The sequence below is a fragment of the Zonotrichia leucophrys genome, chromosome 8 (assembly GCF_028769735.1).
Source record: "Zonotrichia leucophrys gambelii isolate GWCS_2022_RI chromosome 8, RI_Zleu_2.0, whole genome shotgun sequence".
Taxonomy (NCBI): Eukaryota; Metazoa; Chordata; class Aves; order Passeriformes; family Passerellidae; genus Zonotrichia; species Zonotrichia leucophrys.
In genome coordinates, this window is record NC_088178.1 from 29298231 (window position 1) to 29418278 (window position 120048).

Here is a 120048-nt window from a genome sequence, read left to right on the forward strand (position 1 = left end):
CCCTTTTTTTTTTTTTTTTCCCCGGGGGGGGGGGGGGCCCCCCCCCCCCCCCCTTTTTTTTTTTTTTTTTTTCCCCCCCCCCCCCCCCATTTTTTTTTGGGGGGGGGGGGGGGGGAAAAAAAAAAAAAAAAACCCCCCCCCCCCCCTTTTTTTTTCTCCTTTCCTTTCTCTTTCCTTTCTCCTTTCCTTTCTCCTTTTCCCTTTCCTTTCTCCTTTTCCCTTTCCTCTCTCCTCTCCTTTCTCCTTTCCTTTCTCCTTTTCCCTTTCCTTTCCCCTTTTCCCTTTCCTTTCTCCTTTCCTTTCTCCTTTTCCCTTTCCTTTTCCTTTCCTTTCCTTTTCCTTTCCTTTCTTTCTCCTTTCCTTCCCTTTCCTTTCCTTTTCCTTTCCTTTCCTTTCTTTCTTTCCTTCCTTTTCCTTTCCTTTCCTTTTCCTTTCCTTTCTTTTTCTTTCCCCTTCCTTTCTTTTCCTTTCCTTTCCTTTCCTTTCTCCCTTTCTTTCTTTCTCCTTTCCTTTCTTTTCCTTTCCTTTCTCCCTTTCCTTTCTCCTTTTTCTTTTCCTTTCCTTTCTCCTTTCCTTTCTCCTTTCCTTTCCTTTCTCCTTTCCTTTCTCCCTTTTCCTTTCCTTTCCTTTCCTTTCCTTTTCCTTTCCTTTCCTTTCCCTTTCCTTTCTCCTTTCCTTTCTCCTTTCCTTTCCTTTCTTTTCCTTTCTCCTTTTTCCTTTCTCCTTTCTTTTTCCCTTTCCTTTTCCTTTCCTTTCCTTCTCCTTTCCTTTCTCTTTCCTTTCCTTTCTCCTTTCCTTTCCTTTCTCCTTTCCTTTCCTTTCTCCTTTCTTTTCCTTTCTTCCTTTCCTTCCCCTTCCTTTCCTTTCCTTTTCCTTTCCTTTCCTTCTCCTTTCCTTTCTCCTTTCCTTTCCTTTCTCCTTTCCTTTCTTCCCCTTTCTCCTTCCTTTCTCCTTTCCTTTCCTTTTTCCTTTCTCCTTTCCTTTCCTTTTTCCTTTCCTTTCTCCTTTCCTTTCCTTTCTCCTTTCCTTTTTCCTTTCCTTTCCTTTCCTTTCCTTTCTCCTTTCCTTTCTCCTTTCCTTTCTCCTTTCCTTTCCTTTCTCCTTTCCTTTCCTTTCTCCTTTCCTTTCCTTTCTCCTTTCCTTTCCTTTCTCCTTTCCTTTCCTTTCTCCTTTCCTTTCCTTTCTCCTTTCCTTTCCTTTCTCCTTTCCTTTCCTTTCTCCTTTCCTTTCCTTTCTCCTTTCCTTTCCTTTCCTTTCCTTTCTCCTTTCCTTTCCTTTCCTTTCCTTTCTCCTTTCCTTTCCTTTCTCCTTTCCTTTCTCCTTTCCTTTCTCCTTTCCTTTCCCTTTTCCTTTCCTTTCCTTCTCCTTTCCTTTCTCCTTTCCTTTCCTTTCTCCTTTCCTTTCTCCTTTCCTTTCTCCTTTCCTTTCCTTTCTCCTTTCCTTCTCCTTTCCTTTCCTTTTCCTTTCCTTTCTCTTCCTTTCTCCTTTCCTTTCCTTTTCCTTTCCTTTCCTTTCCTTTCCTTTCCCTTTCCTTTCTCCTTTCCTTTCCTTTCCTTTCCTTTTCCTTTCCTTTCCTTTCTCCTTTCCTTTCCTTTCCTTTCTCCTTTCCTTTCCTTTCTCCTTTCTCCTTTCTCCTTTCCTTTCCTTTCTCCTTTCCTTTCCTTTCCTTTCCTTTCCTTTCCTTTCCTTTCTCCTTTCCTTTCTCCTTTCCTTTCTTTCCTTTCCTTTCCTTTCTCCTTTCCTTTCTCCTTTCCTTTCCTTTCTCCTTTCCTTTCCTTTCTCCTTTCCTTTCTCCTTTCCTTTCCTTTCTCCTTTCCTTCCTTTCCTTTTTCCTTTCTCCTTTCCTTTCTTTTCCTTTCCTTTCCTTTCCTTTCCTTTCCTCCTTTCCTTTCCTTCTCTTTCCTTTCCTTTTCCTTTCCTTTCCTTCCTTTCCTTTCCTTTCCTTTCCTTTCCTTTCTCTTCTTTCCTTCTCCTTTCCTTTCTCCTTTCCTTTCTCCTTTCCTCTTCCTTTCTCCTTTCCTTTCCTTTCTTTCCTTTCCTTTCCTTTCTCCTTTCCTTTCTCCTTTCCTTTCCTTTCTCCTTTCCTTTCTTTCCTTCTCCTTTCCTTTCCTTTCCTTTCCTTTCCTTTCCTTCCTTTCTCCTTTCCTTCCTTTCCCTTTCCTTTTCCTTTCCTTTCCTTTTCCTTTCCTTCCTTTTCCTTCCTTTCTTTCCTTTCCTTTCTCTTTCCTTTTCCTTTCCTTTCTCTTTCCTTTCCTTTCTCCTTTTCCCTTTCCTTTCTCCTTTCCTTTCTCCTTTTCCCTTTCCTTTCTCCTTTCCTTTCCTTTCTCCTTTCCTTTCTCCTTTCCTTTCTCCTTTCCTTTCCTTTCTCCTTTCCTTTCTCCTTTCCTTTCCTTTCTCCTTTCCTTTCTCCTTTCCTTTCTCCTTTCCTTTCCTTTCTCCTTTCCTTTCTCCTTTCCTTTCCTTTCCTTTCTCCTTTCCTTTCCTTTCCTTTCTCCTTTCCTTTCTCCTTTCCTTTCCTTTCCTTTCTCCTTTCCTTTCTCCTTTCCTTTCTCCTTTCCTTTCTCCTTTCCTTTCCTTTCCTTTCCTTTCCTTTCCTTTCCTTTCCTTTCCCTTTTCCTTTCCCTTTTTCCTTTCTTTTCCTTTCCCTTTCCTTTCCCTTTTTCCTTTCCTTTCCTTTCCTTTCCTTTCCTTTCCTTTCCTTTCCCTTTCCTTTCCCTTCCTTTCCTTTCCTTTCCCTTCTCCTTTCCTTTCCTTTCCTTTCCTTTCTTTTTCCTTTCCTTTCCTTTCCCCTTTCCTTTCCCTTTCCTTTTCCTTTCCCCTTTCCTTTTCCTTTTCCTTTCCCCTTTCCTTTCCCCTTTCCTTTCCTTTCCTTTCCTCTTTCCTTTTTCCTTTCCTTTCCCCTTTCCTTTTTCCTTTCCTTTTCCCTTTCCTTTTCCCTTTCCTTTCCTTTCCTTTTCCCTTTCCTTTTCCCTTTCCTTTCCTTTCCTTTCCTTTCCTTTCCTTTCCTTTCCTTTCCTTTCCTTTCCTTTCCTTTCCTTTCCTTTCCTTTCCTTTCCTTTCCTTTCCTTCCCTTCCCTTCCCTTCCCTTCCTTCCCTTCCCTTCCCCTTTCCTTTCCTTTCCCCTTTCCTTTCCCTTTCCCTTCCCCTTCCCCTAATAGATTTGAAACTTTGTCCTGCAGCTTGCACACTCCTCCTGTCACTGAGGGTTTGTCCCAGAATGCCCAAATTTGCCTTTGCACCCATCACAGACTCTGCCACACATCTGACCCCAACAGCAATTCCAGCCTGGCACCAACAGCTTTCCTGCCCTAGAAAGCCTCACACCTGTTCCAGGTTAACAATCTAAATAAACTCTTCTATACACTTCTGGAAGGGCTGAATCATCCCAGTTTTATTTGCCATTCACTCGTTTCTCTCTTCTTAGAAAACATTTGCTTGTGCCATTTCTGCAGTGGCTGCCTGGTAACTCCAGGTGGTTTTTAACTCCAGATTCATTGTCCTGTCAGTCTTAAACCATGCAGAAAAACTGAAAAACCCCAACTTTGAACATATAGTCTATATTTCAGAATTCAAAGTCAAAAATTATGAGAGGAATGTGAACTCAATCTGCATTCCCAGCACTGTCTGAGTGTTATGAAAACCGATGGGAGCTCAATTTCTTGCTTTGGCCAAGAGCAGTTTGGTAAGAAAGTCAGGGGCCAGTGAATTTTTCAGTCCAGCTGTGATTTTATCCCAGCTCTGCAGAAGCCCACAGCAGCAGACATTGCTCATCTGTCCCAGGGATGCAGGAGCATTTCCTGCTGCTGGGGGGATCTTTGGGCTTTGCTCTCCCAGGATCTCAGAGGGATAACAGGAGTGATCCCAGCTGTCCCAGTTCATCCCCATCCAACCAGTGCCTGGAGAGGCTGCCTGGAACAGGGGCTGGGCAGTGCTGAAGGATAAAATAGGGATTTATTAAAAGCCCTCACACCTTGGGCAGTGCAAGAGCCTGGCTGGGGTGAAGCCTCAGGTTTGGGTTCTCTATTTTCACACTCTGTGCTGCTTTAGTGTGTGGGGCTGGGCTCACATCAGGGATGCTGAGCTCTGTGCACAGAGCAGGAGACAAAACAATTCCTGCTCCAGCTGGGCACCAAGGACAAATGACCCAAATCTCAGCCCAGAGCACAAACCCCGTGGGCTGCAGAGAGAAAAACAAGCAGGGTGGGACTGCCTGGGTGGGATTTAAGGCTCCAACCCAAACCATTCCAGGATTCTGGGATTCTCCTTCCTGACAGGAGCCACACTGGATTATCTCATCCCACCTGGATCAGCCCCCTGGATCTCCTTCCTCAATTCCACCTGAGAACACCCCAGAACAGCCCTGAATCCAGAACATTTCTTTAGCAGGATTTTCTTATGGGAAGGAGGAAAATTAAAGATTTCCCCTTTGCTGGCCCCCACCACAAACGTGGCAAATCCCACAGGATTCATCTCCTCAGGGACAGCTCTGCCCTGGCTCCTCCTCATCACTCTGCCTCCATAAAAATCCTGGGCTGGGGTGATACCTCAGGTTTGGGTTCTCTATTTTCACACTCTGTGCTGCTTTAGTGTGTGGGGCTGGGCTCACATCAGGGATGCTGAGCTCTGTGCACAGAGCAGGAGACAAAACAATTCCTGCTCCAGCTGGGCACCAAGGACAAATGACCCAAATCTCAGCCCAGAGCACAAACCCCGTGGGCTGGAGAGAGAAAAACAAGCAGGGTGGGACTGCCTGGGCTAAAGCTGGGATGGGACAATGAACTGCAAGGTGCAAATGGAGCAGAGCTGATCCCAGGGACAGAGCCCGTGCCCCTCGTGCATTTTGGGGCCATTTTGGTTCATCTTGGGTGCAGCCCTGGCTGGGCTCTGGTGCTGCCCAAGGTGGATCCATGGAGGAGATGCTGTGAATCAATCCCTGCTTTATTCTGGGACTCTGCCCAGCCTGCACAAGGTTGCACCCTAAGGATGGTGGGCATTGCCAACAGCAAAGTTGGGATTTGCTCATTCTATCGTGGCTAAAACCTTGCAATGTTTCATTCACATATTCAACCATGGCCCTCAGACAAAATTCCACCTGGTGAGGTCAATAAACACCTCCAGGTCCTACCAAGCTGCTCCTGCTGCTTTTCAAGTCCAGTGAATCCCTGTAGGTCCAGAGGTGATTCTGTGAGCACCACACTCAGCACTGCTGGAAACATCACACATGAGAATTATGCCCAGACCTTAAAAACAGGACAGAAAACATCACAGCTAATTAATTAAAGGAGCTGCTGCCATGGAAAGTGGCTTTAAGAGCTTACTACAACCCTTAACTACCTTTCCTGTAAAGAGCTTAGTACAGTAAATGTGAGTAAGCAAATATTAAAAATAGCAAAGCTGGGCCGCTGTTGCTCAATGGCTTTGAGCAGTGACTCAGGCAGGGGTGACTCATCCCAAATCCCATCCCAAATCCCATCCCAAATCCCAGCCTGGCCCCAGCAGCTCCTGCCCCACACCCTGCACACCCTGAGGAGCTCCAGGACACGCAAACACCACGAAAAATCCACCAGGATTTGCTGCTGCTTCTTTCACACTTCCAGCATCACTTTGAGGAATATCATTCATGGGCTGATGCTGCTGAAATTCAGTATTAAAAAGGACTTGAAATTAGGGGTTGTCATGCTAAAATCACTCTACAGAAGTTTAACAGGCAACTCGCAAATATTTGGGTTCAGAAAATGATTTCTGACCTTCTTCCCCCTTAACTGCAGCCACACTGAGCTACTGAGTTACCCTCAAAATATTGAATAACTGAGTTACCCTCAAAAATATTGAATAACTGAGTTACCCTCCAAAATATTGAATAACTGAGTTACCCTCGAAAACACTGAGTTGCCCTCTAATATATTGAATAACTGAGTTACCCTCCAAAACATTGAATAACTGAGTTACCCTCTAAAATATTGAATAACTGAGTTACCCTCTAAATATTGAATAACTGAGTTACCCTCCAAAATATTGAATAACTGAGTTACCCTCTAAAACACTGAGTTACCCTCCAAATATTGAATAACTGAGTTACCCTCTAAAACACTGAGCTGCCCTCTAAAATATTGAATTCCTGAGTTGCCCTCTAAAATATTGAATAACTGAGTTACCCTCTAAAATATTGAATTCCTGAGTTACCCTCCAAAATATTGAATAACTGAGTTACCCTCCAAAATATTGAATTCCTGAGTTACCCTCCAAAATATTGAATAACTGAGTTACCCTCAAAATATTGAATTCCTGAGTTACCCTCTAAAACACTGAGTTGCCCTCTAAAACATTGAATTACTGAGTTACCCTCTAAAATATTGAATAACTGAGTTACCCTCTAAAATATTGAATAACTGAGTTACCCTCAAAATATTGAATAACTGAGTTACCCTCAAAATATTGAATAACTGAGTTACCCTCTAAAACATTGAATAACTGAGTTACCCTCTAAAATATTGAATTCCTGAGTTACCCTCCAAAATACTGAATAACTGAGTTACCCTCTAAAACACTGAGTTACCCTCTAAAATATTGAATTCCTGAGTTACCCTCTAAAATATTGAATAACTGAGTTACCCTCTAAAACATTGAATTGCCCTCTAATATATTGAATTCCTGAGTTGCCCTCCCAGCCCATGCCCAGAAATCCCATCCCAGATCTCTGCCCTTTATTGTTGGAACCCCACAAAAATCAGAAAAACCCCTCTTTGTCTTATTTACAGGAACTGATGGTCACACAGAGGGAATTTCCACACAGTCGAGTTGGTAATTTTTATACTTTGACTGTACATTTACCATGAAAACAGAGAACAGAAAAGCCTTTTAAAAAAATCTTCATGACAGATGGAAAATTTAATAAAGATTAATTTAATTAATCAGATACCAGTGATATGCAGACAGGTGGCAATATGTGATCCTGTATATTTTATGTACACAAATACATAAAATACAAAAATAATTCTCCAGAATTATTTATGTGCTTAAAAATTGCATAAACCAAATTCCTTGCCAGAATTATAGTGATATTGAGCTAATTAAATCCAATTTAATAAATAAAATAAGTCATGCCTTAAAATCATAAATGGCAAAGGGAAGAAGAGAGAGGCCGGGGGCAGCAAAGCAGAGAATTAATGTTGTAATTATGTAATTAATCCTCACATAAATTACCTCAAGTTTTAATTGCATCTTCTCCTCACTGCCAAAATAACAACAGTTTGTTTTGGGGTTGAGTGGTAATTTTTTGGATGTCAAGAGAAAAAAATATAAGAGGAAAAATCCTAAAACCTTTCAGAAAAATACTTAATATCTTCTGGATATTAATATATTAATATTACACCTGCACTCCTCTATTAGGTACCTATGAATGAATTATTAATCTTTTCTCCCCATTAAAAAAATACCATTTTCTGCTCCTTTTTTCCCCAGAAAAAGCAGAACATCACTAATTTGGGTGAAGTTTTCACCTGAGCTCAGAAAAAAGAGAGGACAGATAAATGTTAAGCCCAGACTAATTGAATTATAAATTATTAAAAGCCATTTGCCTTTGTCCAAAATAACAAAAGCAGCACCAAGCTCAAACTGCCAAGTGACAAAAACAGGAACTGGGGTTTTGTGTTTCCCCTTTTGAACCTGATACCAGAACTAACAAAACATTTTGTGCTCAGACACCACGAGACACAAAATTTTCTGAATTTTTTTTTCTTTTTTTGGAGGGGGGAGGGTAAATTTAGAATTCATGATTTGCTGTAAAAATTTGGGTTTAATTTGAACTGAGCTGTGAGTTTAGCGTCACACTCTGGATTTGTTTTTATTCCTACAAATGGGGAAATGGAGGAGTGAACACAGCTGGGAAAGAGTTCCAAGGGAAATTTGGGAGGAAATTTGGAAAAATGAAGGAAAAGAAGAAAAAAAAAAAGAGGAGAGAGACAAACGTGAGGAATTTAAATCACAAATCCCACCTCGCCCCTTTTTTATCCACTGTGATGGAACTGGCTGGTTCACAGTCACAATTCCAAAACCTGGATTCCCAACCCAAAATCTATGGAAAAAAAGGAGTTTTGGGAAGCATCTGGACATTTCCTGCTTGGCCCCAAAGCTGCAAATACAGTGCAGCTGTTCTGGTAATAAATATTGAACTGCAGTGGGCAGCACTTCCTGCAAATCCCACTGCAAAGCACATGGAATCCTGCAGAAAATAATATATATATATATATATATATAAATTATATATATATATAAATTATATGTATATATATATATATATATAAAATAATATATAATTATATATATAAAAATATATATATAATATATATATATATATATAAATATAATATATATAAATATAATATAATATATATATATGTATAGTACGTATATTATATATATCACATAATAAAAATAATATATATTATATATTATATATTATATAATATATATAATATATAAAATATATATAATAATATAAATAAAAATATATAAAATAATATAAAATAATATAAAATAATATAAAATAAATAATATAATATATATACATATATAATATATAATATATATAAATATATATTATATATATTATATAATAGAAATAATATATATTATATATAATATATAAGAGAATATATAATATATAATATAATATATAAAATATATAGAATTATATAAATATAAATATATAAAACAATATAAAATAAATAATATAAAATAATATATATAAAATAAAATAATGAAAATAATAAAAATAATATATATATTATATATAAAATAATATATAATAATATATATAAATATATATTATATATATTATATATATTATATATTATATAATAAAAATAATATATATTATATAGAATATATAATATATAGAATATATATAATATAAATATAAATATATAAATAATATAAAATAAATAATATAAAATAATATATATAAAATGAAATAATAAAAATAATAAAAACTATTTTTATATATATATATATATAAAGTATTTATAATAATAAAGATGCAGGAGAAATAACAGCAGAAGGTGCCCTGTGCATGCACAAAACTACAGCCCAAGTTTTCAGCTCTAAATTCTCTTCTCCATCAAGAACTTCCTTTTTTCTGACCTTAAAAACAACGCAGAAATTTAAAATAAGTTATCACACAGGAATCTGAACCACAAAACCTTCCATTTCTCCTTGGTTTTGGTTCATCCCTTACAAAAACAACAATCCCACATCAGGCATTTCCAGAATGGACAGAAACCTCGGGATTTTTGGGAGGTTCAAAAATCACTGTAAAATCCCATGAAAACTGACTCAAAATGCATCAGCACATTAAAAAAATAAATCAAAATGCTTGAATAGCTTCAGAATTCAAAGACCTGAGAGAATATTTTAGTAGACATTAAATAAATATGAGGGAGATGAAGCAGATCTTTGTGTTGAAAAGTTAATCACAGACTTAACTTATAGAATTCAGTTTTGGGATAAAATATCTGTAATTTCTGCAGTAATCCCCAGCACTTTTCTTAAGCAATCTGAGAATTTCCATATGCAGCTCCCAGAGGGCAAATACCTGAATTTCCAACCCAAATATTGCCCTGGACTCCTGACCACAACCTGAATTTCCAACCCAAATATTGCCCTGGACATCTGACCACAACCTGAATTTCCAACCCAAATATTGCCCTGGATCCTGACCACAACCTGAATTTCCAACCCAAATATTGCCCTGGATCCTGACCACAACCTGAATTTCCAATTCAAATATTGCACTGGAATCCTGACCACAACCTGAATTTCCAATTCAAATATTGCCCTGGATCCTGACCACAACCTGAATTTCCAACCCAAATATTGCCCTGGACATCTGACCACAACCTGAATTTCCAACCCAAATATTGCCCTGGACTCCTGACCACAACCTGAATTTCCAACCCAAATATTGCCCTGGATCCTGACCACAACCTGAATTTCCAACCCAAATATTGCCCTGGATCTGACCACAACCTGAATTTCCAACCCAAATATTGCCCTGGATTCCTGACCACAACCTGAATTTCCAACCCAAATATTGCCCTGGACACCTGACCACAACCTGAATTTCCAACCCAAATATTGCCCTGGATTCCTGACCACAACCTGAATTTCCAACCCAAATATTGCCCTGGATTCCTGACCACAACCTGAATTTCCAATTCAAATATTGCCCTGGACATCTGACCACAACCTGAATTTCCAACCCAAATATTGCCCTGGACATCTGACCACAACCTGAATTTCCAACCCAAATATTGCCTGGATTCTGACCACATATTCCCATCCTGAATTTTCCACAACCATTTCAAATTATTGCCCTGTATTCCTGGATCCTACACAACATTTCTGCCTTGGTATTTATGTCACAAAGCCAAATTGGTTCATTTCTCAAATAGAAATGCACATAAAATAAATTTAACCAGCATTAAAAAAGTCAATGTTTATTTTTATGTGTGTGATTTTTTGTGCATACACAGTGGTTATATTTATATAAAGATTATTTGGAATTAAAAACTGCCTGCTGCATCTCTCCACACAACTCCAGACACAGCTTTCCATGTAAATAGAAAAAAAAGAGTAATTTTTCTCATTCTTACAGGGAAAAACTCAACAAATCCATCAGTGCACAGTCTATTTTTGTGTCCCTTCAATGCTCAGTGTATAATTAATATCTGACATTTTAGTGGAATAACATGCAGAAAATATTGCAAATGGGTAAATTCACCTGAATTTAAAGAAAAAAAACGATAATCTTGTTCTACAAATCCATCAGTGCACAGTCTATTTTTGTGTCCCTTCAGTGCTCAGTGTACAATTAATATCTGACATTTTAGTGGAAAAACATGCAGAAAATATTGCATATGGGCAAATTCACCTGAATTTAAAGGAAAAAAAAAACCATAATCTTGTTCTACAAATCCATCAGTGCACAGTCTATTTTTGTGTCCCTTCAATGCTCAGTGTACAATTAATATCTGACATTTTAGTGGAACAACATGCAGAATTCTCATGGGTAAATTCACCTGAATTTAAAGAAAAAAACCCATAATCTTGTTCTACAAATCCATCAGTGCACAGTCTATTTTTGCCTCCCTTCAGTGCTCAGTGTACAATTAATATCTGACATTTTAGTGGAACAACAAGCAGAATTCTCATGGGTAAATTCACCTGAATTTAAAGGAAAAAAACCGATAATCTTGTTCTACAAATCCATCAGTGCACAGTCTATTTTTGTGTCCCTTCAGTGCTCAGTGTACAATTAATATCTGATATTTTTGATATTTTAGTGGAAAAACATGCAGAATTCTCATGGGTAAATTCACCTGAATTTAAAGAAAAAAAACGATAATCTTGTTCTACAAATCCATCAGTGCACAGTCTATTTTTGTGTCCCTTCAGTGCTCAGTGTACAATTAATATCTGACATTTTAGTGGAACAACATGCAGAATTCTCATGAGCAAATTCACCTGAATTTAAAGAAAATAGCCAATAATCTTGTTCTACAAATCCATCAGTGCACAGTCTATTTTTGTGTCCCTTCAGTGCTCAGTGTACAATTAATATCTGACATTTTAGTGGAAAAACATGCAGAAAATATTGCATATGGGTAAATTCACCTGAATTTAAAGGAAAAAACTCATAATTTTGTTCTACAAATCCATCAGTGCACAGTCTATTTTTGTGTCCCTTCAATGCTCAGTGTACAATTAATATCTGATATTTTAGTGGAACAACATGCAGAATTGTCGTGGGTAAATTCACCTGAATTTAAAGGAAAAAACTCATAATTTTGTTCTACAAATCCATCAGTGCACAGTCTATTTTTGTGTCCCTTCAATGCTCAGTGTACAATTAATATCTGACATTTTAGTGGAACAACATGCAGAATTCTCATGGGTAAATTCACCTGAATTTAAAGAAAAAAACCCATAATCTTGTTCTACAAATCCATCAGTGCACAGTCTATTTTTGTCCCCCTTCAATGCTCACTGTACAATTAATATCTGACATTTTAGTGGAAAAACATGCAGAATTCTCATGGGTAAATTCACCTGAATTTAAAGAAAAAAAACGATAATCTTGTTCTACAAATCCATCAGTGCACAGTCTATTTTTGTGTCCCTTCAATGCTCAGTGTACAATTAATATCTGACATTTTAGTGGAACAACATGCAGAATTCTCATGGGTAAATTCACCTGAATTTAAAGAAAAAAAAAACCATAATCTTGTTCTACAAATCCATCAGTGCACAGTCTATTTTTGTGTCCCTTCAATGCTCAGTGTACAATTAATATCTGACATTTTAGTGGAAAAACATGCAGAAAATATTGCATATGGGCATGCAGAATTCTCATGGGTAAATTCACCTGAATTTAAAGGAAAAAACCCCATAATCTTGTTCTACAAATCCATCAGTGCACAGTCTATTTTTGTGTCCCTTCAATGCTCAGTGCACAATTAATATCTGACATTTTAGTGGAACAACATGCAGAATTCTCATGGGTAAATTCACCTGAATTTCAAGAAAAAAAACATAATTTTGTTCTACAAATCCATCAGTGCACAGTCTATTTTTGTGTCCCTTCAATGCTCAGTGTACAATTAATATCTGACATTTTAGTGGAACAACATGCAGAATTCTCATGGGTAAATTCACCTGAATTTAAAGAAAAAAACCCATAATCTTGTTCTACAAAATCAGCATGAGGAGAATTTCAAAATGCCTTTGAGAAAAGCTCTGGAAAGGCAGGCTGCCATTTCAGCTGGGAACAATGGCACTTTAATTGAGAATTACAGAAGCCAAAGTCATAATTTTAAAATCTTGTCAATTCTTTGCTGTTTACTGGAACAAACAGATGGAGCAAGGGAAGAATTCCAGATATTCCAGGAACAGCCATTCCTTGCTGGTTATCAATAGGACTGAGACACACATTTAATCTGGAAATAAATCCAATTTTAAGTTAAAAACGAATGTCTGAGGTGTTAATTGTATTAAAAATTATTTATTACTACAGTGCTGCATGAAAGATGCTTCAGTCTTTTAATAACAGGACTGGTGTACAAATTATTTCTTTTCTTAAGCAGAAGATGACATTTTGTCTTCTTAAAAGCACATCCTGATTAAATCACCATTTTTCTCTTCCTAAAACCAAGCCTTTGACTGAGAACAAGAGCAAGCTACAAAGTGAAAGAGGAAAGAACACAATTATTGCATAATGAATTGTTCTGACCCCCACATTACTCACGCTCACAGATAAAAACCCATCCTGGTTTATATTTTTAGGTCCCAGCTCCAGGAAACAATCGGGACCAAATGCAAATCAAAGCAGGAAAACAAAACCTGAGCTGGGAGCAGAAAATGATGTGAGGGCTCAGCAGGAAAACTCCAACCTGAGCACGGCTCTGAGGCACCATCCTGCTGAAAAGCACCCAAAAAGGAAATTTTCCCTCCTATCCCCATTTTCCAGCTCAGCCCTGACTCTGGGTGAGGCTGGGACTCACTGGGAAAAAGGGAATTATCCAATTTTGGCCCATTTTATACTGGGATGCTCATGGAGCAGAGTCCTGGCCTAAACCCCATCCTTAAGAGTCTGAACTACATCCTAAAAAATCAGCTTTATTAACACAGAGAGATAACACACAAAGCTGCTCCTTAAACCTTTGTTTGGGTTTAACAAATGAAACATTTGTGTTTCAGGCGAGTACAGACATGCAGAGAGGTTTCAGAGGGTTTATAGGTACACAGAAATGTGTATTTGTTCAGAAGATAGGGATCATGATGTCAGCTCTCCCTGCTAATTAACCACTGCCAACTTTCCCTGTCTCTGGAACTGAGCAACAGCAGGGTTTAATAAATAATATCCTGAATATAATAAAAAATATCCTGAAACAGCCTGGGAAAGCTGCTCAATTCCACTGACTTGGAAAACTTCTACACCAATGTCATGGTTTGACCCAGAAACAGGATTTCTGGGATGCTGTGTGGATGGGGCCAATGAGTGAACTGAAAAGATATTTTTTAAATTAAAGGGTAACTTGGTGATTAGAACATCCCCTAAAACATTTCTAAAATTGCTGTGGCTGTGAGAAGATGGGCAAGATGGGCAAGATGGGCAAGATGGGCAAGGTGGGCAAGGTGGGCAAGATGTGCAGAATGTGCAGAATGTGCAGATGGGCAAGAGGGACAAGATGGACAAGATGTGCCAGATGTGCCAAATGTGCAATGTGCCAAATGTGCAAGACGGGCAAGAGGGCAAGACGGGCACGATGGGCAAGATGGGCAAGATGGACAAGATGGGCAAGATGGGCAAGATGGGCACGGTGGGCAAGGTGGGCAAGGTGGGCAAGGTGGGCAAGATGGGCAAGATGGACAAGATGGGCAAGATGGGCAAGATGGACAAGATGGGCAAGATGGGCAAGATGGGCAAGATGGGCAAGATGGGCAAGATGGGCAAGATGGGCACGATGGGCACGATGGGCACGATGGGCACGATGGGCACGATGGGCACGATGGGCAAGGTGGGCAAGGTGGGCAAGGTGGGCAAGGTGGGCAAGGTGGGCAAGGTGGGCAAGGTGGGCAAGGTGGACACGATGGGCAAGATGGACACGATGGGCACGATGGCCAGATGGGCCAGATGGCCAGATGGGCAGGTGGACAAGGTGGACAAGGTGGACAAGGTGGACAAGGTGGACAAGGTGGACAAGGTGGACAAGATGGACACGATGGGCAAGATGGACACGATGGACAAGATGGCAAGATGGGCAAGATGGACAGAAGGACAAGGTGGCAAATGGGCAAGATGTGCAAGATGGACAAGATGATGGATAAGATGGGCACGATGGGCACGATGGGCACGATGGGCACGATGGGCACGATGGGCAAGATGGGCAAGATGGGCACGATGGCAAGATGGGCAAGATGATGGACAAGATGGGCAGGATGGCAGGATGGGCAGGATGGGCAGGATGGACAGGATGGACAGGATGGACAGGATGGACAGGATGGACAGGATGGGCAAGGTGGGCAAGGTGGGCAAGGTGGGCAAGGTGGGCAAGATGATGGACAAGATGATGGACAAGATGATGGACAAGATGATGGGCAAGATGGGCAAGATGGACAAGATGGGCAAGATGGGCAAGATGATGGACAAGATGGGCAAGATGGACAAGATGGACAAGATGGACAAGATGGACAAGATGGACAAGATGGACAAGATGATGGACAAGATGATGGACAAGATGATGGACAAGATGATGGACAAGATGATGGACAAGATGATGGACAAGATGATGGACAAGATGGACAAGATGGACAAGATGGACAAGATGGACAAGATGGACAAGATGGACAAGAGCCTGGTGAAGGTGTCACTATCAGTGGTGGCTATCAGTGTTTATTGGTGAAAAAAGGAATTATCAGTGTTTATTGATGAAAAAAGGAATTATCAGTGTTTATTGATGAAAAAAGGAATTATCAGTGTTTCTTGGTGAAAAAAGGGATTTTTCCCAATTTTCCCTTCCCTGCTGGAAGGCAGCAGAGCAGGGATGGGACATTCTGAGGGATCCTGTGCACTCCTGGCCTGCCCTAAATGCAGAACTGCTGCACATTCAAGAGCTGCCAAAAGCTCAGCTGAACCAGGCAGGAAATCTTTTCCCTGGAAAAAGTTGTGCCTTGAACAAAAACCTTTGCAATATCAGCAAAAGTACCAGGAAGAGTGGTTTGCATCTTGGAGAAATGCAGTTTTTATGTAATAATTCCAGTGATGGGCACAGTGTGTGCAAAGCTGAGCTCTCACAGAGCCCAGGGGCCAAAAGGGAGCAGCAGAGTGGGCACACAAACAAGCACAGCAATTTCACTGCTAATTAAACTCCATCAAGCTGTTGAGTAACAAGGACTCAGCGGCCTGAACAAGTCCTGAGGAGTTTGTTCAGCAAAGCATGAAACAAAACCAAGGAGGGGTCATGTCAAGAGTGAAGGTGAGGCAGGATACAGATTTATAGGCTGACAGGTCCTGCCTTGAACAAATAAAATTAATATTTACATAAAAGTCATAGCAGATCAAATAGAAAATGAATATAAATTTGTCTAAAATTAATACAAATTCACCTAAAATTAATATAAAATACAGATTTAAAATATAAAATTAAAAATTACATAAAATTAATATACAGAGAGAGAGTTGGTGATGCTCTAGGAAAGGGAAATGAGGCACAGACACAGCAGCAGGCCCAGGCTGTGGTGCAAGTGTGGGGAGAACAATTCAGTGTCTGATGGAGCCAAACTGCTCCACCTCAGCTCAGCTGTTCCTCACACAGGATTTTCCCAGGTTCCACAGAACTGAGGAGAAACCTCCTGAAACTTCAAGTATGCCCCAGAATGTTGGGCTTTTTTTCACTTAATTCAACAGCAAACTCCAAAAAACACGGAGTGATTAAACCTGGAGTGCTGATGCCTTGTGCAGGCTGGACAGAGTTCCAGAATGAAGCAGGGATTGATTCACAGGATCTCCTCCATGGATCCACCTTGGGCAGCAGCAGAGCCCAGCCAGGGCTGCACCCAAGATGAACCAAAATGGCCCCAAAATGCACGAGGGGCACGGGCTCTGTCCCTGGGATCAGCTCTGCTCCATTTGCACCTTGCAGTTCATTGTCCCATCCCAGCTTTAGCCCAGGCAGTCCCACCCTGCTTGTTTTTCTCTCTCCAGCCCACGGGGTTTGTGCTCTGGGCTGAGATTTGGGTCATTTGTCCTTGGTGCCCAGCTGGAGCAGGAATTGTTTTGTCTCCTGCTCTGTGCACAGAGCTCAGCATCCCTGATGTGAGCCCAGCCCCACACACTAAAGCAGCACAGAGTGTGAAAATAGAGAACCCAAACCTGAGGTATCACCCCAGCCCAGGATTTTTATGGAGGCAGAGTGATGAGGAGGAGCCAGGGCAGAGCTGTCCCTGAGGAGATGAATCCTGTGGGATTTGCCACGTTTGTGGTGGGGGCCAGCAAAGGGAAAATCTTTCATTTTTCTCCTTCCCATAAGAAAATCCTGCTAAAGAAATGTTCTGGATTCAGGGCTGTTCTGGGGTGTTCTCAGGTGGAATTGAGGAAGGAGATCCAGGGGGCTGATCCAGGTGGGATGAGATAATCCAGTGTGGCTCCTGTCAGGAAGGAGAATCCCAGAATCCTGGAATGGTTTGGGTTGGAGCCTTAAATCCCACCCAGGCAGTCCCACCCTGCTTGTTTTTCTCTCTCCAGCCCACGGGGTTTGTGCTCTGGGCTGAGATTTGGGTCATTTGTCCTTGGTGCCCAGCTGGAGCAGGAATTGTTTTGTCTCCTGCTCTGTGCACAGAGCTCAGCATCCCTGATGTGAGCCCAGACCCACAGAGTGTGAAAATAGAAAAGCCAAACCTGAGGCATGAGCAGCACACTCTAAGTGCAAGGTAAACAGCAGCCAATCCCCAGCACGGGTGAAGAGCTGATCTCAGCCCAGTTAATCTGATCAGCACCTCAGCCTTGAGGTGTTTAAGGCTGTGCTGAGCAGGATTTACACGGTGCCTTTTGAAGCCAAGGCTGTTTGCTGATGTATCTTGGTGATATATCTGGAGCCTGGCTGAGCTGTCAGTCACATGTGCAGGAAGCTGCAAGCACTGTAAAAGCCACAGGGTTGTTGTTTTTTTTTTAACTTGGCAGAAGATAGCTGTTCTTTGGTTAAAATGCAGCTCTAAGCCAACCATCCCTTCTTGTCCTTTCATTTGACATCCAAATCAAACCCAGGCCCTCCTCTGTTAACCAACCCCACAAGCACAAGAAAGTTGTTCAAGGCCATGAATTCCTCCCATAACAACTGCTGGTGTAGAACAAGGCAAGTTGATTTTTTCCACTTGGTAAAACAAAGCTTTCCAGGGGAGAATTCCAGCTCCAAAGCTCTGCCAGCAATTTGCATCTCCATGGGATGCATCCATCAGGGTTTGTTGTGCATCACCAAGAAACAACCCCAAAGTTCCCCTGAGGACAGGGAGCACAATTGGCAGTGAATTGCTATGATCCCACCAGAAATCAGGGATCCCACGGGTTCCTTGTGTCTGACCAGAGTCTGGATGAGCTCTGGGCTATTCCTTGGCTTTAGGGCCTGGAGTTATTCGGAGACTCCTACAAATCAATACCTAAGGCAAATAAAAGACATTTAAGCCAAGCCCTAATTTTCTAATAGAAATTTTCTAATAGAAATTTCCAAGGTTATAACTCCATTTCAGAAGCACCTGGTGCCCATTACAAAGACATTTAAGCCAAGCCCTAATTTTCTAATAGAAATTTTCTAATAGAAATTTCCAAGGTTGTAACTCCATTCCAGAAGCACCTGGTGCCCATTACAACCTGCAGAGCCCAAACAGACTTTTCCACCAGCAACACTGGAAGGCAGCAAGTGCTAAATCTGGGAATTGCAGCTTCGTTACCAAAGCCAAATGCACCTTTCTCTTCCTTCAGCATCAAAAACAAGAAAGAAAGGTAGAAGAAAAAATATATCATTTAATATAAATGCAACACAGATCAAGAGCAGGAAAGAGCAAAGAGGCAAAGTGAATTTGGAATCCTTTTTTGTTTTTAGAGGTAGCACAGAGTGACAGAGCTGTCAGAGGTGACACAAAGGTGTGACACACACAGCTCAGCCTCCCTGACCTCTGCTGCTCCATGAACTTTTAAACTCTCAGCCCCAGCAATTTCAAAATTATTGGCGCCTGCTTTGCTGTACTTTGAGGAAAAGTGAAATACAGAAGTGTCCAGGAAGTGAAAGGTTATTTCTTGTGCATCCTCAGTAAACACGAAACAGCGAGTGCACAAGGAAACATCACACAAAGTGACCTGCAAATGCCACCTTGAATTCCAAACCTTGGATTTGGAATTCAAAACCCCACACCGAGGGTGGCCACCCCTTTTTTCCATGCAGGAGGCCGCCAGCTTGAGATAAAAGGTGAGAGTTTGAGAACCTGGGGAGGAAAAAACCAATCCATGCAAAACAGATTTAAATACAAAAGACTGAGCCTAATGCAGTACTTAAGGTGGTACCTTTAATTCTTTTTTTCCCCTTAGTTGTGATGCTTTACAACTAATTTATCTCCACGAAAAGATAAAAGTCAAACAGAACAAGGCACAGAAATATAAAAAGCTGCTTTGCATTTGTTATCACGCTTTAGTAAAATGCAGAGGAGAGCAGAGGCAGGTATTTCTGGATGGCAAGCAGCAGGAAGTCATTTAGACTCACCAAGTGCCAAGGTTTTAAGGCTTGTTGTGTTTATTGTATCTCTCCGTGCTGCTGGTGGCTCAAAATGAACATAAAAGTCACCTCTGCCAAATTGATTTCCTGAAAATCTGAGTCCATACACAAACAAATTGTGCTCCCTCTCCTGTCCCAGTCATGGACCGAGCACTGTCTGCTCCATTTTCCTTATCTAAAAAAAGTGGAAGGTTTAGATCTGTCCTTTTCCTGACAAACAAGGTGTCAAGGGCTTTTCCCAGATTTCCTAAGCTGAACAACAATTTTTTCCTGTTCCAAATGATTTCAGTCAATATTAGCTCAGTGCCAGGAAAATGAAGTGGTCTCAAAGACCAATACATTCATTTGGAGAGAATATGCACCACATTAAAGGGTTATTATTAGGAGTATCACTAATACAATTCAATATTTCAATATCCTGCTAAACTCCAGCTGGGCCCCCTGATGAGCAAGACAAATTCCATTCAGTCTTGGAATAGCTGGAAAAGACAGGAAACACTCAAGGAATAATCTAAACAGCACTGGGAATCCAAAACTGCTAAAAGTTTGAACTATATTCATATTCTGGGGCTTCAACAAGCCAAAGCCCCTCTCAGATCCGTTCTGTAAACACGGGAGCAATGTGAAAATTCCCTTTAGGAGTTTTCTCCTGGAAGGAGGAAGAGCAGTTATCAGATTTTGTGTTCAAAGAGAATTATGCCTTTGGGAACTGGAGCCAAACTTGACTCACAGAAAATCCCACATGCTTCAAAATTCAGAGAATACTGCATTAAACACCGGATTAATTCCCTTTATTAGCACAGCCTCCCTTGTGCAGCAGCCCTGCTTCAAAGGAGTAGCAGTAAGATCTATCAGAAAGCAAAGCTACCAGAGAAATGGATTTATGACAGCTGAGTTTCCCAAAGCCAATCCCCTTGTAAAGGCTCCTTCTTGCTATTTCCAGAAAACTTTGTGCAACCAGATCCAAACAGGACCAACAGCAACACCAAACCATTTCAATTTCACAATTTTCCTACTCTCTGCTTATCTCCACCTTACTCTGCATAAAAATTCCTTTTTTTTCTTCCCTCAGGTTTTCACCACTGCCTTTCTCCACAGTTCAGGATAATGCAGAAATCCTCTGCTTTTCCCTCAACTTCCAGCTCTTTTCCTTTATTTCCTAAATTACCTTTTACAACCCAGAGGGAGGAGAAGGAAACCTAAACTAAGTTCAACAGAATAATTTTATGTGCCAGCAGTTTCAAGGCATCACACACGTTAATATCAGCGTTATCAAACCTCCCACACTGTGCAAAAGGCATTATTGATTTGCAGAGCAACTGCTCCAGACTTTACTTTTCCATGTGCAGGCTGCTCTCCCAGTTTCCTGTAGCTCAATTTTTCTGTCAGTTATGCAACTTACGTTACATTTATATAACTAGCTCAAGGAAAAAAAAAAAAAAAAAAAAATGATAATTACTCCAGCCAGCAAAACTATTTGCAGTTTTATAAAGCCCTTCAGCATGAAGAAAATGGTCAGGGCATGTTCCTTAAAAACCCACCTGCCTGCAACAGGCCAGGACATTCAAACCACTAAATTATACTTCCTCCTCTCCACTTTCAGTCATGAGAAACTTGCAGCCATTTTGCCCAAGAAAACCATCAGCAACTTCTTCTTCCAGCAGTTTTCTGCACTGTTTTAGTTTTTTGGAAGGATCCATGTGAAATGAATCCTGGATGGGAGCCCCCAAGTGCTGCTAAAGAAATCAAATGGGAGAAGAGCCTCCCTTCATCTGTCACTTCTGCACAGAAGCTACAGCAAGAGATGGAAGCGGCAACTGAGCTGCCAAAACCCCAAAATGCTGATTTTTTTAAAGCTCTACTTTCCTTCTTGAGGCTGAAGCATTTCTGTCTCACCCTGCCAGCAAAACCGAGCTGCATCAGGCCATGAGAAGTGTTATTGCAGGCAGGCTCTCAGCATTAACTGCCTGAATTACGTGCTTGAACTGTAAAAGCCATTTTCTATCAATTTAGCAAGTGTTTGCCATCACCAATACCTGAAATCTAATTGCATATTAAGTGCTTCAAAGGTCTGGAGCAACTCTGAGTGTGTTTACAGGAATAATGCCTGAATTGCAACCTGTTGGCCAGGCTGAAGAGAACAACGTGGATATTGCCAGTTTTTCACACACAAGAAAACACTTTATCATTTTTAATTGCTGTTGCACACCAGACAAACCAGGAACCGATTCCCAGCTCGATGTTCCCTCCACAATCTGGCTTTTCTCCTTCCTGGGTCAGAAATCCTCCCAAGAACCCTTTTCACACCTGGATAAAAGCAGTCCTAAGGGTTTGCTGTTGTGTGTGAAAGCTTTGGTCCCTCCAAACAATGCAAACACCTTGGTCTGTAAGGAACCAGAGCAGCTCTTTCTGCTGGGATTCACACCCCACACAAGGATTATCCACCTGGCTGCTGGATTCTGGAGCTCCCTTCCTCATTTTGTGCCTCTTCCTCAAGCCAGATCAAGCATCACAAGGTGCCAAGGGAAGTTCAGGTGAACAAAAATGTTTGTTCCACCTCCAAATCCAGGGAAGCTGGCAGGATGCTACCTGTGAAAATAGATTTTTTTTTCCCCTCCACACAAAAAAAGGGAAGCTGATTTCTCTGAGTTCTGTCTTCATTTGCAAGACTAAACCACTACAGAAATGTCCATCTAAACTTCTTGAATTTATACCACTTGTAAGAACCCTGCCTTACTTCCAGCCCCGAAGAGGTCAGGCAAAAGAATAAAACTAACTTGAAATTGCAGACTCTGTTTGACCGAGGGGAAAATGAGTTTAAAAGGAATATTGATTTTACCCCCTGAGTGACTGTTCAGGTGCACTTCAGCTTTTTGCTTTGCTCCTGATACACGTTTATTTTTCAATGTTTTTACATTAAATATTGCTGATTTTTTTTTTAATTGAAATCATTGAACAGACAACTTGAACAGACAGAAACAGCTCAACATTTACAGTATGTAAAAAAACCACTTTGCAATTAATTCTGAATAATTGTGCAGAGCATAACCTTCCAGGAGTTCACAAGCTTTAAAATCGTTCCTGTTTTGTGTTTATATTCTATTGTTTTGTGTTTATATTCTATAATGTATTCCATTATATTCTAAGTTTAAGCCCACTCCCCGTGGCTTTTTACAAGCTTTTCACATCACCTTTCCCAAAGGGCAGAGCCACGCTGTGCCACCAGGCCTCGGGACAGCTTGCAGACACTGTGACACTCAGATCAGTAACATATTTAACAACTGAATCACCAAAACTGAACTGACAAAACCATTTGTAGCATCTGCCTGCGATGACAAACTTGAACATCTCAAGCCTGGCGGGTTTGTGGCTCAGCCTGAGCTGGCCCCGCATTTCAAAGCACCTGTGTTGCTATCACCTAACACAGACCCAGATCAAGGTGCAACTTCCTGTGTGTTTTAAAAACAAGTGCCAGGAGGAAATGCCTCCCAGTCCCCTTATAAGGGCAAAACTGAACTTGATAGCGAGCTGCAGCACCCGAATAAAGCAGCACCCAAAGAAATCCACTCTGCTCAGGAATAAATGTGCAGGAATCTTCCCCGAGCAAAGCTGGGTTCTTTGGAGTTCAGTTTAAACACTGACACGACTTGGAGTTATTTCAATCTGCCTCCCCCAATAAACGAATCACAAAATAAAACAAATCCCGAAGTTTTCTTGCAGTTAGCATTCTAGACATGCCTCAAATTATGACTTCCCATTGCTAATCCCTTGGAACAGACAGTGCATCCTCCTCAGCTCCGGGTCTGTTTGAACAGAGCTGGATCCATCCTCTCCTGACACACTGAGCTGTCTTTCTACCCTCAATCTGCATTATTACCAGCAGCCTCGATGTGCTTCAGATTTATTCTGGTTCTCCTCTCCTCCTTCATGGGTTTTAAAAGTCCCAATTCAACACGGTTATAGAACCATAGATTGGTTTGGGTTAAAGAGACCTTAAAGATCGATTTAGTTCCGACTCGCAGCCATCATCCAACCCAGCAATTACTTTGTCACACACACACAGAGCAGAATTATGGTTTGGGCATCTGCAGAAGGTGCGGAGCCGGCACACCTTGCCGGGCTCCCTGCTCCTCATCCCTGCGTGTCCTTTGGGGTGATGGATCCAGCCACGGCTGGGAAGGAGGGAAGGGACAGAGGGGTGGCAGATGTCCCCAAGTGTCCCTGTGCACACAGAAACAGCTGCCGGACAGACAGCCGGACACCATCAGCTGCCCGGCAGTGGAAGGCAGGGATGTCCCCGGCACAGAGAGCTCACGGTCAGGGCTCACCCGGGGCTCCGGGGGCTTCCAACTCCTCCACACCCACCGGCGGCCACAACCGGAGCTGTTTCACTGCTGTTCCCTCTGCCGCCGGCCCGGGGCCGAAACGCGGCTCTGACAGCCCTGCCTGAGGGGCACCAGAGCACCAGGGGCACCTCCATCGGCACCCTCTGGGACACAGGGGACCCAGCGGCTCCGCTCCCTCTGGGACCGGGGACCGCGGCGGCTCCTCACGGGCACCGGCCCCTCTGGGCTCAGGGCCCGCAGCCGCTCCGCAGCCCGGGCGCGCCCGCCGCGCTCAGCCCACGCCGCCCCCGCTCCGCTCTCCGGGAAAGGCACCCGCCGCCCGCTCCGCCCTCCCCGGTCCCCTTCAGGCCGGCCCGGGGCCCCGGCAGCCCCGGCTGGCCCCACTCACCGCTGCCGTGGCGCTCGGCGGGACGGGGCGGCGCGGCCCCGCGGGGCCGGGAGCGGCTCAGTGCAGGCCGGGCCGAGCCGGGCCGGGCGGTGCGGTGCGGACAGCCCGGGCCGGGAGCGGCTCAGCCCGGGGACGGCCCGCGGCGCTCGGCGGCGGAGAGCGGAGGGCGGCGGTCCCGGCACGGCGGACGCGCACGGAGCATGCGCGGGGCCGGGCCCGCCCCGGGGAGGCGCCTGGGCCCGGCTGAGGCACCGCGGGACGGAGCGGAGCGGGCCGGGGCGGGAACGCTCCGTGTGTGGGAGCGGCCTCTATTGGGGAGCGGTGCCTGTGTGGGAACGGCCCCTGTGTGGGTACGGCCCGTGTGGGAGCGGCCCCTTCCAGCCCGAGCCGTGCCTGCGTTCTGTGGTTACCGCTCGGACAGTGCCGGAGCTGCGGGTTCTTCCCCACCCCAGCGCCGAGGCTGCGGCTGTCACCTCTGCAGATGCCCAGAGTTTGTCACGGGGCTGTCTGAGCTAGAGAATTACGGAATCACAGAATCATTGAGCTGGGAAAAGCCCTCCAAAGTCACCGAGCCCAAGCAGTGAGCCAGCCCAGAGCGCTGAGTGCCGCGTCCAGGGATGGGCACTCCAAAGCTCCTTGCACAGCCCCTTCCGAGGCCTGAGCCCCCTTTCCATGGAGAAATCCCTGCTGATGTCCAATCTAAACCAGCCCTGGCACAGTTTACGACCACGTCTTCTTGTCCTATTGCTGCTTACAGAAAAATCAACCCCTCACCTGGCTACAAGCTCCTGTCAGGTGTGTGTGGAATCATCTTTTACAAACCCACAACCTTGTTTCCATTCTCACGCCGATGCGAGCGAGGCAGTGTAAACAACTCACTGAAATGGGGAGATGCTCACAATCCTCCTGTCTGCACAGAAAAGAAACTGTTTTTTTTCACTGCGGTTTCAAACTCTTGTCAAAGTCACAGGAAACGGCACAAGTGGAAGTAAAACGCGTAAGAAAATGATTCAGTTCAATGAAATCACTCGCCCCTGCTTCCCACACACCACACGTATCTGGCATTTTCTTCTGAGAGAAATCTGCTGCTGCCTTTTGGGGGAATCGTCCTGAAAGATTAATAGGTCATTAGAAAACCCATTCTGATAAATATTTCCCCTGGGTGTAACTCAGACTGAGCACACTGACACCATTTCATCAAGGCTTTCTGGCGTGTGGCAGCACCAGGTGTGAAAGGCCCCTCGCTGTTCTGTGGTGTTTACACACACACCCGGCTCATCCACCTTGTGCCTCAGCAATCCCGAGTTTTGTCCCTTTTCTCCAGGAAATCAACCTGGGAGCAGCCAGGAGTCAGGTGCTGCTGGCCTGGGAGTGCACATGTCCAGGTGGTTGTAATTTACAAACTGGAGAAATAATCACTGCTTCCATTTTTCCCCTCTCCCGAGAGGAATCCAGCCAGCCCTGTTTCCGCAGCCATCAGGGAACCAGCAGGGTGGGATTTGGATGATTTTGCACCATGATAACCTTTTTCCTCAGCTACATGGCCACTGGGTCTGGATTAACCACGCACTCTGGGAAAGCGCTGGAGCCTCAACCTGTTTCCATCACTTTGGTCATCTCAAGAGTAGAAAAGAGCCTGAGGCTGGGAGAAGAGAGGTTAAACAGTGCAAATCATGGAATCATGGAAGGGTCTGGATTGGAAGGGACATAAAAAATCATCTGATTTCACACCTTGCCACTTTCCACAGTGCCAGGGTGCTCCAAGCCCCATCCAGCCTGGCCTTGGGCACTGCCAGGGATCCAGGGCAGCCACAGCTGCTCTGGGCACCACTGCCAGGGCCTCACCTCCCTCCCAGGGAAGGATTTTTCCCTAACTATTGCACTTTTATCTTCTTTTTCTGCTTTGGTCAGGGTCAGGATTAAATGCATAGAGATGGTATTTCATGTTCAGACTCCGATTAATTTTAGTTTATTAATTCTTATCTATATTGTAGTCTAATAAGTTGTGACTTCTACAGCAATTCACTGTCAAGCCACAAAATGGCCTCACATTTATCTTTATAAGGTCTTTTAAGGAAAAACTACCTAATAAAGAAATTACACTTAGATTATTTTTACTTTTAGCCTAATAACTAACCACTCGTGTTCTGCAATGTGGATTTTTCTATCTAATGACAAAATACCACCTACACTCATGAAGAAGGTGAAAAAGAAAGACCAGCCACCACCTTAAAACTTCCCTCTTGCCTTATATCTATTACTGTATTCTAAAACTTTACACTCTGAGTTTCCCACCATGTGATGTTACACACTTCTGTTCTAACTCCACCCCCACAATCCCAGTTCTGTCATTTAATTTTGGAAGCTTTCTCCACAGCCTCAGTGTTCTCTTGGGGGTCAGTGCCTGGCAGCACAGAAAGTCTGAAATTCTCAGCACCCGGGGTTCCAGCACCTAACATCTAACATGTGTGGATGTGCCATGGTTCCAGCACCGACCTCTTCTTGTTCCCTTTTCCCCACATTTTACCTGCAGCAGCTGCTTCCAACAATTCTCTTTCCTTCTCACCAGCCCTTTCTATGGCTTTGCCATGATAAGGATAAAATCATTTTTCTTGGTGGGTTTTCATGCTGAAAACCACCCCAGATCTGCATTATTTGTGCCTTACAGGCAGGACTTGTTTCTCAGCACAGCAACTGATGCTGCAAAGGTTCTTAAATCCTGGAGCTGCCCAGCCCAGCCCAGCCAAGGTTGTGACCAAGGATTGCATAAGGGGCTTAGCCTGGGGCTGCTCGTGGAGCAGAGCAGCTTTACCTCTGCTCCATCTAAATCCATGCCCAGAGCCCAGGATCATGTCCAGGAATGACCCAAAGGCCACGTCCTTCAGCCACAATTAAATCCTCACACACCTCACTTTAAAAAATACTGAGCTGCTCTGGCACTTGGATTTCACTGAAGCTGTGTGCTCAGTCTCCCAGTCCTGTCTGCCACGTGAGCTTTTGCCTTCTTTTCCTTGATTTTGGTTGTTCTGTGACATGAAACTGGGATGAAATCAATGTGCTTCTAAAAATTCCTCCAAGAACTATGTTAATAACAGGGGGCATTTCCAGCCTGTACCCAAAATTGTCTGTGTTTACCACAACATTCCAGCCTATAGGAAGGATGCAATTTTGTATTAAAATTCTTAAAGTAGTTTTCTCTAAGGAATTAATCATCTGTAATTGTGGCTTTGTTTCTTGCTTAGAAAGAGAATAGGCTTGCAAAGAGCTGCAGAAAAGTAAATAAAGAAAAATAAACATTTTTTTCCCCCTCTAAGTACTGGGGTGCAGTGACACATCTGAAGAATTATTTTGTATCTTACATTCTTCTTTATTTTGCAAATTCCAGGATGCACTGATATTCTCCAAAAAAAAAAAAAAAAAAAAAAAAAAAAAGGCAAAATACAGAGGATGAGATCCGACTGTCTTGGTATTTGTGATTTAAAAATCAAACTAAATTCCAACAAATTTCCTCTTGTATCCTTCTTTAAAGAAGGGATAGGAATGGATGCATAGATTATCCCCTACTTGTCCACTCTGCAATTTGATTTCAAGCTTCACTTTTCCCTCTGAAATGGGATATTTCCACTTCACCTTAAGCAGTTTAAATGTTTCAAAAGCTTTTTTAAAAAATGTATTTCAAACTACACTGAGGAGTATACGGTAAAGTGCTTTAAATCACTGATGGCATCAGCTTGGGATTGACAGGACTTTTATATAAAGGTGATTTAACATCTCTAAGTGGTTCCAGTTTGTCATTGATTTGTTCCTGGCAGTAGCTCTGGGGCCTGGTTCTCCTCACTCGTATCAGCAAAATTCAGGAGGATGCAATGAAGTCAGAGATGAGTAAAAGGAGATGTAAAATTCCCTAACCTGTAGTAGGATTTGAAAGCATTCTGAGAACAACTCTGTGTCCTCACACGCTTCTGCAGAGCGCTGTGAAAATTAAAAATCATTTTATGAATGATATTTTTGGTTTTCCCCACGCCAGGATGCAGGGCCAGGAGGAGGGGGTCACCCAACCAAACCCTGGGTGCTCCAAAATCCAAAGCAGCCTTTCAGGTGGGTTTGTGGGTACCCCTGCACCCCATCCCCACATGAGCACGCCTCAGAGCCCGTGGGGTGTGTAAACAGACAGCCAAGGGCACAAGTTCTTTACATCTGATCTGTGGCTGAATTTATCTTCAGCTTCCTGTGCTCACGGAACATGCGTGAAACCCCGCTGCTGACACGGTTTTCAGAGAGCTCTGCTTGGAAAAGCAAGCCAGAGAATTTATTTTGAGACCCGGGGAAGGTGTGAATTGCTTCCGAGTAATTAACTATTTCTAAACATTGCAGAGGGGGGCGTATGTGGCCCGAAGTTTGGAGTCCGGCTAGCTGAGGGCGTGTCATGGTTTGAGCCTGGCACAGAGCCAGTGCCCCCATGAAAATGCCCACCCTGGTGTCTGCTGTGAGATGTGACCAGGAATAAGCAAAACAGGCTCCAACTTAAACATAAATAACACTTTATTACCTAAAACTACAGGAAAAAATAGGAAAGACTATAAGGAAAAGAAAAAAAAATTGAAAACCTTACAAAAACCACTTTTCCTCCTCCCCACTCCCTGACTTTCCCAATCCAATACATTCTCTCAAAACAACTGCTCAGCCTTGGCCCCACACGTTAGTATACTCAAACTGCAGTTCATGAAGAGGAAACGGAGTCCTTCTTGTTCCATAGGCTTCTCGTGGAGACACACTGAGACCCTCGTGTGCTTCCCTGTCACTCCGGCACCGCCCGGAAAGTCCATTTGCCGCTTGTGACACGTTCCTTCCATGCTCAGTGCTCTCACCACCGAGGCATGGCCAGAGCTGCTTTTAGGGTGGTCTTTCAAGGATGCCTTGTCTCACTCCAAAAAGGCACAGTCTCTGCTTTTGGGACAACTGTCCCCCCCATATATTTCCAACCCCTGGGGCCGGGGGTCCTCACAAATGAACCCTCCTGGGTTTGAGGCACTGCCTCCCCTAAATGCAGTCTGTGTCACAGGAACAACTGAGTCCATGGCTACAAGAAAAGTCCAGCTAAAAGGCCACTCCAAATCATCTCTCCCCATCCAATCATCTCCACAATCTCCGGGCCAAAGTCTTATCTCATTTCATCTCTCATCTCCCTTCTTATTCAGCTTCGAGGAGGATTAGCATTTTCGCAAGGCCCCAATCATGCAAGAAAGGGTTAAAAGTTTTCAGTCTCTGTCTGTCCTGGGAGATGATACTCCCACACATGCTGCTGCTGCGGCCGGCCGGGCTCTCTCTCTCTCTCCCCTTTCTCCTCCTGGCGGGCTGCCATCACATTCGGTGCCGCCGGCTCTCTCTCTCTCCGGGGGGGGGGGGGGGGGGGGGGGGAAAGGGGCTGGCTGCCCGATATCTCTTGGGGCTCCCCCACCCTTCCATCCTCGAAGCCCCCTCTGTCCAGGCCCTGGCCCCAGGCCTCACCGCATGGCTGTCCCCTCCCCCGCCCAGCAGCAGCGGGCCGGGCGGGGGAGAGAGATCTGACCTCCTCGCCCGACGAGTCCCAAAGAGGAAATGCCAGGGCAGTGCCCTGCTTTTAACCCCTGTGTATTCTCGGAGGTGTGTCCAAACCCCACTGGCTACACCAGGTGTCAGTATGAAACTCAAAACCTTCATTGGTTTGACCACAGCTTCCCAGAATTCCCAACTCCTTCCGGGTCAAACCATGACACTCACCTTCACCTCCAGAATACACTTTCTAAAATTATCAACAAAATTACAAAACACTTCTATACAACAATACCTTAGATTCACTTAACTATTATACCCTTAACTTAGTCCAAATGCTTTCCTTTTCATCGTTATCCTCACACAGCTTTCACTCATCATTCTCCCGTGATTCGATTTCACTGGTCCAGGAACAAAAATGTCATGGTTTGAGCCTGGCACAGGAGCTCGTCTCCCATGAAAATGCCCCACCGGTGACTATGCTGTGAGATCGGACCAGAATAAGCAAAACAGCTCCAACTTAAAAAATAACACTTTATTACCTAAAACTACAGGAAAAATAGGAAAGACTATAAGGAAAAAATAAAAAATTGAAAATCTTAAAACACTTTCCTCCTCCCCACTCCGACTTTCCAATCAATACATCTCTCAACAACTGCTCAGCCTTGGCCCACACGTTAGATCAAAAACTGCAGTTCATGAAAGAAAGGAAAAGTCCTTCTAGTTCCATAGGCTTCTCGTGGAGACACTATTGAGACCCTCGTGTCTTCCCTGTCACTCCGGCACCACCGGAAAGTCCATTTGCTTGTGACACGTTCCTTCCATGCTCAGTGACTCACCACCGAAGACATGGCCAGAGCTGCTTTTAGGGTGTCTTTCAAGGATTGCTTGTTCACTCCAAAAAGGCACAAGTCTCTGCTTTTGGGACAACTTCCCCCCATAGTATTTCAACCCCTGGGGCCGGGGGCCTCACAATGATACCCTCCTGGGTTTGAGGCATTTGCCTCCCCTAAATGCAGTCTGTGTCACAGGAACAACTGAGTCATTGAAAAGATAAGTCAGCTAAAAGGCCACTCCTAATATCTTACCATCCTAATCCTCCACAACTCCTGGGCAAAGTCTTATCTCATTCATCTCTTCATCTCCCTTCTATTCAGCTTCGAGAGATTATGCATTTTCGCAAGGCCCATCATCAAGAAAGGTTAAAAGTTTTCAGTCTCTGTCTGTCCTGGAGATGATACCACACAATGCTTGCTGCGGCCGGCGGGCTCTGACTCTCTCCCCTTTCACTCCTGGCGGGCTGCCATCACATTCGGTCGCCGGCTTCTCTCTTCTCCGGAGGGGGGGGGGTGGGGGGGGGCGGGGGGAAGGGCTGGCGTGCCGTATCTCTTGGCTCCCCCCCTTCCATCCTACGAGCCCCTCTGTCCAGGCCCTGGCCCCAGCCTCACGCATGGCTGTCCCTCCCCCGCCAGCAGCAGCGGCCGGCGGGGGCAAAGAGCATCTGACCTCCTCGCCGACGAGTCCAAAGAGGAATGCCAGGGCAGTGCCCTGCTTTTAACCCGTGTATTCTCGAGGTGTTGTCCAAACCCCACTGGCTACACATGTTTTGCAGATGAACTCAAAACCTTCATTGGTTTGACCACAGCTTCCCAGAATTGCCAACTACTTCCGGATAACCATGACAGGGCGAAAGGCCGACGCCCCTCTGCAATTCCTGGCCAGGCCCTTCGGCGTCTGAGGGCCTCGGGCTGTGTGCTGGCGGACTGGCTCACACCCTGGTATAGGGGAGGAACGGAGCTGACCATTTCGGGGGTTAAACATCGGTTTATTGAAGGTGTAGCGGATCCAAACGTGGGGAAACCAACCAGGAAAAGTTTTCCAATAGGGAGTGCAACAGGATTATAAAGGAGGGGGGTGGGTACAGGCGGAACCAATCGGGAAAGGTGAGGGGATGAACTTCACAGAACTGACACTCCATGGAGACCAATAATCAAAAGGTAAAGGAGGTGTCCTGGGACCCCAGCCAGCCACCATCTCCAGAGAGGAGAAGGTTCTCGAAACCTGGGAGGAGAAGGGGGTGATTGACTGGACCCAGGGAGGAAACAACTTTCACTGATAAGGGAAACCAGGGGAGAGCAATTACACATCGGCAACTATGAATAGCGGTTACTATGGCAACTTAGCTGACAGGCTAGCAGTGGCGGGAAAAACTGGGGGAACAAAACCATTTTACACATAATAGGGGAGAACAATACATAAATTGGGGGAATAACACAAGACACTTAACAACACACTACAACATCACATGGTGCCCAAGCCTGTTTTTACAGCTAACAATCTCAGTTTGGGGAAGGAGAGCTCTTCATGTCAGTGGTGCAGGGCTCCTTGCAGAGCAGAGATGGATGAGGTGCCCTGGTTCCCAGGGGCTGCAGGGCATTTCCAGCAACGCCAGAGCCGGGGCTGGGAGGTGCAACAGTGTCGTTATCTCGCTTTTGAGGGGCTGGAAGGCCCGGGTGGCTTGGCAGCCGCGTATCGAAGACGAGAAGAGGCTCAGTTCTTCTTTCGGTTTTTATGTTATTATTGTTTATCTAAAAGATGTTCTTCAGCCGAACAGAGCTCTGCTCAGCAGCAGCCTGAGCCACTGTGCGTCCCGGACCGCCACGTATCTTATACCCATTGTTACGTGTACAATATTTATCATTTTTCCCCAATACCATTTATTCTTATAACTCGGTGCACTCTCAGTAATAACCAATCCAAAAATGCCACCGTGGCCAAAGAGATGGAGGAGAAGAGAAAGAGAAGGAGGCAGGACACGCCCATTCCCCCATCTACTCCTCTAACCCTGTACAGAATCCTAACCTGTGTCTCACCTCTAATTATAATCTTTTCGCCATTCACCCGGTGAAGCCCTCTTATCTTCATAAAGGTGTCATCTCCGTGTAGGATCAAGTCAGCCCAGACACTTCTGGCAACTTCAGGGCTCCCGGCCCCAAGGTGGTCTCGGAGGCCCGGCATCCAGACTCAGATCTGAGATCCCACACAACAGGAGCTCAATTCCTGGCTTTCCTGGCCGGGGGGATGAGTTCACTCCCTGTGCTCCCAGATGGGCATGTGAAGGTGCTGCTGCCGTGTCCCAGCCCTGCAGCAGGCGCGTTCGTGTCGCTGCTTGCCTTCACTGACTGCTTTTCCCGTTGCCATCTCTCTGCTTCTTCATTGTTCTTACCCCAAACCAAACCAACAGTTTTATTTTCATTTTCTCCCCAGATTTCTCTGCTGAAAAATATCCCTTCTGCTGCCTTGCTGGGAAGCAGAAACTGGGTTTGTGTAGAGCTCTGGAGCAGCTGCAGAGGAGGAAGATGGTGATGGCGGCCAGCTCCAAACCCCACTTCTGGCTCCCCCTCCCCTGAACTCCGACTCATTCCACCAGCACGTTTTCATTGTGCTTCAAGCAGATGAATAAAATACATCAAGACAAATCAATAGTGCCCAGAAGCTCAAATGCATTTTCTTGAGCTCACCCACTTCCCAGCACAGCCCTTTCCAGAAGGATGAGCTTGCTGCTGGCACAGCTCACAGGTACCCACTTGCTGCCTGGCTGCCTGCCAGCCACACCACTGGGGCTAGACAATGCTGCTCTCATGGACTGGCTCCACATCCACAGGGGTATTTATGGATATATATGGAGATTTTTTTTTTCTAGGATATATATATATATATATATCCCAGAAAAAGTTGGATGTGCAACAGCTGGGTTTTATAAGGGCAAGTTTGGAAATGGAGTGTGCTGGTGGGGAGGCACAAAGCACAGCAGTGACCTCAACCTGAGCAATAATTAAATGTTTTCAGATGGGAAATGTCACGTTTGTCACCAAAATGATCCAATATTGATCGTGTCCCTCTCTGTCCACACAGCCCAGAGTTTGTGTAGCTGACTGAGGCATTTCTCAGGTCATGCCCAGCACGGTCCAGGCTCCCTGTCCCATTCAGGGGCACACATGTGACACAGAGCACGTAGCATTCCTAAAATCTTTAATGCCTGGACAAATTCCAAAGCTCACTCTGCTACTGCTGTTTTCCTCATGTATGCTTTTGGAAATGACAATTCCTCACTCTGGGTTAAAAAGCAGCATTTTGAGGTGGGGTTTACCATATTCCCCCTTCCTCTCTCATAAGGAGATTGGGAATTAAGGTTGTGTTTCCAGGAGGGGTGTTGTTCATAATGGCCCAGAGGGTTCAGAAATCCAGGCAGGATGGCAAACAAGCTCCAGATCTGGAGGAAAGTGGAAATTTTTGCCATGAAGGATGAGCTGAGTGCCCCAGTCCAGCTGTGCTGGTTGAATGGAGTCAGCAGGACCACATGGCTGCTGTGGGAAGGGAAAAAATAAAGTGTCAGAGTTCTCAGAGAAATGTGATGTTCTGGCTGGTCTCTGTCGCCCTGGGTGGCCTTTAAATGGCACAGTCCACACTAAGAGGAGAACTGTCACAGTGCACTTGAATATGGTTTCTAACCTGCTGAGAACATCCAGATTGCAACACAAAATCTGGTGGAAATAGCTGAAGTTCCCACTCCAGTCCACGAAAGCCATGGAGGTCAGGAGCAGTGCAGGAATTTTCTCCCATCTCTGTTTCCCTCATTTCCTCCTATATTTCAGGCAGCTGTTTTAAAAGGCTGTGACATTTCCTTTAACTTAGCTGAGTTCAAGAGGTGAAGAAGGGAGAAGTCCACAGTCTAAGAAGGAACTCAACAAACCCCGTTCCTCTGATAATTTTCAGATAAAACTGCCGTGAGTTTTCCTTTAATGGGGCTGCACACAACTGCAGAAGCTTGGCACATTTACATCCAAAATTAATTAGGCTTCATTAGCAATAATACTGTGGAAATTTTCATTTTCAGAGTCCCCTGGATCCATTTCAAACCAGGATGCAGGAGATGGGGATGTTCTGCACAGGGAGGAGATTTTGCCCAACCACGTGATGTTGTTATCACTCTGGGAATGTCAGCACACAGAACACACCAAACCAGGCACATCCTCGTGGAGCTTCTCAGTTGTCTCTGTGATTTGTGTCCATCTCATCCTGTGGAGAGCCTAGTTCAAGCATGGCTTAAAGAAAGAGGCCATGAAGGTATTCAGCTAAGGGAAAAAGCAGCCTTTCCCAGGCTTAATCATGTAAATAATTAGATTCTCAGCCACCTTTTATATAAACAAGATTCTCAGACCGTTTCCTCAAAAACAGGCAATATTCTGTCCTTGGCTGCTCTGGGAACAGATATGAAGGTTTTGAGAACTTTTCATATCATGGTGAGAACACTGATCTTGGTTTCAGTAAACTAACTTCAGGTATTGTAAACAAAAGGAGGAGCTGATGTTTTCTCTACAGCCTGTCAGGAGCTCAGATTTTGCAATATGCATGAATTTAATTAACACTGTTATAAAAAGTGCCTGGTTGATCAATAAATCGGAGTCAGATGCTGAACCAACAAAGGTGGGTCGCTCCCTTCACTTCAACATCATCCAGCACAGCCTGTGCTTCTGTGGGAGAGGGGTTAACTCATCCACTTCCCTCTGGAAGATGCTGCTCCAACACTGACACCCTTTTGTGTGTTATCATCAAGTCATGCTGTATTTAAAATAAGCTGGAGGTGAGACTCCCATCATGGAAAACAGCTTTCCCTGTTCCAATTAAACCACTGATTCTCACTGACCCCACTTGTTCCTCTACCAGCCCTTTCTCCAGGGCTCTTTGCCACCACCAGACCCAACCTGCCTGTGCTGGTGCTGCCCTTGTGTGTGCATGGCCTTGGACTTCCCAGCACCCTCAGCCCAGGCTGCTCCAGGCAGCAGGGATGAGACCCATGGAGGGGATCCACAGCTCCACTGTCCATCCACCAACACCTCCAGCAGGAATCATTTGCTCTCTGCCAGTCTTATTTTTAGGCAGGAGGAATCTGAGGCTTGTGCAAATGTTTAAACACACGTCTCTGCTGAATTATTCAGTGTGCTCTGCCTGCTCCTGGAGTTCATTCAAAGGGAGGGCAGTCCACAGAGCTCTGGCATTCACCGTGGAGAGCAGGAGGCAGAGGCAGCACCAACAATTCCCTGCCCTCTCCAGCCCTCCTGCCCCAGCTCTGGGCTCCCCTAGCACTGCTCAGCACCTAATCTGAGCAAATCTGCCTTAATTTCAGGTGGCCCTGTGTGGCACAGAGCTGGGGACTGCTGTGCCCTGAGCTGTGGGTGAGGCTGCAGTGCCTGACTTAAGGAAGTCCAAGGAAAAACCTGAGCAGCTTTAAATTTTCCTCCATTTTCTGCTCTGGTTGAAAGAGGTTTTTTCCAGGGGCAGATGCACATCCCTGTGCACCACAAACCCCACAGTGCAGCTCTCAGCCTCTTGAAGTCAAAGGAGAACTTGAGATTTGAATTCTAATTTCACCTATGAACTGAAGCACAGCTGGGAGCCAAACCCTTTGGAGCAGAGGGGTCTTTCCTCTGGTTCCACCCCTCCCAGAAAAATTAGAACATTTGCCCAACATCATTTAAAGAGCTTGTATAAGAGTATATTAATCCACATGTGGGTCTGTGCACCTCTCCTGCTCCTGTGAAATGCTATGAAGAGCAAATTATGTACCAAACTCTGCAATCTTGGCTTGCTCATCTGCCCAAATGCAGCAATTACAGCAGTAACTGACACTGCACCACACTGGAACACTCAGCTCCTGCTGAGTACTTTTGTCCCTGAGCAGCCATCACATAAAGTCACAGTTTTCCTTAGTGAATCAAGCTAATGACAAAATGCAGGGTTTCCATATAATCCAATGACTCAGCAAGCAGCTGTTTCCAAAATGTGAGATACAGGCAGAAATATCTCATGGAGAAAGGAGAAGGGGTCGTGTCACCCTCTGCTCACACACTGCTTTTCCCAGTTCCAGGGGAAAGCAGGACAGTACAGACTCCTGCAGCTCATTCCACATTGTGCAGCAGCTCCAGGCTCACACTGAGGATTTCCTTAATCAGATATAAACTCAAGTTGCTTTCTGGTACATCTAATATTTGCATGGGGACATTGTAAGTAGGCGGCTTGGTTTGCAAAGATGTTTAATCACGGAGGTCTGGGTTAGAGTTCAAGTTCAAGTGTCTGCACTAAGCTGGAGAAGGTCTAAATAAGCAGCAATTGAAACAGTCTGACTCATGCAGGGCACTGCTGGACTTTGAAATGGCTGAGGGCTTAAAGCTCTGTTGGGAAGAATTTTTATTTTAGTCCAATAGCAACAGAAGGTACATTTGGGGGGGGGAAAGGCATTTTGGGGGAAGGCAACATCTTCATCTGGTTTCAAGGGCTGCAGACAGGGGATGCCTTTAATCCTGCTGCTGTCAGAAGGGCCAGGCTGCTCCAAGCAGCAGCTGCCACCCTTAAAAGGCTGAGCTGGGGCTGGGAGCCAGGAGCAGAGCAGCCATTCCAGCCTCACAGCCCTGAGGAGACATCCCAGGAGCAGAAACGCTCCTCTCCCCACGTGGAACGTGGGTGGGAAGGCAGCGGAGTCCAGACAGGAAAAGGGACTTTCCTGATGCAAGAGCCTGAGAACTGCTGGGTGAGAACAGACCCATCTGGAATGGCAGCTGAGACACAGCAGCAGGAACTGCCCTGCCTTGGCATCAGTCCCAGCAATCACAGACAGAGAGGGGATGGGCCTTGTTTCTGTACCCCTGCATTCGGGTTGTTTGTGTCTTGCATCAACACGTTGGTAGGAGGAAGTGCTCCAGCAGCAAAAGAGACTCTGAGAGTTGCATTGTTCGTGTGCAGCAATGCTTGGACAGCAAACCCACCAGCCTGTCCCATTCCCATATTGGTAGGAAGCTACAGGAAAAAGAGATGGATTCTCTGCCCAGTGTGCCAGAGAGGGAGATAAATTCCAGTGAATGTGACTGGAGAGGGGCTGCTCTGAAGCACAGGCTCAGTTCCTGTGCCATGGCAGAGCTGAGGCTGTGCCTGTTGTGACAGGAAATGAGAGGCACCAGTCACTGGGGCAGGCTGTGCAGCCCCACACGAGTGTCCCACACACAGCTCTGCTGCACATCCCTAAAAACAGCACGGGTTGGTCATTAACCTCAAACCTGAGGCATGGCCAGGCAGGTGAGCAAGTGTACTCCTTGGATCTGATCCAAAACAAACCTTGGATCTGCCTCTGAGCACTCACCTTGCTTTCTGTGGGCAGGAAAGAACTTGATGGTTTCTATAGGGAGTCACCAGGCTGTTCCTATCAGGGAGCACCTGGAGCTGTGCCTGGGGCAGCACCACGAGCACCTGGCTGGATGCACTGCCTTTCTGCCAGGAAAGGGATTGCACATTCCCTGAGCACCTGAAATGGGTAAAGAGAGAGCCCTGGGCAGCTTCCAAACGCTCCCATGGCCAGGATCCCCCAGCTCCTCCCTCTCCTGCCCATCCTGGAATGCAGGTGGCACAGGGAGGAGCAGCACAGCAGTGCTGTGGGACAGCCAGCACAGAGATGAGCACTGCTCCTTTCTGGGATAAGCACATTCCTGCCTGGAAGAGGTGCCTGTAACCTTTGCAAAGTGGAAGCTGAGGGTTGACTCTGCTCAGATTTTAATCCAGAATTTAAACTCTTGGTAGCAGGATGTGTTTTTTTATTGTTTGCAGTTTCTGGTGAGACAGAGCCCTCCTCCAGACGCAGCCTCGAGCCTCTGTCCCAGCACCAGTAAGAATTTCCCCCCTTTAAGTGACGCAGGCTGGCAAAACGTTCCATCAGTGGCTGCACAGCCCTGACCCCACCAGGCTGGCCCCAAAAACTTCCAGTGAGCAGCAGGGGAATGAAAAAGCATCTTTTCACCATCTTGGGGCTAATCCCTGTCCTGTGCCCGAGCAGCAGGGAAGCACAGGGCAAAGCCCTGCTGGACAAGAATTATCCAGCCCAGAAAGAAGAATTTCTAAACACCATTGGGTCAATGACCACGCCGAATGTCAGGATGGAGGGCAAACAGTGACCTCTGCAAAGTGCTGCATCAGCCTCGGCAGCCTGAATGCCACCAGCTCCTCGGGGAAGGGCAGGAATCTGGGAAACGGGCACTGCACCGACATTCCTGCAGCTTTCCGGTCACTTTATGCAAAAATCTTGGGATTTCACAGTCCCACCACAAGCCGGCCCGCGGGGCCCCTCTGCTGTCGGGTCCCAGCACTGCAGAGTTAATTCACACGGCACAAAGATCAGCACAGGCCCCCTGAAAATCACCTCATTTCCAGGGATTTTGATGACATCGCTGTAAAAAACGACCCAGGAAATTCAGTCTCCCACTCACAGAGCAGAGAAGCCCCGAGGAAACCCTGCAAGGGGCTGTCCCCGATCCACCAGTAACTCACTGCTGGGAAGAACCCATTTCCCACCTCTAATTCCCACGTAGAGACCTCTGAGTTACAGTAACCAGCCAAGACTGTGGAATCTTAACAAAAAAAATTAAAAAGTATCTTAAAAGGGCTTCATTTTCTCTATTGCTACAGAATAATTTGTTCTGTTACCAAGTAACCCCCCCCGAGGGGCCTCTGTGTTATTTAATATCCACCAGGCTGCACAGGACCCTGCTTTGGGAACCATTCCTGACCACTTCCAAAGCACAGCATTTCTGGAAGCCCTCCCCAGAGGAAACAGCCAATACCGAGGCAGAGTGTGTAATATTTTATTGAACAAACGTGACCTTTATGCCAAGGGCTCCAGGTGACATGAGCACACTCCAGTGGAGCAGGACGAGGTGGCTGTGGTGGCCCCAGGGTGCCGTGAAGCTCAGATGGCTGCCATCCTTCAGTTATCACAGTACTGTACCTTTACAAGAGACAGCATCAGCACTGTGATAACTGAGCCAGGGCAGCCTGGCAGTCATTGGCCCCTCCGTGGCACCGCCGAGTCCTCGGTGTCCTCCTCCCTCAGTGTCCCAAAAACCCCACGTCACCCCTCAGGTGAAAGCCTCAGGAGCCTTAACACAAGTGGCTTTGCAGCTGAGGTTCACTCCAGGAAATCATCCACATAATTAGTGTTAAATCTTAATGACCACGGCGGCTTCCGAGCGGTTTTAAGCAGCAGCTCCTTGTGGGCAAATCCACCCACGCTGGCTTTAATGGAGAGAGAGAGCACCCACCCCTGCTCCAGGGGACAGCCCTTCCTCCCCCTCAAATCCAGGCAGGCAGCAGCTCTTGGCTCGTGCTGCCAGGGCTGGGTGTCAGGAGCAGTGGGGACAGTGGCAGGCAGCCAGGAGAGCGGCAGCACGGCGGGCACGGCCCCGACGGCGGCACCAGCCCCGAGGGTGGCACCGGCACCGTGCCCTGAGCCCGCCACGCTCCTGCTGCTGCCTGCTCTTCCTTCCAGGCATTCCTGGATTGCCCAGCCCAGCCCTCACCCTCCTTGGAGCCTGGCACGTGTGTCTGCACAGGCAGCACGGCCCATCCTGCCGTGCCCTCCCAGGGCCAGCCGTGCCCACAGCGACTGCAGGCAGCAGCCTCCAGGTGCCCCAGCTGGCATTTTTAGCTCATCAAATCCACATAAAAACATTTGAAATGCACAATCCCACTAATTAGTTAAATTACAAGCTTCCATCCACCTATATTTACTCCCCTCCATTGTTTTTTTTTCCCCTTCCTTAAAAACAGGCACTGCTGAAAAGATCATGGAACTATTTCTCCACCCACCACTTTGTTGTGCATGTCTACAACTTTACCCCCTCTTGGCTTTTTTTTTCTTTCCTAAAACCAGGCACTCCTGAAAACATCACAAAATTATTTCTACCACCCCCACGTTGCCTGAGGGAATTGGATACATCAAGTTCTGAAATGACTTTAAGAAAACACAAGGGTTTCACGCTGCCAAAGTTAATGTGTTACTAAGTTTCCAATAAAAGTCCATTTATGATGTTGATGGAGCAGCACAAGGAGCTTCCATGTTTCCACCAGCAGGAAGCAGAAACTCCAAAAATTGTTTGGTTATTTTTTTTTTTAACACTCTAAATAACTCACCTGGCAAAGAGAAGGTGCTGAGATGTCCCCGAGGCTGTTTTTAGGAGACAAACACAAAACGCTGGGCTGGATCCAGCCGTGAAAACGCTGCCTTACAAGTTTGCAACTCCAGAGGGCAACGGAGAGGCAAACGTGGAATATGGGAGCAGCAGCACGCAGGGGAAAAAAAAACATTTGCACATTTTAAAACAAACTCCAAACATACATTACATAAAAGGGGGACAGTCAACAGATTATGCAATGCTGACGTCAGGCAGCACAGATGACTTCAGCATGCATCCCCAAATTTGCAGATTTGCCACAGTTTGGGGATTAATCATTAAGGAATTGGCTGTTGCTAGGAAAGCACAACAAAAACTTGCTAAAAATATTAATGGATTCTGTCCGTGCAAGGGTGGGTTTTGAAAAGGAAAGGAGCTGCATGAGCAACGAGCCCTTGGCTCTCACTCCCAGGTGTTCTCACACCACCATTGGTATTCCAGGTGAGGAATCCTACTGATTTCAGCATGGCTTAAGAGTGGGGTTGGGAATTCTACATCTCACAGGCTGAGGTGATGAGAGAAGAATCACTGCTTTGCAATTCAAGCATGCTTTGATCACTCTATCAGGATTTTACTGCTCCAGCAGTTCCTTATCAGGGTTTTAAAGGGAGAGGGGGAACAATTCCTCCCCAGCACCCTCTGCAACAGCAGCAGCTGGAGTCACACCCGTATTCTAACGGCTGATGCCATTTTATCTGGAGGAGCCAGCTCTTCCCCCAGTTCAAATACAGTTTGTTGTGTTGCATCACACACACACACTGATTTTTGCTTTGCTTCAGCCAGACTAAAGCCACAAAGACCTGATGCAGAAAGCTCAAGCAGCTTCTCCATTTATCTGGAAAAAAACACCTTTTTGTAGCAAATCCCACATTAGTTTTGGAGTCCAGCACACATTTTTTTTCTTGTTATTGCTAAGGCCCTGCAAATTTCCGTACACTCTTTAAAAAAACCCTCCAGTTTCCAGTGTTTGCTGCCATTTCTCACCTTTGAAACCCGTTTAAGCTGGCCTGGCTGGTGTTTAAACTCCAGTTCCACCTCCTGCCCCTTTGGGGCTGGTGATATTTTTGCAGTTGTTTCATAGGAACCAAAATTCCTTCAGCATCGTAGCGATGGGGCTGGGGACATTCCCTGCCCACAGCCCCAGGGCTGGTCCCTCCCCACCCCTACGCACGGGCCGAGGATCTCCGGGCGCTGCGAGCCGCTCTCACCCCGCGCGGGCTCCTGAGGGGAACAAACCTCATCTCCATCTTCCCCGGCGCGGTTTGAGCGCGAATCCCGGCCAGCCTGAGGAGGGAAGAAAACAAACAGCTGGTTACGGGGATGCAGCGGCGTGGGGCGGTGACACGGCCGGCGGCGGGCACGGCGGCGCTGAGGGGCGGCGGAGCCCGGCGGGGCCCGGGCCGCCACCGCCGCTCCTCCCAACTTCGCTGCCGGGGCGCTGCCCGAGCTTACCTGGAGCGGGGAGGGGGAAAGCCGGGCAGCAGCCGCGGGACGGGACGGGACGGGGCAGGACGGGGAGCCCCCGTGCCGCGGAGCGCCCCCCGCCCCGCTCGCCCCTCAGCAGCGCCGGGACCCGCCCGGGGCAGGGGGGGGCGGCGGCCCCGCCCGCGCAGCCCCCGAAAATGCGAGTGCGCCACGGGGCAGCGCCGCGCCCGGCGCCGCCGGCCCCGCGCCCCCCGCCGCCGGCCGCCCACCCCGCGGTGCCCGGGGCCGCGCCGGGCCGGACCCACCTGCGGGCGCGGCGGGGCCGGGGCGCGACATGACGCAGCACGGGCGGGCGGGCGGCGTGAGCGCCGCCATCTTGCCGTGTTTATGGCAGCGCCGCGCGCCCACGTGACCCGCGCCCGCTTCCGGGGGCGGCGCGGGGGCGCGCGCGGGCGGGGGGGGGGCGGGGGGAGAGGGACGGGGAACGGCGCGCGCCCCCGAGCGCGGGCACGGCGGCAGCCGCGGGGGCGCGCACCGGGAACGGCACGGCGTGGATACCGTGTGGGCACGGCACGGACACGGTGTGGGCACGGGGCTGCGCCCGTCGGGACAGCGCGGGCCGTGCCACACACACACCGTGACACACGCACAATGACAGACACACACAGTGACACAGACAGCGAGACACTCACACAGAGACACAGTGACACATGCACACAAAGTGACACAGACCGTGACACACACACACACAGTGACACAGACCGTGACACACGCACAGTGACACAAACACACAGACACAGAGGGGGTGACATTCTATACCGAGGAAGGGACACACACGCACACACAAGAAACGACACCCGCGCAGCCACACGCGCAGAGGGAGTCACGCACCGACACACAGCGAGTGACACGAACACCCACAGTGACACAGACACTCCTCGCGGTGTCACCAGCGCCGAGCATCCCCTGGGCACGGCTGGCTGTGCACCACCTCCAGGCTCTGTGTGTGTGTGTGTGTGTGTCTGTCTGTCTGTCTGTGTGTCATCAACAGGTTGTACCACCTCCCCGGGCCGTGCTTTCCAGCTGTACATCCACAGGTTGTACCCGCTCCCCAGCCAGTGCTTTCCAGCCGTTCATGCCCATCCCGCCTGCCCACGGCCCGTGTTCCGCCCGTCCGCAGCGGGGCACCCTCCGCCCGCCGCCGCCGTGCCCGCCCCTGTGATCGCGGTCCCCCGTGGGTCTCCCCCGGCTCCCCACAGGCTCGGCCGTGCCGGGCGTGCGGGACGTGCCCCAGGAGCCGCTTCCATGGGCGGCGCGGCTCGGGCGAGCCGGGCGCGGCGAGCCGGGATGTGGCGGAGCGGGGCGTGCCGGGCCGGGCCGCGCCGAACCGGGACGCTCCGGGCCGGGGCGTGCGGGACCGCGGGGGCCCCGTCGGGCCGGGGGATGCCCGGGCGGCTCCGGGACTACAAATCCCAGGGTGCCGCGGCCCGAGGGGGCGGGCGAGGGGAGCGGCCGCGGGGTCCCCCCGCCCTGCTGATGTGTCCGGGCGGCGCGGGGGGAGAGCGGCCGGGGCGGCTGACGCGTGTCCTGCCCCGCAGCGCTCCGGCGCCCGCAGCCGGCCATGGCCTCCAAGCTGCTGCGGGCCGTGGTGCTCGGCCCGCCCGGCTCGGGCAAGGGCACGGTGTGCGAGAGGATCGCCCGCAGCTTCGGGCTCCAGCACCTCTCCAGCGGGCAGTTCCTGCGGGAGAGCCTCGGCGGCGGCGGCGGTGAGTGCCCGCGGGGCCGCCCCGTCGGCACCGGCACCGGGAGCGGCACCGGGGGGTCCCTGCCCGCGCATCCCCGGCGGGGCAGCGCTGGGACGGGGTGCGGACGCGGATGGATGTGGGGTGGGATGGACACGGCGATGGATGGGATCCGTGTCCGCGGCGGGTGCACCACAGGTTGTTTTCTTGCCGTGCGTTTGGCACAGCTCATTCATCGCCTGCTCCTCCTGCCGGAGCTCTCGGAGCCGCTCGGGAGCAGCGGGATCGGGAGCCGCGGGTGCCGGGGATGTGCCGTGGCTCTGTTATCGCTGTGCGGGGTGGCCGCGGCTCCGCAGAGCCCGGTGCAGACCCCAGGGCGATGGGCGCTGTGCGGGGCTCGGGGCTGTGCTGTGATTATCAATAACTCCATCCTGCCCCGGGGATGCACGGCAGATGGCCGGGATGCTGCGGCATTCCCACGGCGGCACGGATGGATTGGGAAGGAGCGTCTGTCCGGAGGGAAAACCTGCCGGGGATATCAGCGGCTGCCCTGGCCGGGTCCCAGGAGCGGGGAGCGGCAGGAGATGGGGTCAGCTCCCACCTGGCACAGGCACCCCCGCACACCCGGCAGCGCTGCCCATCCCGTGTCCGACACCCAAACCCCTGGAGCCGGGATGAGCTGTGCTGTGTCCCCCGGGCAGTGAGGGGCTCCTGCTCCGGGCTGGGCTCGGGAGCGGCCGTGCTGAGCCCCGGCCCGGCGGGATTGGGCAATCCCGGCGCGGTTCTTTCCCCAACGCTTCCTTCTGTCCTCCGCTAATGTGTGAAACACCGACCCGGGGGGAAGCTGACTCACCGGGCAGGGAACGGTGAAACGGCCTCGGTGCAAAACAAGAAACAAGCCCAGAGGATTCAGAAGTGATTTCTATTTTAGAAGGATGGCAAAAACAGGGAGGAAAATTAGGCAGGGTAAAGTTTTGGAGAGGTGCATGGTCCGACAAGGGCGTTGCACACAGCTCTGCGCTGGTCACTCATGTAAAAATACCAGATTTCCTTTTGTAAATAAAAAGGACAATAATGTTTTCTTTAGAAAATTTGGAAAATCTCGTTGAGGGGTTTGGCTGAAGGACAGAAAGCTGGGCTGGAAAGCAAGCAGAGGTGCAGCGTGTGCAGAGGGGCTGCACAGTGCCCACCCAGGAACTGCCACAGCCAAACTCTGAACCACCAACTGTCCCAAACTTCACTTTTCAGTCCGTGCTCTTGCCACAGAGCTCCTCTGGGGACACTGAGAACCAAGGAGAGTTAGCTGAAGGTGTCTTGGGTACATTCAGAAGGAAACAACACGGAGAAATGCAGGGAAAATTACTCAGAAGGAAACCAGCCGTGGTTTGGCTCATCTGGCATGACATTTGGGTCCCACCTTTGACTCAGCCTCTGTAACAGCTCTCAGTGAGCTCCAGTTATTTGGGTTTTTTTAGTTTTTGTTTTTGTTTTTTCTGCTGTTTGCTTTGGACAAGCTGTTACATGACTGTGCTCCGGGGGAAACGAGGTGGAAGCAGCTCCTCTTCCCAAGTCTGTCAGCTCAGCTGCGTCACCAGCTTTGTGCTTGTGGGGAGCTGGGGCTCTGCAGAACCAACAGACCCATTACAGCCTCATCCTCCCAAAGGCAACTGTGAATCCTGTGTTTTCACAGGGATCTTGGCCTGCTGTGTCGGTGCTCCAGGGATTTTCCTGCTGGCCACTGCCTGGCATGAAGCGGCCACAGCTGAGGGTTTGGGGCGCTCCTGCTGCTGGAGGAAGGCTGAGTTCCAGCATGGAGAGCATTCCAGGCTGCTGCTGGAGCTGGTGGTGGTCACAGGGAACAAAGACTCATTTTTGGGGCAGGTGAAGCAGCTGAATGCACGGCTGCTGCTGCTGGAGGGCTTTGAGTTGTGCTCCAGGCACATCCGCCCCCAGCCGTGTGTCCCCTAATTAGTGCCTGTCAGCAGTGGCTGCTCTGCTCCAGGGAAAGGCCTTTGAAACACCTTGGAAAACTTTCAGGCTGTGTTTTGGTGCCAGGCAGGGGTGCTGGAGGGTGGTGAGCCATTTTTTTGGCCAGCACTTGCCCCGCAACCCAGGTGGTTGTCTCCGGTGTTGGCAGCATCCCCAGGTCTTAGCAGGACCCTTCAGCTCATTTTCCAAACAACTGAATTCTTGTCCTGGCTTTGGCTGAGGGTCTGTGGGTCTTGTGTCTGTCCCACTGCTCCCTGTCAGGTGCTCTCTTGGAGCCAGGAGTGGCTCCTGTCCTTTCCTCGTGACAGATTTCCTCTGTGAGTGTCCACCAAAGCGTGCACAAAACAAAATTCCCTGGGGGATGTGGGCTGTGCACAGCCCAGCCCCACAGCCCCTTTCCACATCCTTCCCATGGATTGTGGCCTTTGCTGGCCACACTGGCCTGGTTGGTGGCCAAAGATGAGCCCAGGGATGCAGCCTGACAGTCCCTGCTTTTCCATAGGTCCCTGATCCCTGGGATCTCCCCCAGTCCTGGCTGTTGCTCTCCAGACAGAATTGACAGAGTTCCTAGAATCACAGAATTCACACAATCCCAGAACCACCAGGTTGGAAGAGACCTCCAAGACCATCGAGTCCAACCCAGCCCCACACCCCAACTCAACCCTGGCCCCAGTGCCACATCCAGGCTGTGTTAAACACCCCCAGGGATGGGGACTGCACCACCTCCCTGGGCAGCCATTCCAGAACTTTATCACTCTTTCCATAAAAAACTTTTTTTCCTAATTTCCAACCTGTATTTCCCTTGGTGCAGCTCGAGGCTGTGTGCTCTGGCTGTGTCAGTGCCCAGCCCAGCTGAGCACAGGCACCTTTCACACCCCACTGTCCCCCCTGCAAGCCCAAATTTGGGGCCCCATCAGGCTCCTGCTCCCTAAAATCACCTCCTGATGCTGAGGGCAGGGTGGGTGCAGCATCTGTAGGAAAAAGGTCCCAAAAGTGGGGTGACACCTGCTGTGCTTTAACTGTGGTGGTGCATTGGTGCCCCATTCACCCCCAGGGTTCCTCCTCTGTCAGCTCCAGACTGGGCTGCTGTAGCCTAAATAATGGGGAAAAACAAAACAAAATAAAACAAAACAAACTCCCGGGAAAGGTTTTGGATAGGGAGAAAGTCCAGGGTTGTGCTGCAGGCTCTGGAGCCTGCCCAGGGCTGTGTTTGGGAACAGCTTCTCCTCCAGCCTGTCCTGCCTGGCCCTGGGTGGCTGCTGGGTGGCCTTGGGGCTGGGACACGTCCCTTACAAATATTTTACAACTTACAAATATAAAAAAATACCACTCCATACCTACAAAGTAAACCCATAATTACCATAAAAAAACTAATAAAACCCCAGCAATTATGCATGCTCTGTTATAAAAAAATCCCATTACAATTAAAAAAAAAAGCCCTTATTATCTCAATAAAAATAAAACTAAAAATAATTTTTTTGCTAAAACCACAAATACACTCACAGCTCTAAAAGTAACTTAAAAAAGAAACAATCCCATCTAAAGAATCCAATAATCCCTAAAAAAATCTAAATACAAAAAAATTTAATTAAAAAATTTTAAAAAACTACATTAAACCAACAAACAATCCCTAAAATTTTCCAGTATTTATCATGGATAAAAAAAAATTCAAATTCTTAAAAATTACTTCAAAATCTCAAAAATAATTAATAAAATAATTAAAAAAAAAAAAAAAGAAACCACTACAACCTAACTCCTTTCTCCTTCAATAATCCCAAAGAAATAACCTGTTATTACCATCAGTTGTCCCCTGGGGCTGGGACACATCCCTGGGGACAGATCAAGGCCACGTGGGGGGAGCCACGGAGAGCTGGAGTCCCGTGAGTTTCAGGGCAGATTAAACCCTCAGTCATCAGATTAATGGGATTAGAGCAGGAGTTGGAAGGCTGGCTTCGAGCTCAGCACACTGAAAAGCCCTTTGCTCCCTGGAGTAAGTGCAGAGTAAAGCCTGCACCCCTGTGACCAGCCCAGCAATGGGGTTTGGTGCCATGGGGGGAGCCCCAGCTCCTCATGGGGGGCCAGGATCTCCCTCCCTGCTCAGGAAGGGCTCCCAGACCCTGCTCCCCTTTGGAATGGAGCTTTTCCATGGGCTGGGGGCTGGGAAGGGGATGGAAAATGTTAAATTTGGAGTTTAAATGGCCTGGAAGGAACCCCAAGGGCTGGGATTGGGGATGGGGTGATGCTCTCAGCACATCCTGGGGGTCTGGAGAGCCCTTCCTGCAGATCCAGGGCTGCTCCTGCTGGAGAGAGGGGATGTGGCAGTGCTGTGGAGGAGGGAGAAGCTGCAGGAGCTTCACACACAGTGAGGGGACAGGGGAGCAGCAGGGATGTCCGTGGTGGAGCCGTGGAGAGCTGTCCCTGTGTCCTGGGCCGTGGGAAAGCTGCACCCGGGGCTGTGGGGCTCTGCTGTGTTCCCACACTCCCTCCCCAGCCCCGCTGTGCCTCGGGCTGCTCTGGCCTGCAGCTCCAGGCCTGGCTCCAGCAGCCCTGCTGGGCCACAGCTGCTCCCTGGGGCGGCCAGCTGGCCTCAGGTGACAGCCAGACCCTGTGTGGCCTCTCCCGGCTCTTGTGGTGGCCATCCCTGCTCAGGGTGACAGCCAGACCTGGTGTGGCCTCTCCCAGCTCCTGGGATGTCCATCCCTGCTCAGGGTGACAGCCAGACCTGCTGTGGCCTCTCCAGGCCCCTGGGATGTCCATCCCTGCTCAGGGTGACAGCCAGACCTTGTGTGGCCTCTCCAGGCCCCTGGGATGTCCATCCCTCCTTGGGGTGACAGCCAGACCTGCTGTGGCCTCTCCCGGCTCTTGTGGTGGCCATCCCTGCTCAGGGTGACAGCCAGACCTTGTGTGGCCTCTCCAGGCTCCTGGGGTGTCCATCCCTCCTTGGGGTGACAGCCAGACCTTGTGTGGCCTCTCCCAGCTCCTGGGATGTCCATCCCTGCTCAGGGTGACAGCCAGACCCTGTGTGGCCTCTCCAGGCTCCTGGGATGTCCATCCCTGCTCAGGGTGACAGCCAGACCTGCTGTGGCCTCTCCAGGCCCCTGGGATGTCCATCCCTCCTTGGGGTGACAGCCAGACCTGCTGTGGCCTCTCCAGCTCCTGGGATGTCCATCCCTCCTTGGGGTGACAGCCAGACCCTGTGTGGCCTCTCCAGGCCCCTGGGATGTCCATCCCTGCTCAGGGTGACAGCCAGACCTGCTGTGACACCCCCTGGTCCCCTGGGTGTCCATCCCTCCTTGGGTGGCTGTGGTGGTGTTCGCAGGGGTCCCAGGATGAGGGAAGAGATGAGAATGTTGACTCCATGTTTCAGAAGGCTTGATTGATTATTTTATGACATATATTATATTAAAACTATACTAAAAGAATAGAAGAAAGGATTTCATCAGAAGGCTGGCAAAGAATAGAAAAAGAAAGAATGATAACAAAGGTTTGTGGCTCGGCTCTCTGTTCGAGCCAGCTGGACTGTGATTGGCCATCAATTAGAAACAACCACATGAGACCAATCCCAGATGCACCTGTTGCATTCCACAGCAACAGATAACCATTGTTTGCATTTTGTTCCTGAGGCTTCCCAGCTTCTCAGGAGGAGAAATCCTAAGGAAAGGATTTTCCATAAAACATTTTTCATACAACAGGTGACAGGCACACCTTGTGTGACACCCCCTGGTCCCCTGGATGTCCATCCCCCTCGGGTGACAGCCACACTTGCCCAGCAGCTCCTCCTGCCCAGCAGCCCCTCAGCGAGCTCATTCCCTGCAAGCCTCTGGCACTGCACACACCAAGCCAATAAATATAAAAAAAATCCCCAAATCCTGTTTTTGTAGTGCTGCTGCCCTCAGGGCTCCGTGCTGTTTGCACAACCCGCAGGCTGCATTTTCCATCCCCGTGTCCTTGGCTTTCCCAGGAACGTGGTGACGTCGGGGAGGTGACAAAGAAGCTGTCATTGGGAAAAGGTGTTTTGTGCCCGGGGCCAGCTGGAATTCCTGCTGCACGGAGGCAGGGGGATGATCCCGGTGACTCAGCCGTGAGTCAGCGCTGCTGCCCCGCTCCCAGGCAGGTGGGATGCTGGATTCCAGCACCCTGCACTCCTGGCCCTGCTCCAGGGAGAAGGAGGCTGGACCTTCCTTCTGGTGCCGGGAGAAGGACTCGTCACACACAGCAGGGAAAAATCTGTGTGTTTTCCAGGCAGACTCTTTGGATTCTGGGTTAAACCTGGGAGCGTGTCACAGAATCACAGAATCACAGAATCACAGAATCACAGAATCACAGAATCACAGAATGACTGGGTTGGAAGAGACCTTCAAGATATCAAGTTCAACCCAGCCCCACGCCCCAACTAAACCCTGGCCCCCAGTGCCACATCCAGGCTGTGTTAAACACCCCCAGGGATGGGGACTGCACCACCTCCCTGGGCAGCCATTCCAGAACTTTATCACCTTGCTGGAAAAAGCTTTTCCCTGTATCCAGCCTGTATTTCCCTTGGTGCAGCTCGAGGCTGTGTGCTCTGGCTGTGTCAGTGCTGCTGCAGACAGAGCCCAGCCCCAGCTGAGCACAGGCCCCTTTCAGGAGCTGTGAGAGTGATGGGGACACCCCTGAGTCTCCTTTTCTCCCTCAGGGCTTCCTCACAGGGTTTGTGCTCCCAGCCCCTCTCCAGCCTCGTTGCCCCCTCTGGATGAGCTCCAGTGTCCCAATGTCCTTCCCAAACTGAGGGGCCAGAACCAAACCCCTGCCCAGGCTGGTTCTTCCCTTAGAACAGATGAATTCTCTCCAAGAATTGCTTACCTTGCAGAAACTCCTGCAGCTGAGGAGTTCACCCCAGGCAGGTGCTGGTGCTGCCCATGTGGACGAGCTGGAGCTGCCTCCAGTGCAGCATCCTGGGGTTATTTTTAGAGAGGACTCTCACTTGGAGAGGGCTGAAATGTGCTGTCCTCACCAGAAAGGGTGCAAAAAATAGATCAGGGGATTGTTCATTTCTGGTGATAAATGCTATTTCAGCTGCTGTGGAAAGACAGCAGAAGGGATGTCAGTGGGGTTCTGGTCCAAGGGAAAGGGGCTGGAGCTCTTCTGGGGCAGGAGCAGGGCTTGTCACACACAGGGACAAAGAATATTTCCATTTTCCAAATGTTTTCTTTGTGTTTCTGAGGGGCTGAAAGAAAATCATGGCAAACATCCACAGTGGAATTGTTTGAGTTGGAAAGGACCTTAAAGTTCATCCAGTTCAACTCCCTGCCATGGCAGGGACACCTCCCACTGTCCCAGGCTGCTCCAGCCTGGCCTTGGGCACTGCCAGGGATCCAGGGGCAGCCACAGCTGCTCTGGGAATTCTATTCCAAGTCTTCTCCACCCTCCCAGCCAGGAATTCTTCCCCATTATCCAATCCATCCCTGCCCTCTGGCAGTGAGAGCCATTCCCTGTGTCCTGTCCCTCCATCCCGTGTCCCCAGTCCCTCTCCAGCTTCCAGAAGGAGCTGAGGCTGAGGAGAGCCAGGCAGGAGCCCAGCAATGTGCACTTACCTTGCAATTACCACAATTATGTTCTCAAGGATGTCATCTTGGCAATAATTTTCTTACCTGAGCTTATCTTAAGTGGAGGCTGGGAAATCCTTCAGCCCTGGGGATGGGAAGCAGGCTCAGGTGTTTGGGGCAGTCCCTACCTGTGCCCACATGTCCCAAACCACAGGAGCACACCCAGGGCTTCTCTCTCCATCAGTGTGGCTTGGCTGAGGCCCAGCACACTGCTGCTCCCAGGTACCTCAGGAATTCCCATTCCTCCACCCCAAAAGGACCCTGTGGCACTTCCACCACGAGCACAGTGACACTGCCAACAATCTCCCAGGCAGAATTTGAGGGGGAGTGATATTTTTTGAAGTAGAAATGTCATGATTTTTCTTTTCCCCATCTATTTTTCTTTCCTGTCTGGAGCAGAAGCTGGAGCCCTGGCCCAGCAGTACCTGGACAGAGGGCTGCTGGTGCCTGACCACGTCATCACCCGTGTGATGATGGCTGAGCTGGAGAAGCGGCGGGAGCAGCACTGGCTGCTCGATGGTGAGTGCAGAGTGGGATCCCAGCCCCCTGGGGACATTCCTCTGTTCCCCATGGTTTGGCAGCCCCAGGAGGGGGAGGTGGGAGCAGAGGCAGGAGCTGAGCTCTGCAGGGACGTGTCCCGCTGGCCTCAGCACGTGCGTGTCCAGCTGAGCCCTTGGAACGCGGCCGGGAAAGGGAAGGGCAGGGAGAGGAGCTGGGTGTTCCACAGAGCAGGGCAGGGCTGGAGACGCGCCAGGAAAAACTTCTTCCCTCCTTCACGTGCGTGTGTGTGCAGCAGCTCCTCAGTCCCAGCCCAAAGGCCACCTGAGGTGAAGGCATGGGAGGTGCTGAGGGCAAACAGGCACGGCCTGGGCTCCCTGGCCATGGAATGAGAATCAAAGAATCCAGAGTGGTTTGGATTGGGTGAGGCATTAAAGCTCATCCAGGTTCATCCCTGTCATGGCAGGGACACCTTCCATGGGCAGGGACACCTCCCACTGTCCCAGGCTGCTCCAGCCCCAGTGTCCAGCCTGGCCTTGGGCACTGCCAGGGATCCAGGGGCAGCCACAGCAAATCTGGGAATTCTATCCCAGGGCCTGCCCACCCTGCCAGGGAACAATTCCCAATTCCCAATCTCCCATCCATCCCTGCCCTCTGGCAGTGGGAACCATTCCCTGTGTGCTGTCCCTCCATCCCTTTGTAAAAGATCTCTCTCCATCTTTCCCTTCAGGTCTTTAAGGTCCCTTCCTATCCAAACCACCTGGGATTCTGGAATTCTCTGCTCCAGCTGCTCACTGGCTGTCCCAAGGAGGACAGGATCATTTCACTGCAGTCTCCCTGATGTCCCCACATCAGCCAGCAGTTTGTCCCCAGTCTGTGCTCATCACTCTGTGCTGTCCCTTCACATTTCCCCTCCTCATTCCAGCACTGATCCCTGTTCTGCCACCGCCTGTGTCCCCCTGCCTGCCCCCAGCCCCCGTGCAGGGCCAGCAGCACCAGCTGAGCCCCGGGTGTCACATTTCGGGAGCTGTGGCTGCTGCAGGAGCTATTTTTTCTCGGAGCCATATGGCGGTGTCTGCCTTTCCCCGCCTGTGCCGCAGCGGGGCCGGGCCCGCGGCTCCGGAGCTGCCTCGGGGATGGCTCTGGCTCCATCCCGCTGCTTTCCAGCCGCTCATTCCCGTCCCCGTGCCCCTGTGCCCGCCCAGGTTTCCCTCGGACGCTGGGGCAGGCGCAGGCTCTGGATGGGATCTGCCAGCTGGACCTGGTGATCAGCCTCAACATCCCCTTCGAGACGCTGAAGGATCGGCTGAGCGCCCGCTGGGTGCACCCGGGCAGCGGCCGCGTCTACAACATGGACTTCAACCCTCCCCACAGCCAGGTGAGGGCCTGAGACACCTGCAGCCACCCTCAGGGGGGAAACGTGGCACAGGGGCCCTGTCTCTGCAGGAGCTGGGGTGCTGAGGGAGCTCTGGGGGTGACATGCTGGGTGGAAGGGCTGGGAGCCGTGAGGAATTGTGCTGAGTGTACTGAGGGGTTGTGCTAAACTTCCCTGAGGAGTTGTGCTAAACATTCTGAGAAATTGTTCTGAGGAATTTTTCTGAGGAATTCTGCCCCTTTCCTGAGGAAAGCAAGATTTAGGCAGACAGTGCAAGTTGCCCCAGAGCAGAGTCCCAGAATAAAGCAGGGATTGATTCACAGGATCTCCTCCATGGATCCACCTTGGGCAGCACCAGAGCCCAGCCAGGGCTGCACCCAAGATGAACCAAAATGGCCCCAAAATGCACGAGGGGCACGGGCTCTGTCCCTGGGATCAGTTCTGCTCCATTTGCACCTTGCAGTTCATTGTCCCATCCCAGCTTCAGCCCCTGCAGTCCCACCCTGCTTGTTTTTCTCTCTCCAGCCCACGGGGTTTGTGCTCTGGGCTGAGATTTGGGTCATTTGTCCTTGGTGCCCAGCTGGAGCAGGAATTGTTTTGTCTCCCTACTCTGTGCACAGAGCTCAGCATCCCTGATGTGAGCCCAGACCCACACACTAAAGCAGAATGTGAAAATAGAAAAGCCAAACCTGAGGCATGACCAGGATGAGGCCTGTGGCAGCTGCAGGATGGGTGATGGGGTGCTGAGGTCCCTGTGTCCCCTCAGTGATGGGATGGATGATGTCCCTGTGTGCTCTGTGTCCCCTCAGTGATGGGATGGATGATGTCCCTGTGTGCTCTGTGTCCCTCAGGGTGTGGATGACCTGACGGGAGAGCCGCTGGTGCAGCGCGATGAGGACAGGCCCGAGGCCGTGGCCGCTCGCCTCAGGAAGTACAAAGATGCTGCCAAGCCCGTGATAGAGCTCTACAAGTGAGTTGGGCATGAGCAGAACCCCAGCAGGGCCCTCAGAACCCCAGCAGGGCCCTCAGAACCCCAGCAGGGCCCTCAGAACCCCCAGCAGGGCCCTCAGAACCCCAGCAGGGCTCTCAGAACCCCAGCAGGCCTACAACCCAGCGGCGCCTCAGAACCCCAGCAGGGCCCTCAGAACCCCAGCAGGCCTCAGAACCCCAGCAGGGCCCTCAGAACCCCCAGCAGGGCCCTCAGAACCCCCAGCAGGGCCCTCAGAACCCCAGCAGGGCCCTCAGAACCCCAGCAGGGCCCTCAGAACCCCAGCAGGGCCCTCAGAACTGCCACCAGGCTCTCTGTGTCCTGCCCACATCCCAAAGAGCCCTGGCAGATTTTTGGGGCCAAGCCCTGAGCCTGGACTGGGCCTCCCTCAGAGGAAGGAGGGTGATCCAGAGAAATCCCCAGCTCCTGTTGGTCCTGCTGGGCTCAGCACATGGGAGGGGGATTTTGGCCTAGAACCAGGTGGGACATGCCATGAAAAATCCATCCAGGACACTGAGGGGTTTGGGTGAAGCACAGGGAGTTTGGCAGGAGGGCAGGAGAAGGGAGAGACCCCAGCACTGGCTCAGATGGATCTGCTGGGACAACAGGGGGGTTCCAGGGCTTGTTCCCCTTGTGGGGCTGCTGTTCCCTGGCCAGTTTGGGAATGATGGATTGCTGCAGGGTGGTAAATCTGCTGCTCAAAAGGAGTAGAAGCCCAGGAGTGTTTTTAAGCACATGGTGGGGACCAAAATTGCCCTTGCAGGAGAAGGGACAGAACTGCAGAATCCCAAGCAGAATCCCAAAATGGTTTGGGTTGGAAGGGACCTTAAAGCTCATCCCATTCCATCCCCTGCCATGGGCAGGGACACCTCCACTACCCCTGTCCAAGCTGCCTTGGTTGGGATGGCTTCTCCTGACTTCTCCCACCTTTTTTCCAGGAGCAGGGGCATCCTTCACTCGTTCTCTGGCACAGAGACCAACAAGATCTGGCCCTACGTGTACAGCCTGCTGTCCAGCAGGATCCCGCCCATCCTCTCGGAGGAGGAGCACTAGCCAGCCCGTGCCAAGCACCAGGATCTCATTCCATCCTGGATGTGGTTCCCAGTGCAGTGCCAGGGCTGTGCTGGGCTTGGGTGCTCATGGCTGGGTGACATTGGTGGGTACCAGCTACAGCCAGGATCAGATCTTTGTTTGGAAGGTCAAGTCTGCTGGAATAAGGGGGTTTTTTCCCACTTTTGGGGCTATGGATCTTTCCTGCCCGTGGTCCATCCTGGATTGGTGGTGCTGACAGGGCCATTGGTCATTCCAGGTTTGCACAGCTTTGCCATGGTGTCCTTGCCATCCCTTTCCAGCCCCAATCCCTGGCTGAGCCCACACGTGCCATCCTGCTGCTCCCCAGGACCATTTACTGCTGAGGACTCTCTAGGCTGAGGTGGTTTTTTCTATAAATTATTTTCTATTAAATGTATTTCTCAGAGAAATAAAGCTCTAGAAAGCAACACTCAGCCCAGTGGGAATTTTGGGAGCAACGTGGAAAATGTGTGTACTACAAAGCTGAGAGATGTGGGGCTCACATTTCCAGCATGAATACACACAAAAGAGGAAAAGCCTGGAGGTGAAACTCTCCCTTGCACCCCTTCCACGGGGAGAGCTGAATTCCCTGCTGGACAAGCTGCTGTACAGGTTTTTATGGAATGCTGTGACACTCAGCACGACCTGGGCTGGGGATGAGTTGCACTCCTTTGTGCTTTCCTGGTTTGTAGCTTTCAACATTCCAAGACAGCAAAGTCCTAAGAGTTTCTCCCAAAGATTTATCTCCACGTGTGCTTCAGTTCTGGGGAGGAATCAGCTCATTCCATCTTCTGTGCTGCCTTTGTCCCCGAGGTCCCCTGGCCTGGGGTCCCTTCAGCTGCTCCTGCTGTGTCCCCCAGCAAAATGACTCCCCCCCATGAAATCCCAGAGATCTTTCCTTCCTTGGGATGCAGCCAGGGCCATGCCCAGGTGTTCTCCCATGATTTTCAGCATCCTTGGGTTGTGGTGGGGCTGGGCTTTTCTCGACTGGAAGTACTGTCACCCTCTTTCTGTAGGAGGCAGTACCCGAGCAATGGGGACAGTTCTGGTCTCCTCGAGTTGCCTTATTTTATAAACTATATATTTAAGAAAAAAAAGGAAAATAAAAGCAAGATGTGTATTTGTAAAAGTTTAAGACAAACAAACAAACGAACAAAAAGTACTGAATTTTAGCATCACCTTTTGGGAATTGTGCATGGAGCTGCTGGATCTGCAGGGAATTCTGCTTCTGCCAGGGGGGCTCACAGGAGGGCAGGAACCTGGCACTGCTGGCACCTCTGGGGTTAATCAGAGCACCTTTGTGCTCCTGGGATTATTTTTCCTTTATTTTCCCTGTGGCCCACAGCAGGGAAAGGGGATTGACCGGATTTTTTAGGGATTTTTTCCAGGTGTGAAACTCCAGCTCCTGCCTGGGTTTGTTTATCCCAGCTGAGCATCCTGGTGCTGACCAAGGATTCCCTAAAATCTGCTTCATCCTGGTGGAGCCAGAGTGGGATCCCTGCCCACATCCCCCTGCTCACCCCTGCCTGGGGCGAGGCCAAAGTGCTCCCACCCTGCTCCAGGTGGGAATTTTCCAGGTGGGAACAAAGGGATTGTCAGGTCCCACTGCTGGCCCAGGAGGCTTTTCCATGCCCTGGTGCTGGGAGGCTGCAAATCTTCCAGCTGGCAGGGAAAGCCTATTTCAGAGAGATTTGGGATTTTCCCACCACCCTGGGATGAAGGTCTGGGCTGGTTTTAGACACAAATCCCGACACAGCCAAAACCTGTCTGCTGCTTTCTTTGGAACAGCTTTGGGCAGGAGGGGAGGAGGTTTTAGGGGTTTTTTTAGGCTGTAAAAGCAGCTGGGTGCCAGGCAGAGGGGCTGATCCCTGCTTTGCCTTGTCCTGTCCTTGTGTCCTGTCCTTCCCCACTGCAAAATTCCTCCTGAAGAGAGAATTCCATGCAGCCCAGCCCAGGACAGGTCTGCAGATGCCTTTTCCAGGCTTCCAGCCCTATAACCGGTGCAGAAATCCCGTGGCTGTGCATGCCTCCGGCCCTCGGGCTGGAATTTTCTACCAGACCTGTTGCATTTTCCGGGACCAAACTCCAGCAGGGAATTTGTCCCTGGCTGTGCCCCTGCCGTGCTCCCTTTGGGTGTTTTACTGTGAACCCCGAGCCTTTTGTAAAGCCACAGCAATTTTGTACCGACCCGAGATACTGTGTGGAGGGAGGAGCCCCTCTCCCCCCTGGAATGTCGCGCCGAGTTCTCTTCCCGGAGTTTTCTTCCCGGAGTTTTCTTGCCGGTGAATCGCTGCAGCTGTGTTACTGCTCTCTCTCTCGAGATGTAAATAAAGATTTTCTCCTGCTGATCCCTGTGCTGGCACATTCTGTGTGGGCAATGCCTTGCCAAGGCGGCCGGGCAGTGTTGACCTGGAGTTCCTTTGTGGGAGTGAGGAGGAGGAGGAGGAGGAGAGGGGAAGAAGAGGAATCAGAGCATCCCTGCATGAGGGTGGGATTTGATTTGATTTCCCTCAGGATTTGGGTTTGGACACAGCGCTGCTCTTTGGGTCCTTTATCTGATATAATGCAAAATATTGGTTAAAAAGCCAGTTTGGATGCAGCCATTTGCTCCACCCCTCCCATCTTTATCCTGGAATCCCAGAACCCCGGAATCCCAGAATTCCAGAATCCCAGAATCCCAGACTGGTTTGGGTTGGGAGGATCCTCAAATCTCCCCATCTCAATCCCTCCCCCTGCACAAAAAGTGGTTTTAATTTACTTTTTAACTTCTCCCTGATAAAAATCCCAGGGAGCATTAGGACAGGGAGGCTCTGGCCGTGTCCTGTGCGCCAGGAATCCATCACAAGTGCTGGGAATTGGGAATTGGGAACTGGGAACAGGGAACTGGGAATTGGGAACTGGGAATTGGGAACTGGGAATTGGGAATTGGGAACTGGGAACTGGGAATTGGGAACTGGGAACTGGGGATTGGGAACTGGGAATTGGGAACTGGGAATTGAGGATTGGGAATTGGGAACTGGGAACTGGGAACTGGGGATTGGGAATGGGAATTGGGAACTGGGAACTGGGAATTGGGAACTGGGAACTGGGAATTGGGAATTGGGAATTGGGAACTGGGAACTGGGAACTGGGAATTGGGGACTGGGAATTGGGAACTGGGAATTGGGAATTGGGAACTGAGAATTGGGAACTGGGAATTGGGAACTGGGAACTGGGAATTGGGAATTGGGACTGGGAACTGGGAATTGAGGATTGGGAATTGGGAACTGGGAATTGGGAATGGGAACTGGGAACTGGGAACTGGGAATTGGGAATTGAGGATTGGGAATTGGGAACTGGGAACTGGGAACTGGGAATTGGGAACTGGGAATTGGGAATTGGGGACTGGGAACTGGGAATTGGGAACGGGGAACTGGGAACTGGGAACTGGGGACTGGGAATTGGGAATTGAGCTCCCCGAGCTGCAGAGCCTCCTCCCAGGGCCACCAGTTCCCTTGTTGCTGTCATTCCCGAGTATCAGCTCGGGGCACTCCCAGTTGGGAGAGAGCAGAGCCTCGGGAATGATGGGAGAGAGGGAAAACAAGGTGACAAACCCGGAATCTGCTGCCGGGGAGGCGGGGGAGAGCCCCGGCCGGCGGAGGGGATGTCGCGATTCAGGGTCGCGACAACCCGCGGGCGGAGCGGGCATGTGCGGGCAGAGAAACCCGAGGAGGAAAAATATCAGCGTAAGCTGGAATATGAACTCGGCCTGAAAACAAAAGCTGGGAGGTGAAAAAGCAGAGGAATGTGAGCCAGAATCCAGCCGGGATCAAAGGCTTGGCTTCCCCCAGCGCCACCGGGGGAGCTGGGAGGGCACAGGGGACACGTCCCCACCCCACAGCCTGACCCCAGCCCCGCTGGAGCGGAAAGCAAAAGGAAACGGCCTCAAATTGCACCAGGGGAGGCTCAGGTTGGACATTCGGGAACATTTCTTCACGGAAAGGGTTGTCCAGCCACGGGTGGATGAGTCCCAGCCCCCGGAGGGATTTAAAACCCCTGTGGATGTGACACTTGGGGACATGGGGCAGTGGTGGCCTCGGCAGTGCTGGGCATGGCTGGGCTCGATGATCTGAGAGGACTTTTCCAGCCCAAATGATTCCATGACTCCAAATATTTGTTTACAGCATCACTGAAGTGTTTGTCTGCCTGGTGCCCGGGGAAGTGCCCCAGGTGTGCCTGGATCAGCCCCATCCGCGGGGCTGCAAAGCCTGGACAAGTGACATCCCTGCTGGGTCCATCCAGCAGCATTTAGCATCCTCCAGAATAAAAAAAAAAAAAATCAAAGGAAAGAAAGAAAAAGCAAGGAAAAGGAAAAAAAAAACACACAGGAAAATAAATTAAAAAAAAAAACAAACGAGGAAAAGAAAAAAAAAAGAGAAGAGGAAAAGAGAAAAAAAAAAAGAAAATGGGAAAAAATAGAAAAATAAATAAGCACGCAGTCAAGGGAAAGAAAAAAAAAATCAAGGAAAACAAACAGAAACACCCCTGGTGAGGCTTGCGCCGCAGACTCCAGATCCCACTCCAGGCCACATTTTAGACGGTGTGATATGTCTGCCTCCATCCCCATCCCTCGCTGAGTGTCTGTAATCCCCAAAATAACCCGGGAGCGGCACGCAGCTCGCAGCAGCGGCGGCAGCAGCGCCCCGGGCGGGCCGGAGCGGCCCCGCCGCCGGAGCCGGGCCACGAGCGGCGGCGGGACACGCTCGGCACCGCTCCCGCAGCCCCGCAGCCCCGCAGCATGCACGGCCCCGAGCAGCCAGGTAAGGAAACCTCAGCGGGCTCGGGGAACAGCGGCGAGAGGGAACGCGAGGAAATTGGGGGTGTTGTGCAGCGCCCGTTTGTGCTGAGTAATTGGGAAGGCAGCTGGCATCCCGGGATGGGGAGGGTTCCCCGCTTTGCAGCCGGTTATGTAACAGGGAACAGGGAAGGGTCGCACCCGAAAGTGCCCGGCCGGGCAGGGAGGGCGAGGAGCCGGGATTTGGGGATGGGGAGCTGGCAATGGGGTGCAGGGCACCCCCGGGCTGCGGCGGCCCCGCGGTGCCCGCCAGGAGCACGGACACCTCCTCCGGCACCCCAAAATTCGGGGTTGCGCTTTCAGGGCTGCCCGGGAGCTCTGCGGGCGTACGGAATGGACAGAAGGGGATTTTCCAGTTTAAAATCACAAGTGTGGCTTCTCCGCGGCCGGACCTGCTGCAGGAGGGGCATCGGCGGCGATGGCAGCGCACGAACGCTGCCATCCAATGCTGATCCCGGCCTTTCCCTGCCAATCCCGCGGGAAGCTGACCTTCAACCCCCCCTCTGCTGTGCCGAGGCAAACACAGGGCTGCATTGCCTTTAAAAAAAAAAAAAAAACCCTATTTCGGGCCAAAAAATTGCAGAGATCCGTAGGTAAATGCGGACATCGCTGCTGAGGCGGCCCCGGGCGGGCGCTCCGGGAGGGGACGGGGCTCCCCACGGCTCCAGGTAGGTGCTGAGCCCCCCACGGCTGGAAAACAGCCCATCATTCCCGTCTGGCTGCTGTGCCTGTGCCCGTCATGATCGTAGTCTTGTTTTGGATACTGCCGGGGAGAGGAGGAGGAAGGAGGAGAGGGAGAAAGAGGAGGAGGAGGAGGAGGAGGAGGGTGAGGAATGTTTTGGGCCAACCCTCAGGTCTGCAAACTCCCGACTTCATTCTCCCTCCGCAGCTGGACCAGGGCCTCCATCTTCTGCTATCCCTCCAAATGTGCATTTCTCTTAGTCATAGCCTTTCCCTGAGAAGAGAGAGAGATAAAAAAATAAAATAAATCCGCTAAAGGCAGCGTTGGGAGCGATTCCGGCGGCACAGGCGGCGTGACGGCAACACCGGTGCCGCTAAATTTAGCCAGCCGTGGCACAGCCGCCTTGTTTGCATCCCGGGAACGCTCCGGGCCGAGGGATGCAGCATTTTGGAGAGGCTGCAGCCCTTAAGGAGGCTCCGGGTTTGTCCTTGAGCCGGGCTCTGAATTGCTGAGCCAACTAATCCCCGGCGCAGCCTAATCCCGGCCCGGAGCCGCAGGTTTGGGGCAGGATTGGCTCCAATCCCTCCTGCTCCGCTGGGAAAAGCTGCTGGGAGATGATGGATTGTATAGGGAGAGCCCAGGGGGTGCCAGGCAGGTTTTGGGGTGGCAGTTGGGATTTTGGGGCTCAATCCCCCCAGGAACACACCCGGCTCTGCTCAGGGGCTGGAATTGCCCCTCAGGGTGGGAATTGGGGTTGGCACCACTACAGGGATGTGGCAAAGGATGCAAATCATCCATGGCAAACATTCTGATTCAAAGAGGGGGCTGCTCCTCTCCCAGAATCCCCAAATCATCCAGGTGGGAAAAGCCCTCTGAGATCATCGAGTCCAACCATTAATTCAGTCCTGCCCGAGCTCCAGGGATCAGGAAACCTCTAAAAACCACTAGAGCTGCCCACAGCTCCCAGATTTTTGGGAACACAGCCTGGAAATTCCAGAATTCTGTGGATGTAGCAGGCAGAGATGCTGCAATTCCCATAAAAATTGGATTATAGATGCTTCTTCAGGGGTGCATAAAGCAGCCGTGGGAAACTCTCCAATTAAAGTGCCATAAATAGGGAAATAAAATTATACTTATATATTTATATATAAAATATAAATTTATAATTTATATGAAATTATAAATAATTAATGGTTCACACTAATAATTCTATGGTGTTAATGTTTTTACAAGGGGTTTAGTGTTTTATTAAAATTTTAAATGTCATTATACCAAGCTAGAAACAGTATTTTATGGGCTCTCACAGTCCCAAAAGTGGATGAGGCCCTGCTTGATGGGCACAAACAACATATGGATTTCTTTCTCTTGAATAACTCCTTGTCCTCAGCAGCCAGAAATAATAAGGATGGGAATTTAGATCCCTGAATTAAGGCTGGGAAAGGGAGAGATGGAGAAATTGGGGGTGCAGGGCAAAATCAGGCAGGGAGACTGAGACCAGGGGCAGGATTTGCTCCAAATCCTCTGAAATGGGACTTTTGCCATGCAGGAAAATTTGAATTTATTCGCTTCCCCAGATCGAGATTGGAAGTAAAAAGGAAATTATCTTAAAACCATTTGAATTCCTTTTCCAAGTGAGAGTTTTCATGGAAAACTGCAGGAAGAGCAGGTTGCTCTCATCCAGCAGAGGTTTCCCCGATGTCTGTGAGGGGTGGGTGCACCCGGCTCTCCCCCATTCCCTCCTGGCATTCCTTTGGGAAGGGTTTGGGTCCCCACAGAGCTCCCAGTGCATTGTTTCAGAGTTATGTGGCTCAGAGCTGGGTCAGCTCTGTGCCCACAGGGTTTTCCATGGATTTGGGTCTTGGGGACACTCCAGGAGAGCATTCCCAGTGGGGTGACCCTGGGGAACCCACCCAGTGCTGACAGGGGGTTTGTCACCTGTCCTGGTGGAAATGGACACCAAGAGAAGGGAGAGGGACAATCCCAGCCTGATCCCTGGCTGGGGTGTCCCCAAGGATGTCCCCAGGCTGAATTTTCATCCAAAGCCAAGGAATTATGGAATATTTGGGTTGGATGGGCTCAAAGCCCACCCAGTGCCACCCCTGCCATGGCAGGGACACCTTCACTGTGCCAGGCTGCTCCAGCCTGGCCTTGGGCACTGCCAGGGATCCAGGGGCAGCCACAGCTGCTCTGGGCATCAGTGCCAGCTGAACTCCATTCCCACACCAAACTGGGTGTCTGTGCTTTGACCAACACCCCAAAGCTCAGAGCACACATGGATTAAAACCAGGATGTGGCAGAGAGCACGAGCAGCCCTGTGGGTCCCTTTGGAAGTGATGCTCATTCATAAACCTGAACCCAAACTGCCTCAGTCAGGACCTGCAAATCACCACAAGCTGAGACAAGCACAATTTCAGAATATTTTATATCAGCCAGAGCAGCAAAGCTTTAATAATATAACTTTTCCTGTTAGCTTTAGGTAAAAACCTAAATTCTGGCAGAAGGTAGAAACACATCAATGGGGTTGTGTTGTTTCTGGCCAACTTTCCTGTGCTTCCAGAGCCTTCTGTAACTTCCTGTCCTGGGCCTCTCTTAAGTATCCACCCAGGAAATGCATCCCAGTGAGGCCTGGAGTAAGGGAACACCATTCCCCCTCAGGAAACCCTCACCCTGTCCCTCCTGGGGAAGGGATGGCAGCCCCAGCTGGGATCTCCCTCAGTTCTCATGGAAAATCTGATTTCTCTGAGGGCTCAGAGCTACCTGAGACCATGTCCTGGCCATTCCCATGGAGTTCTCTGCTGCTGGGGCCTGACCCTGAGCTCAGCAGCTGCAGCTGATGCAACCCCAGGATGACACTTGGTTGTATAATTTTTCTCCCTGTTTTCCCCACCAGCCATTTTCCAGTGCAGACAGCACCCAGTGCCCAGATTCTCCTCAGGGTTTAACCACTTACCTCACAGTGAATGGGAAATGATGAGCAAACAGCAGTCAGGCCACAAAATATCTGATTTTTCCCAAAATACCTGATGGTGAATGGCTGTGCAGCCTCTGATTTTCCAACATTTTGCAGGCTGGGGACTTCCTGAGCCAGCATTTCCTATTTAATGGCCTCTTATAGATCCACTTCCCATCCCTTTCTCCTCTTCCTTTGTGAGCCATGGATGTTTTTAGCAGCTACAGCAGCCCTTGGCAGGCAGCTCTGCAGCTCAGCGTGCCTGAGGAGCCAGGCAAAGCCTTGAACACCCCAAAACCAAGTCCTGGGCTGGGATGAGTAAATTGTGGATCATCCCTGACAGCTTTTTAACAAGACTGGAAGGCAAGGAATGAAAGATGTGCTGACACAGCAGGGGAGTTAATGGGTGTGCTCTCACAGGGAGGAAAGGAGGGGGAAGAAGATATTGAGGGTTGAAAATTTGTCACATCCTGTGTCATCCTGAGCATCCTCAGAGGGAGCACTCAGCTGCAGCCAGGCCCTGAGAACTGGGCTGGCGTTCGCTGCAGCAAAGGCTCAAGGCTTCCTCTGCTGAAGGTTAAATCGAGTTTAACATTTAAACCCAGCCCAAACCATCTCAGAACCTCCTCTGCTTTTTGTTAGAGATGAACGAGACAGGCAGAGCCACTTTGGAATTGCTGAACGTCAAGGGGGTTGAGAAGGGGTTGGATCATTTGATGCCCTTTTCTCCGCCTGGATCCCCACAAACCATCCCAGATTTTCCCTGGAACATCACATCCCACCCTGGGAATGTGCTCTGCTGTCACAAGGCTGGGACACCATTCCCTGATCCACAGGGAGGAACCACGTGGCCATCCCCAACTCCAGGCCAAACCTCACTGATTTATCCCTGTACAAGTCTGGAAACTGCTTGGAGATGGAATTCCTGGCTCTGGAGCCACATCCTGGGGCTGTTCTGCTGCCACATTCCCAGAGCAGCACAGGGGGAATGTCATGGTTTGAACAGACAGGTGTCTGCTAAGGAGGGCAGGAGCCTCCTGTGAAATGGAGAATGCAAACCCTCTCCCTCCAAATTATTATGATTTTGAAATTAATGGGCTCTTAAGTAAAGATGTGGGAATGGGAATAACAGTTATTTACCAGGAAAATTAAAAATACAAATGCAATAGTACAAAAAAAGAAAAAAAAAACCCACTGTCAGAGTGAGAACAGGAGCTGACCCCTGTGTGTCAGGGGGGTGTCCCAGCCCCATCCATGGGGGCTCAGCCCTCCTGCAGTGCCAGCTGTGGCTCTGCTGCAGCAGGGATCCTGCACAAGGGGGGAGTTTTCCTCTGCAGCTCCAGGGCTGCTGCAGATGGGCCTGGGCTCCTCTGGGAATGCAGGGGGCAAAGGCTGCTGGGGTGTCCCAAACCTCAGATTGTACCCAGGTAGGAATGTTTGAAACCTCAGATTGTACCCAGGTAGGAATGTTTGAAACCTCAGATTGTACCCAGGTAGGAATGCTTGAAACCTCAGATTGTATCCAGGTAGGAATGCTTGAAACCTCAGATTGTACCCAGGTAGGAATGTTTGAAACCTCAGATTGTACCCAGGTAGGAATGTTTGAAATCTCAGATTGTACCCAGGTAGGAATGCTTGGCTCCTCCCCTGGGCGGAGCCTCTCCCCATGGGATGCTGGGATTGGATCAGCCATGCAGGGACACTCACTGGCCATTAACAGAAGATAATTAATAATTAATGGCCCATGAGCAGCAGAGATCTCCTGGAGGGAGGGTTGGCTGTGGAAGAGATAAAGAAAGCAGCCCAATGAACAGAGATAACTGCTCCACCCCTGACAGATAGAACACACACTCCCATTTCCAACCTGAGACAGGGATGGATGCTCCTGGCACTGCCCAAGGCATGGATGAGCCCAGGTGAGAGGGCAGGAAAGCTGATCCCTGCTCTGCAGCTCACTGCTGGGAATGTCCCTGCCCTGGCAGGTGAACTCTGAGGTCCCTCCCAACCCAAACCTTTCCATGACCCTGTGATTTTGTGGCCCCACAACTCCCCGTTGTGCAGGGGGAGTTCAGCATTCCCAGAACAAATGTTTGGTACGGGGGGTTTTAAAGGTATTGCTCCAGGTATTCAATTAATTTTCAAGCTCTATTTGCAATTCTAACAGCACTCCCCAGATGAATTGTGCTCCTGAAGAATTCAGGGTGTAATATTTCACCTGAGCTGCTCAGCTGATGGGAGGAGAGGGGCAGAAAATGGAATTGCACCTCAGGACAGTGGGGGCTTGGTTACAGCTGCAAAGAGAGACTTTACCCAGGAGAGGCTGCAACAAACCCAGACAGAGAAAAACAGCCAGAGGTTGGCAAATCAATTTTTCCCAAGGTCAGGAACAGGGAGGGTTTGTATCTCTTGAGGCTTGAGCAACATGAAATCCTCCTTAGCACGTCCTTAACACTTCCCCAGCCCTCATGGCCCCTGCCAGCCTTGCCCCTCAGATCTGCCCCCAGTCACTGCTCAATAAATGAATATTTCTGTGGGGCTCACTCCCTTCCTTTTCAGCTTTGAAAGTCACGTGCAATTCAAAGTTATTTGATTTTGGTTGGGCTTTTTGGTTGTTACAGCATTTTTATACTGTAGTTCTCCAAAATCCAGAGAAACCACATGGCCCTGCTTTAGCCCAACTTACAGGGAGAAGGGAGGGAGAGGAGAATAGGAGAATATTATTTTAAATGTTCTTTTCAGCTAAATTTCCCGCTGGAAGAGTGCAGCTTCACCTGAACCCACAGGGTTCCCTAATCCTTGAGTTTGTGCAAACAAGGATGGGACTTTGAGGTGTTTTCCTCCTCCCTCTGTGCCCCAAAATCCCCTGGAGTGGCTGCTCTGTCTCTTTGTGCTTTGCAGAACCCCCCTTTTCCAGGCTGTGGTGGTAATTTCTCTGTGATCCCCCAAAACCTCAGAAAAGGAAAAGAATTAACAACAGATTCAACAAGGAGGAGCAATTTTAAATTTTTTTCCCAAAAAAAAGCTGAGGCAGCCAGACCTTGGCTGCTCAGCAGTGAGGGAGTGGCTGCTGGATTATTGAGAATATGGAATTTTCCTTTTTATTGAGAACATGGAATTTTGTCCAAGCTGAGCCTCTGGAGCTGATGGGCACAGGTGGATTGGTTTTAGGCTCTGCAGGGTTTGTGTCGTGCCAGGTTTCTCCTCCACCTGTTTTGATGTGTTTGGGCTTTACCTGAGCAAGCAAAACAAAGGAAAATTCACCTCCACCCCCCAACAGATTTCCCATTTTTATCCCAGAGCACAGGAATTGTTTTGTCCTAGACTGACCAGGAGAGGCTGACAGATGTGATCCCTAGTGAAGATCATGGAATCCTGGAATGGTTTGGGTTGGAAAGAACCTTCAAAACCACCTTGTTCCCACTCTCTGCCATGGGCAGGGACACCTCCCACTAGCCCAGGCTGCTCAGAATACACAAAATGGCTCAGAAAACGTGTTTATTTTTAATTTTATTAACCTGCTGCTTGGGTGCCAAGAGGAGGGGCCCATCCCTGCTGGTCCGTGTTGCAATCCACGAATTGCTCCACACAGACCAAAGGATGGAGGGAGTAGAAACCACAACCCCAGCCTTGAGTTCAGGCTGTTCCTGCTGCTGGCAGGGAGCTGCTCATGTCAGGTCAGCTCAGTTTTGGTTTGCTGCTTGTAAATCTGCCGGGGTTTTTCTGGGGAAGTTCTGGGTCACAGATGTACCTTGTCTGCTCCGTGCCATGAAATCTCAGGGGTTACATAAACAACAGCGCATGGCAAGGTAGGGCTGGAGCAGATGTCTGCTGCCCCAGAGGAAATTTCAGCAGGGAAATTTCAGCCAGGTGCCAGCGATACCTCAAGATTGGGTGTTGCTACACAAATGATTGGAATCAGAGAATCCCAGAATTATTTGGGTTGGGAGGGAACTCAGGGTTCATCCAGGCCCACCCCTTGCCATGCCAGGGACACCTTCCTCCAGCCCTGTGTAGCCTGGCCTTGCTTATTGATGTCTTTGCTATAGAAACAAAGCTGGGCTAATTTCTGAGCAGAGAACTTTCCTTTCTGCCAGAGATCAAAGGCATGCTCGTGCCTGTTTGTTAGGGCTTCCTTTTGCCTTTAGTTTCCCTTAAATTACAAAGAAATCCACTTAGAAGAGTTTAATAGTGCTCATTTCCTTTGGAGCATCCCCGGGTTCCTCTGTTCCGTGTAAAATGAAATTAGGATGTTCAAGGCCTGGCTGAAAACTGCATCTGAGCAAGGCACAGCTCATCACTCGCTCAGGGCCACGCTCTGCTTGCTCCCGAGTCTGTTTTCATGGGAACAGCTAAAAATAGACGGGTGACAACAACAAAACCGGCTTTAGCAGTCGGTGGCACCGCCGGGAGCCGGAGCAGCGGTGGCACAAGGCAGGTTTGGGATGCTGGCCCATCATCCCAGCGGGATCAGCAGCGGGGGTGGCACCCAGGCCCAGCCGGGCGCTCCGGCGGCGCAGGGATGCTCCTCAGGGTTTTGGGGCTCGGCGCAGAGGTGCTGTGCCCCCCGTCCTCCCGCGGGCTGCAGAGCGGGCAGTGCCAGCCCCGGAGGCGGTGACCTTGGCAGGACCGCGCCTTCCCACAGACATCTCGGTGTGGCTCGGCGCTGCCAGAGCCCGCACGCAGCCCTGGGGCGGCGGCAGGAGAGGGATCCGAGCCAGCAGGCAGGGCCGGGAGGAGGAACGGGCGCGGCGGCAGCGCTCGGGGCCGGCAGCAGCCGGCGCTGGGCTCGCAGCCCCGGGACGCTCCCGCTGCCGCGTCCTCCCCGCCCGCTTCCGGCGGCGGCGGGCCCGCCCTTCCCCTCCCCTCGGGGCGGCCGGAGCGCTCGCCGTGCCCTCCCTCCGTGCCTCCATCCCTCCTCCATCCCTCCCTCCCTCCTCCCTCCCGGCCGCGGCGCCGGAGCCGCTCGCCCGCCCGGCTCGCCCATGAGCCTGCTCGGGAGCTACCGGAAAAAGCCCGGCAGTGACGGCTATGAATCCTTGCAGCTCGTGGACAGCGGCGCTGAGCGCGGCGGGGCCGGCGCGGGGCCCGGCCGGAGCCCCGGGCGGCAGCAGCAGCAGCAGCAGCAGCCGCAGCCCCGCGCCGACGGCGGCGGCAGCACCATGGACAGCTCAGGTACGGCGGGGCGGGCGCGGGGCCGCTCCCGGCGGGGCTCCGGGGCCGCGGGGACAATAGCGGCCCTTTGTCCGGGCGCGCCGGGATGGAGGCAAGGCAGCGCCGCAGCCTGCGCGGGGCTGCCTCCTGAGCCCCCCGCTCCCGCGGAGGGAGCGTGCGAGGCATGAGGGAAAATGGATGGAGCGCTCTGGGATCTGTCCCCCTCCCCACCACGGGTTGGATGCCCAGAATTGTCCTGAGGTTTTTGGGTTTTTTCCTCCCCCCCCACCACCCCGCTAAAAGGCACTCATCAAAGTGAGTTGGATTAATTCTGATGGATGATGTGCAGCGTGCACCATTTTTTTTAATCAGGGAGTAAGGGAGCAGATGGTCTTTATGGCTGGTAATGGGATAGAGAGCTCTTCACCTCGAAAGGTTCAAATTTGCCTGGCTAACCAGGAGTGGGGAGAGTGGCCGTGCTTTGAAGGGACCCCTCTGGTTGTGGTTCCTCACCTGTGCCCACCTCCAGGAGCATCCACAGCCTTTGCAGGAACTTGTGGAGCCCAGAGTGGTGCAGGGAAACACCCTGGGTGTTCAGGAGGGACCACACTCACGGCCACCTGCTATAGGGTGGTCTTGCAGCATGGAATCACAGAGTCATGGAATGGTTTGGGTTGGAAGGACCTGAAATCTCATCCCATTCCAACCCTGCCATGGCTGCTCCAGCCTGGCCTTGGGCACTGCCAGGGATCCAGGGGCAGCCCCAGCTGCTCTGGGCACCTGTGCCAGGGCCTGCCCACCCTCACTGGAACGATTCCGTCTGTAAATCTGACCCAAATTTCCCCTCTTTCAGTTTGAACCTTTTACTGCTTGGCCCATCACTGTAATTCCTAAGGAAAACATCTGCATGTTCCAGGAGGGACAGGGCTGGGCCACAGGCACCCCACAAGCACTTCAGATACAGCCTCTTTTTTTAACCTGGTAACCTCTTTTTGAGGGAAAAAAACCTTAATGAGCCATGGCTGGGCTTGGGCAGGGAGAGCCTTATCCTTGATTTTTCTCCCCCATTTTTTATGATGTAATAAGAATCATAAAATCCCAGAATGGTTTGGGTTAAAGGGACCTTAAAGTGCCACCCCTGCCGTGGGCAGGGACACCTCCCACTGTCCCAGGCTGCTCCAGCCCTGCCCCACCTCCCTGAACACTTTCAATCATGTTTTCCTCTTCCCCTTTGCCATCTGAATTTGCTTCCAAGCCTTCTTTTAGGCTGGTGTTTGTTTTTCTCTAACTTACTTTACTCCCAAACTTCGGAAACATCTCTGAATTTGCTGCTACAACATCTCTGCTGCAATTGCTCATAATCACAGGCTGTGCCAGCAGCTCCTTACTCACAGTGGGCTGCTGTGTTGGAGTGATTTGGGTCCTGGCAGCTGCTGGGATGGTGAGATGCTGCAGGCAGGTTAATGTCTATCATCAAGGCCATTGCCTGGATGAATTGGATGAATTTCCTGCCAGGCCAGGGAGCAGAGGCAGAGGGGCAGTGGGAGGTGGTGGTGGCTCCCAGGCAGGTGTGGGGCTCCTCTCCAGCCTCATCCTGGGCTGTCATTTCAGTGCAGCTCAATTTGGCTCTCTGGTTTTGCTGAGCAAAAAAAAAAAAAAAAAAAACCAAACAAAAAACCCTGCTCATGGGCAGCCAGACAATGGCTTTATTTACAGGTTTTCTGCAATATTCAGCCATTTCCACTCTGCAGCTCCTCTGATTCTAGCCCAGAGCATTAAACTGTATTAATGGCCTCTACCAGTTTCCAGGATGTTCTTCCCAAACACATGGGCTGGCTCTGGGATTTGGGAGCTGATTTTTAAGGGATCTGTCTCAGCCAGAGTTTTCTCCTTTCAATTCATTCTCTCTGCCTCAATTTTACAGGTGCTCTGAACAACACACCTGGCACTTGAGCAGCAAAAAAACTCAGGTCTTAATGTGGCCCTTGAATTCTATTTATAGGTTATTTTTTTAATAACCTCTTTATTTAATAAGGACTGTTTGGTGGTTGTTCCAAAACAAAATTTTAAAATTTTTTGTGCTGCTTGTGATGCTCCAAACCCAAACTCCACACTTGTATCTCTCTTGTTCATCTGAGCACTTCAGGCTGATAAATTCCTAATTTCTCCCAGCTCGCTGCAAAGCCATTTTTCTTTGCCAACTATGAAATTACAGCAGCTTAAAGAACCAAATCCACCCCTCAGGTGTGCTTGTGATTCCGAGTGATTTGGTGATTGAAGTTGCTCCTGGACTGGGGGACATGATTTATCTTTCACACAGGCTGCAGATGGATAATTGGGGACAAGGATTAGGGACACAGACAGGAGAATGAGGTGCTTGGGATTTTGGCTTAATAGGAACAAGGAAAAAACACCACTCACATTCTGTGCATTTCTTTTTTGTTTAAGTAGAGAATATATTGGTATTATAAATATTTCAGACTCCTCCCAATGATGCCAAAGTTGAAACTCCCAAGGTGGGCAGTGCTTGAGAATAATTCAGGTGGGAAAAGAGATCTGAGTTCCTCAGGAAGGAGAAGGGTGGGGTAAAATCCATCTCAGGGAAAAGACTGTGCTGCTGGGTTTTGGTGGGATGGGGGGATCTCTCATGGAATCTCACTGTGGAATTCAGTGTCAGACCCTGAAGGTGAAACCCTTGAGGTGCCCTGGCCATATCCAAGCTCGTTATGTCCTTTTTTCTTTTTTCCCCTGATTTTCAGTGACGGTTTTCTGTGGGGCAGAGCAGCTGCTGTTTGCAGTGGAGGAAGAGAACAGTCTGGGGGGAGAACCCAGTGCCACCAGTGATGGGGGACACTGGGACACTGGTCTGTCTGTCTGTCTGTCTTGTGGGGAGCAGAACAGACAACCATGGAATCATTAGGTCTGGAAAAGGGCCCCCTGAGCTCCTTTGCTCCAGGCTGAGCCCCTGCCCAGCTCCTCAGGGATTCTGCAGCCCCTGCCCAGCTCCTCAGGGATTCTGCAGCCCCTTCCAGCTCCCTCAGGGATTCTGCAGCCCCTTCCAGCTCCCTCAGGGATTCTGCAGCCCCTTCCAGCTCCTCAGGGATTCTGCAGCCCCTTCCCATCTCCCTCAGGGATTCTGCAGCCCCTGCCCAGCTCCTCAGGGATTCTGCAGCCCCTTCCCAGCTCCCTCAGGGATTCTGCAGCCCCTGCCCAGCTCCTCAGGGATTCTGCAGCCCCTGCCCGGCTCCCTCAGGGATTCTGCAGCCCCTGCCCAGCTCCTCAGGGATTCTGCAGCCCCTTCCCAGCTCCCTCAGGGATTCTGCAGCCCCTTCCAGCTCCTCAGGGATTCTGCAGCCCCTTCCAGCTCCCTCAGGGATTCTGCAGCCCCTGCCCAGCTCCCTCAGCCTCTCCTGGTTCCCCAGACCCTTCCCCAGCTCCGTTCCCTTCCCTGGACACTCTCCAGCCCCTCCATGTCCTCCTTGTCCTGAGGGGCCCAAATTGTCCCCAGGACAGGGGGACTGGGGCAGGCACTGCCCAGCTCCTGCTGCCACAGCTCTGCTGCAGCCAAAGACCTTTTCCAACCAAGTTAAAAAGCTGAACAATCAAACCTTTCTTTTCTTTCCCCTCATATTGGATTTCTTCTGCACCTGGGCACAGGGAAATGCCCTTTGCTCTGTGGAATATTTGTGTGTGGGTCACCAGTGAGCAATTCCACATGTTGGATGGCTGAGGATTTGTGCTGAAGGCAAAGCACTGGCACTTCTGGGGCAAATTGCTGCTGGTTTCACTAACAGGGCTGTGTTTGCTGTCACCAACTCCCCTGAGCTGAGGAACTGGGCTCCTGTTTGGTTTTTCTATTAATTTCCTTAGACTAATGCAAAGTATTAGATCTTCAAGCATCCTCTCCTAATGCAGATTTGCAGCCTCATAAACACCTTCTGCAAGGAAAATAATCAGTGGCTGCATCTTTGCTCCAACTCCCAAGTGCTCCTGATTATTGGCTTAATATTTTTTTTTGGAATGGTGTTGCTCAGAGTGAAGAGAAGCAAAAGCCAGGAAGCAGAAGCACAGGGTTGCTGCTGGAAGGCTGGAGCTCCTCATGGATGGCAGGGAGCTGGCACAGAGGGGTCAGCTGAGTCCTGAACAGAATCCTGGAATGGTTTGGGGTGGAAAGGACCTTAAAGCTCATCCAGTGCCACCCCTGCCATGGCAGGGACACCTCCCACTGTCCCAGGCTGCTCCAAACCCCATCCAACCTGGCTTTGGACACTTCTAATTTGTCTGGGCAGCCTGTGGCAGGGCCTGCCCACCCTCACAGGAACAATTCCCAATTCCCTCCTGCAAATGCCCCCAGCTTGAGATAGAGGTTCAAAGAGAGACCTGAGCTGAACCTCACAGGACACAAAACACCACGAGTTATAAAACCAGATTCCAAGAAAGGCATCTACCCAGAGCTGCTTCTGTCTCTTCCTTTTTTAAGTTGCTGCAAGTGCTCTCAAGATGAGAACCAGGCAGAATTTTGAAGAAGCCAGTTTATTTGGGTTTTTGCTGTGGCATTCAATTCTGCTTTCTTAGCAGCTGGCTGAGCATTGAAAGAAGAGGTTCTAGGAAATAAGATGCAAAAGTAACAGCAAGGATAGTTGTTATGAAAGGAAAAAACCCTTTCTGTGCTGTTCTGTGGTGTTTATGATCTAGATAAGATAGAAAAGAGCTTTTAAAGGGTTGGGGCATGGACTTGCTTGTGCTCTGTGCTTCCTCAGGCAGAGTAACCACCAAGAAAAAGCCTCTGAAAGAAACTGCAAGCGGTGAAATTGAGATTTCTTGAGCTGTTTTACACTTGCAAACATAATGTCTTGTGCTCTGGTGATTCCTTGTCTCTGAGTCAGAAGAGAGACATCTCCATGTCACTGGCACGGGGACAAAGGCCTGGCCGGACAATGTTGGCCTGTGTTCCCCCCTCGCTGCCTTTTCAAACGGGGAGGTTCTGTTTAATGGCTCCTTTGTTTGCTTGGTGTGTTTTGGACACTTGAACGATGGGGTGTTGGCAGGAGTTTTGTCTTTTCTCAGTTGTTTTGATAGGGGGGAGAACACAGAGAATGTCCATCAGCTCCAAAGACACATTTCACGCTCCGGCCTGGTGGCTCGCTGTCGGGCCTTGCTGAAGATGACTTTCATGAGGGGAAATTTTTAACAAATTAAACAAATCTAGCAAGCACTGGGTGGTAATCCCCCCCTCCCCTCTCAATATCACTATTCTGCTAAGAAAACACGGAGTAAAACCCCCTCTTTATGGAAATCCTCCATGTTTTTGGTGCCAGCTGCACTCCTCAGTTTCCGTTTCTTGAGCAAAAGCAGAAAGAGTGAACCTTAATTCTTGCCATGAAGAACCTTAATTATTTCCATGAAGTTTGCATTTAAGCAGCCTCAAACGAACCTTTGGATAAAAAGCCTTGGGCTCACGCAATGTTAGTTCTGGAGTTTTATCCCAGCAAAGCACAAAAAGAGGTTCTTGAGTTCCCTACCCCAAAGTTTGCTGCCAGAGGTGCTGATTGCTTCCCACAGGGCGTCGGGGACCCTTTGTTGTCCAACAGAAACACAGAATTATGGAATTGCTCAGGTTGGAAAAGCCCTCTCAGACCATCTTTTAAATGGTCTTTTAACTCTTTCTAGGGATGTCTCCTGCCAGGGCTGGACAACAGTTTTGGGGAAGAAATTTTCCCAATATCCAACCTAAACCTCCCCTGTTCTGAGGCATTTTCCATCTCCCCCAGGCAAAAGACCTGGATGGGGCAGTACCAGTGAACTGGAAACTGCATTAAACTGCTGGAGAGCTGCAGTAAAAAAACCCCAAACAACAACCTCATAAGCAACAACTCCCTGCTCAGCTGAATAAATTATTGAAGATATCTTAGTGCTGGGGATGCTTCTGTGCCTCATGATTGTCTGCTTAGGAGAGAATCATGGTTTTACCCTTTAGATGAGGGCCTGGAGTGACAGGAGAAGGAGGAATATCTGGAAGATCCCAGAGGGAAGGGTTGGATGGATTTTGGGCAGGAATTCCTGGCTGGGAGGGTGGGCAGGCCCTGGATCCCTGGCAGTGTCCCAGGATGGGGCTTGGAGCAGCCTGGGACAGTGGAAGTGTCAGGATGAGTGAAACCTGGGCTTGGGGGTCTCAGCATTCATTTTATCAAATGAGCAGAGCCTCTTCTGCTCTGCACATGCTTTGCTGCTTATTTTTATGGAATAACACTTTAAGTGTGCTTAGCCTCATAGGGAACCTAACTCTACCAGGAATCTGGGACAGTGGAGGAGGAGGAGGAGACAGATGGGACTGGTAGCAAAAACTTAGGTAAAAAATAATCAGTGTTTGGGATCTGTGTGAGTCTGAGGAACTTCCCAAGTAATTTCTGCAGGTTTTCCCTTTATCACTGTTTTAGTTGCCTCTGCTGGTGGTGATTTCTCTCCCAAACCATCACCCAGTGACTGTTGAAAAGTTTATGTAATTCTGACACTTGGGCCGTGTCTGATCCAAGACAGGATGCAAGTGCCCATAACAGCATCCATGGTTTAGTCTTGGCTTAAATGTGGTAAAGCTCAGCTGTCCAGATTAAGGGATGTGTATTTTGGAAGGATATGTCTGGAAGGAAGGTTTGGGTATCAGGATGTGATTTTGTGCCCTTAAAACACAGTTAGAACCACAGAATCACAGATGGTTTGGGTTGGAGGGACTGTGAAGCCAATCTCAATCCAAGCCCACATTCCACCACCCCAGGTGGTTCCAAGCCCAGCTGGCAGGTGAAGCCCTCAGATCTCTGATATTGATTTTGGTAATGTCTCAGCCATTGATTATCACTGGGTGCAGAGGAGCCACTGCCCAGGGATTTGCATTTAGGATCTCCTGCCACCCTTCCCTTGGGCAGGGGAGGTGAAATTCCTCTTTGCAATCCTCTGCAAGATGGACTGTGGGGAGCAGCAGGAGCTGGGGATGCTGAGGGTACCCAGGGATGTGGAGTCTCTGCTCTGCACCCAACACCCCTGCAGCCATGGGAAACCCTTCAAAGGATGCTCCAACCCTGCTGTAGCAGGAATTGCTGCTGCAGGGCTGCTCCCCCTGCCCTGCAGACCCTCCCTGGAGTGGGAACCATGTCAGAGTGACGCTGGATTGTGGCAGCCTGGCTTTGCTCCCTGCAGGCTGGTGGGAAAGCACGTCCCACACGAGGCAGGCTTTGCTGGGAGAGCTGCCTGGGGGAGGAACGTGAGCTCTGCTGCCTGCTGGGGGGGAGAGGCACAAAAAGCAGCTTTTTTTTTTTTTGCTGAGTGTTCCTTAAAAACAATCCAGGCTTTGTTGCTGAAGCCACAACAACAGTGGCTTGACTCCTTTCAGTGCAGGGAACTTTAAAAGGGCCGTTTCTGCCCAGGCACAGGACAGCCTCCACCTTTATCTTAGGGGATAAAACAAGCAAAAACCCTTTCTTTCCCCCAGAAAATACCTTGTGGGGAGGGAGAAGACTGCAACAAGCAGAAAAAAAAACTAGAAATGGGGAATTTGGGATACAAAACCAGGAACAAACAAAAATTTTCCCATTGTAGTGCCATTGGAAGAGAAGTCAGAGGAGATTTAAAACTCCCAAACCTTTTTGGGTTTTTGGGGGAAGGTGGGAGATGAAGCTTTAATGCTTTTCTATGTGGAATGAGATGGTCTTTCAGATCCCAAAGCATTCTGTGATTCCATGATGAGGAACAGGGAATATTTAGATCCTTCCTCACTTCACCTCTAACAAAAGCACAGGCAGCAGCTCCCTGAGCAAAAATAACCCCCCTCGTTTGACACTGAAGATATTGTTGCACAAAATCTGGGCAGCCTGAGGGAAACCTGCTTCCTTTCCTATGGCTTCATGTCTGCTTTCTGTCTGCCCTTTCCAGGCAGAAAGGGGCTGTTCACTCCTGCTGAGTGACCTGGGAAAGGCAGCACTTCTCTGCTGAGCCTCAATTTCCAGGCATCCTCCTTGCACCTCCCCTCGCCGAGGCTCAGAGCTGCTTCATCAGCACAAATAGCCAGACTGACAGAGTCTGAAATGCCTGCTCAATGTCGGCTGGCTCCCCCTGGGCTCTCTCAGCAGGGCTGGAATTCAGCCCTGTGCTTGGGGGGGTTCTGGGGGGGCTGCTCAGGGCCCCCCCCAGGCAGACAGGGCCTCCAGCAGGGCAGATTTTGCAGGGAAAGATTCCAAATCTGGGATTCCAGCAGCAGCAGCTCCCTCAGGGGGTGGCAGGGTGTGACCCTCTGCTCTGGTCACTCTAGGGCACCTCTGGCTGCAGGTGACAAAATGTCCCCATCACTCCAGGCCACCCCTGTCCCGCTCTCCCATTTCTGCCTCCAAAGCCCCACACTGAAAACAGGGTTGGTCTGAAAGCGTTTGGTTTTTGAGAATAAGCACAAACACTGCTTGTGGCACTGCAGGGGATAGGGAGGGGATATTTCCCTTCTGGATTTGTGGTTTCTCTCCCTTTCCCTGGGTAGGAATGAGTTTCCTGGCCTGGCTAATCCAGACATTGATGGTTTTGCCACCTTCAGCTTCTCCAGTACTGAGCACATCCCTCTGAGCTCCCCTGGATCCCTGTTCTCTTCCAAAGCTCTCTCTGCCTTGGGAGGAGAAGTTCTCCTGCACATCCATCTCCTGATCCTCTGTAAAATCAGCACTTAAGTGCTTTAATTAGGATTTCCACAGTGTCCAGCTCCCATCCTGTCCAACACCAGGCTGGTGCTGTCAGCAGGGCCTCCCTCAGCTGAACTCTCACTGCTGAGGGTGGGCCATGGCAGGAGGGTTCCACCTGACATATTTCAGTTTTGGAAGGAGGTTGTTGCTTTATTTGGTATTTCCTTATCACTTCACAGCTCCTGAAAGGTGTCTGTGCTCAGGTGGGGCTGGGCTCTTTCTCCAGCAGCACTGACACAACCAGAGGACACAGCCTCGAGCTGCACCAAGGGGAATTTAGGTTGGATGTTAGGAAAAAGTTTTTTACAGAAAGGGTGATAAAGTTCTGGAATGGTGTTTAAAAAAAAAGCCTGGATGTGGCACTGGGTGCCGTGGGATAATTGAGGATCTTGAAGGTCTCTTCCAACTCGGTGATTCTGGGATCCTGGTGATTTTGGGATTCTGGGATTCTGGGCTTGGTGACTGCTGGAGGTTTATTCTGAACACAGAATGGTCCAGCCTGGCCTTGGGCACTGCAGGGATCCAGGGGCAGCCCCAGCTGCTCTGGGAATTCTATCCCAGGGCCTGCCCACCCTGCCAGGGAACAATTCCCAATATCCCATCCCTGTGGCAGTGGGAGCCATCTCTTCCTCAGCCATCCTTTCTGGTTCTCTGCCTTAGGGGACACAGGAACCTTGGAACTGATTCCTGCTGCTTCTCCTGGAAATACAGGGAAAGTCTCCTTCTCTCTCTTTCTCCTCTCCACTTTTTAAACCTCCAGATTGATTTCTAAAGATTTTAAGTTTTCCATTCTCTCAGAGCCTTCTGTTGCTCTCCTGCAGCATTTCCAGCTGTAAGAATTTGCCCAGTGCTGTTGAACCTCTGATCCTTTGTCCCCTTTTCCCTGTTCCAAGCTGCCACTTTTCTGCCTTGCTTTCCTTTAGAAGCTGACCTGCAGAACTCAAATCCCCTTTTGAACATCTCCTCCTTCCAGCCCTGGCTCTCCCAGCACAGAATAACATGAAAACAAACTTTCTGAGGGGAGATCAAACACAGATTCCATGCTTGGAAGCCAACAAGCTTCTTTGATTTTTTTTCCTTTTCTCTCTTTTATTTTTTTTTTTTTTTAAATCATGCTCACAGGAAGTTTGGTAAAAGAAATATTCCTGTGCCTCGAGGAGCCATCTTGTGTTCTAAAACAGAATGTAGAGGAGAAGTGGCCAATTTAGATCTTTTGCCCTGTGCTGAGACTGAACACAACCCGCACACAGCAGCAGGAAGGAGCCATCCCTCACCCCGTGGAGGAGGAAAACCACTTTTCCTCATGCCTGACACTCAGCAGCTCATGGGGACCTGCTTGGTGTGGACAGAGCTGGGGGATTGTTGGGGTTTATTCCAAACCAGTGACGTTGGCTTTGGGTTTGTTGTGTTGTAATTTTTGGTTTTGTTGTGCTGTAATTTTTGGTTTTGTTGTGCTGTAATTTTTGGCTTTGTTGTGCTGTAATTTTTGACTTTGTTCTGTTGTAATTTTTGGTTTTGCTGTGTTGAAGGTGCCTCGTCACCAGACATGGAGTCCAGCTACGGGGGAGGCCTGCTGGACATGGTGAAGGGAGGAGCAGGGAGGCTCTTCAGCAACCTGAAGGACAACCTGAAGGACACCCTGAAGGACACCTCCTCCAAGGTCATGCAGTCTGTGGCCAGGTACAGTGCGCCTGGAGCAGGAAAAACCAGCACAGCTCACAGGGATTGAGGAAAGGGGAAAATCCCAAATAATTTCTTTGGTTCTGTCTCACCGTTGGGGTTTAGCCTCAAGGAAAACCCAAGTAAAACCATGTGAGCTCATAGTGAGCATCAGCACCCTGAAATGTGGGAAATGCCAGTGAAATGGAGCACCTGGTCTCCAGCTCCTGGAGGATTCCCTGTGGGATCCTTCCAGTGAAACACCACCTGAATATTTATTTTGTCACTGGCGTTGATGCCTCTCTCTGCTGTGCTTGCTGATGTTCCCATCCCTAAATCCACCTTGGCATGGAAGACAGGCTGAGGTGACTTTGCTTGGGGGACTCTCCTGGTGTTGTCCCCTTCCATGGAATCAGGGGCTACAAGAAATTGTGGAAATTTAATGCAAGACCCCAAAGGGTTTGAGGGATCTGCAAAGTGCAAACTGCTGGAGATTTCTCTTGGAAACTGGCACTTAAAAATTAATGACAGAAGGGAAAAGGGACCTTTCTTGCAGGTTTTGTATCCAGTTAATTGCATGTGGAGAGGGGGAGGCTGGGTCACTGTCTGCGTCTCAAGAATTAATTTTAAGATGAATTTTCCTTGTGTGATAAGTAGATTTTTTTTCTGGGCAAACACTCCTAACGTGCTGCTGAAGTGCCTAAATTCTGTGCCCTGCTTTGTCTCTTAGTTACACCAAGGGAGAGCTGGATATTTCCTACATTACCTCAAGGATCATAGGTAAGCACTGTGGAGAAACACAACGCCCAGAGCTCCAAAGGCCAGAACTGCAGGCACCCCGGTGATGCTGGCCTCTCCTTGCCTTGGCAGTGATGTCTTTTCCTGCTGAGGGCGTGGAGCTGGGATTCAGGAACCACATTGAGGACGTCAGGACCTTCCTGGACTCCAGGCACCCCGACCACTACACCGTGTTCAACTTGTCACCCAAATATTATCGCAGTGCCAAGTTCCACAACAGGGTGAGTGCCTCCCACGGGGGCAGATTCCCCAGGGAAAGGGGCAGCTTGGACCCTCAGTTTGAGGGGATTTAAGATCTAGAGGTGTTTTTGGGAGTTTTAGCTAGGATGAAAGAGCTGGAAAGTTCAGGGATAATGCTCATGTGAGGAACCTGGGAGAGTGAAAGGCATTGCATGGAGAGGCTGCAGGGAAATAAAGATAAACCAGAGTTTATTCTGTTCCTACAGAGTGTTGGAGCTGCTGCAGGGAAAGAATAAAATGGAAAGCCTTTGGAAGAAATTACCAATAGAAGGGGGGAGATGATTTTCTTGCAGTTGGGCTTTAATCAAGCAGGCAAAGCTGGGGATGGAAAGGGGATCTGAGGGGCATTTTGGCTCTTGTGACTTTAAAAAGCCACCTGCATGGCCTGGCCCAGTTTCCCTCTCTAAAACCAGAGCAGCATCAGGGAGCACTGCGAGGCTCTGCTTCACTAATGGCTTTTAGAGGAAATCTCTATGAAATGCTGCTGCTGAAATGCAAGATTAGATTTAATCTTTCTGAAAACTTCCTGTTCTTTCCCTCTCCCACGAGGGAGTGCTGTGTTTTGGTGTTGTGTTCTGTTTTTTTAAAATTTCTAACTTTTTGGTGCCTTCAACCCAAAAGGCAGGCTTAACTCTCAGTCAGGGTAAATGAATCTAATCTAAGGCTAATTTAGTTTTAATTTGAGGTGTAGCTGAATTTATCTTCAGTAATTCTGATCACCAGAAACCACTCACTGACACTTAAAGCAAATTTCTCTGTGGCCATCAGTAACCAGACTTCAAATACGAGTAAATGAACAGGGAAGACTAATTAAGAGATATTAAGAGCTCAGAATCTTCAGTCTTGATTGATTTTGGTGCACCACTGATGCTGTTTGTGGGTGGAGAAAAAATTATCTACTTCTGAAAGCCCAGCATTAAAGATCTATTGCTGTGTGAGCTGGCCATAATTCCTGAATCCCTGGAATTATCTCCCACCCTGCCCAACACTTTACAAGTGACTTTTAATGCCACTCCCAAAGGACAGCTCAGTGCTTTGCAACCATTGCTTTGACTCACATAGGAAGAAAATAAAATTACCTTATAATAACATATTGTGTTTTTTATGGGCTGGGAAATTCTGATTCCAAGTATTTTTCATGAGAAAGAAGTGTGAACAACACAATACATGATTCCCAGAGCTGGAGAATCCCAGCTGCTTTTCCCCAAGGTTGTCTGTGCTGAGTGCTGGTGAGGTTCTGTTTGATAGAAACACCAAGCACACATTTAATTTCCTAATTGTGAACCATCAGGCAGATGTGTAATTAGAGGCAATGTAAATATGTAATTATGGACTGGTGGGAAACGTGTGTTATTTACTAGAGAAGTGATAATGGCTTTTCCAGATGCTTGGCAGGGAGGGCTGCTCTGAGGACTGTCAGTGGAAGGGTCACTGTGGGAATTGTAACAGGGAAAATCAAGGATGTACAACAGAAGGAATGAAAGAAACTCTGGGGACAGGAGAAGGTGAGAGGGTAAATAGGAATGGTCACTCCCTGCTCTCCAAACTTTGAGCACTGCTCGATCTGTTCAGTGGCTTCTACAACACAAAGCCACATCTGGATATTCTGGAAGCCAAAACTTTCAGAGATCTAAAAAGCAATCAGATAAATACCCTACTTGCTGTGAGACAGAAATGGAATTTGCCAGCTTGGCCTGGCCCTGCATCCCATGGGAGCCTTTGGGATCCTTGCTGGACACAGCCCAGCCTGGCAGGGCTCTGGCTGGAATCTGGGTGCCTGTTTCTGCTCCAAGATGTTGTGCAGGTGTCAGACAGAACCTGCAGTGCAAGTTTTATAAAGCCTGGAGCATTTCCTTCCTCTGAGAGATGAAACAGTTCTGGGGAGCATGTGGCTGTTTCAGAACATCTGGGCAAGTCATCTCCTTCCTTCCCCGTTCCCATTGAGCAGCAGCCAAATGTCAGCTGAGAGAGAGAGAGAACCAATTCCTCAGCTGAGGACAAGCCTCAGGACATTCCTCCCTTAAATTTCTTCTGGCCAGAAATGCCTTTTAAAAAAGAGATATTTCAATTAAAACCAGATGAAAGGGAGATGTCTGTCGAGGGCTATTTGATGTGCTGCTTGGGACAGCAAGGACTGACTCAGAACCAGCACACTGAGGAATAGGGACCAGACAGACTTTAAGATTTGTGGGGTTTCAGCTCTAAGGAGCCATTCATTTTTCTGGCTCATACATTAACATACTTAGATAGGATTTAGTTTTTTTGAACAGAACTTTCCCTTTCATCAGTTTAATATCTGTCACACAGGGCTTGGAGATCCTGTGCCAGAGAAGGATTCAGAACAACAGATGCTCAGTGCCCTGTGCAAATCAGAGCAGTTTTTAGGGACACGCTGTACAAAGGCTTTAGAAATCGAGGCGAGACTGGAGCATTCTGGAAGAGCCCTCCAGATAATCTGATGTGAAATGTAAATTTTGAAAAATGTGCAGTCAGGAGCAACACATCAGCCCAATGTCATTGCACTGAGAAAGCTTTTTTGTCTGCCTCCTCATAAGCCATGGGAGGCACGGCGCGGAGTCACGCACGAGGAGAGCTGGAGTAGGATTGCAGCACATTACTCTGGGTTGTAAAGGACAAGTAGGTGTCTTGGCAGGGAGAATGAGCAGAGCAGGGCCTGTCTGGTGCTCCCACAGAGCTGTTGGTGTGCTGCTGCCATCCCTGCAGGTGTCTGAGTGCAGCTGGCCCGTCCGGCAGGCGCCCAGCCTGCACAACCTCTACGCTGTCTGCAAGAACATGCACAACTGGCTGCAGCAGAACCCCAAAAACGTCTGTGTCATCCACTGCATGGTGAGTGCACCATGGCACTGCCAGCACAGCTGGGCACTGCCAGCCCACACTGCTCCTGGAGTGCCTGCAGCCTGGGGACAGCATGGGGACAGCTCCTGAAACAGGAGATGGGATGGGATGGGATGGGATGGGATGGGATGGGATGGGATGGGATGGGATGGGATGGGATGGGATGGCATTTCTTCCTCTCAGCACAGCCAGAGACGTCAATTCCCTTCAAAAAGAGAGAAAGATGCACTTGATGCCTCCAATCCTGGAAATCCAACTCAAAAATCCAATTCCTTTCCTGTCCTTTGATAGGATAGGATGGGATGGGATGGGATGGGATGGGATGGGATGGGATGGGATGGGATGGGATGGGATGGGATGGATGGGATGGATGGGATGGGATTGACCCAGAGTAAAGGACATCATCACCCAAAGCTCAGCTGGAAGAGAATCACTGAATGAGAAGCAGGAATGCAAAGCAAGAGAGGTCAAAATCATTCTCTAGGAGAAAGGTTTGAATTTCACCCAAGAGCTGCCAGCTTGCTGTGACTTGGCCAGGGTGCCCAGAGCAGCTGTGGCTGCCCCTGGATCCCTGGCAGTGCCCAAGGCCAGGCTGGATGGGGCTGGGAGCCCCCTGGGACAGTGGGAGGTGTCCCTGCCCATAGCAGGGGGTGGCACTGGATGGGCTTTAAGGTTCCTCCCAGCACAGACCATTCTGTGATTCTGTGATTTGCACTTTAATCTAAGTAGTCACAGGAGCAAATGCAGCCTTTGGACTGAAGGGGGCTGGAAAATGGGCAGAAAGCACAGAGCTGGGAATTGTGTGGAGCTGTGAAATGGAGACTGTTGAAGTCTCCTGCCACAGGAGAGGTCAGGCCTGGCTGAAGGAAGCCCCCAGAGGGATTACTCAGCACTGGGCAAGGCTGCACTGTGTGAGGGTGGTGTGATCCTGGATCACTCCTAATTTACTCCATGCAACCTTCCCCGTTGACAGCAATGCCCCAAAGCAGAGCTCTGCCTTGCTCCTGGAGCCCAAATTAAACCAGGAGGCTGTCAGCCCTGATCAGCACAGACTGGGAGGAGTGGAGGAAATGACTGATCCCAAACTGCACAGAGCTCCCATGGGAGCCTGGCATTTCTGCCTCTCAGCACAGCCAGAGACGTCAATTCCCTTCAAAAAGAGAGAAAGATGCACTTGATGCCTCCAATCCTGGAAATCCAACTCAAAAATCCAATTCCTTTCCTGTCCTTTGAGCAATGGATATCAGGATAATGTGATAAAGGACAGGGAGTCCTTTCCAACACTTTCTAACAAGGTTGCAGAAACCCTCTTAGTTTATATGAACCTGAGAGATCTTGCCAGAAACAACTGGCAGGGGCTAAACTTGGAACAAAGCAAACAGCCTGTTCATGTCAGCAGGTTCTTGGGGTCTGGATCAGCTCCAGTACAGAAAATCCTACAGAAAATGGCTGGAATGCCTAAAGGGGGCCTGAAAAATACAATTGCAAGGAGGGAGAGTGGTGAGGCCTTGAGGAGTTGTGGATTCCCCATCCCTGGAGGGGTTTGGAGCAATTAGGGATAGCCAAGGTGTATATCAGGAACCCAGGCCACTGGGAATGCATTGATTTTCTCCTGCTCTTCCTACATTTTTGATCTATCAATGTGAGTCAGCAAACTTTGTCCCAGAATCACTTTAAAAAACCCCATCAGGAGCAACCAGAGCTGTGGAGATGTTTGGGTGAGGGAGCCTGGGGCTGGATTTTTTGTTTGATTGTCCTTTTCCAGGGTAAATTTCTACTAGAGGACTGCCTGCAGCTGTAGGATGGGTGCACTCTGACCCCTGTGGTCACTTCCAGGCCTATGTTTGAAATAATTAGAGAATTACAGCTGGGGAGCAGCCATAAAACACCAACATTTGCAGCCAAAATCTTCTTGTGGGCTTTCCAAACAAGAGTAAACCACCCTCAGCTTTGGCTGCTCCCTGGATTTTATCTTAGCTTTGTTCACTGAAGTCCTGGGTGTTGAACAAATGACACAGAACTCAAAATTGTTCATCATCTTGTGGTCTCAATCTTAGTTTTTCATAAATCATATTTTGAATTCACGGTGCACAGAAAAGGTTTCTAAAATAGATGTACTTTTATAACAGATTTTCCTTAACACTCCCTGGAAAAGAATCCAAGATTACAGCTACCTGGGAGCAAGCAGGGAGAACCAGTAAAAATCATAGCATCTAGCACAATTTATTCATTCTTAGTCAGTGAATACGTCTTTCTGAATAAATATAAAATACTTTTTTTAAGAGGCTCTTTACCAGACCAATCCTGCACAGCATATGTACAAGAGCTCTACACTATTATTTCACACTCCTTTGCACTTGCAAAACTCCTTGCTTTTCCATGGAAATCTCAGGGTGGAGATTTCAGGAGGAGTGGGGAGCTGGAATTTAAAGGATCTTTGTGGTACTCACAGTTTTTCCTCTCCGCCCCTTTCCTTGCCAGGACGGCCGTGCAGCCTCAGCAGTTCTGGTCAGCGCAATGTTCTGTTTCTGTCACCTCTTCTCTCATCCTGGCCCTGCTGTGCAGCTGCTGAACACAAAGAGACCTGGGATTGTCCTGTGGCCGTCTCACAGGAGGTACAGTACCCTGGCTCAGCACTGAGCTCCATCCCCTGCTCAGAGCTGCCCAAAGGCCTGGCGGGTGTGCTTTGGCCCCTCGGCTCAGCCAGGTGTCCAGATCCCACAGTGTTCCCCAGGGATGAGCAGGGAGCTTGCCCAGAGCAGCTGTGGGATTTGGGATTTCTTTCCTTGGAGATCCCCAGTGGGGTCTCACCCCCAGCACAAAACCAAGTTCTGGGACTGAGCTGGGAAGCTGCTCCTGCTCTGAGCAGAGAGCAGGTGACATTCAGATCTCCCAGCCTGAATTATTCCTTTATTTGAGATATCTCTGCTCACTGCAGAGAGTGGGATTAGATCACTGCTGAAGGTCCTTCCAACCCAACCACTCCATGCTGAACCTGTGGTTAACAGGGCCCTGGAGAATCCCTCTCCTGTGCCAGCTGCATCCTTAGAGAAACAGCAGTGCCAGTGCAGTTCTGTGCCAGCTGCATCCTCAGAGAAACAGCAGTGCCAGTGCAGTTCTGTGCCAGCTGCATCCTCACAGAAACAGCAGTGCCAGTGCAGTTCTGTGCCAGCTGCATCCTCACAGGAACAGCAGTGCCAGTGCAGGCTCTGTGCCAGCTGCATCCTTAGAGAAACAGCAGTGCCAGTGCAGGCTCTGTGCCAGCTGCATCCTCACAGGAACAGCAGTGCCAGTGCAGGCTCTGTGCCAGCTGCATCCTCACAGGAACAGCAGTGCCAGTGCAGGCTCTGTGCCAGCTGCATCCCTGCAGGAACAGCAGTGCCAGTGCAGTTCTGTGCCAGCTGCATCCTCACAGGAACAGCAGTGCCAGTGCAGTTCTGTGCCAGCTGCATCCCTGCAGGAACAGCAGTGCCAGTGCAGGCTCTGTGCCAGCTGCATCCTCACAGGAACAGCAGTGCCAGTGCAGTTCTGTGCCAGCTGCAGGGATGTTGGAGCTCATGGAGACTCCAGTCCTGAGCCTCCAAAAGAATGGCACTGCCGCTGGATTTCGAGGCAGATTTGGAGCATGAAATGAAAGCAATGGAGGTTTCAGCCCTGGTTTTCTCTGCCTGCAGGTACATAGGGTACATTTGTGACCTCATAGCAGACAAACCCGTCATCCCCCACTGCAAACCCCTCACGATCAAGTCCGTCACCCTGAGCCCCGTCCCCTGCTTCAACAAGCAGCGCAACGGCTGCCGGCCCTTCTGCGACATCCTGAGCGGGGAGACCCGGATCCTCAGCACCTCCCAGGAGTACGAGAGGATGAAGTGAGTGCTGGGCCCTGCCTCCCTCGGCAGTGCAGGCAGCCCCTGCCACTTGCCTGGGGATGGCTGAGCTGCAGGCACTGCCTGGCTGCTGATCAACGGAGATACTCACTGAGAGTTAGTGCCTGGGGTGAAATACATGGCCAGGGGGAGTCTGAGCCTGGCAGGGGTGGGATAACCACAGACATCAGGATCTGAGGTTGTCAGGGGTGGGACAACCACAGATATCAGGATCTGAGGTTTGCAGGATTGGAATAACTGCACAGACATCAGGATCTGAGGTTGTCAGGAATGGGATCACCACAGACATCAGGATCTGAGGTTGTCAGGAATGGGATCACCACAGACATCAGGATCTGAGATTTGCGGGATTGGAATAACTGCACAGACATCAGGATCTGAGCCTGGCAGGGGTGGGACAACCACAGACATCAGGATCTGAGGTTGTCAGGAATGGGATCATCACAGACATCAGGATCTGAGGTTTGCAGGATTGGGATAACTGCTCAGATGTCAGGATCTGAGGTTGGCAGGAATGGGACACCTTCCTAGAGATCATCCAGTGCTCTGTTGGTCCCCCTGTGGAATATTTTTGTTCTAACCAAGCAGAGCATTGAATGCTCCTCCTTGCTTGGCCTGAGGGAGGTGAGAGCTTTGATGTGGTGGGAGGGAGCTTAACCCTGGCTTTCCTGCTGTTCCCCTGCAAGAGAATACCGTGTGCAGGAAGGGAAGGTGCTGATCCCACTGGGAGCCACTGTCCATGGAGATGTTGTTGTGTCTGTCTACCACATGAGATCCACCATCGGGGGACGCCTCCAAGCCAAAGTAGGAGCTGCTTTCCTTCTCTTCTCTTCCCCTTCCCTTCCCTTCCCTTCCCTTCCCTTCCCTTCCCTTCCCTTCCCTTCCTTCCCTTCCCTTCCCTTCCCTTCCCTTCCCTTCCCTTCCCTCCTTCCTTCCCTTCCCTTCCCTTCCCTTCCCTTCCCTTCCCTTCCCTTCCCTTCCCTTCCCTTCCCTTCCCTTCCCTTCCCTTCCCTTCCCTTCCCTTCCCTTCCCTTCCCTTCCCTTCCCTTCCCTTCCCTTCCCTTCCCTTCCCTTCCCTTCCCTTCTGCCTAAACATGGAATCTCTACAGTTTCCTTGGGGATGTATTTAAACCTTGAATATTCGAGTTGCAGAGTGGGCAGTGAATATTTTCCTCCTCTCCACTCATCCTTGGTGCCCTTTGCTGTGTAGATGACGTTTCCCTGAGGCCTCTACTCCAAGTGAAATGTTTATTTATTTTTTGGGACACTAACCTGTTGCTCCCATGTATTCAGTGGGAACAGCTTAATTTCACTGCAAAACTGATAAGTAGATCCCAGAAATAAAGAGAAAAAGGGAAAGAAGGCCAGTTCCTGAAGGTTTTCTGCTGTACAGAGGCTGCAGCAGCAGGGTTGAAGGCAGATGGAAATATTGGGAATATTTGGGAATATTGAGAAAGGAAATATTGCCTGTAGAACAAGCAGAATGAATTCAGCAGTTAAGATTAGGGTAGAATTAACTAATTCCTGTATTTAAGCCCTTGTTCAGTCTGGTTCTCTCTGCTTTTTTTTTTTTTTTTTTTCAGATGACCAACACACAAATATTCCAAATTCAATTTCACACTGGATTCATAGCCCTGGGAACAACCACTCTCAAATTCACCAAGTGAGTGTTTGAAGCTGAACATTAATCAAACCTGATGCATAAAAGCCTGATGAAGGCTGAGGGAGAACAGTCACAGATGAAATATGAAAAGCCTGAATGTACTGAAAGCCTTTTTATAGCTTTCCAGAAATATTCTTCCCTTTTCAACTGGACCACTCTTGTCCCCTTTAGGCCTGAGCTGGATGCCTGTGACTCTCCAGACAAATATCCTCAGCTTTTTCATGTTATACTGGACATAGAAATACAGTCTGCAGACAGACAAACTGAATTAACTCCCCCATGGGAGAACTTCACAACAAAAGACATCAATCCCTCCATTCTCTTCTCCTCCCACCAGGAGCACCAGGACACTCTTGCTTTGGCAGGTAAGGGCTGCAGGGATCTGTTCCCTTCCCATGATTGATTCCTTCGTGCTGAGCTGGGTTTGGTTTCATTCCCCCTCTCTGGTGCTCTGTGCTGCAGGCAGAGGTGCCACGGATTCCCCCCAGGATAACATCAGGAACGTTGGGCAGAGTGCATTCTTCTCCTCTCTCAGCTGGCAAGGTAGGCAAGGCTTGGTCTTCAGAGTCAAATCTGCCCCAAAGAACACAAACAGCCCCTGTTCCCCTGGCTGGAGCTGCAGTGAGGCTGAGGGACCCCACTGTAGCATTGGATCACAGAGCTGGGCACACCCTGGTGCTGCCATGGAGTGGGAATTCCTTTCCTACAGCATCCTCCTCAAACTGGGCTCTGTGGGACCATTGTTGACACTTCTAGGGTGAGCCTTCACCCGAGGCCTCCTTCATGCCAAAACTTGAAATAAATAAGCCTTGATGAGAAAAATTCAGGTTAATTTTGGCAAAGGAATCATGGTTGGAAATGACCTTTAGGGTCATCAAGTCCAACCATTCCTCAACATTGCCAAGGCCACCACTGACCATGCCCCCAAGTGCCACATCTCCCATGGATGGGGACCCCAGCTGTGCCAGGGCTGCAAAACCCTTCAGGGGAAGAAATTCACCAGTTTTTACTTTAAAAAGCAAAATTATTCTAGCCAAATGCTGCTGTGCTATTCTCAGCCTTCTGTTCTGCTTGTAAGCTGATTTTTACGGGACCTTTGTGATGACCAAACTAACAGCTGCCTAATTTTATTTTCAATCATCATTTAGATCAGAAATCTGACAAAAGTAGCTCTCACCCCACCTCAGAGGATCGAGCAGCGTTGGTGCATGAGGAAAGCGAACAGTCAGATGACGAACTCTTGTCCCTTTCCAGTCAGCACAGTAATGCCAGCGGCGACAAGCCCCACGGGACACCCAAACACAGCAAAAAGCAGCAGGAGCCTCCAGCAGCACCTCCCCCTGAAGACGTGGACCTGCTGGGCCTGGATGGCAGCCCCATGAGCAAGAGCTTTCCCCCGCAGCCCAGCGCTGCCCCCTCTAACTCTGACCTGCTGAATGATCTGTTTGGGGTCGGGGGGCCGAGCTCGCAGAGCCCTGCTGCAGCTGCTGCTGAGGAGGTTTTCCCCGTGGGGGCACCTGGATCTGTGCAGTCGACCCCGCGGCGCTCGGCAGCCTCGGCGTCGCCGTCCCCGTCCCCCAGGGTAGGAGAAGGTAACGGTGCCTTTATTATAAAAATATCGTAGCAATACTCCATAAATAATGCTGTCCTGGTCTGCAAATCAGAATTAAAACATTTTGAAGGGAGGGTGTTTACATTTTCCACTTTAGGGGAGGCTCCTGCCTTCCTTAGCAGATACCTATCTTTTCAAACCATGACAAATGCTTATCATAAAAATCAGTAAATTCACGTGATACCACCAATATATCAGCAATAAGTGTTTGAGGAAGTTAAGATAGCACTTTTGAAACATTCATGTATCAAGAAAACAGAGCAAAAACTTTAAACAGTTTGATATTAATGACAATTGTTATTTGTTGGTGTTACCTCTAGAAGACAAAACCAGCAGAGGCTGTAATGAAGAACAGAAGTTTTGATAAAATTGATGATGTAATGAACTGCATCCCCCCCAAGGGGGGACTTGGGCTTGGAGGATCCCTCTGGGGGATCTTGGCTACCTCCCTTTCATGTAGGGGATCCCAAGAGGCCCCAACCAGCTCCTCTGCTCCAGGCTGGTGCATCCTCACCAAACCAGTCCCTACTGGAGCCACCCTGGAATTTGGAGGCTCCTCACTCCAACCACCACTGCAGAGCCTCAGTTTTGCTCTCATTATGGGCCCAATAGTGCACATGAGTTTTACAAAAACTCCTCTGGGGGTTTGGGTAGACCTACAGCACCATGAATTGAATTTCCCTCTGAACTTAGGGGGTTTGGAGCTGTGAGAGGGATCCTGGACTAGGAAATAGAGAATTGCTGTCTCTCTCAAGGCCAGGCTGCAGGAGTGGTTGGATGGATATTAGGGAGAGGGATCTTTTGAAGGATGAAGCAGAGCAAGTGCAAAGAGAGAGGAGAATGCAAGTTTCAGTGGAAGAAATTGGTCACTTGTACCTGCAGAAGGTTTCTCTTGTTGTAGGCTCAGCCTGAGCTCTCACCCACGGCAGGTTTTGCAGACACATCACAACAGAGGTGCAGCAACAGATCAGGAAAAGATTTAGGGATTTAGGAGCTCTGCAGAGCCAGACTCACACAGCTCAATTGTGCCAAGCCAGGAAAACAAGGATAAGAGCTTGGGAAATGAGTGAAGAGTAGTGACTGAGTAACATAAGTAATGAGTAGCATCATCACCACATGCAGAGCTGCTAGGGATTGTACCTTTCAGGATGCTTTTAACCTTAAATTTGTTGACAAGAATCTGAGTGACTTCATAGGGGTTTCTTTTGGTTGAGTTTGTTGGGGTTTTACACGGAAGAGAGAAGACTGAACAAATTGATCAAAATGGAGTTTGAGAAGAACTGGAGTTTTGTAAGAAGTGATGTAAAAAAGATATCCATTATTTTCTATCCCCAACATGGATAACCTTTGCCAGCCTGAATCATCTTGAGAGGAAGCAGGAATGGCAGGAATTGCACCAGGCAGTAACTCCAAGCTCCAGTCTGTCCTCCACCCCCTCCTGGCAGTTAAAACTCCACCTGAGGTGCCTGAGTGCTTTAGCACTCACTTTGCTGGCTCTAAATTCAGCCTCTCTTAGGAAACGAGAGATGGGGTCAGTTTGTTGCCATGGCCAGGCTATGGGGCTCTTTAGGGATATTAATTTGGGATATTGATGCTCTCCAGTTGCTCCCCCACAGTCCCAGGCTGTCCCCTCTTTGTTACCTGCAGGTATCAGATTTCCTCTCCCCACAGCATTCCCTTACCCTGAAGCACATCCCTGCTGCAAGTTCATGCTTTCCTTTCCTCAAATATGTTTTCACAGCCACTGCCTTTGATCCTTTTGGAAGCAGCCCCAAGCAAACTGGTCCAGACCTCCTGGGCTCCTTCCTTGGCTCATCAGCTGTCCCTGGGGATCCTTTCCTCCAAGCCACAAGGAGCCCTTCACCAACGGTGCACAGCGATCCCTTTCACATGGGTAAGAAAGGGGAGCCTCTTCCAGGGGGTTTAAAGAAATGGAAAGCGTTGCTCTGAAACAGAAATGGAGCCATTAAGTACAAAGTGATGATTCCCATGAAAGGACTCTAAACCACAGAAACCCCACGAAACAGGAAAGAGCTTTTTGTCTCTGGACTTAAAGTGTGGCAGGATGAGCCGAGTTTTGCTCAGGTCTTAGACTTAATTAATAGGCTATTTATATAAATAAAAAAGAGGGCATGAAGAATGTCTGCCCACATGTTCCTGTGGGTATGAGGTCTCCTTTGAACAAAACTACCATTAACTGCCCTAAACACAGCCATGTTTAGAGAAAACACACATCCTTTGGTGATTTTAGTTGCAGGCACCAGCTTTCTTTAGCTCCAGTAGTAACCCTAACCAAATTCACAGCTGAATTTGACTGAAGAGAAGGAGTTTTCTTCTATTTGTTTAAAAGCTCCCTAATTTCCTCCTTCTCACCCCAAAATTTCAGGTGTAACCCTGTCTGAAACACATTCAGTCATGGATTTGTTTGTGCCTGGTCATCTAACATGTGCTCCTTGGGAGTATTCCCTGGAAAGGGATCTTAAAGACCATCCAGCTCCAGCCCCCTGCCATGGGGGGAACCTCCCACATGAGGTTCTAGGACTTTGTGGGGTCCCAGTGGCTCCTGGTGGGCACTGGGCTCTGCTGGTTTTGCTGCACTGCTTTCAGATGCTGATATCAGTCATTCTCTTTAGCTTCAGGCACTCCAACAGTTTCCATCCAACCAGATGTTTCCAGTGGTTGGGACTGGCCCAACAAAGCAGGTATGTGCCATAAAATTCAGGGTGGTTAGCAAAAAAAAAAAAAATACCTTTAAGGAGCTCTGAGAGGGGAGAGGCAGAGGGGAAATGCTGCCAGTGACTGCAAAGAACAGGTTCCCTCTAAAGATTTCCAGATTTAAAATAATCTGGGTTGGTTTCCTCAAGAGCCCAGAGCAGGACAGGTGAGGTGAGGGTGTCCAGAGGTTGTTTCATCCCATGGAGAGCCATGGGAAGAACCTGGGCAGTGCTGTGCATTCCCAGGATGGCACTCAGTGATTGCCTGGTTCTTTCTGATCTTGGGAGAGTGTGCATGGCCTCCCAGAGCTGCTTCCTGAAGGCTTCTAGCTGTTAAAATGTGTGCACATGTCACAATTCCTCTGGCAGTGCAGACAGTCTGGGAACATTCCTGCTGCTGTTCCTAATTGGGAGTGGGAGTGCAACAAGTCTGAGGCTGCTGAGGAACTGACAATGGTACACTCAATTTTAATAGCAGTCTTCTAATATGTGGCTGAGCACTGGGGAAGAGCTGCACTCGTATCAAACAGGAGGAAAAATGTCAAACAGAAGGAAAAATGTTCTTTTTTCTCTTATATATATTATATATTTTTTTCTTTTCTTTTTAAGGTGGTTTAGGAATGGGAAGTAAGTCTGCTGCCACCAGTCCTACAGGATCCCTCCACAGCACTCCCACTCATCAGGCTAAACCCCAAACACTGGATCCATTTGCTGATCTGGGAAGTCTTGGAGCGAGTTTAGCAGGTTTGCATCCCTTATTAAAAAAAAAGGAAAATAATAAATTACCAGCATTCTTTTAGAGAAATAGGCTGAGCAGCCTGCTATGTGTGGGGCCTCTCAGCCCACCTGCATGCCAGTGCTGCTGCCAGGCTTTCCCTTCTGCCTGACTCTCTGTAACTCTCACAAATCCATGCTTTTCCTGATCCCTGGTCAAAAAATGTGCTGGCAACGTGCAGGGAGCTCAGCAGGCTCCTTGGATTGCAAAGCACAACCTCTGATAAGTCCAAACATGCTCTTGCTGAGGATGCTCTGTGTTCAAGTGCTGCCACAGGCCTGGGAGGAGAATTTGGCTCTGCAAAGCTGCTGGGGTTCTTGAGGAATTGCTTCCTTCTAGACTTGACTTGTTTGAGAGAAAAGCTGTGGAATTGTTCTGCCTCTAATTTGCAGTATTATCTAAAGATGGGGTATTTCACCTGGCTACAAAGCTTGACTGCTTAGAAAAGCCTTTTCCCCTTGTTTTATGTAATAAGAAAATCAGCAAACCCTCAATTCCAATGCTTAAAAGGCAGTTCTGAGAAATGATTGAAGCTTTCCTTAAAGCCCAGCATTGTCTGAGTGTGGTAAATAGATTTTCCTTGCCTTTGTTGCTGCCCTCAGCTCTTTGGGAGCCTTGTGGTTCGGTGTGATGTTTGTTTTCCCCTTTGCGTCAGTCCCAGCACGGCTCTGGAATTCGGTTTCCCAGTTCCCTCTGCTGGATTTCAGGCTGCTCTGCAGGAGCAAAATAAAAACCGTGCCAAGCCCCAAGTCAGAGCCACCGAGGTCCTTTTAAAGCACACATTCTGTAGGAGAGTGGTGGGGTTTAAAAACAAATGCCTTGGCATCCCCAGGATGTTTAAGCACATTTTTGTTGGTCGTGAGTAAATCAAAAGCTCTTCATCCAGTTTCCATGACACATTTCTGAGCTGGGAGCTGAGCGTGGATGTCAGTGTGAAATAATAAAACATTGACACTGGGTTCCTCCCACAAACACAACCAGAGCCAGAGGAGCATCCCCTAAAGCAGCAAGGTGCTGGGGCTCATCTCTGTGGATGGTTTTAATCAGCACAGCGTGAGGAGACACAATTCCAACAGCACCAGCTTGGTGTTGGCACTGACACCCATTCCTCAAAGCCCCAAAGCCAGGTGCTGTCCCAGAAACAGCTCACAGAGCAATCTCTGGGCTAAAGCCATGCTGCAAACATTCGTGGCACAGCTGAAAGCAGAACCCCGGGGGACTTTGCTTGGATCAATTCTGCTTTGTGAGAAAAGCTGTGCAGATGATCTGCCTCTAATTTGCAATATTGTCCAAAGGTGGGGCATGTGAAAAACGCCAATCACTTGTTTTTAAAATTTTAAAAATTTGATAGTAATAAAATGGTTATAAAAATAGCAATATAATTAGAGCAATAATAATTTGGACAAATTGGATTAGGACAATATGAGACAAGAGAGACAAAGACTTATGGACAGTCCAGGTACCTTTTTCTGGGCAAAATAAGCCTGAAAAAGGACCCACATTAGCAGAGGATTAACCCTTAAAAACAACAGCCTGTTGCATATTCATACACCTCATCCATGATGCATAAATTCTATTCTAACACAGGATTCTGTCTGGGCAGTGTCAACTTCTTCCTCTGAATCCTGACAGCACCTTAGATGGAGGAAGTTCATTTCTTCTGATAATGGGGCAATAAATTCTCTTTCTCTGAAAGATTCAGGTGTCCTGTGGCTGCTGTCTCAGTGCAAGTGCTCTCTTTAAAGAAGTATCCTACATAGCATAGTTTCTATTTTAACATTTTGTTATAACCTCAAACGACATTTACCACACTACTGAAGAGAATTAATCCAGCATTACTTTCTAACACAACACATATAACATTCATTTGAATATTCGCAAAAAGCCAGTCATAAAACACGCATTTTTCACAGGGTATTTGCACCTGGCTACACAACTTGACTGCTCAGAAACGCCTTTCCCCCTTGTTTCATGCCATAACCAGCAGAGCCTTGATTCCAATGCTGCAAAGGCAGCTGTGGTTTATTCCCGCGGTGACTCTCTCCCGTGGTTTATTCCTGTGGTGACTCTCTCCTGTGGTTTATTCCCGCGGTGACTCTCTCCCGTGGTTTATTCCTGTGGTGACTCTCTCCTGTGGTTTATTCCCGCGGTGACTCTCTCCCGTGGTTTATTCCTGTGGTGACTCTCTCCTGTGGTTTATTCCTGTGGTGACTCTCTCCCGTGGTTTATTCCCGCGGTGACTCTCTCCCGTGGTTTATTCCCGCGGTGACTCTCTCCCGTGGTTTATTCCTGTGGTGACTCTCTCCCGTGGTTTATTCCCGTGGTGACTCTCTCCCTGTGTTGCTGCCCACAGGTGGCCCCTCGTTCGCCAGCAAGCCCACCACGCCGACGGGCATGGCCGGGGCCTTCCCGCCGTCCCCACAGAAGGCACCGCCACAGCCCATGGGGGGCAGCGGGTGGCAGCAGGGCACGGGCTACGGCTGGCAGGGGACACAGGCCAAGGGCCAGCCCAGCGTGCCCCACGCCTCCCCCCAGAACAAACCCAACTACAACGTCAGCTTCTCGGCCACGGGGGCGCAGGGCGAGCGCGGCAAAGGAGCTGCTAATGTCGGTAAGAGCCTCGGGCGCCTGTGGGTGTCCCTTGGTTTGCAGGTTAGGGCTAAGCAAGTCAGTCACGTGGATTATTTGGTGCTTTATCCTCTCCTGGACTGAACTGTGCTATTTAGGAAGTTCTGTATTCCAAAGGAGCTTCCAAAATAATCCTGGAAGTGTCCAAAGCCAGGCTGGATGGGGGTTGGAGCAACCTGGGACAGTGGAAGGTGTCCCTGCCATGGGAGGGGGGTAGAACTAGATAAACTTCAAGGTCCCTTCCAACATAAACCATTCTGGGATTCTATAATAATAATAACAACAACAACCTAAAAGTAACATTACACAACATCTTTCATGAGAGCCTGCACATTCATTAGCACTGGGAGATCATTAATGTGAGTAACCAAAGATGTATCTTATGTAGAAAGCCAGTGTTAAGTGCACCCATGCAATGATAATAACTTCAAATCTTCTCCATTTTCAAGATTCCAAGCCAAAGGTGTCTGCAGATTTTGAAGATTTATTATCTGGTCAAGGCTTTAATGCTCACAAGGACAAGAAGGGTCCCAAAACAATAGCTGAGATGAGAAAAGAAGAAATGGCAAAGGAGATGGACCCTGAGAAACTAAAAGTAAGCAAAATTCTTGGTGATGTCCTCCCAGTCACTCAATGTCCTCAACAGATTGAAAACTCCAAGGTTACATTTGTGTCCTCAGCCAGAGCACACCAACAATGGCTTGCTCAGTGTCACTGTCCGGGCTGCTGCTCTTCCACAGCACTCCAGCCCTGATTAGCAGGCACAGCTAATTGAATTAATCCTCTGCCTCATTAATCCTGCCTGCTTTGGAATTCTCTCATCTCTCCTCAATAAATTACCAAACTGCAGATCTCTTACGGAAGGGAAGGGAATTCAGTCTGCCCTGCTCTGTATGTGAAATATGAGACCACAAATTGGAATTACAGAAGGAGAGGAAAAGCTGCAGCAAAAGCCAAGCAAAGTTCTAGAAAACAGAATGACCCTCTCAAAATGTCCTGGTTTTAGCCTTGTGGAAAGGTTTAAACCTTTGGGAAGTGAGAGTAACCACACTGAACGCCACCATCAGCCACAACAGCTGGCCAGAGGTCAGGCCATGGGGTGGGCAGGAGTTTTCCCAGCTCCCATTTTCATCCCCACAAAAGCTGTCGAGTCACGGAAGCTCCCAGCTGATTTGGCCTTCCCAATTAATTCTCTTTGCTCTGATGCCTTTTTATTTCATTGGGGCAGCTCAGCCTGGAACTGTAAAATCTATTTATGCTTTGGTTTTTCTTTTACATTTTAGCTTAGCTGAGCTTAGTTGAGGTGTGCAATTAGCCTTGCTAAAGAACCAGACCGTTAAACACTGAATTTTGGCCATTCCATCAAGCATTAGTAAGTCCGTGTTTTTAGCAGGGATGTTGCTCAAAGTCTGTCTTAACTTTCAAGTGATATAAAATTAATGATAATTTTAAAAGAGTGATATAAAAATTAATGGCAATTAGATAAAGGTTTTCTGAAGGCTTTCTAAAGCATGGAAAGAAATTTAAGATGCTCCTCAGGGCCACGGCTATTCAAATGAAGAAACTTAGTCCTGGTGGAATATCTAAACAGAGACTTGCACTCCTTCCTGCAGGTCCTGGAGTGGATTGAAGGCAAGGAGAGGAACATCAGGGCTCTGCTGTCCACCATGCACACGGTGCTGTGGGCAGGGGAGACCAAGTGGAAGCCTGTGAGTATGGCAGACCTGGTGACCCCAGAGCAGGTGAAGAAGGTGTACAGGCGGGCTGTGCTCGTCGTTCACCCCGACAAGGTAAGGCTGGGCCGCCTCCACCTCGGGGGGAAGCCAGAATTGAGTATAAAGGGTTGGATGGCATTGCTGATTTATTGCTGCAAACAGCTCTGTGGAAAGTGGGAGCTCAAGATTTCTGCTGGTTTCTGGAAGTTGAGAACTCTCAACTCATCCCTGGAAGGGTTCAAGGCCAGGCTGGAGCAACCTGGGGTAGCAGAAGGTGTCCCTGCCCATGGAACCATTTAGGATCTAAGGTCCCTCCCTGCCCAAAGCAGCCAGGGGTTTTGTGAAACCACTGCCAGCCCCGAGGCTGGAATCTGCTGCTTCAAGAAATTCAGAGCTTTTGGCACCCTCACTCTGACTCTCAGCCATTCTGCTGCTGGACAGCAGTTCCAAATCAAACTCCTGCAATGGAACCACCAGGATGTTTGGTTGCCCAGCTTTTGGTTCATGCCCTGGCTGCTGCCACTTGCTGACCAGGGGGCAACAATTCCATCTGGGACACCCCGTGGGGAGGAGGAAACTTCCCCTTGGCAGGGAATGGGAGTCCCAAGGCTTGGAGGATGTGGGCTGCCCAAAGTTTGCAGGAATTCTGATTCCATCTAGGAACCGTGTCAGGTGGCAGCTCTTCCCCTTCCATGCAGGTAAAATCCTCTCCAAATGCCAAGGGTATATTCATTATTTAGAAGGTGACATTTATTATGGTGGTTTATCCCACTCTGGGGGTTGTCAGCTCTGAGGAGCAGCAAAGCCAAGAAATTCTTAAGGAAAGCAGCCCTCCAGAGCAGCTGATTTTTGTCAAGGAAAAAGTGAAAATTCCTGGAATTGCTTGGGAATCTGCTCATGTGCCAGCTTGTTTGGGAGCTCTGATATCCCTCTCTTGTCTCTGTTTTTATTCCAGGCTACTGGGCAGCCATATGAACAATATGCAAAGATGATATTTATGGAGCTGAACGATGCCTGGTCAGAATTTGAAAACCAAGGACAAAAACCCTTGTATTAGGTACTTTGTCAGCCTCCACTCCAGACCCGTGCTAGTGCTTATTTAGTCTCTTGTCACAAATGTCACAGATCAACCAAACTCTGGCTGGAAATTCACAAGTTTCAGAAAACTAAGAGCCTAATACTTATCATGAAGAACATGAGAAAGGTTTCCTAACACTTGTCTCCAGAATCCTGAGCTCAGAGGAACTCTGACCACCTGGCTCAGCCCCACCAGAGCCACAGGGTTACAGTTTCTGGTAACTTTTCTATTTCATTTTGGGTTCCAGTGGGACAAGAGAGAACACATACTGGGAGAAGGTGGAACTGGTCTGTCTCCAACAAAGTGTAGCTGGTGAATTTCCTACCTTGTTTTTGTGAGGTGTGATATGGCAACGCTTCAGTTGAGTTCAACAACTGCTGGTGAGGCCCAAACTTGGATGTATGTTATTTTTTCCCTGGGTTTGGATGGAATTATCCACTTGAAGTGCTCAGCTGTGGTTTAGGCACACTCCTAACAGTCACCATTTGCTGCTTAATTGCTCATCTAGTGTAGTCTGGCTGAAGAGAGCCCAAGCTGAATCCTGGGCTGGGTCAGTGTGGCAGCTGCTTTTGCATTGGTTAATGCTGTGCTTCACCTGCCAGCCCCGCAGTGAAATGTGCAGGCAGAATTCCTCCAGATGCTTTGGAAAGCGAGCAGCGAGTCCTTGGGGCAGCAGCCCCTTGCTGGTTTGGTAAGCAGCAGTTCTGGGGGGAAGGGAGGGTGAATCCACCTTGGATTATTATAATATATTATAATATTATATGATATAATTTTAATATAGATATTTTATATAATAAAATTATGGTAATATATATTGATTATATATTATATATTATTATAACATTATATATTATCCTTGTCCAAGTGAGGAATGAGCACGTGCTGCATTTCCCGTGGCTCTCATCAGCAGCTCGAAACCATCACAGAAATGCCAACAACTCGAAATTCTGCTGGAAAGGTTTAGAAACTTCCCAGTTTCTAGGTAGCACTCCCCCCTCCTGCGGATTCAGAACTTTTCCCAGCCCACTTGTATCACCTTTATGCCTTTATCAGCTCCAGAGCACTTGGCCAAGGCTCTTGGCAGGCTGAAAGCTGTTGCAAGTTCATTTTTCAGATCATGGTGTACGAGCTGTCGCACAGACATCCACAGACCAGGTCTGATCTCTGGGGTCACTCCAGTGCAAATTGATTCGCTCTAAAGTTTCTATTGGACCAAAGCAGTGGCATCACAAGGGAATCTCTCTGTTGCTGAAGCTGAAGCAGCTTTCCTAGTTCCAAAGCGAGTTGAAATTCAAACTTCACCCCAAATTCTGGCGTTCTTTTGTAGAGTAACTAAAGCTAGCAGTTTATTTACCAACACCTACCCCTGTTTGAGGGATACTCAGTAGATGGGCAGGAAATAATCTGTATTTTCTGCCTCAGGAGCAGGTTGCCATCGGGTGTGAGTCTTTAAGGCTGGTGGTTTTTCAAGACAATCCACTACTTGTTGCACTTACATTTTCAAGTGGCAAAGCTATTACTGCAAAGACAGTGTGTCAAAGTACATGGCTTTCTGTATAAAACTCATCCTTTTGTTGTACTGGTCCATTATTTACTGCCATTAACTGAAAATGTGAAACCAACACATAGGTCTCCTTTTATATAAAAGACCTTAAGATAATAGTAACAAACTGGATGTTATTTATTAATGTTTTGATCCAGTATGTGCTTGTCTTATTTAAAGAGATAACTGGAATGTGAATCATGTTCCTGTGATTTGTTGGTTTATTGTTTCTCATTCACATTTGTAGATATTGTGACCTATGCCTATATAATAAAAAGGATCTCATTACTATAACGTACTTTTTTTAATGATGAAAACCTCATTAGCTTTGTATCGAGTTTGTCACGGCACATAACTCTGGATACTCATCCATTCACAAAATACAAATCCACCATTAAACTTTACCAAAAAAAAAAATCCAACCCTCTACCCCACTTAAGCTTTGATTACTTCCATCCCTAATGTTTTTATGGATGCATGAAAGTATTAGGACGTATGTATATCCAAATAGTTAACTGAAAAAAATCCATTCTTGTCATATCTGGTAGTGACAGAGGTTATCAATGTTCAGGTTTACTGTTTGACTAAATTATTGTAATTTTTGTAAATACGGTATATACTCGATGAAATTGTGACTGGTCTAAAACATTTGTATATACATTAAAAAGCTCAAATTAACAAATTCAGCTATCTTTTGTGCTTGTGACCACGAGGTTCCAATCCTGCATCTCCTGTGTGAGGGGTGGTGAGCCCTGGCTGGGTCAGGTTTGTCATTGTCATTACCCACAGGTTGGCATTCCAGGTGCTTTTACCAAATTATTTGGGAACAACTTGACATTGGCTGTTCTCAGGCTCCTGCCTTCAGAGACCCACAGCCAAACAAGCCAGAAAACCCAAACTTTTCAAGTTTTTGGAAGCATTTAGTGGATCAGGCCTGTTTTAATAAGCCTTATGGCTTAAAATAATGTAAAATAATGAAAAATGGGGAAAAACATGGAGCAGGGAACACAGAAGAGATGAGGAGGGAGGTATCTGAAGAAAAGCTCCCTGGGGAGGGTTATTGAAAATGTTGTGTATAATCTCCCTCTTTAAGGCTTTTCTTGGGACAAAAATGCTGTTAGTGGGTAAAAAAGATTGGTTTTGGGGCAAAAATGTTCCTCTTGGAACAAAAAGACCATTCTTAGGGCAAAAAGGCCATTGCTGAATTAACAAGGCTGTTTTGGGGTAAAAAGGCCGTTTGTTGGGGCAAAAAGGTTTCTCTTGGGTCAAAAATGGGAGTTCGGATGTGTCATCTTAAAAAATCCAAGGCTTGAAAAACACGGCTTTAAAAAAAGCTGTCCTTCTCTACGTGTGGATTAGCACAAGGGTGGACGACGTAGGTCCTGAGGTGACCCTGCTTGAGGCAAACAGGCCGGCTCCATTTTTTGGGGTCAAAACAGAGGCGGGGGCTCTTTAAAGCGGTGTTTACAGATTCAAATCCACACAAATATACATTTGCGCACAAATACTTTTCTTACGCACAGAGACGAATTTAACGCACGCACATACACATTTTTTACCCTCATACAGGGGTTATATACAAATATTTGCGAGCTTTAAGTCCGTTAAACCCCACCCGGGCCCGTCCCCTCAGGAAGCTCCGCCCCCTGTCGCGAGCGCGGGCGTGGCGGGAAAAGGAACTCCCACCCACCGCCCGCCCTTTTAAAGGCTCGGTCACGTGACGCGCGGGAAAGGGGCGTGGCCAGAAGGCGGAAGTCGCGCGGTGCCAACGGAGCCCGGACATGGCGGGCGTGAAAGGTACCGGGGGCTCCCTGATGAGGGAGCGCGGCCCGGACAGCGCCTTACGGGCGAGCGGGCGGCCGGGAGAGGCGGGGAGGGATGCCCAGCACCGGGGGAGGTGGCACCCGGCCCCCACCGAGGGATGTCCGGCCCGCGGTGAGGCGGTTGCGGGTGCCCCGGGAGGGATGCCCGGTGCCCCACGGGCCGGTCCCTCATCGCCCGCCCTGTGCCGTTGCAGCTCTCGTGGCCTTGTCGTTCAGCGGAGCCATCGGGCTGACGTTCCTCATGCTGGGCTGCGCCCTGGAGTACTACGGGTGAGCTGGCCAGCGCCCTTCGCAAAGTTTCTGGTTAAAATCCATTAATTAAGCCTTTATTAATCAATGGGGCTCTTTGGCTCCTCCCGCAGCCCCCCGCTCCCAGGCTCTTGGCACGTGGCGCTTTGTTGTGATTACACATCACTTCCTAAGGCGGTGTTTGCATTTGCATTAAAATAAAAGCACTGCAGACAGCCCTGTGCTGCCTCAGGGAAAGCGGTGCCGCCTTGCTTTGTAATCTCACACCAACATTTCCTTAATTTCCTGTTCCTTTGAACAATCCTCCCTCAAGTTTCCTTTTGGGATGTCCCCACCCATGGCAGGGGCTGGAGCTGGGTGAGCTTTGTTCTGTAATTCCGTCATTCTGTGTCTGTAAAACACTTTAAAAACTCGCAGGAGGCTCCTGAGAGCACTGACACAGAGAGGAGATGTCAGGGTGTGCCTGCTTCATCTCTGTAATTTGTAATTCTCTGTCTTTAAAACACTTTAAAAACTCGCAGGAGGCTCCTGAGATCTGTGATACAGGAGATGGGGGTGCTGCTCTCCTGTAATTGAAATTCTCGTCTTAAACATTTAAACTCGCAGAGGCCGAGATCTGTGACAGAGAGATGGGAGGGTGTGCCTGCTTCATCTCTGTAATTTGTAATTCTGTGTCTTTAAAACACTTTAAAAACTCGCAGGAGGCTCCTGAGATCTGTGATACAGAGAGATGGGAGGGTGTGCCTGCTTCATCCCTGTAATTTGGGAATGCTGCTCCTGTTCCTGCTCTATCAGTGCATTTCCTGCTCCCTCTGTGCTCAGAGCTGAATCACCAAACTGATTCAAAAGTAAAATAAATGAACCCTTGCTGCATGCTGCTCTATCGGTGCAGGGAAATCCAGGTGGAATTGCCCCATTTTGGGTGCAATCTTCTGATCAATCCACTCTTCAAGCCAAAAAGCAGCATTAGGAGTTCTGCACCAGCTTTGTGACCGAGGTATCTCTTTTAACGCTGTTCTCTGCCCTCCCCAGTGTGTACTGGCCGCTGTTTGTGCTGATCTTTTACTTCATCTGCCCCATTCCCCACTTCATTGCCAAGAGGGTGGGAGATGACAGCGATGCAGCCAGCAGTGCCTGCAGGGAGCTGGCCTATTTCTTCACCACGGGAATTGTTGTCTCTGCCTTTGGATTCCCCATCATCCTGGCACGGGTGGAAGCAGTAAGTCCTTGCTGATTTTTCTTCTCAGGCCCCACTTGTTGTGCATCATCTTCAATCCTGCTTTTGTTTCATTACTGTGCTGTCTGCAGGTGAAAATAATTCACTGAAATTTGCTTTTTTTTGATGTGATAAAAAAAAAGAGCTCACATGACTGAGAAGTTTTTAGCTGGTGTTTTTTCCCCTCCAGCCTTGTTTTGGCCCAACACAAGATAACATCTCCTGCACCTCATGCCTCTGTCTCATGACCCTCTGCATCACCTCTAGCTCCAGCTTCCTTATTTTTCTCTTGGAATTTCTGCTTTCTCCATTCAGGATGCTGCAAACTTGGGAACTGGGGAGTGTTGGGAGTTAAAAGATAAAAGGCCAAACTTCCAGAGCTGCTCTTGTGGCTCTCAGAGCATTTCCCAAGTTTGGCCCCTCAAAACCTGAGGGAACTCTGCTGAAGTTGTTTCCTCTTTGCTTTCTGAGCTTCTCCCCAGTGGTGAGATTTTGGTCACATTTGTCTGAAAGGCAAAGAATTCCTCCAGTCCCAGTGATTTTCTGAGTCCTGTTGGTTTTGCCTTTCACCCCTTTAAACTTTGTGTACTTGCTCTGAATTTATTAATTTACACAATAAATACATTTATAAATGTATATATATACATTTATATACATACATTTATGTGTTATATATTTATATATTATTATAATATATATTATATATTATATCTATTTTACATACAATATATACTTATGCATTTATAAATACATTTATAAATGTTGTGTACTTGCTCTGAACTTATTTGTTTACACAATAAAACAATTATAAATGTATATTTACATTTATTTTTGTATATAATAGATTATATCATATAATTTATATTATTTTAATACTATTATATATATAATATATTTAAAATACATTTATAAGTAATATATCATTATTCATATTTATATTATATTTATATATTACTATTATACATATTATATATTATACATACTATTTATAAATGTTGTATACTTGCTCTGAATTTATTTGTTTACACAATAAATACATTTAAAAATGTATATATACATTTATATATACACATACATTTATATATATTATTATATATTTATATATTATTATAATATATATTATATATTATACATACTATTTATAAATACATTATAAAGATTGATATGTTATATCTGATTTTATATGCATAATCAATTATAATATTTATAATGTATATATTTTATATAATACATTTATATATGTTATATATTTATATATATTATTATAATATATATTATACATACAATATATACATATACATTTATAAATACATTTATAAATGTGCACTTGATCTGAATTTATTTGTTTACACAATAAATACATTTATAAATGTATATATACATTTTTTATATATACAAATACATTTATATATATTACATATTTATATATCACTATAATATATATTATATATTATACATACTATTTATAAGTGTTGTATACTTGTTGAATTTATTGTTTAAATAAATAATTTAATTATATAATACATTTTAAAATATAACATACTTTATATATATTGTTACATATTTATATATTATTATAATATATATAATATATTATACATACTATTTGTAAATACATTTATAAAGACATTGATAAATGTATATGTATGTTTATATACATACATTTATATATGTTATATCTTTATATATATTATTATAATATATAATATATATTATACTTACAATATATACATATACACTTATAAATACATTTATATATACATTTATAAATACATTTATAAATGTATATATACTTTTTATTATATATACACATACATTTATATATATTATTATATATTTATATATTATTATTATAATATTTATTATATATTATACATACTATTTATAAATACATTTATAAATACATTTATAAATGTTGTGTACTTGCTCTGAATTTATTTACAATGCCCAATCCCCCTGATATTTTTATTTTGGAGGTGGGGCCTGGCAGCAGCAGAACAACCACGAGAGGGAACTCTCAGTTGTGTATTTTGAGAGTCAATGTTCCTTATTTAATTAAATTACTTGTGCAGCTCATGAATAAAGCAAAAAGCTGTTTACTCTTAAATCCACGTTTTCCCTGCCCGTGATTTCTTGAAAAGGAGATATTTTGATTTTGTTGCTTGGCAATGGAAGGAGAGCACTAATTTCAGCAGCTTTCTCTCTGATTTAGGTGTGTTTTAATGATTTGGAAGGCAAGTCATCATTTTCTTCTAAACCCTAGCAGTAGCTTGGCTGGAGTGTTTATTAGTGATCCAAGTGGCTGCTAATTGAATAATTAGTCACACAAATTGAGTTTTTTATTGTTTGCCTGTTCTGCTTTTAGCACCTTTCTGTAGTATTGTGGTTTTTTAGCGTTTTTAGCTGATCTAATGCCTGTAAATAACTGTCCTGAGCATCTTTTCCAAGAAGTGCTTTGAGTGTTCCATTTCTTGCGTTGCAGATCAAGTGGGGAGCCTGTGGCCTGGTGCTGGCTGGCAATGCAGTCATTTTCCTGACCATTCTTGGCTTTTTCCTTGTCTTTGGCAGAGGAGATGATTTCAGCTGGGAGCAGTGGTAGGAGCTCTCGGTGGTGCTGGTAATTTTCAATATTTCAATATTTCACAGCTTTTCCCCCCTGTTCTGTGTGTATGTATAGATATTCTGATGTGTGTGGTGTGTTATAACATTCACCTGGCTTTACATTATCATGTCATAATTTGCTTTTTGAAATGCACTTCAGCCAAAGGGACAGTGCTGACACTTGGCTTGAAGAACTCACTGAAATGGGGAGTTATTATGAATTTATCCTTTGAGAAGTTTACAAAAAATAAGCAGTTTTACACCTTTCTCACTGTATTTGCATTGATTTTTTTTATTGAAATGTCATTTAGCCATTGGTCACTGCTCCTGTTGGGTTTTTAACCATATAATCAGAGATTAATATGAAGATTATCCTAATTGGGATTGTTCAACTTGATCAATTTTTCTGCTTTAATTAGCATCAGTTATTATTTCATTTACATCTCATTAATTTGAGAAAAACTGTAATTTTTCTTAATGATAATAAAGCCAAACATAAGTGATGCCAACTCTTACTACCTGAGGAAATCAAAAGAAAATAACCCTGGTTAAAAACCCTTCCACTTATGTTTGTTTAAAGATCATCTTCTCCCCACAAAGATATTTTCTGTCCCTATTTAGTTTAAGAATTTGGGGAATAACATATTTTAATGCATCTTAAAGCTGACATGACTTCTGTGAAGGTTCACAAAAGGAGAAATTACCCTCAGGACACTTAAATCACATTTTAATGTTCAGCTCTGTATTTTTATGGGTGTGAATTGCTAGGAAAGGAGTGTTCTGCTGGGTAGGATTTCTTATTTCCTCCTTGCTTTTAACACACCCTTCTTCAGCTCCTGTTTTTTGTCTGGAAGAAGGTTGTTATTGCATTAAAACACTATATTTTTAACAGCATTATCTTGATAAACATTCGCATAATCACACTTAAGGAAATGTAATTTTATTACTTTAGTTGTGTAAGAACAGAGGGAATGGTCAGTAATTAATTACTGCTGAAAGAGGAATTAACATTAAAGGACAGTTTATTTCTGGATGTTAATGCTCCATCCAAGACATAGCAGGATAAACTTACCAAATCCTGGGAATAACAAATTATTTGAGTGTCTTCTTCCTGCGTTTGATGAAAGCTGTTGGAACTGGGAAAATGACTTGGTTTAGTGATAAACCAAATTTTTCATTTGAAACATCATTTCCATGTTTAAATCCTGCTGTGGCTCTAAAGAAGATGCCTTTTTTTCCCTACACAGTGGCACTTTTCACTCAATAATGGAGTAAAACAGTGAAATAAAACCCAGTCAGTGCCTGATGGTAAATTCCTAATGCCATTGCTAACAATTCCATTGAACTCCTCTTGGACTGGGGCTGGGTTCTGGAAAGCTTTTACTCCATTCATGTACCAAAGGCTGAGAGAGAAATCTGCAAAACTACTCAATTACTGGTGCAGTTTTGGGGAGGAAAAGCAGCTGAGATGGAATTTTTCCTGGAAAATAAATCATTCTGTGGTGTGTGACAGGGGCAGTGAACAAGGACAATCTAAAGGGACCAGGAGGACCAGAAAATAAATGCTGGTTTAAATTGCTTTTTGCCAAATTTTTCCATTGTACTGTATCCCCTTTGGGCTGTGGTTGGTGGGGACCTCATGGGTGGTGAGTAGAGAAGGTCAATGCTTTTTTTATTATTGTTTTTATTATTTGTAGTATTATTTGGAAGTAGCTACGTGCACTAATCCCTAATGTGAATTTCATGCAGGTTTTCACGTGGACTTTTACATTCAATGTTTAAAATTGTGCTGAAATCATGGATCTGTGTGAAGTAAATTTACTTTGTTATCAACTATGGTAAAAAATGATATTATTTCAGTGGGGTTTTTTCTCCAGAGCTTCACTCCCACTGAGCTCTGTACTGGGAATGGTGTGCCATCCCTGCAGTGGGAGTTTCCTGTGCTTTCTCTGGAATGGTTTCCCTGTGTGGAAGTGAATACTGTGTATCCAAAGTGCCTTAATTTCCACACCAGGCTGATTTTTGTGGCTGCACCTCCATGGCAAGATGGGTGTTCCATGATCAGCTGGAGATGTGTGGCTGCATTTCCCAAAGCTTCCTTGCCAGCTCATCCTGTTCCTGCCATTGGGAATGCAGCTTTTGTACCTTTTGTAAACAGGTTTTTTATGATTGCCATATCCCTGACATCACCAAGTATTAAAACATGGACATTCAGATATCTTCTACTTTTCTTTCTAAGTTGCCTACTAAAACTGACTTTTGGAATTGTCTAATAAACATATCTGATGCTTAAAGATTTGTCTGTGTGTAATTGCCAGAGGTGACAACAGGCAGGTGTGAGGGGGAAGGAAGGTGAAACATGTCCAGTGCTGCTTTCCTGGTGTGGAATGGGCAATTCCAGGAGCCATGGGAGTGGGATTCATGTACAATGTGCTGGAAAGGTAAAGGATCACAGCTTATTTCTTGTGTTTGTGGTGAATTTGGGAGGTTTTTAAAGCACTCTATAAAAAAGATGGGGTGTAAGGTAGGGCTTGATCTTTTCCCTTACTTCCAGGGAGTCTGGATAAAATCCATTCTCTGGCAGCAGGGCAGGGATGCAGAGGGCATCAGAGCTCTCCTTCTCTTCCAGGTCACTACTCCTGGTATTAAAGTGATGAAAATATCAAAGTGGGGAATTCTGATCTCCCCAGAGCTCGGGAAATGGAGCTGCTGAATCCCCCACAGTGAGGAGGAGTTTGTGGGATCTGTTTGGAAGGGCTGGAGATTCATTTTCACAGCAGTGCCCTGAGTGCAGGGCTCTGGAGGAGGTGAGCTGTTGGAGATTTTTTCAGGAATGGCCTAGAAGGCAGCTGTGAGGAGCAGATTCTCACAGCCTGCTTCTGTGAACAGCAGAGGTTCTCAGGTTATTTTTAATTACAGGTAAAAGTGGCAAACATGAAGGCCTTGAGAGCCTTGCACATCAGAGTTCTCAGGCAGCTTTCTCATAACAAGTGGATGTTCTACCTTTGGCTGTTTTGGGAAAGCAAGAATAATTTTGAGAACCCAAATCTTGGTATTGGAAACATAAGGAGGAGTTGGTGTGTTATCTCTGGCCTATGGTGAGCTCAGATTTTGCAATGTGCATGAACTTGATTAACACTGTTATAAAAGGTGATTGATTGATTAATAAATCGGAGTCGATGCTGACCAACGCAGGGTGGGTCGTCTCCCCTCCAACTTCTATAGTGAGCGTGGGTCAGATCTGTGCACAGGGAATGTTTGGGATTGCTGCTCACCTTTGGCAGGGTGAGCTCCCTTTTTTAACCTGCTGCTGCATTTGGGGCTGTTGGCTGTGAGGGGGAACTTGGATTTCCTATCCCACCCCTGTCTGGCTGTTTTTCTTCAGTTATTCCCTGTCACTTCCATTGGCTTGGGTTAAAAACCAGCACAGGGGATGGGTGCAGGTCCCAGTCTGGCACTGGTTTTGTGGGTTCTTCAATCCTCCCAAAAATTGGTAACCTTCCTGAGCAGTTGTTAAGACCTTGGGTAACTTCCTAAAACCTTTGAACAGCCTTTAATCCCACAAAATGAGTGTAAACTTGTTACACCGGGGTGATACCAAACAGTCACATTTCAAATTGTGGTGGCAAACTGCAAATGGTGGAAAGCTCTAAGATGAGTTTTATAAGCCTGATCTCAATTCTTACCACAGCAGGACTTTTCAGATGCTGTCTGTTTGCTCTGCAGGGATTGTTTTGGGCTCTGGTAAAGGATGGACAGACTCTCATTAAGCTGGATGCTCCCCAGGTACTAATGAGCCATTGATTTGTTTAGGTGGCCCCTGCAAACACAGGCCCAGTTCCTACTGCAGGGCTCCCCAGGGAAAATCTGATAAAATGGGTGAGGAAGCATTGGCTGCTGAATTGGGATCAAATGTTAAAGATCAGCTGGAGACATTTTCTCAAAAGGCCTGTTCTGTATTTATCTTGTTTTATTGCTTTGCTTTTGCCCTTTATTTTGAGGTTTGGTTCAGCTGTTATATTAAAAATGGGTTACAGATGTTTATTCCCCTGACCATATTTATTTTTTATTATTTTTTATAGAATAATTCTAGATTGTAACAAATATTCAGGATATTTATCTTTCCAATGGACTGCTTGGTCTCTGCTTCCTCTCCCACCCCTGGTCTGCCTGTGCAGGAGATTCCACACCTGGAGTTCCTTCTGCCCACCTCTGCTGGGGACACAACAGGGATTATAAAATTATAAAAACACCCCTCTTTTCCCTCAGGAAATTCCTGGGCAACAGGTGGAAGATTGTTTTCCCAGTGAGACTCAACCCATGGCTTTCTTTAATACAGCAATTTAGATGCAGTGAACATAACTGTGCAAAATGGCACATAATATTAATAATAAATACATATAATGTTAATAATAAATACACATTATACATGATAATTACCCTTCCTGCTGCAGTTTTGCATTCAGGGAAGAGCTCTGTGAAATGATTATAAGAGGAATTTCAACTCTGCCCGGGTGTTGGGATCTGAACCCCTAATATTTTTTAGCTCTTTGCCAAACTGGTGGAAATTCCCTGGTGGAAACTGCCTGTGTTACATCGTTACATCTTTTCAGTTGCACATTTTCTTGGGGAATGCTGAGAAAATGAATTGCTCACTGTTGTGGAGTTGAAAAAACCAAAGCAGAAATCATATTCAGGCTGGAGTTGAAACCCTGAAAAGGAGAATAATTCTGAGGTACAAACTGCAATGGGGGGCATTTCAGGTTATCAATACCTTTGAATTTTGATTTTTCACTGCTTGGAGCTTCATTTCCCAACGCCCTGACTGTGCTGCTTTCCCTTTCTTGGTCCATGGCAATAAATGGCAGATGCTCCCTGGGTGGTTTTGTTTTTTGGGCATTTGGGGACAAGTTGAAGGGTGTTTAAAGTGCCTTTGAAAGCAGCACTTGGAATATAAGAGGATTGAGGGTGACATTTGTGTGTTTTGCTTACCCTGTGTTGGGACTGTTTAATCTGGGGTTGGGATTTTGCTGCTCTGCTTTTTCCCAGTATAACAGGAGCCTTTGTTCCCAGTTCTCCATCAAAACCCCTTTTCCAGCACCCAGAGACAAAGCTGCAATAGCTGTCACTGTCTGGCTGCTGATCCCACTGTCCCTGGGGAGCTGGTGGGAATTTGGGATCAGAGGGATGCAGGCCTGACTGTCCTTGGCTCAGGGGTGGCATTTCCTGGCTGTGCCTCACAGGAACGGGGTGTTGGATCCACAAATCCCTGCCTCAAACACGGGCAGAGGATTTGCAGCTTGTCCTTGTTCCCAGGACGCAGCTGAGTGTCACAGCATGGCAGGATTTTATCACCACATAAATGATGTCTCCAACAGCTCCAGGATGATAAAACCATTTCCCATATTAAAAACAATCCCAAAAGAAAACTCTACTCTGTTCAATTTTACCAGATTAAGAAATACAGAATATTTCTCCTGCATACAGAAATACATTTTATCTTTGAAATCACATTATACAAACTGATATAACTTAGCCAGTCCAGAGTATCCTGTGTTTCCTTCCCATTCCTTTAAAGATTGCATTCCTAACAAATATTTTGCTGCTTAATTAAAACCTGCAGCAGAAAATAAATCAGTTTTCATGGATCTCTTCAGAGCCAGCCAGTCCTTAGACACAATTTCCAAATGCCCAGCCTTTGTCTGGGAGTCTCAGAGGTGAGCAATGTGCAGAGTTAATTAGGATGCAGCCAATCTCCTCAATTAGGATTGGGATTATTCACCTCCCTTTGGACCCCTGAGGATGATCACAGGTATTTCTGTGTCTCTGCTCTTTCACAGGGGTTGATTTGTCACATTTGGAAGGTTTTTAATGTCAGAACAATTGTTATGAAATACAAACCTTTCATCACCGCTGCTGATGTTTGAAAAGAAATGTGTTTGTTTTACTGTGTGATGGTTTGAGATGGTTGCTCAAGCTTTGTGGGCTGTGAGGTATTTTTAAAGTGTGGCCTTTGGTTTGGTGTGAAAAATTGCCCAATTAACTTAATTTTAGTCTCATCTTCATGTTGAGGCAGTGATGCTTCTGACAAGTGATGGAAGTCACTGTGAATGACAGCACTGCTCCCTTTTCCTTTAGTGATGGGAAGAATTTAAACAGAAATAAAGTCAGTTGGGGGGGATCATTTCCAAATAGATCCCAAACTTTTGCATTCTTTGCAGAATTTTAAGTAAATCAAAGGGCAAAACCAATTTTGTGCCACCTGTCTGACACTGAAGTGCTTTGATTGCCCACGACTCTTCAGTTTTGTGTGAGGTGCTCCAAGTTCCTGCAATAATTTTATTTTCTGCTCTGTAATGGGCAGGTAATGAGGTAAACTCATTTTGAGGCTCAGTCAACACCTGATTTCCTGTAGCACTTTTAGTAATCTCATTAAATGAATAGTAGCTAACTTTTAAATGCCACTAATAGGTCATTCCTTAGGGCTGTATTTTTATTTGGAGACTGAGTGTGGCAGCAGGGTTTGGTCCCATTTAAACCTCAAAACTCCTTCCCCAAAATGAAACCTTTTGAAATTAGTGTTATTAATCAAGTTTAATAGTCAATTGTATCTCTTATTAACCCATGTACAAAGAAATAGCAGTGGTGATGTGGAGGGAAAGAGCTGGGATGATTCAGGGGTGCTCAGATATCCTGCAGCCAGCTCCAGGTTGGAATTAAATAAATAAATTAAATAAATGTGGCCTTTCTGAAGGGAAAACCTGTCTGCACTGAATAATCAAATCAGATCATTCAGGATTTGTGTTTGGCAGCCTTCAAGGGAGGCGTTTTGCCACAAATACCTGATCAATAAGGGAGAGTTTAGAGATGTAAGTCCAAAAATGGCATTTTAAATGTGCAGGGCCTGGGGTGTGAGTGGAGGCTGGAGGGGGTTGTGGGTTTGCATGTTCTGCTCTTGCCTGGTGTGGTGTGAACCCCTGTGGGTGTGGAATTCCTGTCGGATTCCCTGGGTGTCCGGTTTTCGGCTGTTTGAAGGGCCTGGAAAGGCCCGGGGTGGCCTTGGGGCAGCCGCGTATCGAAGGACGAGAAGAGGCTTCAGTTCTTCTTTCGGTTTTTATGTTTATTAATTGTTTATCTAAAAGATTTTCTTTCAGCCCGACAGAGCTCTGCTCAGCAGCCAGCCATGAGCACACTGTCCCCCCTCCGGGCAGTCACCTATCTTTATACCCATTGGTTACGTGTACAATATTTATCATTTTTCCCCAATACCATTTATTCTTATTGCCAGGTGCACTTTCAGTAATGACCAATCCCAAAGTGCCACCATCACCACAGAAGATGGAGGAGAAGAAGAAGAAGAAGAAGGACAGGACACGCCCCAATTCCTCCATCTTACTTCTCTAAACCCCCCTGTACAGAAATCCTAAACCCTGTGTTTCACTCTCTAATTAACCAATCCCTTCACCATTCACCCCGGTGAAACCCTCCTGTCCTCATACAGGTGTCGTCTCCTGTGTAGGATCAAAGTCCAGCCACCAGACACTTCTGGAACATTCCAGGACTCCCGAGCCCCCCAAGGGTGCTCTCGGTGGCTCGGCACCTCAGGACTCAGATCCTGAGATCCCACACCTGGCGATTCTGCCTTTTGGGGAGCTCCTTGCCAAGTGTGGGAGAGCTGATCCCTGCCCTGCTCGTTCCTGCTCCTGCAGCCCCAGCAGTGCCTCGGCCTCTCCAAACTCCTGCAGGAGCCCCTGGCAAAGGCTGCTGGTGATGCCTCAGGTTTGGCTTCTCTATTTTCACATTCTGCTTTAGTGTGAGGGTCTGGGCTCACATCAGGGATGGTGAGCTCTGTGCACAGAGCAGGAGACAAAACAATTCCTGCTCCAGCTGGGCACCAAGGACAAATGACCCAAATCTCAGCCCAGAGCACAAACCCCGTGGGCTGCAGAGAGAAAAACAAGCAGGGTGGGACTGCCTGGGCTAAAGCTGGGATGGGACAATGAACTGCAAGGTGCAAATGGAGCAGAACTGATCCCAGGGACAGAGCCCGTGCCCCTCGTGCATTTTGGGGCCATTTTGGTTCATCTTGGGTGCAGCCCTGGCTGGGCTCTGGGGCTGCCCAGGGTGGATCCATGGAGGAGATGCTTTGGATAAATCCCTGCTTTATTCTGGGACTCTGCCCAGCCTGCACAAGGCATCAGTGCTGCTGCCTGAGGGAACATTCCCATGTGGGATTCCTGGGGGAAAGGCACACAGAGCACCCCTCTCCATGGGCCAGCTGCTCCCAGCCTGCTCCAGAGGCACCAAAATCTGGCAATGGCTCTGTCAGGCATCCCATTTTTCTCCCAAAATCTGGCTGTGGCTGTCCCAGGCAGTGCTGCTCCCATTTTTCTGCCAAATAAAAAGAGAACAACTTCAGAATCCAGCATCCAAGCGTTGCCACCATCCCATAAATCTGAGGGCACAGCCTCCCAGTGCCTCTCACAGGGATTTCACCCCCGTTGGTGGGACTCTGTGTCCCTGACCCTTTCCCTGCTGTCACAGTTGCAGGATCATCCCTTCACTCACACTCCTGTGTGCCAGCACTATCTGGACACATCATTCCCACCCCAGAAGGATCCATCTGCTTCTCGTTCTTGCCTCTTCCCATATCTTCCCTTCCTAGCCCAGTTTTTCCTGTTTTCCCACCACACATTCAATATCCCTCTATTTTTCCCCCTCATGCAATTCCTTCTCACCTATTATTATCTAGAAAATGAGCAGAATATCAACTCTCAGCAGATGGATCCAGCCATTCCACACTCCAGCTAAACAGGGATGAAATGCTGCCAGATTTTGGACACTGAAACCCAAATCTTCCAAGGATTTATCCAAAAATTAGTGCCCAAACCTGTGCTTAGTAGGAGCTAAAATTGGACACTATTCCAGCACTTCCCTTGATGTTTAGGTGAAATAATCTGATTTTTGAGAATAATGGAGCAAAAAAGAGCCATGAAAGATGTGTGAGGTTGTCTCTTATTTAGGAATGTTTTTTTTTCCCTTTTGGGATGAAGGATGTGTGAGGTTGTCTCTTATTTAGCAATGTTTTCTTTCCCTTTGGGGATGAAATAAGTGTGAGGTTGTCTCTTATTTAGGAATATTTTTTTCTCTTTTGGGATGGTGGGACAAGGTGGGGGAGGATCCTTGTACTCATTTTCAAACTTGTCTTGCTGTAATGAAAAAGTGGTGGCATTTAAAAAAAAACTTTAAAGCCCCTTCCAACCCTTCCATGATTCATTTATTGTGGGCATGAGTAGATGTGGTTTCTATTCCATGTTGGATGAAACTCATCACTGAGATATAAACATTTAAGTAAAATCCTCTCTCCATAGCCAAAACCACAAAAGTGGCCTCAATTTGGATTAAACCACCCATTTGATATTTTTTCTGAGCCTGTGACTATCACAAACTGAATTTTTGACAGATTTAGAAATGCCTTAAATTGATAAAAAAGCCTAGATTTATTTTTTTTTTTTAATGACGGCATTTATTCAAAATACCTTCCCCTTTTCTGCAGCATTTCTCTGTGTGCCAGCTCTGCGCTGTGAATTCCTGGTCTCTGTGTGAGCTCCCACTTGAGAACCCAGATGGGTGCCAGCTTTTCTGAAGTGCTGCTGGAAATAGATGCCAGCACCACCCCCTGAGGGAGAAAGTGGTGGTGTTTGCTTTCTCCTGGCCGAGATGGAGCTGAGTGTGTCGGCCTGGCAGCGCCTCTGGGGATAACAGACCAAACAATGCTTGGGAATCAAAGTCACTCCTGCTTTTCCATGGCTGTGGCATCAGCCAGGCTGGCTTTGCATGGCCAGCAGGGTTTGGGCTCTTCCACAGTCCTGTCCATGCATGTGTGCACTGAGAGCTGATTTCAAATGGTGCTCATCAGGAAGGAAAAATAGAAAAATAGAAGGAAGACCCAGTCAAGCTGTTGGAGAGGTGTCCTTCCCTCTTCCCTTGTCCTCTTTATTTTCCAGCTGCTAATTCCTGTCAAGTGTCGCAGAATGAGGCCTTTGCCGGGGATGAGCCATTTGTCGGTGAGGGGAGGCTCAGACACTCAATATGAGTGATGAGCAAATTCCATTTATTGAAAAGAGCATCAGACACTTATACAGCAAATAATGAGCTTATGAATATTCTGTAAGCCAAGCAATCTATTGGTTAAACTATGCCATGAACTCTTCCTCATTCCTTAGGGGTTCCATCTCTCTTTTCTCATGCCTCTTTCACTGTTTGTTATCCTACCACAGCTAGGCCCCAAGGACACTGCTATCTGTGCAGGTGCCGGACTTGGAATCAGCCACAGCTTTGTAATTTTCCTTTCTCTAGCAGCTAAATTCCCAACAGTCAAGGACATGCACGACTGAAAAGAATTGAGAGCTCTGGGTGCTTTCATTGCCTCACCCAAAGAGGGCCATGCTTTGCTGTGTAAATGTTCTGGTGCTGTTGAGTGAAAGCAGAGTTGGACCAGGAAACCTCATGGAGGAGAGGAAAAGCAAAATTTGTCCTGTTTGATGGAATTGTAGGGTCCTGGAAGGGTTTGGCTTGGACAGGCCCTTAAAGCCATCCCATTCCCATGGCAGTTCCCTCCCACTATCCCAGTTGCTCCAAGAGTCCAGCCGATGTCGGATCTCAAGATCTCAGTCCTGAGATGCTGAGCCTCCGAGACCACCTTGGGGGGCTCGGGAGTCCTGGAATGTTCCAGAAGTGTCTGGTAGCTGGACTTTGATCCTACACAGGAGACGACAAGGATGAGGGCTTCACAGGGTGAATGGTGAAGGGATTAGTTAATTAGAGGGTGAGACACAGGGTTTAGGATTTCTGTACAGGGGGGTTTAGAGGAGTAAGATGGAGGAATTGGGGCGTGTCCTGTCCTTCTTCTTCTTCCTCTTCTCCTCCATCTTCTTTGGCCACGGTGGCACCTTTGGATTGGTTATTACTGAGAGTGCACCGAGTTATAAGAATAAATGGTATTGGGGAAAAATGATAAATATTGTACACGTAACAATGGGTATAAAGATACGTGGCTGCCCGGGAGAGAGACAGTGTGTGCCCATGGCTGACTGCTGAGCAGAGCTCTGGTGGCTGAAAGAAATCTTTTAGATAAACAATTAATAAACATAAAAACCGAAAGAAGAACTGAAGCCTCTTCTCGTCCTTCGATACGCGGGCTGCCCCAAGGCCACCCCGGGCCTTTCCAGGCCCCTCAAACAGCCGAGATAAACCGGACAAGCCTGGCCTTGGGCCCCTCCAGGGCTGCAGCGTGGATTTCCCCAGGCTGCAGCTCCCTTTTCATGCAATCCTTGTTCTCCCTGGCACCAGCAGCGCTGCTCCCACTCACAGGGCTTAGTCACTGCAAAGCCAACCAGCTCAAATGTATCCTCATCTCCAAGCTGAGAAGGAGAATACTCCGAAAAAAGGAAATTATTTATTAGAAAAACAGCTTTGCCGTGTGAAATATCGGCGTGAAGCGCAAAGGTGAGCAGAGCAGATTGGTTTTCTGTACCTCAGAGGCAGCGTGAGCACAACCTCTGATGTAAATGTTACTATAGTAACAGTGGTTTTATTTAAAAGCCCATTAAATAGACATATCAAACACATCCAGCCTGTCAAAATGAAAGTCAAACCGCACAGCCTGCTGCTTCAAGGACCACTTTTTTTTTTTGGCCAAACTTGTGTATTTTGCTGCAATTTCCCCCTTGAATGCACTCAGGATCCTCTTTTTGCCAAATGACACCGTGGCTCTTGGGAAATAAGCTGCACTAATGGTGACAGCGCTAATTACCTGGGACCTCTTGTGCAGCCATGTGAAGGCTTAAAAAGGGATGGAAATTTGCTGTAGATCATTCCCTACTGCCTCCTGCAAAAGCTTATTCCTAACAGAGCTTAACTACTGGAAAATAAAGAATATTTTATGAAATATTGTCTGTTCATCAGCTGTTCCACAGGTCCAGCTGAACTTCCCTTGGGTGAGTTTGGTGCCACTTGGTTTTCCTCCCTTTTTCCCTTTTTCCCTCTCCATCAGCAGCTGCTGTTGCTCTGCCCCTCCTGGCCCAGGGTCAGCTCTGCCTCTCAAACCCTGCTTTGATTATAAAGTAATTACAGATTTGCATAAATGAAGAGTCATATCTTGTGAATATATGGTATTTTTCATTTTGGAAACTTCCCTGTGCTTGCTGTGGTGCAAACTCCTGGTGTCCTTTGCCTAAAAGATGAAGAGTTTGGACAAGGGATGGAGGGACGGGAAAAGAGGGAATGGCTTCACCTTGGAAGTGTGAAAAACTCCCATCACTTGTTTTTAAAAATTTTTAAAGTTAATAGTAATAAAATGGTTCTAAAAATAGTAATATAATTAGAGTGATAATAATTTGGACAATTTAGATTAGGACAATAAATAAAGAGTTATGGACAGTCCAAGTACCTCTTTCTGGGCAAAATAAGCCTGGAAAAGGACCCACATTAACAGAGGATTAACCCTTAAAAGCAACAGCCTGTTGCATATTCATACCCCTCATCCATGATGCATAAATTCCATTCAAACACAGGATTCTGTCTGGGCAGTGTCAGCTTCTTCCTCTGAATCCTGACAGCACCTTTGAGGCAGAAGAAGTTCATTTCTCCTGATAATGGGGCAATAAATTCTCTTTCTCTGAAAGATTCAGCTGTCCTGTGGCTGCTGTCTCAGTGCGAGTCCTCTCTTTTTAAAAAAAGTATCTTACACAGCACAGTTTCTATTTTAACATTATGTTATAACCTAAAATTATATTTAACACACTACTTAAGAGAATTAATCCAGCATTACTTTCTAACACAACACATATAACATTCATTTGAATACTTGCAAAAAGCCAATCATAAAATACACATATTATAGCTGAGCAGGGATTTTTATTTTATTTTATTTTTTTTAAGAGATCAGGGAATTAATATGATCTGCCACACAGAGGCTCTGTGACTGTACCCAGCATAATTGGTGGAAGGAATTGCTTTAATGTCACATTTTTAAAATAAATAAACCCTCAAGGCTGAAGTTTTGTTCTGTTGGAGAACAGTTCTGTGTTTCTTGCTCACACTTCGATTCAAAACATGCACCTAGGTCACTGAAATCTTCTCATGTGCTTTGCAAAACCACTTGGGGCTTGGTATTTTATGGTATTTTGTTGTTTTTCAACATGAAACTCGTTGAAAGGCTTCTGGCCCCTTGGTATTTCTATAATGCTTTGAGGGAGAAAATCTGAGGTGAAACGTGGAGGCTGAGAGAAAAAAAAAAACATTTCCTTGTTTATATTTATAATAAAAGCCTCTCCAGAAGTTGTTCTGG

The 120048-nt window shown here is 48.1% G+C and overlaps 4 protein-coding genes across 8 annotated transcripts in view; 3 read left to right on the top strand and 1 right to left on the bottom strand.

The window, feature by feature from the left end:
• Window positions 1–24218, bottom strand: part of JAK1 (Janus kinase 1) — a 73091-nt gene extending 48873 nt beyond the window's left edge. For all 3 annotated transcript variants that reach the window (XM_064719452.1, XM_064719451.1, XM_064719450.1), the window contains exon 1: window positions 24054–24218. The gene's annotated coding sequence lies outside the window, so the exon portion shown is untranslated. The remainder of the gene's footprint in view (window positions 1–24053) is intronic.
• Window positions 24219–43594: 19376 nt separating this feature from the next.
• AK4 (adenylate kinase 4) lies at window positions 43595–55737 on the top strand. The gene is made up of 5 exons (XM_064719562.1): window positions 43595–43830; window positions 51777–51896; window positions 53081–53253; window positions 54102–54220; window positions 55177–55737. The coding sequence occupies exons 1-5, from the start codon at window positions 43686–43688 to the stop codon at window positions 55289–55291; spliced, it is 672 nt and encodes a 223-aa protein (XP_064575632.1). The 5' UTR covers window positions 43595–43685; the 3' UTR covers window positions 55292–55737.
• Window positions 55738–59960: 4223 nt separating this feature from the next.
• DNAJC6 (DnaJ heat shock protein family (Hsp40) member C6) lies at window positions 59961–100021 on the top strand. 3 transcript variants are annotated; one of them, XM_064720407.1, is made up of 20 exons: window positions 59963–60108; window positions 68818–68947; window positions 79170–79320; window positions 80030–80079; window positions 80170–80318; window positions 83062–83184; window positions 85675–85808; window positions 86868–87062; window positions 87767–87884; window positions 88664–88743; window positions 88915–89108; window positions 89206–89286; window positions 89892–90335; window positions 92097–92249; window positions 92989–93057; window positions 93679–93813; window positions 96198–96455; window positions 96922–97067; window positions 98086–98262; window positions 99143–100021. In XM_064720407.1, the coding sequence occupies exons 2-20, from the start codon at window positions 68935–68937 to the stop codon at window positions 99242–99244; spliced, it is 2772 nt and encodes a 923-aa protein (XP_064576477.1). In that variant the 5' UTR covers window positions 59963–60108; window positions 68818–68934; the 3' UTR covers window positions 99245–100021. The 3 variants fall into 3 exon arrangements, with proteins under 3 accessions (XP_064576475.1, XP_064576477.1, XP_064576476.1); XM_064720405.1 differs by lacking the exon at window positions 68818–68947 and having other exon boundaries at window positions 59961–60108; XM_064720406.1 differs by lacking the exon at window positions 59963–60108 and having other exon boundaries at window positions 68710–68947.
• Window positions 100022–102439: 2418 nt separating this feature from the next.
• Window positions 102440–108991, top strand: LEPROT (leptin receptor overlapping transcript). The gene is made up of 4 exons (XM_064720408.1): window positions 102440–102605; window positions 102826–102901; window positions 103913–104099; window positions 106579–108991. Exons 1-4 carry the CDS (start codon window positions 102590–102592, stop codon window positions 106693–106695), a joined length of 396 nt encoding a protein of 131 aa, XP_064576478.1. The 5' UTR covers window positions 102440–102589; the 3' UTR covers window positions 106696–108991.
• The last annotated feature ends 11057 nt before the right edge of the window (window positions 108992–120048 follow it).

Coding starts and splice junctions, on each gene's coding strand:
- AK4 (XM_064719562.1), top strand. CDS start 43,686: ATGGCCTCCAAGCTGCTGCGGGCCGTGGTGCTCGGCCCGCCCGGCTCG. Junction 43,831..51,776: donor GAGCCTCGGCGGCGGCGGCG/GTGAGTGCCCGC, acceptor TGTCTGGAGCAG/AAGCTGGAGCCCTGGCCCAG. Junction 51,897..53,080: donor GCAGCACTGGCTGCTCGATG/GTGAGTGCAGAG, acceptor GTGCCCGCCCAG/GTTTCCCTCGGACGCTGGGG.
- DNAJC6 (XM_064720406.1), top strand. CDS start 68,758: ATGAGCCTGCTCGGGAGCTACCGGAAAAAGCCCGGCAGTGACGGCTAT. Junction 93,814..96,197: donor TCTTGGAGCGAGTTTAGCAG/GTTTGCATCCCT, acceptor TGCTGCCCACAG/GTGGCCCCTCGTTCGCCAGC. Junction 98,263..99,142: donor TCGTCGTTCACCCCGACAAG/GTAAGGCTGGGC, acceptor TTTTTATTCCAG/GCTACTGGGCAGCCATATGA.
- LEPROT (XM_064720408.1), top strand. Junction 102,902..103,912: donor TGCGCCCTGGAGTACTACGG/GTGAGCTGGCCA, acceptor TGCCCTCCCCAG/TGTGTACTGGCCGCTGTTTG. Junction 104,100..106,578: donor TCCTGGCACGGGTGGAAGCA/GTAAGTCCTTGC, acceptor CTTGCGTTGCAG/ATCAAGTGGGGAGCCTGTGG.